Source organism: Scardinius erythrophthalmus, assembly GCF_964197995.2.
Source record: "Scardinius erythrophthalmus genome assembly, chromosome: 22".
NCBI classification, from domain to species: Eukaryota; Metazoa; Chordata; class Actinopteri; order Cypriniformes; family Leuciscidae; genus Scardinius; species Scardinius erythrophthalmus.
This window is the reverse complement of record NC_138242.1, coordinates 27951796-28095974: the sequence shown is the minus strand read 5'-3', so window position 1 is coordinate 28095974 and position 144179 is coordinate 27951796. Positions and strand designations below refer to the sequence as shown.

General features: G+C 36.4%; 6 protein-coding genes across 8 annotated transcripts in view; 3 read left to right on the top strand and 3 right to left on the bottom strand.

Moving 5' to 3' along the window:
- Positions 1 to 33442, top strand: part of agap3 (ArfGAP with GTPase domain, ankyrin repeat and PH domain 3) — a gene marked incomplete at its 5' end in the record, with an annotated part of 175325 nt that extends 141883 nt beyond the window's left edge. For both annotated transcript variants that reach the window (XM_081353120.1, XM_081353119.1), the window contains 5 exons: positions 15003 to 15157; positions 15278 to 15368; positions 17282 to 17504; positions 30152 to 30407; positions 30495 to 33442. In XM_081353120.1, the coding sequence (XP_081209246.1) occupies positions 15003 to 15157; positions 15278 to 15368; positions 17282 to 17504; positions 30152 to 30407; positions 30495 to 30707 (938 nt within the window). In that variant the 3' untranslated portion in view covers positions 30708 to 33442. The remainder of the gene's footprint in view (positions 1 to 15002; positions 15158 to 15277; positions 15369 to 17281; positions 17505 to 30151; positions 30408 to 30494) is intronic.
- Positions 33443 to 40435: 6993 nt separating this feature from the next.
- On the bottom strand, positions 40436 to 42856 carry gbx1 (gastrulation brain homeobox 1; the record flags this gene model as incomplete). Its single annotated transcript, XM_081352153.1, has 2 exons — positions 40436 to 40950; positions 42421 to 42856. The coding sequence occupies 2 exons, from the start codon at positions 42854 to 42856 to the stop codon at positions 40436 to 40438; spliced, it is 951 nt and encodes a 316-aa protein (XP_081208279.1).
- A 3584-nt stretch (positions 42857 to 46440) lies between these two features.
- On the bottom strand, positions 46441 to 56545 carry asb10 (ankyrin repeat and SOCS box containing 10). 2 transcript variants are annotated; one of them, XM_081352411.1, is made up of 5 exons: positions 55558 to 56164; positions 52296 to 52563; positions 50929 to 51433; positions 47843 to 47956; positions 46441 to 47648 (listed from the first exon to the last, which is right to left on the bottom strand). In XM_081352411.1, the coding sequence occupies exons 1-5, from the start codon at positions 55787 to 55789 to the stop codon at positions 47463 to 47465; spliced, it is 1305 nt and encodes a 434-aa protein (XP_081208537.1). In that variant the 5' UTR covers positions 55790 to 56164; the 3' UTR covers positions 46441 to 47462. The 2 variants fall into 2 exon arrangements, with proteins under 2 accessions (XP_081208537.1, XP_081208536.1); XM_081352410.1 differs by having other exon boundaries at positions 47320 to 47648; positions 56155 to 56545.
- An 8596-nt stretch (positions 56546 to 65141) lies between these two features.
- Positions 65142 to 66637, bottom strand: h2bk1 (H2B.K variant histone 1). Its single transcript, XM_081352528.1, has 2 exons — positions 66506 to 66637; positions 65142 to 65418 (listed from the first exon to the last, which is right to left on the bottom strand). The coding sequence occupies exons 1-2, from the start codon at positions 66620 to 66622 to the stop codon at positions 65182 to 65184; spliced, it is 354 nt and encodes a 117-aa protein (XP_081208654.1). The 5' UTR covers positions 66623 to 66637; the 3' UTR covers positions 65142 to 65181.
- Positions 66638 to 76064: 9427 nt separating this feature from the next.
- On the top strand, positions 76065 to 143284 carry LOC308682665 (acid-sensing ion channel 1C; the record flags this gene model as incomplete). The annotated part of the gene is made up of 12 exons (XM_081352526.1): positions 76065 to 76628; positions 130970 to 131120; positions 132127 to 132254; positions 134172 to 134322; positions 135492 to 135548; positions 135719 to 135872; positions 135980 to 136071; positions 136179 to 136258; positions 136401 to 136472; positions 139302 to 139354; positions 139531 to 139569; positions 143206 to 143284. 12 exons carry the CDS (start codon positions 76065 to 76067, stop codon positions 143282 to 143284), a joined length of 1620 nt encoding a protein of 539 aa, XP_081208652.1.
- Positions 124336 to 126368, top strand: LOC308682666 (acid-sensing ion channel 1-like). The gene is made up of 2 exons (XM_081352527.1): positions 124336 to 124937; positions 125513 to 126368. Exon 2 carries the CDS (start codon positions 125577 to 125579, stop codon positions 126297 to 126299), a length of 723 nt encoding a protein of 240 aa, XP_081208653.1. The 5' UTR covers positions 124336 to 124937; positions 125513 to 125576; the 3' UTR covers positions 126300 to 126368.
- Positions 143285 to 144179: the final 895 nt, after the last annotated feature.

Below are 144179 nucleotides of genomic sequence, written 5' to 3'. Positions count from 1 at the left end.
CAAATAAAATATCAGACAATCTCTTATTACAGCTAATTAAGGCCGAATTATCTTTAATCTAAACACAAATATCAATAGTTTTTACTTTTCAACCGTTTTACACTAATATAATGCTGTGCATTACTAGTTTTGATCCTGCAGGCTGATAAATACACGTGCCCAGTTTGCAGACAGCCAGCAGCGGATGAAGCGTCATGTGGTTTTACACTGGTGCTGGTGGTTCCTCGTACCCCTGTGTCTCTGTTATACCTTTTAAAGAAGATAAAATGTGATTGCACAAATATATTTGTACATTCATGCGCATCAGGTCATTGTTGGAGTGTTTCTGTCTGCATTTACCTTCAGTTCATTGTTTGAAGTGTGTGTGTGTGTGTGTACATAGGGGGTGTTTTTGTTTACACTGTGTGTGTGTCTGATGGAGACGCTGAATGCGTTCTCGCCTCCTCAGTGTTTGGCCCGTATCCCCCCAGGCCCGTGTCAGTAATGGGCGCGTGCTGATTGCTCTAATACAGGTTAGGAATATTGCCTTTAATGATGTGTAAAATGAGCAAACGCCACTGCTGACATTTACAGATGGCACAGGCAGGTCTGGTTCCTCCCAGCTGCCCGTTAATTCTTACACACCAGCTAGTATCTCTATAGGCCCAGTCCTGTTTAGTGTACTAGCACACATGTGTTGGATTCAAGGTTTCGGAGTTTTTAAAGCAACACACACGCACACACACCTCGACTTAAAGCCCTCGCGGCTTTGTGCCGGCGCTGATTTGATGGATTTGTGGTCGCGTGGCGGAGTGCTCTGACGGAATAGCAATCGGGTCACACTGGCAGGTCCAGATGTGGTACCGGAGCAGGCGTGTGACCCAGAGGGCGTTTGGAGTAGAAGCATCTGCCTCGATTAGACACGATGCACTTGAGTAAATGTTGTGACTTCGTTTTTCCTCTCCTTCTTTCTCTCTCTCTCTCTCTCTCTCTCTCTCTCTGTGCTAATTTGCTTTTTTTTTTTTTTTTTGGGTTGAAATGGATCTCAACTTAAAGGCCAAAATCGACTTAGTGTCCCAGTAAGTGTTACTGGTCTTATTGTGCTTGATTTACAGTACACATTACTTAAAACAAGAAAAAATGTTTTCTGTATTTCTGCTTGGAAAAATCAATCGCATCAAAACCTAACATGTTTCTCCCCTTCATCCGATCAGATCCTGATGGATGAGATCAAGTCCCGCCCGACTTAATTTGCATAACTCTAAGCGTACTATTAAATCACAAGTAGGGCTGGGAAAAGATTAATCGCGATTAATCGCATCCAAAATAAAAGTTTGTGTCTACATGATATATGTGTGTGTACTGTGTATAATTATTTTGTATATATAAATACACACACATATGCATGTATATAATTAAGAAATATTTGCATGTATATACTGTATATATTTATATATAATTTATATTATATATAAATTTAAATATTTTAATACTTCTATAATAAATATTTCTTAAATATTTACATGCAAGTGTGTATTTATATATATACAAAATAATTATACACAGTACACACACATATATCACGTAGACACAAACTTTTATTTTGGATGCGATTAATCGCGATTAATCTTTTCCCAGCCCTAATCACAAGTTAATGTTAGTCTATTGATAGTAATGATGTTTAAAATGTTAAAGATGATTTCTATTTCAAATAAATGCTGTTCTTTTTTAACTTTCTGAAAAATATATCACGGTTTACACAAAAATTTTAAGCATCACAACTGTTTTTAAAATTGATAATAATAAGAAATGTTTCTGGAGCAGCAAATCATATTAGAATGATTTCTGAAGGATCATGTGACACTGAAGACTGGAGTAATGATGCTGAAAATTCAGCTTTGCATTACAGGAATAAACTACGTTTTAAAACGTATTCAAATAGAAAACAGTTATTTTAAATCGTAATAATATTTGATAATATTTCTGTTTTTACTGTATTTTTGATCATATAAATGCAGCCTTGTTGAGCCATTAAAAAAACATTTTTTAATCTTACCAACTCCAAACCTTTGAACATTCTGTAAATGCAGAAAGAGTAGAAACATGAATGAATGATTGCAAGGGCCAGGAGAAGAGGAGGAGAGAAAGACTGGTTTTAGATGTTGTTATCTTTCTTTTATTGTAGCGTATTAATTAAGGTAAGTTGTTTCTGCCCTCTTTGCCTCCAGTCCCTCAGATTGGATTTTAACTGGATGTAGTCAGGCAGAACCTGCTCGGCTCCGTCTCATTACTGCTAGTTTCTGAGCACCAGTGGCTGATTGGGAGCTTGTGTTATTGCACATTTTACATCAACAGACCTCAGAGTCTGTTGGTAATTTTTTTAGAGAATATGCTTTCTTTTTTTCCTATAGTGCAGCGCATTTTCACTTTTATTCTCTTGGACCTACACTACCAGTCAAACGTTTGGGACACACATACAAATACTGCACTATGACTATTTTTCTGATTTTCGAATTAAAGTCAAGTCATCAATACTGAAATGTGTGGGAACAACCAACAAATATTAAACAAATTAAAATGATCTTATATTTGAGCTTCTCCTTCTGTCTAGAATCTAGCTCTGCTCATTCTGGAGATTCACTCAACCAGCATTATGAAGATGCTTTTAAATAGTTTATATTTAATCAAATTTAAATGAAAGAAGTACCAGGTTGGACCCTTTTTGCCTTCAGAACTACCTTTATTCTTCATGGCAAAGATTCAACAGGATGCAGGAAACATTCATCAGAGATTTTGGTCCATACTGACATGATGATGCTGAAGATTTGTCGGCTGAGCATCCATGATGAAATCTCTCGTTCCACCACATCTCAGAGCTGCTCTATTGACTGAGATCTGTGACTGTAGAGGTCGTTTGAGTTCAGTGAACTCACTGTCATGATCAAGAAACCAGTTTGAGATGATTTGAGGCATGCCAGGTTATCCTGCTGAAGTAGCCATCAGAAGCGGTGGTCATAAAGAGATGGACACGGTCAGCAACAATGCTCAGGTAGACTGTGGCGTTTAAACGATGCTCAATTGGTACTAAAGGCTCAAAGTGTGCCAAGAAATCATCCTCCACTTCATTACACCACCAGCAGCCTGAACTGTCGATATGAGGCAGGACAGATCCATGCTTTCTTGTTGTTTATGCCAAATCCTGACCAGACCATCTGAATATCGCAGCAGAAATCAAGACAAAGTTTTCTTCTATTGTCCATTGGTGAGCCTGTGTGAGCCTCAGTTCTGTTCTCATCTGATAGGAGTGTCACTGGTGTGTCTTCTGTAGCTCTTGTGCTCCAAGGTTTGATGTGTTGTGTGTTCAGAGATGCTCTTCTGCTCCAAGGTTTGAAGTGTTGTGTGTTCAGAGATGCTCTTCTGCTTCAAGGTTTGAAGTGTTGTGTGTTCAGAGATGCTCTTCTGCTCCAAGGTTTGACGTGTTGTGTGTTCAGAGATGCTCTTCTGCTCCAAGGTTTGACAGGTTGTGTGTTCAGAGATGCTCTTCTGCTCCAAGGTTTGACAGGTTGTGTGTTCAGAGATGCTCTTCTGCTCCAAGGTTAGATGTGGTGTGTTTAGAGATGCTCTTCTGCTCCAAGGTTTGAAGTGTTGAGCGTTCAAAGATGCTCTTCTGCTCCAAGGTTTGATGTGTTGTGTGTTCAGAGATGCTCTTCTGCTCCAAGGTTTGAAGTGTTGTGTGTTCAGAGATGCTCTTCTGCTCCAAGGTTTGAAGTGTTGAGCGTTCAGAGATGCTCTTCTGCTTCAAGGTTTGATGTGTTGTGTGTTCAGAGATGCTCTTCTGCAGACCTCTGTTGTGGTTGTTTGAGTTACTGTTGCCTTTGTATCAGCTGAACCAGCCTCTCCATTCTCCTCTGACCTCCTCACGCACCGCTCACCGGATATTTTCTCTTTTTTGGAACATTCTCTTTAAACCCTAGAGATTGTTGTGTGAGAAAATCCCAGTAGATCAGCAGTTTCTGAAATTCTCAGACCAGCCCGTCTGGCACCAACAACCATGCCACGTTCAAAGTCACTTAAACTTCAGCAGATCGTCTTGAGCATGTCTACATGCTTCCGTGTGATTGGTTGATATTTGTGTTAACAATCAAATTGAACAGGTGTACCTAATTCTGTAAATTCAGTCAGAGCAAACTAGTTTTAGTAGCCTAGTATAAAATATCTAGTTTGCTAGTTTGAGTTAATAATTTATTGACTTTTGTGCTTTTAATTGCTTTGTGTAAAACATCAATAATCTGTAACCTAAAGAATTGTGCATTTGATTGCAGTTGTATTTGAAGTTAACATTTTGATTAGTTCAAAAATAGGAATTATTGATCTTGACATACAACAATTCATTCAATTCATTTGACATCAACAGTTCATTTTCTGAGAAGTGAAACTGTCAGGTGATTTTCCTTTTGACTGAACTACTGTTGATTCGGATAGCATTTTGAGTTTAAATGCTATGCAAGTTAAGGCAACAAATGTTTTTACATTGCTTCAACTCATCAAGTTAAGCAATTTTCAACTTTTTTTCATGTTATACAAGATTCAACTAATTTAGTTTAATGTAATTTAAATTACTTAAACATCCAAGTTGATTGTACTTTTAGGCAGAAACTTTTTTTTTTATCCCAGACACACTGAGCATCTCAGAACTCAAATTCTCTGCCTTGTTTTTGAGATTTAGAAATAAACTTTCACACTCCTTTTTATTAAAGAAATATTACCGAAGTAGCAATTACTGTAATTTTGTGTTCTGCTTAACAACTAAAGCACAAAAAGAATTTGGCTTAGCTTTTATTTTCTGTGGTTTCAAACATCAGACAGATTTTTTTTTCTTCTTTATTATAATTCCACATTGAAATTACCTGTTAATGGCTAATTTATCAGATGGCCAGCCAACAGAGTAATTGTTTGTGTTCAGATGCAGAGGTGTATAATCATTTGACAGTAGAATGCAAGATAATTGTTTTTCTGTTCATAATAGCAGACAGGAGAGAAACTATATCACAACAGCCAGAATGTTATCCAAATACAATATATTCCCTTCTGTGATACTAAATTATGAAATAATAGCATTCAAATATGATGTTTGCACAATTTGTTCGTTACTAAAAACAGAAGTTTTGAGTGGTTTAAGTGTGCCAAATATGAAATATGTTCCCTTATTTTGACTCTCTTAGAAAAAAAGATGTGATTCTATATAGAACCCTAGGGTTCTCGACTCAATTCTAAAGAACACTTTGTGAATATTTAATTTATAATTAAATAATTTAAAAATAATTTATAGGAACCCCTTAAGGTTCTATGTGTAAAGCGCCTGACAGACCCCTTTAACCCTCTGGAGTCTGAGCTGTTTTCTGGGCCCTAGAGGTGTTCTGACATGCTCTGACATTTGTGCTTTTTTCAGTTATTTATAAACATGTTAATGGCAAAGGTGTAAATTCACTCTATATAGCACAAACAGGGCTACCAAAATATCTGATCAACATGCATGTATATGTTTGAATTTTTAAGAGAATAATGTTTATGCGTGGTTATTGGAAAAAATAAAAATGAAAGTTGCAGAAATAAGGCCACAAAACACATACTAAATATGTGGCAATAAGACTTTTGACTAAAGGATATCATCGCCTATAGTTTTTTCTTCTAAATTATGTGAAAATAGTCTTGCTTTATCGTTCACATAAAACCATACATTGATTTAAATTGATGTAAAACAGGTTTTGCTTGGAAAGCCAATATGCGAGGGGGGCGCGAACGAGGAGTGGTTTTCACCTGAATTACCACCCACTCTGCATAATGATGAGCCATTCACTCAGGTGTGACAACTGACTGAGCCACAATGCAAGGACCATTTAAGATTTTGCTTACATCTATCTTGTAAATATGTTTTGCTATTTTATTAAAAAGGTTACAATTACAACAATAATTACAATTTCAACAATATTTCAAGTGTACTCTTTCTTTGTAAAAAAAGATTATAGGCCTACATTTTATCTATGTATTCATTACTTTGAATATAGCCAACATTGCAACAGCTAACATCTTAGTTGATGACTTTATTTTTGACAAAAATAGTAGGCTATTTTATATATAGAAATTGCTAAACAAAAGCTTATTTGACGAGGCAGTATATTCTACAGTAAAAACTGTACCCAAATCTACTAAACAAAATGTTGTCTTTCATATTTCACCTGACTGTAACGTTGTTTTCATGAAATACGCTTACACACGCTTAAAATGATGATAATTAAGTGTAAAGATAGGTATTACTGAAAATATTTGGTGTTTGGGGTGAGGATTGGGGTTGATCCATTTATAAAGTAGCTGTTTTTTATTTATTTTTCTGATGTGCACAAATAAGCGACAGGTATCATAAGATTTTCTTCTCCATGTTCCTTTTTTTCTATTCTTTTATTCGTTCACATGTAATAATGAATGAATGAATGAATGAATGAATGAATTTATGTATGACTTGTGCAATAAATAAATAAAAATATAAAAAAAATACGATAGGCTATTGACTCGCGATCTTCGCAGTAGGCTAGTGAACGCACCGGAGAAACGCACATTTATTAGGCTACATAGTTTTTTTGTTTTGGATGGTTTTGTTTAGAACCAGCTGTAAATGTAAATATATTTCACATTTTTTAGACATGTGAGGCGAGTAGGCTATGGTCTGGTTGATGATCTCCAGTTCAAGCACCTTATGTTGTGATTGCTAGCCTATATTTACTTTAAATCCAGGAAATTTGTTAATGAAAAAAATATTAAAAATATATATATATATAAAAATATAGCTGCGAGCAGCGATTGCGGGCCCAAGCCGGTGGCACCGCCACCCTGGTGCATTTAGTTGCACTAAAGGCACCGGGTGGCGGTGTCACCGGCTTGGGCCCTCCATCGCTGCTCGCAGCTATATTTTTATATATATATATATATATATATTTATATATATATATATATATATATATATATATATATATATATATTTATATATATAAATGTAATGTAAAACATTTGGAACAAGTGTCGTAATACATCATAATACATGTCGGACAAGTAATATTCTCTGTCTTGTCACTTTAAAATATATATATATATATAAAATTCAGAGGCCGATTTTGCAAATAAATTCACATTCAAACCAAAATATCTGACTTCCTGTTGGTCAGAGCTAATGACTGTAAAATAGAAACTTGTCCGGCTCGATGAGACCAATATATGTACTGATTTTTGTAACTGTGGGTAAAAGTAACCCCCCATTTTGCCAAAAGCATTTTGAAAGTGTCACAGTTATTGTTGCCAGTTGGTGGCGCTATAACTTTGACTCACAATAGTTACATCCATCTGACTGGCCTCTTACCACGAACACACTACTGAAGTTTCATCAAGATCAGTTAATGTGTGCAGAAGTTATAACACTTCGTGTCTCTCTTTTCTCGCCATAAATTCGTTTCCTCGCCACGGCCAAACCGTTCGAGATATCAAAAATCCGTCCGCAATTTTGCATCCTCAAAGTCTTGACTTCATGCACACCGAGTTTGGTGGGGATGGGATGAATTTTCTAGGAGGAGTATTTCACATTCCACAGCAAGCGTTCTCCAAACAACCCATAATAGCCGACTTCCTGTTGGGCTGGTGTAAAACTTGACCGGGGAAAAGTTGTTTGGCCCGATGAGATCTATATGTGTACCGAATTTCATATTAATTCATGCAAGCGTGTTTGATATATGGGCCAAGTTTTCAGACCCCGTTTAAGGGGGCGCCGTTGAGCCCCCCTGCCACGCCCGTTTCTGAAACATTTTTGACATGTCTACTGGCTAATAAGTGTTATGTGTCTGTCGAGTTTCATCCAATTTCAAGCATGCTAAGAGTTTCAAACGCATCCGAAAAGAATATTAAAATTTGATGCGTTGCCACGGCAACAGTATCTAAGATATCAATAATCCTTTCACAGGTCTACATCTGCCGTGTGTTTACATTATACACATAAAGTTTGAAGCAAATCGGGTAAAAGTAAGAGGGGGACTTCAAAGCATTTTGAAAGTGACACACTTCCTGCTGCCAGTTGGTGGCGCTATAACTTTGACTCACAATAGTCACATCCATGTGATCGGCCTCTTACAACGAATACACTGCTGAAGTTTCATCAAGATCAGATAATGTATGCAGAAGTTATAACACACTTCCTGTGTCCCATTATTCGCCATAAATTAGTTTCCTCGCCACGGCCAAACCGTTCGAGATATCAAAAATCTGTTCGCAAGAATTCATCCTCAATGTCTTGACTTTATTCTCACCGAGTTTGGTGGCGATCGGATGAAATCCCTAGGAGGAGTATTTCACATTCCATTGTATGCGTTTTCCAAACAACGTATAATAACCGACTTCCTGTTGGGCTTTTGTAAAACTTAGAGCACGAAAGTTGTTCGGCCCGATGAGATCTATATGTGTACTGAGTTTCATATTATTACATGCAAGCGTGTTTGATTTATGGACCAAGTTTTCGGACCCCATTCCAGGGGGCGCCGTCGAGCCCCCCTGCCACGCCCCAGTACCAGCTTCAGCCCGGCCCTGATGGCCGCGGGTTCTGACGTGTGTGCAAAATTTCAAGAGTTTTTGAGCATGTTAAGGGCCCCAAAAGTGTCAAAAAGGCAAAAAAAAAATAATGAAGAAAAAAAAAAATATAGCTGCGAGCAGCGATTACGGGCCCAAGCCGGTGGCACCGCCACCCTGGTGCCTTTAGTTACATAAAGCCACCGGCTTTGGCCCTTCATCGCTGCTCGCAGCTATATTTATATATATATTTTATATATATATATATATATATATATATATATATATATATATATATAAGACAGAAACCTTATTAGCTTATTCTGATTTTATGATACACTCAAAATATCCCACAACAAATCTTTTAAATTTAATGTAAAAATTAAAACGAAAGTAAGCACTGTTGGGCTTACGTAACCCTCTCATTAGAATCAAAATGTTTCAGCATTTGCGATGTATTTGGATGCTAAACTATTCTTTATTATAGGCTTTGTTCTTCACTCGTGTTCCAATATCGACAGAAAAAATCATCCTCTTCACACGCGCAAAAATGTGCTTGAAACATCACAGTGGAGCGGTGCTTACTGTGAATGTACGAATTGTACTACTGACTATTTAGAGCAGTGTAATTTTTATATGTTAGGTTAACTATTTTATTATTATATTTTATTAAGGCTATAATGAACAGGCTGCGATGTCAAGATTGCAATGCTGGAATGTGTGTTTGTGTGTGTGTGTGTGTGTGTGTGTGTGTGTGTGTGTGTGTGTGTGTGTGTGTGTGTGTGTGTGTGTGTGTGTGTGTATGTGTGTTCATGTTTTTCTATCCCGGTGGGGACTTCAACCTGAATGCACACAGACTCATGGGGACTCGTGTCACAGTGGGGACCTAAATAGAGGTCCCCATGGGTAAACAAGCTTATAAATCATACAGAATGAGTTTTTTTTGGAAATGTAAAAATGCAGAAAGTTTTCAGTGATGGGTAGGTTTAGGGGTAGGGTTAGTGTAAGGAGATAAAATATACAGTTTGTACAGTATAAAAATCATTAAATCTATGGAGAGTCCCCACAAAGAGAGTAAACCGTGTGTGTGTGGGTGGGTGTGTGTGTGTGGTGTGGGCGCGATTGAACAGTGGACACATAAAAACATACTCCGTCATTATACAGGACGACATTCAAACTGCAAAGTGTTAACTTATATTTGTGTACAGTTGCAATAAAACACAACATTGTGCTTTTGTAAAATAATTTCAAGCAATCAACCCCCGAAAGGCGCTAATTTTAAAATTAAACTAAAATGCTCATGGCTGCACGGGCATTCATAACGGTGCGCATCCACGGCGAGGAACGAGCAGAACAGAGTGAACGTTTTTCAGTTAATTCCTACTTCCATAGGAATTCATTTGAAACGCTCGCTCAACCACTATCAATGTCAGTGTGGACGAACATATTTTACTTTCGTTTTTAAGTTGGCGATTCAAAAGCCTCCAGCGGTGTCACACGTCGATTAACCGGTGGTAAAATATTCTCACCGTCACATACCTAGTATATTTTTATGTAGATACAATAGGCCTACCTGATTTTGAACACAAGAGGGCAGTATAGCCCTATGTATGACTTGACTTTTATGGGACTAAATAGTACAATTACTATTTTTAAACTTATAAATATTTATTAAATTGAAAAAAAAAAGAATAAAATGGGTTTAGTTGTGACATTTTTATACTTTTATATAGAAATAAATGGTGTTTAATTACATTTTTAGAAGATGAGGCTTTAAGTGTTACTTTACTTTAGTCCCTCACTATAGCAAAACCGTTTGAGATGTTTAATATCCGTTCACAATTTAGCATCTTTAATGTATCTTTATCATTTTGAAAAAGTTTGGTGTGAATAAAATAAAACCGTTAGGAAGAGTAGCTCAAAAACTCAGAGTCTGAAATATCCAAAAAATCCACATTCAAACCAAAATATCTGACTTCCTTTTGCTCGGAGCTAATAACTGTAAATTAGAAAGTTGTCCGGCTCGGTGAGACCAATATATATACTGATTTTTGTAACTGTTGGTAAAACTAACCCACCCACTTTTGTCAAACGCATGTTGAAAGTGACACACTTCCTGCTGCCAGTTGGTGGCGCTATAACTTTGACTCACAATAGTTACATCCATCTGATCGGCCTCTTACCACGAACATACTGCTAAAGTTTCATCAAGATCAGTTAATGTATGCAGAAGTTATAACACTTCGTCTCCTCTCTTTTCTCGCCATAAATTTGTTTCCTCGCCATGGCCAAACCGTTCGAGATATCAAAAATCCGTCCGCAATTTAGCATTCTCAATGTCTTGACTTCATGCTGACTGAGTTTGGAGGTGATTGAATGAATTCTCTAGGAGGAGTACATCACATTCCACAGCAAGCGTTTTCCAAACAACCCATAATAGCCGACTTCCTGTTGGGCTGGTGTGAAACTTGACAGAGGGAAAGTTGTTCGGCCCGATGAAATCTATATGTGTACCGAGTTTCATATTAATTCATGCAAGCGTGTTTGATATATGGACCAAGTTTTCAGACCCTGTTCAAGAGGGCGCTGTTGAGCCCCCCTGCCACGCCCGTTTCTGAATCTTTTCACATGTCTACTGGCTAATAAGTGTTATGTGTCTGTCGAGTTTCATCCAATTTCAAGCATGCTAAGAGTCTCAAACGCATCCGAAAAGAATATTAAAATTTGATGCGTTGCCACGGCAACAGTATCTAAGATATCAATAATCCTTTCACAGGTCTACATCTGCCGTGTGTTTACATTATACACATAAAATTTGAAGCAAATCGGGTAAAAGTAAGAGGGTGACTTCAAAGCATTTTGAAAGTGACACACTTCCTGCTGCCAGTTGGTGGCGCTATAACTTTGACTCACAATAGTCACATCCATGTGATCGGCCTCTTACAACGAATACACTGCTGAAGTTTCATCAAGATCAGTCAATGTATGCAGAAGTTATAACACACTTCCTGTGTCCCATTATTCGCCATAAATTCGTTTCCTCGCCACGGCCAAACCGTTCGAGATATAAAAAATCTGTTCGCAAGAATTGATCCTCAATGTCTTGACTTTATTCTCACCGAGTTTGGTGGCGATCGGATGAAATCCCTAGGAGGAGTATTTCACATTCCATTGTATGCGTTTTCCAAACAACGTATAATAACCAACTTCCTGTTGGGCTTTTGTAAAACTTAGAGCACGAAAGTTGTTCGGCCCGATGAGATCTATATGTGTACTGAGTTTCATATTATTACATGCAAGCGTGTTTGATTTATGGACCAAGTTTTCGGACCCCATTCCAGGGGGCGCTGTCGAGCCCCCCTGCCACGCCCCGGTACCAGCTTCAGCCCGGCCCTGATGGCCGCAGGTTCTGACGTGTGTGCAAAATTTCAAGAGTTTTTGAGCATGTTAAGGGCCCCAAAAGTGGCAAAAAGGCAAAAAAAAAAATAATGAAGAAAAAAAAAAAAAATAATCCTTACGAAAACAATAGGGCCTTCGCCCTTTCAGGGCTTGGGCCCTAATTAAGATACAATTGATACAAAACGAAATTCGTTTTAAAGAAAGGATTTGTACTTTCTGTTTTGAGGTATCTGTGAATGTTTGAAAGTCAACTGTCACGTAATATTGTTTTTTGCCAGCTGTGGTAAACAGCGCGCATCTATGCCGTTCATTCATTCATAAACAGAAACCTGAGAAGGAAAAACTTACTAGTATTCCTCAGCTCGTATTCCTCGTATTCGTCATTATTCCTCACAGCGCTGCGTTGTAAACAAGTAATGTTCTGAATAAACTGGTGTTTTGGTTTTCTTGTGCTGATGATAGGGGCGTTCACAGGATTGCGCGGATTACCTCAGCCATTTGCTTTTGAATAGCACGCGCTCTCTGTGGGCGGAGTCACATTACATTTGAATTAGCTCTAATGAGGTCGACTGGAATCGCTCTCTTTTAATACAGATTTCACAAGACGAGAATATTTGTTTTTTATATAAATTACTTCATTAAAAAGTAGAGAATTCAAGCTTCATGCCTGTGTGTCTGAATGCCTGTTTGACTGAGTATTCGCTAAGCTACAGTTCATTTTCGGACGCGTTTCAGAATGGACTACACGGACAGAGAGAAGGCAGAACTCGCTTCGTGTTTATTTTTCTTTATTTGGCAAAAAGCACAACACTTTGTTTTTATTGTGAGTATACACAAAAATAATACACATTTAACAGAATCGATTGATGTATGAAACTTGTTTTGTAAAATCAAAGTCAAAAGAGAATTTCGGGTCTCAATCAACTCATAAGGAAAAAAATCGAGCAGATCACGCCGGCGTGATCTCAGACCCCTGAGGGTTAATGTTCTTTATAAAACCTTTCTTCTAGGAGTGTAGGAAACCTCCTAAATGAATTCTAGCGACCTTTGTTCGACATATTTATCCACATTGTGTATCCAGGCTTACGCTTGTGGTTCATTTCCAGCAAAAAGAAGCATGAAATGTAAACAAAGAAGAGAGATCAACTGGGGCGACGGACCTTCACCCTTTAGTCCTTGATTTAGACACAAAGCTGCTGGCTCTGTATTGATCCCTGACCTGGAGTCAAGTCCCGTGAATAAATCGGGTAATTGAGGAGGGTGTCAAACTAATTGGATTGTTGCCATTCGCTTGAGGCCAAGTTCTCTGCTGAAGTGAACGGGAGTCTTTTACAATGATACGCATGTGTTGAGCGGATCGGTTCAAGTCATCATATGGAGATTATTGATTGGAGATGAGAGTAGACGGAGATCTATATGCTTCACGTTCAAGATAAACCACTGCCTTAAAACCCTACTCAACATCATTTAATTTGAATTTAAAGTTGTGTGCATAGTTTTTATATAAGGCTGGGCGGTATGATGGTAGAAATGTGTCATCTGGTAGAAATGTTGCTGTTTTGTTTATGGTAGATATATGAGATACCGAGCGGGACATGCCTCAATGTACCGTTTAACAATAATTTGTAATGAATAATCCCATCTTTTGGTTTATGTCCGTTAAGTTCCAATAAATAAATAAAAAGATAAAGTAGCTTTCATTTATAAATTATGTAATTCATTGGACCATCAAAAATAAATAATAATAAAAGAATAATAATAAAATACTTGAAATGTATAAAAACATAGAATTTTCAGATTACACTATTATAGCTAACCCTGTTATTTATATATATATATATATATATATATATATATATATATAATATCACAGTGTGGAAAGATTTAAATTAACAAAGAAAGAAAAAAATTAACAGGGTTGGCATATTGACCTTGATACTTCATGATAATTTCTCTAAAAATGAGACCTCAATAATGTGTTAATGATCATTGACGGTGGGCGTCAATAAATGGAGTTATTTTGTGCATTTTAATGCTAATAAACAGCCTTTTTTCTGTAAAACTACTGCAGTGATTGAGTCTGTGAACTTCTTTTCGCCTCATGCAGCCTCATCGGCCGCAATACTCGTGTGTGTAATCATCGTCACGTACACATCAAAGTAATCATGGTTTTGAAATGAATGTTGAGCAAATTGCAGAAATGATGGTCTGTTTTTCACCTCTCGCCCCTCATTTGAGCTCCGGAGAAACATTGCAGTACCTCGCGTGTGCTTTTGCGATGTGGAAATTACTGTGACCAGAATGATTAACCCACATTATATTCTATTTAGGCAGCTGCAATAATAATGAGTCTTCACTGGTAATGAGATAAGTACTCTAATAGATGTATTTACCTTTTTAATCACTTGGATTTTACGATGCTGATGAACAACAGCAACTGACACTAATCGCAGATACCCATAATGCACCTTGGATATTGGCCATTTAAATGTTTGTGCTTGCAGCCTTCAGTGAAGATGATCTCTAACTTGGAAATAATGGCATATACAGTATATCCTGTTTTTTTTCTTTTTCTTTAATCTACAATTAAAAGTTGAAAAATGTAATGTTTTTAATTTTATGTGATTCATTTTGTGATTCATTTTTCCAGTTTAAGGCGTTACAAATATTTAACGCAGCATCCATTTTTTTCCTACATACTTTAGTTAGCGTTACATCATATAACCAGGCTCTTATTCATGAAAATGCTTATAAATCATTTAAGCACAATAAGACACAAACGAGAACACCAAAAGTCGAGTATCCTCGCAAGCACAGTCTTAAATGAGTTTAATAAAGTCTTAAAGTGTTAATAATTATATATCAAACATCAAATATGTTCAGATAATTGTGTAATGAAGTTGTGCCATGTTGCATAACATTTTTGCTTTCATTGTGGACCCACAAATCATTTGCACTGACATTTTTGTCGTTTTCCGAACTGATCACTGTGTATAACCCATCTCACATTTGGTGTGTTTCAGAGCAAGAAGAGTCCTTTGAGTTCATCATTGTGTCGTTGACGGGTCAGATGTGGCACTTTGAGGCTTCCACGTTTGAGGAACGAGAACTCTGGGTGCAGGCCATTGAGAGCCAGATATTTGCCAGTCTGCAGTGCTGTGAGAGCAGCAAGAACAAGGTAAGATGGTATTATGTAAATGTTGGTACAGTGGAAATAGGTTAATATTGTTTTATGCACACTCAAACAAACCCCTCTGCTCTTTCCACATTGTAATATCTGAATTGTTATGGCACGTAGTCTCGATTAGGAAGCCAGAGTGATGCATTGACCATCCAGTCCATCAGGAACGTGAGGGGAAACAGCTTCTGTGCAGACTGTGACGCCCCCAGTGAGTGAGACACCCATTTCTGAACGTGAAGCTAGTCTCATTTCATTAGATATTTGCCATAATGTGATAAACTACATTAAATTATTAAAAAATAAAATTACAAATAATTGTACGAATTTTTGTTTTGTTTTGGATTAGTTTCACCCACATTTGTACAAAATCCCAGTCTGGGATATGGAGTAGTTCACCCAAAAATGAACATTTCCTGATTATTTATTCTCCCCAAGATGTGTATTTCTTTCTTTTCACAGCCGACGAGAAATTTAGGTTTTGGAGGAAAACGTTCCTGGAACTTTTTTTTTTTTTTTTTTTTTATCTAATGCAAGGGAATGGTGGTGATGTAGGCAGCAAGAACCGCCCCATTGTTTACAAAGGAGTTTACATCCAGGATACACACACAAACTGACCATTTTAAAACTGAAACAAATACTAATATACATCAACGACAATTTGTTCAGGGCAGCGTTCCTTCTCCACACTTCTTGCTGCCTACGTCACCTTCCCAACATGCATACATTTCCAGTTACTAGTTTAAAAAGTATATGATTTTATTTATTTTTTTCTGAAAATAACTGATTGTTTTGCTAGAGAAGACATTTATTCATTGACTGGGGTTGTGTGGAACCCTTTGAAGCTGCCCAAATATGGATTTTGGACCATCACAAATGGTCTACATTGGGCACCATTCACTTGCATTAGATAGAGAAAATCCTGGAACGTTTTCCTCCAAAACCTTAATTTCTCTTCGGCTCTGGAAAGAAAGTCATATACATCTTGGATGTAGCCTGGGAAAACCCAGACTACTTCCGGCGAATTTTTAATTCTCTCTCCAGGATAGTCTGGAGAAGAGCCCATTCAAACTCATTTCTGTGCCGCCGAAATCGCGGCACCAATCAGAAACGTTTGGGGAGGGATTTACATGATGACGACAGCGCAGCGACCCTGAAGGAGATTTCATTACAAAGATGGATGCCGCCGTGGAACATCACTCGTTCGAATCATAGACAGTATATAAACGAATCAGTTATCGCGTCTGTTTTGAGCGATTTAAACTTACCGTTTTCGTTAAAACCGGAGCAAAGAACAACACTCGAAGCATACGATTGACCCTTTGCAAAGACCCGACCCCCTTAGTTACTGTCGCTATGCCTGACAAGCTACGCTGCTCTCACGCACACACCATGTTCTCACGCAGTGAAAAATACATCGCGGAGCAGAGAGGAGACTGACAACACGCTGACAGACAGGACAGACCAGGTTACTTTTCGGTTACTTTTGATATTAAACATATTAAACAAAGTCTCACCTTTAAAATTTGGTCATTTTTTAAAAGAAATTTAAAAGATACATACCGTTTTGTGGCTCTTTACCGTAATGTGTCTGACAGATCGCTGAGTATCAGTTAAAGCTACTCGTGAACCAATCATCTCTTCCTTCTAGTTCATTTATAGCATCAAATAAACATGAATGAACATGGGAAGGATTGTTGTTTTAACCGCAGAAAGACGTCAGTACACTCCGTTTTTCATGTTCAAATCCTCCCATGTTAATCTGCTATCTCTCCTGACTGCTTTGTCGGACAAAATGGCGGATTATGATTGGTTAGATCGCCTGTCAATCAAGCTTCCTGCGAAGGGTCAAGAAATTTGAGCTACGTCGGTTGGTGACGCCCCTTTGTCTACATAGCTTCGCCAGACCCTACACTCAGTTTCAACTGAGAAGTGTCTGGTTTTAACCAGGCTATCTTGGATGGCTTTGGTGTGAGTAAATAATCAGGAAATATTCATTGTTTGGTAAACTATTCCTTTAAGGTTGGCATAGTCATTGCTGAAAATGACCCATATCCGACCTTGAAATGTGTCCAGTGCCGATTTGCTATGGTACACTGAAACGTAATTGTCTCTGACCCTCAGATCCAGACTGGGCTAGTCTGAACCTCGGCGCTCTGATCTGTATCGAGTGCTCCGGGATGCACAGGAACCTGGGTACACATCTGTCCCGTGTGCGGTCTCTGGACCTGGACGACTGGCCGGTGGAGCTCAGCATGGTGATGACTGCCATCGGGAACGCCATGGCCAACAGCGTATGGGAGGGCTGTGTGGAGGAATACACCAAACCCGGGGTAGACAGCACCAGGTGGGTTCCCTGTCCAAAGCATTAGCTGGAAGTCAACAAATCCTCATGACCAGATTCTTTTGTCCCAGGCACCATGAATTCAAGCGACAACTCTGATTATAATAGATTCTAAAGTTTGTTAACTGTTAACTGTCAAATTATTTTTGTTTTTGTGTTATTAGCCAGGTTTCCATCCAGTTTGCTAGCAACGTTCCTTTTGATTCACAAACATCTTCCCAAACTTGTAATGAGAAGTGTTTATTGTCAACAAGAAAAGAAGATTTAAGGGCTTCCTGTGGTTTTCAACCAAAAAAAAAAAGTGGTTTAACGTTTAAAGATGAAATTTTTATTATTATTAAATAAAATTTTGGCGAATAGTTTTTTCAATAAAAATAATGTAATAATAAATAATAGCCTACACACTAGTTTGCATAGACTAATACCACATGGCAGCTCGTCTGGTCAATTTTAATAATGTTTGGAGTTGGACTTCAAGTTACATGAAAGTTAAATGAATTAAACGTTCTAAGAAAGTTTTGTTTTGCATCGTTCGACATTAAACATTGCAGCTTTAAGTATTAAAGAAAGTGAAGTGTAGTATTGGAAGGGAAGAGGTTACAATTGACTCTTTGTTCAGGGTATGGAAGCATATTCAAGTAAGCCTTGCATCCAGTGTCAGTTATATGATCAATGACTGAATTGTGTCAGAGGCTTCACCCAATCATAGGTCCATTAGTGCTGTTTGAAGAAGATGAGATGCTTCAGGAGATAATAGGGTCCATAGACCATTGTCTGAAGCTGCTCACCTGCTCTTGTCCCAGGCCATGTCTCGAGGTGTTTCCCCCCTTTAAGCCTGACAAGCGCTCTAACGTTCCCAATCTGTCTAATGACCTGGAGAAAAGAGTGTTTTTGGTGGCAATTAAGGACACTATTACAGTCCCAAAGCACTCCCCTTGGGGCTGAATTGAGAGCTCTCAATGGCTCTGACAGCTATCCATCACTCAGGGGGGTGTATCAGTCACTCCTGAGGGTATGAATCCAGTCAGACACCTTGACACCACCTGGCCTGCCCGCCTGCTCTAATGCATCATAATGGACGACTGATTTTAATGCTAAAGCATTAGCTGCTGAACTGGGTCATATGCCTTTATCTGTTTGATCAGGTTGAGAGATGCTATTGGATGGGTAGTTATTGATTTTTCTAAGTTTACAGCGCATAGTGTGTCATGCATGCTTGTGTTACAGACATTAATGACGCCTAAAAATATGTGGCTTGATGAGGAGAGATGTGCTATTACTTTTCTAAGTGATTTTCGCCTTGAACACCAGCACCACTCGGGTTTTCAAAATCCTTTTTGCTTTTATGCTATAGCCAATAACCAATATGATGACCAATAAATAATAAAAAATAAAATAAAAATATATATATATAATATATATATTTTTTTTTTTGCCATAAATATAGTCTTTGATGATGATATAGCAATACAAATTAATGAATTCCTTTAGAACTGGCATCTAAATAGATATTTAACAGATATTCTATAAATATATATATGGTAACACTTAATTTTACAGTGTCCTTGTTACATGTTACATGTACTTACCATAGTAATAACAGTAAATTATGCATAATTACATGCAACTAACCCTCAACCAAATCCTAATCCTACCCTTACCCTATAGTAAGTACATGTAGTTGCTTAATATTACTCAGTACTTAAATATATAATTACACTGTAACAATGACACCTTAAAATAAAGTGTAACCAGATATGTTATTGTGCATCCCTAGTTAATAGTGTTCTTTATGTTTTTATGATCATGTAATGGGTTGCATTTGCAAAAATATTTATTTTTCTATCTATAAATATCTATCATAATATCTGTTTACAAGACAGTGAAGTGACCTGCTGCTTCATAGTGTGCAAGACAGCATCAGGATTTCCCTCAGTGGAGAGCGTGAACAAAGATGTAACAACTGCCCTACAAAAGTGTGCGTGGCGCAGATAGCATGTAAAGGAAGATGGCCCTTTCGATCTACTCCCCACCTGGGGTGCTTCAGCTTTCTGTCTCTGTCTGTCTCTCTCTCTCCGTTCTTTTCTCTCACTCAGCGGCGAGTGATGGCTCACAGTTATCTATTGAGTGGTTGGCGGGCTGCAGCCGAGTGCTTTTGACTTGATGAAAGATTATTGATGCTGATATCCCCCCTCACACTTCAGTCGTCAGGACGGGCTCACTGCCGGAGGAGGGAATGTTTTTCATTGTCAGGAGAATCTGATGGTTCACGGCATCCTCCATTTCTCCCGTTCTCTCACTCGCTCACTCATTCTCTCACCCGCTTGGACAAAAACTGAAAATCTCATTACCGTCATAACTGATTTTCCTTAGCCAAAGAGTAATGGGTGAAACATGGTGTGTATTTAGAGTGCACATTTATTCAATATGTAGTCATCAGGTTGCTTTTTTTTTTTTCTCAATATGACAATAATTACTGGTGTAATTTGATAGCGTCATATATGTGTGTGTGTGTGTGTGTGTGTGTATGTATATGTCTATATATATATATATATATATATATATATATATATATATATATATATATATATGTCTCAGATTTCCTGAGTCAGTCTCAGCGCTTGTTTTTTTGGTTCATGTTGGTCATTCACTCATTGGTATGAATGGGTCATTTGGACGGTCAATTATATATGTATCATCAAAATGTCGTTTGACATCAGTGAGATGAGTAATCGGGCTCGTTTTACTGTGGTGCAGTCAGGCAGGATTGATTTAACTCTCATCACGGAGGTGAAAACTAACATCCGAGTGAGGGTGACAAGTCTCAGTGTTCTCCGAGCTCATTTACAGCCCTGATGACTAATTTAAACCCCATAACACAAGCCATGCGCGGCTGTAATGGGCTCTGGATTACTTGCGTACACACTTTCCCATGAGCTAAACACAAATACTGTGAAATGTGAAAAAGTCTTACACTGTGGGATCAGGATGAAAGGCAGCCAAATATCCCTCCGCAGTCTTAATGAAATAAGCTCATTTTTACTATTGTTAGCTAGGTTGTATTGCTACTCAGTAATAGAACTAACAAGTTGATTTAGACTCTTCTAGATCGCTGTAAAGTTTGGCATCTTAAGATTTTATTTAAACATTTATTTTTCTTTCTTTTATTCATGCTGTCCAATCGCTCAGAATCATTATTTATATTGTTTAAATATTAATATATTTATTTATTTTTATTTTGCTTAAGTACTTGTAATAAAATAATGATTAATCATTATAAAAAATGTAGTTAAAGTCAGAGATATTGTTTAAATGTATTTTTTCGTTTTTTGTTCATTCAGCGCACAGATTAAAATGATAAGAGATTTATTTTAAGTTTGTTATTAATGCTGTCTAAGCTCTCATGAAGGTTAAAAGTTGTAGATTTTTGTTTTACTTATTAGTGTAGTATTTTACTTATTCATATTTAGTATTTATTTTACTTGTTTATTTTATTTTTATTACAGTTAAATTCGTCCACATTTGACTGTCATATTTCTTCAATTCTCTGAATTTGCCCTGTGTTTGAGCATAAAATCTCAAGCATTATTATATCATCTCCCTCTGTGAAGTTAAAACAGGCAATTTTAATTTCCTGTTTAACTAAACTAAGATTTGACACGCGTGGAATCTCGATGCGTCTCACCTGCTGATGTGTTTCCAGCCGTTTTAATTATAAATATTGTTTTAATTATTGAGCAGCGTCAATCAATCATGGAGCTCTGTAGGTAATCCGTTAACCAGATTGATAGATTTATGATAGATTTGCTCAGTTTTGTCATGAATTCTTGTGTGGCCATCAATCTTGCGGCGTGGAGAGAGCGGCGCCGCAGAGGTTGGCTCATCCGAGGCTGTTTGGGCTTAAATTAGAAATTGGCAGTTGTGTGTGTTTTCGTGTCGACTCTAATTGCCTGGCACCCGTGTGCCACAAGACTGAGAGAATTCTTTCAGTTGTTGGTTAGACGGGACGCTGACGATTCACACACGTGTACGGCTTTGATTTGAATCGCTCGCGTCGCTTACGTCATATTATTGCTTTTACGACTCCGCTTAAACTACGTATTATGATCTGGGGGTTCGTCAACAAACTAATTAAATGCGAAATATGCGTCTATATTTGTATCTGTATCCGAGTTATTATAGTCAACTATAACTAAAACCATAAATAAACTGCTAGAAATAAAATCAATGTTAACTGAAATATTATTTAATATAATACTATAGCTATTAGGCAACATTTCTCATTTTCATTTAGTTTAATGTACTAAAATAACTAAAACTGAATTAAAAATGTATTTAAACTTTTTTTTTTTAAATAACAAGAAAATAAAAATGATTAAAAAAAAACGAATTAAAAATATTATTAAAAGCTATAATAGCATATCAGTGATACTAAAATGACACTGATTTGTGTCTATTTATATATAATATAAGATAGATATATATAGTCCCTCCATCACTAAACTCTTTATTTTCCTCTCTTTTATTTTCTTCTTTTTTGCTCTTTTGAGGCCAGACTGAAAGAGATAACGATTGTGTGTCTCTCTCTCTCACACACACACACACACACACACTCAGACGATGCCCTCCGGCCAGAGCAGGTAATAGCTCTGATGATCCTCCAGTTTGTTTCAGAAATAATTTGCCGTTGCGTCTTCGCCACGGGGCAGTGGCACTAATACAAATGAATCACTTCACTAACCTCTTTCCCCTCTTACACGCCGTCAATCCTTCCTCTCTTTCCCACCTGTCCTCTCCTCTCTGTTTGCAGGACCTTCTCATCGTATTTTCAGTCTTTGTTTTTTGACCTCTGAGTTTCTTGATCTTCATGTTTTATTACGTTTGATTGAATGATGATGCTCTTTTTGCAAGTCAAAGTTGTAGTCAATCAGGTGAGAGAGTGTGTTTGATTGACAGCTCAAGCCGTCCTCAGTCAGAGTAATGAATATGGTAACAGATCTCAGGTTGATTAGAAACCAGAATGATGTTTGATGGCTTATAGTGTTTGAAAAGAACTATTTACAAAAATAATAACAACATTTTTCTTCTCAGTATTTAATTTTTTTACAATTGTACTGAGCAATAGTGCAATTTACAGCATTTCTATCCTATCTATTTCTATTTGAACTCAGTTTCACGAATCGACCGTAATTATAAATACATCAGCACATACAGGCGGGTTGCCTTTTATGACTTAAAATACTGGAATGATAAATGTTTGACATCATGAATTGCTTTTGCTGTCGCACATTTTCATTTTCCCTTCTAGCTATGAAAATATGTTTTGCTTTCTTGTGGCACATTTTTCAGAGTATTGTTTGTGCTATCATAGCCTGCTGCAGAAAATGTATTCAAGATAAAGAATATCTTTATTTTTGAACATTTTTACAGGGGTCAGATGATTGGATGCGTGTTTTTTTTAATTGCTAATAATATTGCTAACCTTTTTTCTCATAAAAATCCATAATCACTTTTTCATAATCAGAAATTGAATTATCTATTACCAAAAAATGTATGTTTTGCGCTATTTTAGCTTCGCAACACAGACTAATTTATAATGAACTTGATTGAACTTATATGTTAACGATTATTATTATGATTATTAAGTTTGCTGTCTGTAATATTTCTTACTGTTTTTGATAGAAGTCTCTTTTGCTCACCAAGGCTGCATTTATTTGATCAAAAATACAGTAAAAACAGTAATATTGTCAAATATTATTACTGTTTTCTATTTGAATATATTCCTGTGATCAAAGCATCATTACTCCAGTCTTCAGTGTCACACGATCCTTCAGAAATCATTCTAGTATGCTGATTTGCTGCTCAAGAAACATTATTATCAGTGTTGAAAACCATTGTGACCCTGTCATACATTTTTTCAGGATCTTCGATGAACAGAACGGCACTTATTTGAAATAGAAAACCTAAAAATATTTACTGTCAATTCTGATCAATTGAATGCATCGTTGCTGAATAAAAGTATTCATTCCTTAATAATAAAAAAAGTAGTTTGTACACTCAGTTTGAGGTTTGAAAACATTTAGCAGACAATCTTTAGCATAAAATATGTTTGAAGAAGAGCTAGACTCGCATGGTAGAAACATTAAAGCTCTTTGTTTGTGAATGTGTGTTGTGCCTGTTAAGTGTTTAGTACATGAAGCGTCATTGATAAAAGTGAACTACACACTGACACAGTCTCATTGCAAACACTCCCCCTCTGTTTCTTTCTCTCTTCCTGCCTCTCTCTCTCTCTCTCTCTCTCTCTCTCTCTCTCTCTCTCTCTCTCTCTCTCTCTCTGTTCTTTACAAACACTCCATCCCTGCTGTTCGGCTCTGCCCTCCCCTCTGTTTGATGTGTCTTTTGAGAGTTTCAGGGGGTTGTTTTGTGTTTGTGTGTGCCGGCGAGCCCCCTTCCTCTGAGCCCCACTTACCTCCATGAACCCATTCACTTCCTGGTCCTGCGCTCTGATTGGTCGTTAGTTGAAGAAGGCATTCACCTTCCTCCACGCCCTCGTCATTTCACTTGCATGTCCAATTGCTTTTTGGCCTTCCTGGAGAGACGCCTCCCCTCGAGTGTGCGCTACATAGGGACCCTTCTCATAAATCCCTGTGTGCTGTTTAGTCTGGGTTGAGTAATTGCCCTGTTGTTTCTTCCTCCGTATTGGAGTGCATTCATGTGTTCCTGATTCTCTGGGCCAGCCTACAGGAATCATTTTCACGTTTCTGTGATCATTAGGGTCAGGTGATGCTAGAAAAGCTCTTGTAAAAGCTTGACCTGATACCTCACTCCAGATACACCATATATGTTTTGGGTTTTAATTGTGTATATTTAAGGAAACATAAAAGCGAATTCACTCATTGAACTTCATGTTAATGTGACTAATTATGTGTGTGTGTATATATGTATATATATATATAAAAAAAAAAAAAAAAAAAAAAATATATATATATATATATACATACAATCACACAATTTAAGTATTTTATTCATTTTACATGTTATTATTATATTATATTTAAATGTTTATTGGTATATTTCAAAAGTATTTATAATGAAATATATTTATATTAATTTGATTTAATATAATTTTCCTCCTGTGTAGCTTTGGTTATGTCAGCAATATGTCAGTAAATAATTAATTACAATAATTAATTAATTAATTGATTTTCTATTTGTTTGTTTTTTTATTAATTAATTTACATGATATTTATATATAATGTAAATAAATTAATATAAATTAAGGGAAATATGTTGATAATTATAAAATATTTATAATTAAATGTATTGATATTTAATATATCAATAATATTTGTTTTTACATTTACATTTTATTCAATTTTATTGTTTAGTTTAAAGATAACAAAACCCTTTTTCCTTTTGAATAATGTGCGCTGATCAATAACATTAAGACATTAGGAAAGTAAATGGGGTCAGTACTAATTTCATGTAGACTTTAATGATTTATTATTGAGTGACATTATTAAGTGCTAATTTTATTGTTGTTCTCTTTGAAGCAGTTAACAGCATTTAAAGTCAAGTTGGGTATAAAGAGTTTTTGGTCTCCTTTTCAGACTTATAGTCTCTCTCACACTCGAGTCCCCCGATGTCCCCCAAGCAACCCTGATATCCACTGCAAATATGTGTGTACCAGTGTGTGTGTGTGTGTGTGTGTGTGTTTCCTGAATGTGGTTTTCTCCCCCTGCAGAGAGAATCTTCCCTCCATCTCATCACTCTTTCCTGGCCTCCTCGTCCCTCCCTCGCTTTTGACACGCTAAAGCTGCACATTTTATTTTTCTTCCTCCTGCCGAGAGGAAGTGTCTTTTCATGGCTTCTCGGCTTTCTCCCATAAACCCCTCCACACAGTGCCCTGTGTTTGGATTGGGTCTCCATTTCAAACAAAAGTCTGAGGCGGGATTACCAGCCCCTCTCTTCCTCTCTTTCACACTTCTCCTTTCAAGTGGCAGTGGCCAGGGGTATTTGAGAAGCCTGTTGCTGCTTCTGAAATCTTCCTTCTTCCTTTCCAAGGACAGGTGACCATAAACTGACTCCGAGAATCTTTAAAAGCTTCATAAAGGGCTGCAGACAGAACTTATTTGGATCAATTGCATGTATGGATGCTTAAATACATGCAAATTAATGTTTAAATCCTCCCCCAGATATCCTGATAACTGATATCATCTCAGAAACAGAAACAGTTAAGCAACTTCCATTAATCTGAGTCGCACATAGCAAAGCAATAGTTCACCCATGAATGGAAATTGTCATTATTTAATAAGTATTTCCAAACCTGTATGTTTCTTTTTATTCATGGAACACAAAAGATGTTCTGAAGAATGTTCACACTTATTTTGTACACAATGAAAGTGAATGTGGATGCCATTGAGTTCCTAAAAAATAACCATATAACTAAAATAACCATTTACCATTTTGATTTTTTGTATTGTATTTTGAATTTGGACAGATACCATAAAGCTCCAAAAACAACAAAATACCTTATCTCTTTTTCTTTTTTTTCACTCAGAGTGAATGTGAATGGATATCAAGTTCCAAAAATGCGGAAAAAAAGTACCTTATTTTATTTTTTATTTTATTTTGAATATGGACAGATACCATTAAGCTTCAAAAACAACAAAAAGTAGCTTATTTTCTATTTATATTTGATTTTGCAGTCAACATTAATGTGGATGGATATCATCAAGCTACAAAAATGAGAATAAAAAGTACCGTATTTTTATTTTATTCATATATTTATTTATATCATCATTTATTTTAAATCATATGAAATTTTTGTATCACAGACCTAAATTAAAGTTAGCTGAAAATAACATGCATCCAAAGATATGAGACATCCTAAGACAAGTTGATCTCAGTCAAACGTCAAACTATCATCATTGACATCAAACCTGGCTTGATGCATCTTAATGCACCGTATTTAATTGCAAATCTGTTCCTCATAGAAAGCCATCATATGGCATAAATTTACTTAAGCACAAATAGTATGGACCACTTATGATTCCTTTTTTAATAATTTGGAGAGTTATCAATAGAGCTTCTATTGTATGGAAAATACCTGCATGAACCTTCATCAAAATATCTCTTTTTGTTTTCCTCTTGAGAAACGAAAGTCATACAGGTTTGGAAAAACATGAATACGAGTAATTGCCCATTTATGGGTGAACTATTCCTTTAAATGTCATTGCATTGAGGTTTGTTGGTGACCCTATAAATGAATCTGTCCTTCAACTTGTCAAAAGTGATTCTCCCTCGTTAAACTAGGGTAAACTCACCCTCCTCCTTCCCCAAACCTCTCTCCTCCTAGAGTTTAAGAGTCGCCCACCCTCTTAAACCCCTGTGATGGCGCGCTGGGTTTCCTGTAAAGAATTCAGATGAAGAGAGAACAACAGGGTGGGTCTCCTCAGAAGAAAAACAAGCTTTGAAAGATTGACTGCTGAAGGAGGAGGGGAGGGAGGCTAATTATACACACACACACACTCAGTTTCTCTCTCTGAAGAACGATTCACTGTGCCCAGAGTCCATTCAATTGCTCTCTGCCTTGTTCACAAAGACCTGTCAGGATTTTCAGGGAAACGGCATTAAAGATGTGGTTTTCTTAATTAGCTCATGCCATTGTTGCCAAAGTGACTTAAACAACACTTGCTGGAACACACGCGATTGTCTTCGGGGGAATATAATGATGGCACGGGATAACTGATTATCAGTTTGTAGATGCCACAACATTTGTTCTGCTTCATAAAGCCAGTGCTGTTCAGCGTAAAAGTGCACTTCTAAAATGCATGTAAACGCTGAGATGTAACTGCTGACTTGAGTCATTTAATTAGACATTAAGTGCTTCCTTTTAGTATTTTAGGTCAGGTTTGTTTGGTTGCTTATTTTCTTATTCATTTTTTAATGACGCCTCGATGCGGTGCGTTATACCTCCATAAGACACTGATTAAAGACCATTGAAATCATTTGCTGAAACATTTTGGATTTGTGTATTTTTCTATTATAGTTGGAGATGCTGGGATGTCAGACACTGAAGAAACGAAGCTTCTCTTCTGTCCTTCATATTTCTTTTGCGTTTTGCTGTTGAAATGCTAGTGAGAGTTGGGACGTACGAGGCAGTCCCCCATCAGAGGAAGTGTCTGTTGTTAGCTCTGGTCCTCAGGATAATGGTTTCATTTACACTCCCATTGTACCACCAATCACTGAAACAAACCTGTTTAACTGCCAGATTAACTTCTGCTCGAAAAGGTGAAATTCCTTATTGTCACACAGAGGTTGCAGAAGTGCATTTATTCAGTAACCACAATCGAAAATATTGACGAGATCCATGTTTGGATTCATTACAGTTCATCACTGAGAAGGTTGATCGCAGGTTTAGTTGCAGCAAACAGCAGGGTCATGAAGGAACACCTCAAATGGAGAAAGAAATCCCCACGACACCCTACATCAAAGGGATCGTGCTAAAATCGGGCTAAAATTGTGTAATCTGAACCAGGCGTTATTTGTTTTTCTGAGTTTTCAGATCATCCCAGCACTTCCGCAGTGTAGAGAGAGCGAGTGCACGTGGTTGCCATTTGCAAATATTAAGTAAAACACCGGGCAGAAAAATTAATCCTTTTAACAGAAAATCTCTAATTGGGAGAGTTAAAATCTTGACATCTGGTAACCACAAACATTAAAAACTTTGTATCCTCTTTTAATTAGACAAAAATGTCTCGTCTTTTTTCGTCAGCGATTATTCCAAGTTGACATAGTTACAATTATCGTTAAATGACATTGGTGTCGTCTCGTCATTATCTCAAGAAAAAAAGGTCGTCAGTGTTTTTCGTTATAGATTTCGTCAACGAAATGAACACTACTACAGTGACCATGTATAGTATTGCGAATATTTATCGGATGGGTAAGTATATATATCCTCATCTATAATGTAGATGTCATTTTGTCATTCCTCTCTCTCATCTTGTTGGTTTGTTACTGTAAACATTAGCACTGCCGTTATGGTGACGGTGTCTTTGTGGAGTCGCGTCCCGAGGGAAAGCCGTCACAAGACTCTCTTTACCTCTATCAGCTCTCTCTCTTTCTGTCTCTTCTGTCTGTCACTCACCCCAGCGAGGCGAACAACAGCTCCTTTCTGCTCCCCTTATCACCCACCTCACGGGGTCAGCGGGTCAAACCGGCACTGAGCATGCCCAGATACACTCGTATCGATTTTAATTTTGCGGCGTACCCCTCACCATTGCCATGAATGCCAGCAGAAGAGAGGAGAGGGGGCGGCCGGGTGATAGAGAGGGATAGATAGAAGTCTGGTGTGCAGTGAAGAGTTGGACTCCATTCTCTTGTCCAAGTGTGTCTCTTTCAGCCCTTTTCTTTGGGCCTTCGATCTGGCGGGCTGCCGGCGGACCCCTAGAGGGTTGAGGGGCCAGTGTTGAGAGGGCCTCCTTTGTGGGGATTCACCGGGCAGGACTGACAACACTGACAGCGGCGATAAAAAACACGGCTTCCCCTCCACACACACACACACACTCCTGTATTGTCCACGATAGACATGCTGTTCACAATGTGTAACCTTTCGATAGCCAGACAGATTTTAACCCTCTAGATTCTGATGGAAATAAAAACAGTTTAAAGGAAGTTAACGCTGCGGATGTGTGTGTGTGCGGCGCGATTTGTACATTTAACCTTCTTCCCTTGTGACCTCTATCATAATCATAGCTGAATTACTCTGGACTTCCTCAAAGTTACAGATAGGATTATGTCAGGAATACAGACTCTGCTGGGATTGTCACAAAGTTTATCTAATGCATCAAGGTCCAGTGTTGCCAAGTCCCTGGTTTTCACGTTGAATTGGGCTACATTTGCACTGTTGTGCCGTGGTTTTTTTTTTTAGTCCGCGAGTTGAAGTGCCCCCCACCAAAACGCGATTTTTACCCAATCCCACCATTCACCCATCCCCCCCGCCCCCCTTAACATGGCTTTACCAGGGAACCCCCACTCCCGTAACACGACTGGGCTAGTTTTGGCAGTGATGGGGCAAGTTCTAAATAGAAATTGGGCTGGTTTTGAAACACAAACCTGGCAACCCAGTCAAGATACATGTAAAAAAAAAAAAAAAAAAACTTTTAACCAAAGATTGTCAAAAAGTATATGGAAGAGATTTACAGTATATATTATATTATATTGGTAAATATATTGCATTAATAAATAATACATTATAATGATTTAATGCAAAAAATAAATGTAGCTTATGAATGAATGAATGTATATATACTCTATATATATCACTTTTGTGCAAAAATATAATTTTTTATATATATATATATATATATAATAATTAGATATTCTGTACGTGTTTATTTTTAGACATTTATTAAAAAAACTGGAAAACAAAATCTTGGAAAACAAGTAAAAATATATGTGTGTGTGTTTTTATATATATATATATATATATATATATATATATATATATATACACACACACACAATAAAAACTTGTTAAAAAGGCATGTTTTCCATATGGTGTTAGAACGACAATTGCAAAAATAAAATGTGTTTTCAACAGTAAAGTTGATTCTAAAGTTGATCCCTATGTGCATCCTTATCCACAGGGAAGAGAAGGAGCGCTGGATCCGGGCGAAGTACGAGCAGAAGTTGTTTCTGGTGCCTCTTCCTCAGTCAGACGTGCCGCTGGGACAGCAGCTCCTGCGGGCGGTGGTGGAGGACGACCTGAGGCTGGTGGATCTCCTGCTGGCCCACGGCACCAAAGAAGAGGTCAACGAGACGTACGGGGACGGAGATGGACGTACCGCGCTGCACCTGTCCTGCGCCATGGCTAATGTGGTCATCACACAGCTGCTCATCTGGGTAAGGACACTCGAGACACCTCGTGATGCTTTCCTTCATGAAATCCCCCTCCATCATTCACTTGAAATATTTGTCCCTGTTTCTCAGTACGGCGTGGATGTGAAGAGTCGCGACTCCCGTGGTCAGACGCCGCTGTCCTACGCCCAGCGAGCGGGAAGTCAGGAGTGCGCGGATATCCTCATCCAACACGGTTGTCCCAATGAAAGCGGTGGCCTGTCGACACCCACGGCCACCCGACACAACCCCAACATCAACAACAACGCTCAGTGCGAGCTGAACCGTAGTGTTAGCATTATGTAATCGCGTCGATGTTCCCGTAGATGCTGCTCTCGTTAAATGGCATCATTTCCCTCAGCAGTTCGTCATTATTAGGAAACTGTGCGTAGTGCCATGCGTGTCACGTAAAGTCATCACCCCATGACAACTTCCTGTGACCAATGCTAGCGTACGGCGAGAATTAGCAGTGTTAACGTTATCAATGCGTGTCATTTTTAAGCTGAAGAAAATGATGTTTTTAGGGGTCCTCACTTATCTGAGTATAGAACAAAAAATGAAATGAAGGGCAACAGGTTCTAAACAAAATCAAGTTTTTATTTTTAAGGTGCGTCAGGTTAGAAAGAATCAATTATGCATTCATTTTTTCAGAATGTTCAATTATGCTTTTATAAGGATAGTTCACCCAAAAATCTCCTCTCCTTCAAGTCATTCCAAACCAGCATGACTATTCTTTTTTTCTGCAGAAAAACAAAAGACAATATTTTGAAGAATGTTGATAACCGAACAGTTTCAGTTCCTATTGAATTCTATTGTATTTTTTGTCTGTATAATGGAAGTCAATGGGAACCAAAACTGATTCAACAGAAACAGAAAGTTCTACAGGTTTGGAACAACATGAGGGTGAGGAAAGGATGACAGAATTTCATTTTGGGATGGACCATCTCTTTAAATCAGTGAAGTCAAGAACGTCTATTTCACCTCAAAGTCAAAAGAAAATAGTTTTGCTTCTTTAATTTTAAGGTTTAAATAAGGACGAATTTGTATTTTTCCATTTTAATATAGTACAAAATACTGTATTACAGGATCATAAGGAAAGAAATATACAGACAATATAAGAATTACACTAAAAAAAAAATCACAATGCAAAAACATCTTACAGGTCCTTAATTTTCTTTATGCAAAAGATATTTTACTAATTTTTGATTTGGATTTTGGGGTGACCTGGATATGTTCTTATGAGTTTCACATAAACACTCATTAAAGTCAACTTAATCGTGAGATTTTTCAGATTTATGATAAACATTTAAATGCGTTTCTCACTCAAACTTCACGCGTTTAATAGTTGTTCCACCATCGTGCCCTTGAACGAACCTCAGAAACACTACAGGCTGCTGGGTAACGCATTACCATGTGTAGCATCAGTACGAGATAACAAAACCCAAATCATCATACTCGTTCCGATTTTACATTTAGCCTTTGCGTGATTGTCTTGGTAAGAAACACCGTGAAGGCTTGATTACATGACAAATACTGTGTTATTACGGATGCCTTGTCTGAATCATTTCTGGTCTTTAACTGTTTGACACTGTCGTCCCTCTGCGGCGTGAAGCGCTCCTGCCTCCTTTCAGTAGCGGCGGGCGGCACCTACACCCTAGATTACGAAATAAGACGCTCTCGTCGTGAAGTGTGTGTTTGTTTTACGAGTCCAATGACCTCCACACTTGTGACGGTGTGGATGTTTTTGTATCCAAACGTGTGTTTCTAATCGAATGGGATGAACGGGATGTGGATTATGTACATTAGTGTGTATACAATAGCTTTTCCTTCTCCCTCTTGCAGTTAGCTGTGTGTCGTGTGTGGGCAGTTTATGGATGTGACGACCCATCCGAAACCTATCGGCCTTAACCCTCGTTTGCTCGTGTGTACGGCGTGAACTTTTACAAAACACTCCTTACTTGAAATATAAAATCATGATTAGACCCTGATTAATGTTCGGCACATGTCAGTTAAAGGGAAAGTGGGAAAGCGAGAGGGAGATGTTGAACCTCTTTAATGAGTTTTTACCAGACAGTATTTAAGTTTACATGAGTTTTTTAGGTGTTATATATGGATGCTTGTTTCCGCCACGAAATAAAGTTCTTAATTGCACATTTATATCTCATAATGTCTCCAAAACGAAGGTAGAAATTGAGATTTTGAGAAAAATGTCTGAGGGAATATACAATTCTGAGGAGGGAAAAAGATAGAATTGTGATTCTGCAATATTTATTTCACGGTGGAAACCAGCTTCTATAGTTTTACCTTCTAGCAGGTACGTTTTCTTACATATTTTAGTCCGATTTGTACATGCAACCCTCGCATCTAACCAAGCTTTAGGAGAAATGCCATTGATTTAAAATACAACGGCTTTTAATTTCTGCGGCTCATTGTATTTTAAACCTGTTTTAATTCTGGAAGGTCATTTGGAGCAACATGCATGTAAAGTTTCCTTTGGTGATCTGCCCATGTGACCCTTTTGACCTTCATAAAGTGAACATATATCAACGGTTTGAACATTTTTTTAAATATACGTTGAGTTTGGGATCCTGTGTGTGGCGTGAGGTTACTTGGATGAGCTTTTGGGAGTATGGCAGTTGAAAATGATAATCAACTCTCATCCTTGCGACTGCCGGATTATTGAACGCTTGGATGCGCCTGTGAAGCTCAACAAGTATCCCAGTACCAGAGAGCCACCGTTCTGTTGTTTTTGGTACCTGTTTTTGGGTCTCAATGTGTGCACATTGTCTGGCCATTAAGGTACTTTGTGTATTATATGTACATTTGACATATTTATAAAAGCAAGATGTAAATAATTCTTTTTGTTGTTGCTTTTATTGAGCTGTTTGATAACTTTTTGTTGGTTCTTTTAATTTGCCATTGTTTCTAATTGCTCCTTCTGAACACGATGGAGCGCTTTCATGAGAGTTAGCTGTCGTCTGATTGGATGCTTGGCTGGATATTGACATAATAAACACTCCAATAAAATGATTTATACCATGGGTGCTGAAAAAGTTTGTCATTCATTCGTCATATATGATTATGAAAAAGTGTGCTTGAGAATTTGTCAAATAATTTCCCTATCTTTTTCTCAACGGTTATTGTGTTTTCTCAACCTGAAAATATATATATTTTAAATAATTTTCCTGAAAAAATTGTGTGAATAAAGAAAATGCTAATTTTTCTACTGATATTTTTTGACACTATAAAATCTAACTGTAGTTCTGTCGATTTTAGTCTACATTAGCTTTGCAGTCATCTTTATGCTAGTGTGTAGTCCTAAAAGCTGACCAAATAAGTTTTTAACTAGAATGTTTTGTACATATTGTGTTTATATTTTGTCCGAATGTAGGAGTACATTAGCATTTTGATGACAAAATATATACACAGTTAATCTCCCAGGAAACCTGCTCAAAAATATCAATAACTTGGGTTTTGTATGGTTATTCTTCACAAAATCAACAAGGTGTGTGAAGGAGAACAAAGGTATTTTTAAGGCAATGTCAGCAACACTTGTGGAGAAATTAGATGGTCAGAAAGTGGAACTGAGAATAATGATACTTTGGCAAAAAATTATACTTTTTAGCCAAAGCGTTTCAGCACACAGGCCTTCATCAGGGCTAAAAGTCTGCAAATAAAAGAAATTCATTCAAACACTAACAAACTTACAATTGACCAACGAAAAGTTGAAATCATCTTTAACTTGTACAGAGCGCTCCAGCGATGACCTATTTTTGTAGGCCAACCTGGAAGTTAGCATCTCCCTCGTTCCTTTGACAAAAGCCAATAGGTTTTTTCCATTTGTTTGGGATTATCACAGAAAACAAGTGTTGTGGCCAACAAAAGAATTTGGAGGCCTAAATATACAGTCTGCAAAAGTAAAAAGCCTAAGTTAAAGCTTTACACAAATTACACTACGTCCACACCACTAAGCTTTATGTAAAAGCTACAAGTTGGAATGTTTGAGGTAGAATAGTCTGCAAGAGTGTGAGTGTAAACACAATTGAGTCCCATTTAGCCACTTGTTAGCCACTGTCTTTTTCAAGACATGTAAAAGCTTACAATAAAATCACATGGGGGTAAAGAGTGGTGCAGGGATGACGTATTTTTGTAGGCCAAAACCTGGAAATGCATTAGCATTTTAGCACTTCTGGTTCCATCGTCCAGTTAAATGCTTTAAATAAGGTCTGTGGTGAACACAAGCTCAAGATATTTTCATGTTTTATTCTATGATATGAAATACATCAGTAATACCCTCTAGTGATTTGTATTTTTTTATAGCTTTTATTTGTCTTGTAACAGTTGCTAACAAGTGGCTATTGGGACTCTATAAGCTGTCAGGGATATTAAACGTCATTAGCCGAACAGGTAAACTCTTCTAGTCACTAGTTTGCCTTCACAGCCTTGTGTTTATAATCACGCTCTTGCAAACTATTATAACTCAAACTTTCATGGAAAATGTTTTTAAATAAAGACTGAAAGACTTGAGGAAGCTTAGCGATGGTGACATTGAAGTCATGTGACCTTGGTTTAGTTCGTTTGTTTAGCTTTTGACTTCTGCTGATTGTATTTACGCTTTAAACATTGTACGCATTTGTAAAGATTCTCATGATGAATAAAACGTGTACGAATCATCTTTTGTTAGTCAAAGAGTAGACCCTATGAAATACTAATCCAAAAGATCCTTTTTGGTTTTGTCGAGGGAACCAAGGTGATGCTAACTTCCGGGATAGCCTACAACATCATTAATTATGTTTTTATGCTGAAAATATCTTAAGCTTGCCTTAAACACAGACCTTACTTCAGGCACATTTACCCAAACCCATTGGATGTTCAATGATGCCATCAGTATTTTTTTCTAGAAGAGCAAGACTGTACATTTTACATGCATATTTGTGATGAAGGCTAATTTTGTTTACATATAGCATATAGATGCGTAGCTCAACGCTAACAGGCATGGACTAAAAGACAGAAAAAAAGTCCATTTCAGTTTCATAAGCTGTTTAATTGTCATTTTATGTTTTATGTCCGCATTCTCTCAGTCTTGCGCTTATCACTTGTTCTTTCTTTCTTCCCCGTCCTTGTTTGGATTCTCCGTGTCTCTCTCTCTCTCTCTCTCTCTCTCTCTCTCTCTCTCGCTCTCAGTGTGTTAATTTGCCTGAGAATGCATTAGCTGTAATGAGAGCTGAAGGCCGAGGGAATCCTCCAGGGTTCCATTAATCATGGACCCTCAGACAGCCAACCTTGATTACAAGTGGCAAGAAATTCATTAGAGCCGCGCCTCTGACAACTTTTATCTCCGCCACTAGCTCTGACTCATTAGGCAGCCAAATTAAGGCTATGATGGCACTGATGAAATTCATCGCTTGTTTATCCTGTGTGATTTGATGCATCTGCCCATACATCAGCAGCGTGGGCGTCCACAGACACTCCCCAGGATTCAGGCCTCGCGCTCCCCGTCCCTCCTCTTGAAGACTTCCGGAGAACGGCACGCCGAGGAGCGGGAATAGCCGGTACCTTGCGCTTCCTAACGATCCGTTAATGAAACAAATGCTCGGATATCAATTAAACTATTAATCTGATTGTCATAATGAGAGTGTTCCGCTCTTGACAAGCTGTGCTGGTGTTCCCATCACCGCATCCTCGGAACAGCACCTTGTGGAATATCTCTGTAGGCTATTTGGTTTGTGATTCATAATTTTTTTTTTTTTTTTTTTTTTTTTTTTTTTTGTAGTGATGCTATAATAATTAAAGCTAGTATAATTGGCATAATGAGAATGCTAATTAGCAGAGTGTCTAAATGAGGGGATATGTAAATGCAACAGCTCATAGGCATTTACCACTAGCGGTTACTGGAGGCTGAAGCAATTAACTTACACACTCATGTCACAGCGACATGCTGACAATACAAGTCAAGAAAGTTCAGAGATTCCTCATTAGTTTACGAGATTGTTTTCTGTGCGCATAATTTATGGGATTGTTTTTGGGAATTTGTGTTTTTGCACTTTAAAGTCACCATAAAATCAAAATGGACAATTCTTGTTTGTTTTTGTGTATTTATTATTTAAATGATTTATCAGTGCACATCATTTTTTTTTTAATTCATGTGCCTTGTTAATCAAAATAACTTCCCCTCGCTCTCGCAGTCTTCTCTTTGATGACGTTTACTGACGTGTAGGCGGGGCGACCTGTCACTCACATTAGATCGACCAATAGCAAACCACAACCATCCAATCAATTCCACATGAACAAAATCAAATCCTTCCCTACATTATTTCTTGTTTGACAAGCCATGGATAGGCTATATGTCACAATAGGACTAGATAGACTATCGCAACTTCAGTTTCATGTCGACTTTAAGTGAGCTTGTTTCATCAATTAAAAAAAAAAAGTTCTGAATGCGGACACACTGTAAAAAAATATATGATCAATAAGTTATGAAAACATGTTTTTACATTTCTTCAATTCAGTTAAGCAGTTTTCACCTTTTTTCAGATTCATCTCATTTGTTTTAATTGGTTTAATGTAATTTAAGTTGAAATGACTTAAACATCCAAGTTAATGCTGGTACTGAAAAATTTAAGGGAGCAACTTTTTTTTATTTACAGTGCATGAGCTTTGCAACAGGTTATGCTGGATTCTTTCAGGAGGTCAGTGTCTTCACATCTCAGCGTTGCTTTCGTCCTCCCCATTAGCACTTATGAGAGAAAACATTGCTGGTGTGTCATACATCATGGTACGTTACACTTGGCATCCTGTTGCCGTTTCTAGCCATGAAAGCATCTTTCGGTTACGTTCACTCTGACTGCAGGTGAATATGGTTGTGCCTAGTTCCTGGATAGCTCAAACAGTAGAGCATATGCCCAAGTCATAGGTTTGAGTCCCAGGGAATGCATGATCTGATTTAAAAATACACGTATATACCTTCAAAGTCACTTTGAGATAAAAGCACCTGACAAATGCATACATGTATCCCATTCTGTATAGCAGCAGAATACAGTTGTCAGTTCTGCTTCTTGATGCTCCGGAGATCAAATCAAAACATGACTGAAAAGAAAAAAATTCTGGACAGTAATATGCAGTTGCTAATATTACTTTGGCCAAAAGAAGTCAAGGGTTATTGCAGCCATGAGACAACAACCTGTTGCTATGGTTACCACTGTGTCAATCATTCCAGTTTGCAGGTGTGACTTCTGTATTCCATACATACACAAACAGTCATTTACATTCAGATACTGTTCATTCCTAAGACTTTCCAGTGTGTGTATGGCCTATAAGCCTAGATTTGTGCCAGCCTAAACTGGTTTTCTGGTTGTAACTAGTCTTCCCTGCTGGTTTTAAATGTTATTTTTTTCTTTTGGTGATATGAGACTGGCTAAAACCAACACTTTTTCCCTCATCTGGGTTAATTTACCCATGTCTTTTAAAAAGTTAAAAGCAGCATTTGTAAAGACTGTTCCATTCACTTTAATATCAAGAACATTCTGGTTCAGCCGCACTAATACATTTTTGTCTCCGTTTGCAAATTTTCATTAGTAAAAGTCAGATTAATAAGGGTCAAGACCAAAAACAGCCTTCATCACCTCTAAATTCCTTGCCCAGGTTTGGTGTTCTACAGTTAGAACATTTTTTTGGAGCTTCTTCCAATTAAATTACACTTGAAAAAGTCAATGCCTATGAATGAAATGTATGAATGTTTATAAGCATAAATATATTTCACATACTACATTGCTGTAGCTCAAACAGAAGCATGGCACTAGCAACACCAAGGTCATGGGTTCGATTCCCAGGGAATGCATGAACCGATTAAACGTGTCTTGAATGCAATGTTGGATAAAAGCATCTGGCATATGCATAAATGTGAATAGTTTACCTTCATTCAAAGCAGTTTTCCAGCATCACTGCATGATGATGAGCGTGACTGAATGAGACTCAACCCTTGAACGAGAGCGAGAGAGAGAGACCCACCGTGGTCTTTCGCTCTCTCCTGTAATGATTGATGTTGAAGTTCATTACAGTGTGTTGGATATGACCAGTGTAATAGAGCTCCATCACTCTCATCTGAGACAGCACGGCCTCCCAAAGAGAGACAAATGAGTCCCGTGCTCATTAACAAAAAACCCTCTCTCTCACACACACACACACACACACACTCTCTCTCTCTCTCTGCGCTGGTCATCATGGAGTCAAACGATTGTTGTCTGCTTCTTTGGGTCAGTGTCGGTCCTTCTCAATTACATGTGTGGTTGTTCATTTCCATTGTCTTTCACATTCCCTCCGGATTATACAAGTAGGACATACTTTTCAGGGAATAAGGAAATGGTGAGACTTTTAGGTCGGTTATGGAACAAGCTATAAGTACATCAGATGCACTCAATACATTTGTGAAAATATTATTATGGCACAAAGGTTGTCATGCAGTTTACATGAAGAGCCTGAGAATCTTATGTATTTTCCTCATGTGACCGTATAGTCTTATGATTTGGTTAAATAACATGTTTTTTACTAAATCAAATGCATCTGTGCAAAGGCTAAATGGTGAAGTTAATGTTTCATGTCAAAGTTATAAAAATGGAATATTGGCATAATTGCATGTTAAATGTTGGTTTGGTCATGTTTGGTTTGTTTTCAGAACAGCAAAGAAATGGTTCAGAACTATAATGCTGATTTAAAGGGAAGAGAAGATGCTGAAGGCTGAAGCTTCACAATAATTCCAACTTCAGAAAAAAATTCAAATAAATAAATCCATGCTAATTTTTAACACGAGGATAATCATTTTACCCCATGGTCTCTTGACATGCACTGAGATGAGCTAACACACCTTTAAAAGGTCCACAACTGTTTCAAAGGAAAATGGAGATTTTAGTTAGTGACCTGTGCATTAAAACATAAATATTGCAAGATTAACATTTCCTGTCATTTGTAATAGCCTAGGATATATAATTATATCTATTTAATTATTATTATTATCATCATCTATAGTAAATCAAGCCATATTGTATTGTATTATTAATTACACTTTATAATTGAATGCTAAATGTACTTTTGTGGATGAGTAAATGAATAAATCAACAAATAAAAATGATTAAATAGTTGTCAATAAATAACTGCCAGTCACCTTATATGCTTTAGGCTGATGTTTGGTATAAAAAATATCTATCAGGGAGTTGATCAATAATTAATCAGTTCGTTTGCACAGATGACAAACACTGAAACAGTATTTAAGAAGAACAAACATGCACACAATGAATACATTTTCTCCCAATTGTATGCAACCATGTTGCACCATATTTATTGTGACGTCGATGTGAATATATCACTCTGCCATTGTGTTCTTGAGCTTATTTATTTCCATCACCGTTTTTTTGTTTGTTTCTTTCTTCACAAAGAACTGGGGGATATTCCGCCTCTTGGACAGAAATGCTTGTAAGAGCACATGCAAAAAAATGAAACGGCCCGTTAAAATCATACGGGAAAATCAGACAACAAATGGCAACACATGCAAAAAATTCACTACAGCAACTTATAAATACTTATTTTTTAAAAAACGTCTCTTTACAGTCTCGTATAGTGCACATGTGTGTCGCACGGACACATTTAATATTTACAAATGTACAAAATAATAAATTAAAAATAAAGACATTTTAGGGGAGAGAAGGAAATGAACAATGTCGACGTTGAAAAGTCGGTAACACCTTAATAACTTTCAAATATTTATAATATAATGCTTAACAGGTCATGTGTCAGTATACATTCAAATATTATAAACTTTAAGTCATATATAGGCAATTCAGAATTGTATGTATAAACCGATGATCCGTTAAGCATTGTATAGGCCTCGAGTTTGAGTGTTAACTAAACGTCTCTGGATATCCTTAGATAGGCTGAAAAGGTCTCCTTTTAGGTGTGCTTCATGCATCTGTGCTGTGTGACCCCTGACCTGTGTGACTGTGGCTCGTGTAAATGTTCGTTTAGGGTCACTTTGATTGAGGAGTTCATGGCCTGCTGCCCGGCTCGATCTGTTGGTGCTGACTCCGAACCGCGAACCTGTTGACGTGCACGGGGATGGGCACCACGATTTTGGGGTTCCGGACGGGCTCCCCGGATCTGTTGTTGACGTTCCCGGCTTTGATCCGTTTCCATTTGGCCCTGCGGTTCTGGAACCAGATTTTGACCTGGACCTCGCTGAGTTTGAGCGCGTGCGCGATCTGAGAGCGCTCGGTGAGGGACAGATACTTCTTGCAGTGAAACTCCTTCTCGAGTTCCAGGAGCTGTTCGCTAGTGAAAGCAGTCCGTCTCCTCCGGCTCTTTCCCGCAGAGCCGCCCGGCGGTAACGCGTCCTGTGAGCCGCCTTTCAGTTTGCTTTTCTGGGCCGCCGAAGCGCAGGTGTTCCCGTCGGAGAAGCTCTCGTTCTCGCTGTCGGCAGAGCTGTCCTCCCGGTCACTGCACGCGGCCTCCGCGGACTTCAGATCCAGCTTCTCGTCGTCGGAACTGTACAGTTTGGTTTCGCCTGAAGAGAAGGACAATTATTAAGCATTACAAATATTCTGGTCAAGGGACTAATGTAGTGTTAATGCATGTAGGCTAAAACATTTAAACCCAATTGAAACTTAATGAATGCATTACAGGTGGTGCCAAAGTGACGAAGTGCGGTGAAAAGTCCTTTTTGACAACCTCGAATTAATTAATGATCAAGAAAATCGAGTAGGCTATAACATAAATGTTCTTTATTGGCATTGATGGTTCCATAAAGAACATTTAACATCCATGGAACGTTTGCGTTCCACAAAAGGTTCTTTAGGTTATTAAAATAAATAACTTTTAAGATCTGTTCGCTGAAAGGTTCTTTGAGGAACTAATAATGGTTCTGGCATCACTGCGACAGCCCATGTGTAGCCTAGAACCTTTATTTTTAAGAGTGTAGAAATCAATTCTCTAACATGAGGGAAATATTGAATTGCTCTAAAACATTAGAATAATTGTTAATCGTTTGCTTTATGATGTAACATGCTCCATTTAAAACTTTAATTTTACAGACATTGATTCATAAATATCCTGAAACATAATAAAAAACAAAAATAATAAAATTCCTTCAAGGCCTGTCTATATTCGAACCAATGACTTTAGTTGCCTTACAACTTTAAAAGCAAATTTAATCTGTAAGTTCGTTACACTTTTTTAATGTTTAAGAAAATGGTGTATAAAACTCAAAAGCTCGAGTAGAAATGACAGTGTTGGAACAATTTGTATGGGGAAAATATATTTTTAGAACATACAGTAAAATAAACAGTGTGCTGAAACTTCACAGCAAATGCTCTTTTATTCGTATCGTTTGCTCTGTGATTCAGTCTGCTCAAACTCCAACTTTATCAAATTTTGCTAACTATTTAGAAATATCTCAAAACATATAGCCTATAATTATTTCAATAATTTTATAAAGTCCATAAGAACAGTAGCCTATATGATAAATATCTTAAATGCACTGTTTATCCAGCCACAAAAACGACAGTTTTAAACCACATTTTGAATTTTGATTCAAAAGCTACCAAAAATGTTATAATTCTTAGCTTAACATTCATATCATAAAAAATACATGAAAGCACATGACATGACGTTTCATGACATTTTTGAATGTACAGCAAGTTTTAATTGTTTGTTGATGACACTAAAGAAAGTTTTTAATAAAGTTCCACGATATTAGAAAAAAAGTTAATTTTTACCTTTTTTTTCACCAAAAGAGCATCTCATCTTACCTTTTTTTGGAGGTTAAAAAAGTTATTTTATTTAACATATTGATTTGTGTGTTATAAAACTCACCGGTATTTTCTAAAGAACTAGACTAGAGGATAAAAGTTTGTTTTAGAACTTTTGGCATCAGACTGTAGAACCCTTTTGGTTCTAATCAGAACTTTTATTTTGAATAAAGGCGGTTAGAACTTTTGAATCCAGCTGTCAGTGAGAGTTTGTCTCCGGTGCTCACCTGCAACCGCCTGAAAAGTTTCCGTGAAATTGAGGAGTTCGGAGCCCTTGAGCTCGTCGTGCGGGCTCTCCTGCCGGTTCATCCCCGTCCCGTCCGCGCCTAACCGGGGTCCCGGCATCTCCTGCGGGGGATAGAAACTATCTGGAGGGTCCGAGAAACTGGGCAGGGTGGTGGTGAGCGCCACCATGGAGGGCATCCCCTGACCCAAACCTGCGCAAAAAGTGTTGGTGAGACGCCCCGCGAACGATGCCAACGGTGCCAAGGGAGGGATACCCGACGGTAATGACGAATGAGACAGGGCTTGTGGAATCATAAGCGGTCGGTACGGCATAAACATCGGGTAGCCCGTGTAGAGCAGGTGGCCCGGCCGGGGCTGTGGAGTGCCAATCAAAGAATCGATGGAAAACGCCGTGCCCGTACCGCTCGGTCTCTGCATGGTGAACTGAGCGCGGTCTGGTCGTATAAATCCCGTGCACTGGCCTTCTGAGACAAATCACCCAAATGTGGTCCACGGTTATCCTGATGGTGCTATAGGGTCCTCGCCGTCCAACTGACTGGGACCTGATGCGTTTTTTTGTCTGGAGCTCTCAGTGTCTCAGCCTCTATTTGTCACATACTGAGACATAAACACACACACACACACACTCTCGCGCGCGCGCTCTCGCACCCTCTCTCTCTCTCTTTCTCTCGGTTATCATCAATACAAGAGGATAGAAGGGGGTGTTGCCCTGGAGACTCATCCATCTTCCTCAAATTACGCTTCATTTCCTTATTCAGTCCCTGACTTTTTAGGCCGCCTAGAGAGGGGGGGTGTAGTTTCCCAGTGGGTCAAGTCCCCTCCTCATGGAAAGCGAATGTGAGGGGACTGCGTTGACCACACCAACCCAATCAACTATTATTAATTTTGATTGATGATAAGTAATTACTTTGTATTCAAGGGAAGATATATAACAACGGTTCTTTTGTTTATTCTTTTAGAGGCCGATGGCATCGGAGTCGTGAGGGCGGAGAGGCAGATGTTTCGGCCCTCTTGTGAGAGAGAGTCTTTTCTTTTCTGTTCGGAGAAAGAGTGAATCTGGCCGACAATTATCCCCAAGAGAGAGATTTTACTGATGAAATGACCTTTGAATGTAGAGATCTGTGTGAACACTATGCTGATAAAATAGGGAATATTACAAGATATTGGCCTATAAATATTTATAGGCCAAAAAATATGGATTTTAGATGATAAAATTAAGCAATTTCTTGATTTTTTTTTTTAAACTCTTACAAACATGCTGGGTTGTTTCAAACTATGTTTGGATCAAATACGGACAAACACAGGTTACATTTTTTAATGAAATGTAAACCAATAAACGCTTGGGTTCGTCCATATTTGACCCAAACGTGGGTTGAAACAACCCAACTTAGGCTATTTAAGAGTGTAGCCATTTTTGTGGAAATGTGAAATGAAAACATTTCAAAACCGTTTTCAGATAACTTTCAGTCACCAAACGTTAGAGATAAGTTCGCTAAATGTAGGCTATATGCTAGCGAAAAGAAATCGCGGTTGTTCGCCTGAGGGGTAACCATAGCAACAGCAGGCAGCGCGAGCGCTTACGGTGGGATCCGGGCCGAACTTCCACAAAACACAAGTAGGCCAACTGTCATTTTTTATCACTTTATTCTATATTAATATATCGAAAGTATATCACAAAAAGTTTTGTTTAGATGGCTTACGTCACCCAGAGTGTTAGGGCGGCGAAACGACAATTGAGTTGCGCGAGACGATCTCAACAGATTAAACCAAAAAATTACTGACAAAAATTCCCTTAAAATGCTGGGCCTATTATTATTTTTTATTATTTATAAATAAGTGTTAAAATTTAACCTGCAACTTACACTTTAAAATGCTGGGCCTGGTCATGAATAACAAGTAGGCTAGTTTCTTCATTGGGCCTGAACAAACCTGCCTTTTTATTTATTTTTTTAAGTAAAAAAAAAAAATATATATATATATATATATATAGGCTATATCCTAGGCTAGCTATAATATTTAACTTTATATTTAACTTAATGGCAGTTAACTTAATCTGTGTTTTTTCTCCAAGAATTTCAGCCTTTTAAACATTTCTCTTTTTTATAATCTCCGGACAGTTACGTCATCTAGATAAAAAAATGACTATAAAAATGATCGTAGTTCATAAATTGAAAACATATTAATCATGTGCATTCACGTAATCCATTGTAATGTGTTTAAATAGAGCCAGACAAAAAGAGTGTCATGTATGTAGGCCTATCTCCACAGATATTCAGAGGAAAGGTCCTTGATTAGGCTAATCATACAGATAATTTGACAATATGTACAGAAAATTAAGAAGGAAAAGACTTTAAGAGAAAATCGAATAATACTTTCTTTAGTTGAGAATATAATTTAGATTTTAAGAAAAAACAAAGAAAATGGGTCTAAAATTGCACCCTCTGAGCGGTTTCTCTTTCCCCGCTAAGCATTAATTTAATCGGAGATCATTTTACCGTTTAAATGCCAATTCACTTCTGATGATGATTAGGCGCTATTGAGTCCTGCGGGGCGCGAGCTCTCCAACTGGCCGTCTGATTGCGCGAGGACATAAACACATCACCTCCGACTCTGATTAGCGATGGAGGACCCACAGATGCTAATTATTCTTATAATTGCAAATGACTCCATTCAGGAGCAGTGCTCTTTGATCTATTGAAACCAGACAGCGTTCTCTCTCTCCCTCGCTCCCTCTCTCTCTCTCTCTCTCTCTCTCACGCTCCTGAATGGGACACAATCAGAGCCCCCCCTCCTCCTCTTGGTCATCGTATATATGACTTTTATCAAAGATCTGTTCATAGACAATTGCTTTGCACCTTTGTTCTTCACTACATGAAGAAAAAAGAGCAAACCAACAAGGCTTTAGTATCTTTGACGAGCAATTAATAACTTTAAATCTAAATAATGCAGCAATAGGGAGCAAAGTATAATTGCTAAAATGTATTGCTCTGTATTAGGATGAATACAGGACAAGTGGGACAATTGGTAAGCATTCATCCTTAACTAAATATAGGGTGACATTTGGATAATATTTTTTTTAAACAACACTAAATTATCAGAAAGTGTCCCACTGTATTCTGATACTCCTACTAATAATAATTTGTAATTATAATAATAATAATAAAATTGTAGTATAATAATAAGTATTATTATTCATAAAAAAATTTCCATTGTATTGTTTTTTTAAAGGGTCAATGTGACAGGATCATTAGACATGAGACCCTCTGTCCCCAATCATTCTGCGCTCTGCCTTTACTTGCTGTTTATCATTCAAGCGCATGCCTCTCCATAACATAATCACATAATACTTCCACACAACTCATCTCCATAATGCACCTCTGACGGAAAAGCCACATGTGGCTGGAGGATCCTGTCACTCATCTTTCAGATCGGATAACAAGTAAAAAATAAAAAATAAAACCCTGACGTGGTACTTAAGATTTTAAAAATCATGTATACAATAGTTTTCATCCACATAGAGAATTGTAATGTTACAGCAAGATTTCCTATATCATTCCTCTGAGAAGATAGATAAATGAAGATGAAATTACTTATGATAATGCTGACAAGGATAACGATATCAAATATAAGAAAGTGCCATCCAAGCAAATCTGGACATGTACCATAATAATACAGTATTGTATTGTAAGCGAAGCCTCAAAATTAGACATTAAATCAAGAACTTTAAATCATAAATGTTAAAATATTTAAGTTGATAGAATAGAATAGAATAGAATAGAATAGAATAGAATAAAATAGAATAGAATAGTAAAACCTTTAAATGTCAATCAATTTTTGCTAATTAAAAATGCTGGGTTGTTTCAACCCATGTTTGGGTCAAATATGGTTAACCCAACCATTGGTTTACATTTTTTAAATTCAATTTTTAAACCCAATGATTGCATTTTTTGCATTAATATGAAATAAAATAAGAAAAGCAGTTAAAATGAATTACATAAATATAAATAAAAATTTGAACGTTTATTTTACAAGAAAATGAAAACATTAAAGCATACAGAATGGTTTTGAATATTTTCAGAAACTGTCAATTTCGCATGAATTCCTATCAGTGCTTTGAGAACTTTGAAGAGTTCAGGATCCATTAGAGCTCCATGGCGCCCCACTGTGGAAGATAATCAAATGGTGAAAGTGCTGCACTGAATATATGAACTTTACATACTGACCTTTTGCATACACCTCCTGTTTTGTTCTTCATGAATCTCTTTCATCTTTTCTTTCTTTCTTTTAATGCTTTAAAATAGATATCAGTAATAGTAAAACACATTTTAAAGTTAAACCAAATAGGCAATTCTTGTTTTTCCTATATATGGAAAAATTTATTTTTAAATTCATGTGCCCTTGTAATCTTTAATCTTCCCCTCACTCTTGCAGCGATGTCTCTTCTCTTCTCTGATGATGTGTTTACTGGCGTGGGGGCGGGGCAACCTGTCACTCACATGGGATCCACCAATAGGAAACCTCAACCATCCAATCAATTCCCCAAGAAGACACTTCACTCGGATGTATACGTCACAGTGGTCACGTGATTTTACCAAGTAAGACGTTCCAGGATTAACACATTTTGTTGATCCTGGAACAACATTCCTGTCTGGAATTTTAATCCTAACCCTATCCCTTCCCCTAAAACTAACCCTACCCAAAAGTTCACCCTAAAATCAGAGGAAAATATAACGCTGATGTAGAAGCACCTAAACTTATATATAAACTGTAAACGTATCCTTCAAATATGATTGGTGGATTGAAATGTTGTTCAAAAATGTTGATCCAGTGTTGCACATGGTGAAATCACATTCATCATGTCACAACAGGGTAGAAAAGACTATTGCGACTTCCATTTCATGCCGACTTTACACAAAAAACTTGGTGAAGACAGGACAATTTTCTATCCTTCAGAATCACAAAGAATGAAACAAAACTCAATGACTTGATGGATGCTTGTGTGCGCGCTCAGGTTTGAGGTCTCTCAGTGCATATAGTCTTTGAATGCCAGCATTATATAATTTTTTAGAAAGGTTGGCAGACCCAGTTTAGGGAGCACCAAGTGCAAGCGACCCTCCAGAAAGGCTCGGAGTCTGTGGCGGGCCAGGTGTTGGAGACATCGAGGAGTTTGGCTCAGTGCAAACAGGGATTCGTAGAATTCACGGTGTTTCTGTGCCAAAACAAGATACTGAATTCAAATAATCTGATATTGTAAGAAGATTATTTTGAGATTAGTAGTGAAACCCATTGAGTTATTGCTTTTTTTTTTTAAATAAAACTTGTTTTTTTAACATTCAGTTAAACATTCAATACATTATATTTAAGAAAACATTGAAAAAAGTCAAAAGCTTGACATCATCTGACCTGAAACACTTCAGGAGGAACAGCTTCTACCCAGGCGTCAGTGATTTTCAGCCGGTCATAGGCGTTGAAGAGCACTTCTATTGTTCGTGGAGATGTGCAGCAATATTTCAACACCTGTGTCAGAGAATAAAGCGGTCATATTACAAGAAAAAGAAACCAGGGAAATGAAACTCAAATATCAAATATATTGTTTATAGCTGTTTTTTTTTTTTTGAATATATTTTAAAATGTAATTTATTCCTGATGCAAAGCTGATTTTCAGCATCTGGATGAATGTGTCACGTGATCCTTCAGAAATCATTCTAATATATTCTAATCATTTCTTATTATGATCAATGTTGAAATCTTTTATAACATTATGAATGTCTTTACTGTCCCTCTTGACCAATTTAATACATCCTTGCTAAATAATAAATGTTAAACAAGTAATAAAAACTCGGTGAGTGTTTTAGCGCAATTTTCTCACCTCATGGGATCACAACACTAAGAGATAGTAAATCTTTTCCTGGATTTTTTTTTGTGCGTTCCCGAGATTAGACCTTCCTTAACATAATGCGAAAACCCGAAGTCTCTAGGTGGTCTGGTTGAGGAGTAGATAGAAGTGCAAGATTGGTGCGCACAGACGAACAGAACAGAAATCATGAGTTAACAAGTGCAATTTTGTCCGGTGGAAAATTGCGCTAAAAAGTTAATTAAACTATCAAAGATGAATAAAGTCTTGTTTATCTCAGAAAATAGATCCAAATTTAATGTTCCTCAGAAACCAATATAATAGATCACAAGGAATCAAATGGCCTGATCTTAATAAGAATAAACCCTTTCCCAGTTGTAAAAAAAAAAAAAATGCATCCGAAATCGTATACTTCCCTATATAGTAGGCGAAAATCAGTATGTGACAAAAGTATGTCCGAGTTCACAGTACTCATAAAACAGTTGTGCAAAATTACCCGGATCTCCAACTACTTCCGGCAAGATTCTGAAGTGTGCATACGATAAACACTTTACTATCCCATGAGTCCATGGGAGAGGATTTATGAATGGAGGTAAAGCAGTAGGTCACATGATAATGGGAACATGGCGAATATAGTACGTCCAGATTTGGTGGTTGTGAAGTAATTACTTATTCAAAACAAGTACCTACTCAAGAGAGTATGCGATTTAGTCATTGATCAGCAGGTTTTTGTCAGTTTCCACCTGGTGCAACAGCCCCACCTGTGTTGTGGAGGTCAAAGGTGGATAGTTGTAGTTTTGGGGGAACATGGCATGGAATAATTAACTACTTGGGCTGATGAACAGATTGGGCCCCCCTCTGGGGGATTGTGGGGAATTTCTGCAATTACTGCTAATTAATCTCCTATTAACATTTGCCTCGTTAAGACTCAGGCAATTTATTTGGCACAAGTGGGACTCATTGGATGCGTGATGTCAAGTGTTTTTAACTGCGCTTTTGAAAGACAGAAATAAATCCATCTGAAAGTGATTATTTCTGTATTTGTGACAACTAAAGTATCACATGCTGCTTGCGGTGAACTTAAATGATGCTTTTGAGTTCATTCATTTCTATATATATTAAATACTGTATATCCTGTGTGCTAAAGAAAACTGTAATTTACAGACTGCAGATGGAGGTCTTCTGGAGACGTGGGTTCGTTCTGTACAAGTGGCAAAAAGGTTAGTTCCCAATTTTACTGTGCATAGTTAAAAAAATTCAAATTCTGTCATTTATTCACCCTCATGCCTTTCCATGACTTTCTTTTGTGGTTTCTTTCATAACATTATAAATGGCTTTACTGTCACTTTTGACAAATTGAATGCTTCCTATGTATAAAAATATCCTAAAAGTGAGAAATATCAGTAGTGCACCACTAATCAAAACAATCCTTAAGGAATACTTTAATTTAATCATAATTTGGAGCCAATCCTAAACAGTCTTTATGAAAAAATTAGGGAAATAAGTCTAACCTAATAGATAAACAAAAGTTCTAAACACTGAAAAATAAGTATTTCAGCATATCCAGCATGAATTGGTACAATCGGATAACTCTTAAAGTGCCCCTGTTATGCTGTTTTAAAGGTTCCTGATTTTATTTTGGATGTCTCCTACAATAGTTTTACATGCATCCAAGGTTAAAAAACACTTTGATTTTCTCATAATATACATTGTATATCACCTGATTTCTCAAAGAGTCTGAAAACGGTTTGTTCGAAGATTCTGGCTGAATCCAAAATGGCCCCCTAAACCCTCAATCACTATTCCCTACGTTAGTCAACTAATACAGTTCACTTGAAGGAACGAATGAAAATGAGTGAGCGAATTCGGACAGCCGTTGCGCGTACATCAGTTGCACACTCGTTATTGCAGTGCAATGTGGGATTGAACGAGTGAGTGCACTCAATAACGTCCACTATGGTTTCGAACACCACTACTAATGGCTGCCCCCTCAAAATAATGCCCTATTTGAGGGTATAGGGGGTGATTTTGAATTTATCCAATGTCTCTATAAACCCTTCCTTTCCACAACCCTACTCTGCTCTGCTCTGATTGGTTAGATGGCTTAGTCTGTTGTGATTGGTCTATCGCTTACAGTGCGTGCTGGAAACTAAACGCATATTACCATATCTGAATTTCAGCTCTGGATCTTCCTCAGCACTTGATACGAACAGTAATGATGGCGTCTGTTTTTCTGTATCAATTCTAGCGTGAGTTTTTGTCCTTTTGAACTGCAGCAAAGTGGATTTGCTTTCGCAGAGCTGAAAATAGCTTCTTCTCGACATGTCGAAAACACAAACCAAACTCTTCCAGTCTCAGCTACAACTACAGTGTTTGAGGGTCAAAGTAGATGTTGTTCGCGGGCAGCCATTGACCATAGGCTGGTATTACGCAAATTTGTAACATATGTAACAGGAAGTGAGACTGGAATTGCTGATGACTCATTTCAGCAGATCAGAATTTATTCTTTTATTCGTCTTGCAGACGTTTTACATTTTATTACACACTGCATGAAAGGTGATATTCGAAAAAGCATAATAGGGGCACTTTAAAGGTTTCCAATCTTATTAGATAATAGTCCGCGTCCAGTGCTGACCTTGGGCAGAGCTCCAGGCCACACTCTGATGGAGCCGTAGTTGAGAAGAGCCTGAACGATCCTCTCGGGCTCATGGTCCGTCTTGTAGGTCACCACCTTCAGGATGTTATGCATTGGTGCTTCGCCACCGTAATCCATTTCGTTGACCAAGGCTTTGTTCTTAAGCAGTAGATCCACCACGTCAGGGTTGACGTTCTTACACGCCATGTGCAGGGGAGTCTGCTTGTCCGCATCACTGACCTGTACGTCCGCCCCGGCAGAGACCAGCATGTGGCAAACACGACTGTAGCGCTCCAGAGACGAGCGGTCCTGAGGCTGGGAGCACGCGGCATTCAGAGGTGTGTGTCCTTCGTCGTTTCGTAGGTTTAGCGCAGCTCCGTGTCGTAAGTAGAGCTCCACGTGATCTGGAAGGCCATGGCGGGCCGCCACATGAAGGGCCGTGTCGTTCTCATACAAGCTTTGACTGTTGATCAAAGCGCCGAACCCAAGTAGATGTTTGGCACACCTGGAAAAACATACACAAATATTACATTCTGCATTAGCTCTATCAATTTTGTTGGATATTATTTAACATCAAAGTCTGCGTTGTCTACAAATACACTACCAGACATAGGTTTGAGGTCAGTAAGATTTTTAATGGTTTTGAAAGATGCTATTTGGTTAAAAAACTGTGATATTGTGTATCATTACAAATTAAAATAGCTGTTTTCTATTGTCATATATTTTAAGATGTAATTTATTCCTGTGATCAAAGCTGAATTTTCAGCATCATTACTCCAGTCTTCAGTGTCACATGATCCTTCAGAAATCATTTTAATATGCTGATTTGCTGATTATCAATGTTGAAGACAGCTGTGCTGCTTAGTGTTTTTGTGGAAACCGGGATACACCACCATTCAATAGTTAATACTTTTATTCAGCAAGGGCACATTAAATTGATAAAAAATGACAGTCTCAGCATTTATAATGTTACAAAAGATTTATATTTCAAATAAATACTGTTCTTTTGAACTTTCTAGTCATCAACAAATCCTAAAAATTTATACATTTCCTCACAAGTATCGATACATACATTGATAAAAATAAGAACCATAATTAATAATTGAGCCGCAATATTAGAATCAGCATATTAGAATGATTTCTGAAAGATCATGTGACTGAAGACTGGAGTAATGATGCTGAAAATTAGAATAGAAATATTCAGATAGAAATATATTTCTTCTTTCAAAAACAAACAAAAAAACATAATTATTCCAAACTTTTGAGCGGTGGTACACCTTCATTTCAAGTGTCAATCTGACAGTCATTTGAAATGGTGAAGTTCACCACAGGATTTCCTGTAATCACAGCGCTGAACAAGCACTTACTCAAGGGAATCGAGTTCAGTGCACACATGCAGGGGCATCTGCCCGTCTTCACTGGCTGCGTTGGCATTGGCTCTGTACTGCAGCAACAGCTTGGCACACTCGGGCTGGCACTCCTCACAGGCCTCATGCAGGGCAGTGGTGCCCCCAGGTGCCAGGTCCACTCGAGCGCCCCTCACGAGGAGATGCCGCAGACATTCGGTGAAACCCCGGCCAGCGGTGATGTGCAGTGGCGTGGTCAGCTCTTGTTCATACGTCAATGACCACAGTCCTGAACAAAAGAGCACGGATATGAGATTATCTGAATATTACGATATTCAATATTGCAGTTAGTTTCAATTTTAGATCAGGAAATCATGAACAGGACTGAAGAATTTGAAGATTTAAAAGATTTTTGCTCCGTTTGTGTGGATGCCAACCAAAGTGGCAGGGCTAAAATCTAGGGAAGGGGCATAAGATAGAAAAAAAGACTTTTTTCTTTAAAGATAGGCTTTTTTGTGCATTAGTTGACTAATTTGTACATTACATTTGCATTTCAAAAGTTTGGTCCGTAAGATTTCTTAATGTTTTTGACAGAAGTCTCTTCTGCTCACCAAGGCTGCATTTATTTGATCAAAAATACAGTAAAAACAGTAATATTGTGAAATATTATTCCTATTTAATCATTTTCTATCTGAATATATTATAAAATGAAATTTATTCCTGTGATGCAAAGCTAAATGATTACTCCAGACTCCAGATCTTTCAAAAATCATTCTAATATGCTGATTTAATGCTCAATTATTATTGCTGGTCAATTACTACTAATGTTTCTTAGTATTATTAACGTTGAAAACGTTTTTGCTGCTTAATATTTATGCTTAATATTTTTGTGGAAACCATGATAAATTTCTTTCCCCAAGGATTCTTTGATGAAGAGAAAGCTCAAATAACAGAATTTATTTGAAACAGAAATTTTCTTTAACATTAATATCTTTACCGTCACTTTTGACCATTTTAATGTATCCTTGCTGAATAAAAGTATCAATTTTTTTTTTTTTTTATCTTCCTGAACCAAACTTTTAAATGGTAGTATACTTAGTACTATAGTCTACTTTCGGTACATGTTTAATCTTAACAATAATTCTATAAATATCCAAAGCAATTTGCATTGAATTGTTTTTTATTTAGGTGTTTGATGACATTCCAGATGCATTGTAACTGTAACATCACACACAGTGCTGAAGGTTTATCTGAATTCACTCATTTACTGTTAACAGAATGCTAAATGAGTCAAACACCAACATCCAACATAATGCCTCTGACACTTACAGTGTGTTCTTATAGATTAATAAGTTAGCAGACGCCATGATGCACATGAGCAGACGATCTTGTTCAGTTTCATTACTTGCTAAATGACATTGCGGACAGTCAGTTTATAATGTAACACGCCAAGAAAAGTTTGTCTCCCATGCAATACTCATTTTTGTGATCAGTATTTTATCAAGTTTCAAGGGAACACGCATAAACACGAACTCATAAAAAGACCCCGAAGCAACCTCAAAGACACAGTCGGGGTGGTGCAATAAGAAGAGAGCAATCTATGTGTAACCGGAACACATAGGGGAACAAATAACTGTGACAGCAGGCGAGTCTGACGTGGAAATACTGGGAATGAAGATACGCTTTAGAGTGGCAAAGTTTAAGTGCTAGTGTATGTGCACAGGAATGTATACACTGCGGTGATACTTAGACATAATGCATGACAAAATGATCTTTGAGAACAGAAATTAATTATTATTAAATTAGTTAATGAATTACTTTATCCACACTTTAAATGGGCTATCACAGCATTTTATGCTATATTCTGTGCTAGTAATTTATTCTTGGTAGTCAGGTTTTTAGATTTCATAATTATTTATAAGATTATTTTAAATAAATGTGTTTTAACTGTTTCAAGTGTGAAACATTCTAAAAATAATATTCAACGTTGTTTCCCTTAGAAGCTGAAATAGTTTCACAATACATAAAAGTTTCTGCGATAATACGAAGCTCATACCATAAAGGGTTAATTCACCCAATAATGAAAATTCTGTCAGTAATTACTCACCCTCATGTTGTTCCAAACCCGTAAGACTTTCGTTCATCTTTGGAACACAAATTAAGTTATTTTTGATTAAATCTGAGAGCTGTCTCACTCCTCCATAGGCTTCTATGTTACTGAAACAAACCAGAAAGTTAGTAAAGACAATGTTTAAAATAGTCCAAGTTTATCAAATGACAAGAATACTTTTTGTGCGCAAAAAATAAAAAAATAAATAAAATAAATAAAATAATAATAATAAAGTATTCTCGTCGTTTGATAAACTTATGGTTGAGCAACCGTAGTCACTTGGACTATTTTAAACATTGTCTTTATAACTTCCTGGTTTACTAACCAAAGATGAACGAAAGTCTTATGGAGTTGGAACAACATGAGGGTGAGTGATTATTGACAGAATTTTCATTTTTGGGTGAACTATCCCTTTAAATAATAGAAGCATTGTCTGTGGCTAAACAACTGTTGCGTGACATTCCAGTATGTCACCTTTGACACAATTTTGAATGCTAACCCACACTCAGGAGGTCTGAAAGTGTGCTAATCTAAACAAGGAAGCTAAAGACCTCAGCCTAGCATCAGTCGCTAGCGTGCCTCTTGAGGCCAGGGGAGTGAGGTTTACACGCTCAGCTCTTATTGGCCTACGTCTGTTACACTAAAATGCATTCAAAATTACAAGTGTGAAGTTACTCTTAACCCAGGGTTAAAAATGGCCTCAACCTGGGGTTAAAAATGACATTTGAATCAGTTTTATAGGCTACACATAGTTTGAAAGGCCTAGATTAAAGTCACTGAAAAAGTGGACTTGAACAATTTACTTCAATACCATTTTACTTGCTATCACTAACAAAAAACAGGTACAATGTACTTAAATGTTGCATGTTTTACACTCAGATTTTGCAATTGAGTAAAATTCACCAAAGTAAAATGAAAAAAGCACACACTGATTTTACTCAGTTTTTCTGAGGCAAATGTTTACACAAAATTAATGTATTTTCAACATACAATTTATAGTTTGTCACTGCTTGTGACACAATAATATTCAGTTGTGGTAAAATGTTCAACAATTGTGTTGTTTTAAGTAAACTAAACAAGCAGCAAGAATTATTTTCCCCCCATTGCATAGAAATATGGTATATCATAAACACCAAACACAATTTCACTTCATTGTGTGTTCCTGTAACATACTTAGCCCTTTGTAGTTGAACCTGAAGTTCTTCCACTCCTCTATGTTGCTGGTGTCATATATGGCATCGATGAGATAAGCATATTCTGGGTCATCAATTATACTAATAACGGTGATGTCATCCCCTACCAAAAGGGCATTCCAGAACTGGAGGATACATCCTGACGCTTGAGCCGTTGCGATCACGTCGCTGCGATATTTCTTTTGTTTGAGAAATTTATTCTTTGGCCCCATGTGTGAGGTAAAGCAAGGATCAGCTACGAATCCAGCTTCTTCTTCACGGTTGTGTTGATTGCCTGAAGTGCTTTTCAGACTGGGCACAATGTTATAGATCTTTGCCCTGAATATGTCTGGTTAGTCTGCTGCCTGTTTTTAGAAAGGGGCTATTTTAAGGACGCCTGGCATAACCTTTAGAACGGTCCAGAAACCCGAGGCTGTCTGGCCAATCTGAGAAGTAATCAGTTCAAGTAATAGTGACAATCGAAACAGATCTCTTGGGGGCAACCGAAATACTCTAAGCTCTAGGAGACAAATGCAAAGTTGAGCTTGACAACAACTTGCGCAAAGTTGAGCTCGGTTGCACAACAGCTTGTTCTTACCTCTCACTTTTCCTCTTGCGTAGCGCATGGCTCCTCCCTGTGGCTGGATGAGCAGGTCTGAAGGAAAGCCTTTGGAGAAAAGCTCTTTCACGGCCTCTATATTTCCAGTGTACAGGGCATTTTGAACAACAAGGTCTCGGCACACCATCGGAGAGTTTCCCACGGTCTGCCTGGAAGACGTCCCTCTGTCCCGGGCTTCTTTCCTCAGCAGATACCCACTGAGAACCGGGGCAGCCAGTCTCATCTGGTGCCGCTCCTGCTCTAAAGAGCGCAGAGAGCTTGGATTATACATGGGAGTCCTTCGAGACATGTCTAGACAATCTTCACCTATCCTTTGGTCTAGACACTAAAAGGCCTGGGATCTTTCAAATGGCCTTCTGCTCGGAGGGCTTGTTTTGACATCTGAGTTGGAACTCGGCCACATGTGCATCGGGACTATTTTTACAGTGTCACATGGGTGGGACATAACTTTACAGATTATGTTCGCTATATAGAAGGCAATGACTCATTGTTTATATCAAAACAGCCGTTTACCAGCAGGTCAGCTCTGCCTTGTTAGTATTGTCAGATCATTCACACTCTTGGGTGTTCGTATACTCATATAATTATATTATATAGTCATAAATTATGAAGCCAGTGACATGAAAAACATTTGAATTCTATCTATCTATCTATCTATCTATCTATCTATCTATCTATCTATCTATCTATCTATCTATCTATCTATCTATCTATCTATCTGTCTATCTGTCTGTCTGTCTGTCTGTCTGTCTGTCTGTCTGTCTGTCTATCTATCTATCTATCTGTCTGTCTGTCTGTCTATCTGTCTATCTGTCTGTCTGTCTGTCTGTCTGTCTGTCTGTCTGTCTATCTATCTATCTATCTATCTATCTATCTATCTGTCTGTCTATCTGTCTATCTGTCAATCATGCCTTTATACAAACTTTAAAGCTTTTTTTAAATGTTTCTCAAAACTTGTTTCTCAAACAAGGTTTTGCTTCTTTTCTTGTTAAACATTTTTTATTTGCATGAGTTAAATTATTTTTTAATTGCAATTCATTTCAGTTCAATACGAATTCAGGAATTGGATTGTAATTTAAAAGGCATTCTCAATTTAATCTATTCTATTTACATTTTCTCAATTATAAAAATGCGTCTTAATGCAATAATTATGATTATAATTTCTTAAATTATGATCCACCATCTCTTTTTTCCCCCCAGAAAAAATTCCACATTCCAGTTTGCTCTAAAGACACTGCCTCGCGATGTCTTATCCATATGTTAATGACCCTGCCAATAGGAATATAAATGACATTTATTCCATTTTGCCATGCAGTAATAGCTGTCACATTGACTGAAGGCATCAAAAAGTTGCGACTTTGCGAACACACATTACAGGCGAGGCAGAGAATGGGAAGACTGTTTTGCTGCTGGAGTACATCCTTTTAAATGATACACATAATGAGTTTATAATATGCATCTGGGCTACCTCCTCACTACTTTGATGTCTTCCAAATGGCCCGGGTATCATCAGCAAAACATGTAGGCACTTTCCCGCCCCATTGCCTCCCAAATGTATTTTAAATATCATTCCTTGTAACGCAATTATTTAAAACGTTGAACTAAACACTTACTAATGGGGAAAAAAGACAGTGACTTCCATGAATTCATTTCTCAAATGGTGGACATTCAATTTTTGTGGAGGCAGGGACTTTCTCAAGCAAGAAAAAGAAAGAAGTGCATTGAATCAGCACTCCCTCGACTCGTTCGTCTTACTCCCTGCGGACAACACACACACGCATATACATATGCACGTACACAGACACACACTCGTTTGTCTTGCTCCCTGTGGATAGAAGATGTCTATCATTTTGTCCTGCCGTGAGCTTAACAGTGAGGCCATCTGTAGGGTTAGGCTGGTCCGGTCAGACTAACACTCGCTGTTGAGGGCCGTCACTGGACTTCCAGAACAGGCTAATGATCGTAACCTTCATCAGTGCAATTAGACAATTAGTTCCTGCTGATTATCTCCCACTTAAGACTGCTGCGCCTCATGTTAAAATCATAAGAATACACTGCAGAAACATCTAGGCCTACTCGGCGTGCAACACTAGACGGTACTAATGAATTTACTAATTAAAGGAACAAAGAGAAGACCAAGAATTAGAAATGCCAGCTAATTGGTTGAGACTAATTGATAACAATCATTATTTTTCGAGGAATAACCAACATGATTATGAGCTGTTTGAACGCTGTCTAAATGGTGCCGCTGCAAATGAACTTAGCTTTGAGCCGGATGGATTGAAGAACATCATGAAGAGTGTTAGTTTGTGGTTTGTGCTGTAAACTGAACATCTAATGGACTTCCTTTCAGAAGTATAAAATACAATATTAGTTAGTTTCCAAGAGGCCAATCTGGTGGGGTCCGCTTAGGGATGGGAATAGTCATGACGCAAAGACTTACTGTTCAAAAGTTTAGGATCAGTAATATTTTGCTCACCAAGGCTGCAGTTATTTGATCAAAAATACAGTAACATTGTGAAATATTATTACAACTTAAAATAACTGTTTTCTATTTGAATATATTTCAAAATGTAATTTATTTCTGTGATGCAAGCTGAATTTTCAGCATCATTACTCCAGTCTTCAGTCACATGATCCTTCAGAAATCATTCTAATATGCCGTTTTTCTGCTCAAGAAACATTTATTATTATTTTATCAATGTTGAAAGCTGCTATTTCCGTGGAACCCGATTTTATATGGAATAGAAATATTTTGCGACACGATATCTTGACTATTGCTTTAGATCAATGTAATGCATCCTTGCCAAGTTACTGACCTCAAACTTTTAAATGGTAAGATGCCCAGATGAGCAAATATTGGTCATGCCTAGTCATTATTCTGAATTGTTCCAAACAGAACCTGCAGCAGAAGGTGTTGTACACTTTTGAGTTGATTCAACAATACAGTATCAACTTTAATGTAGCGTCTTCCATTGCTATCCTCCAGATTGGGCTCTGTTCAGTTCTGAAACATTAACTTTGAGGGATTAATTGAATTTTTGAGACTCAGACTCATTAATATGCCTCAGTAGAGAATATTTTATCAAATTAATTTATGCGGCAAGTTTGCCAAAATCGTGAGTCAACGTTGGCACCGACATCAAAAGTTAGCTGGCATTATGAGGCATAACTCTTCACAAGATTGGCGTTTATCAGAGGTGGAAAGTAACGAATTACATTTACTCGCGTTACTGTAATTGAGTAGTTTTTTTGTGTATTTCTACTTTTTTAAGTAGTTTTTAAAATCTGTAATTTTACTTTTACTTAAGTATGTTTTGTTTAAAGTATTGTAATTCGCTACATTTAAAAACATATCCGTTACTGAGTAAAAAAAAAAAAAAAAAACATAAAAAAAATGAACTAGCCTACTATGGGTAAAACAGCGCGCGCGCTCGTGCTCAGCATTGATTGATTGAAGGGCGGGAGAACAGACACGCAAAAAAAACACAAAAAATATGGAGACGGACAACACAGATTCTTTACACACACACGTGAGGCGAACCCCTGGTAAGTATGGGGATACTTTGGATATAGAAAAACGAACGCGTGGTTGTCCTCGAGGCTCGAGCATAGCCTATTCATTTTGCAAAAATTGTGGACGCAAATTGGCTGCAAAAGAAGGAAACACATAGAACGTGTTCGGGAACACCATCCCTCCGTGCAGATTAAGATATGTCCCGTTTATAATTTAAGGTCGAAGGATTTCTGTGATGCAGAGGGAATCCCGGAGTTTCATTATCATGAAAATGGAATTTAGCCTACAGTAACGCAGATCACGTAAATCACATGAAAGTAAAGCTGTACAATAAATCAAATTGCGACATGGTCTGTAGTCTATATATTAAAGCACAAGAGACTGCTATATAAATGTATAATATGCGTGTCTGTGTGAATCAGTGCGAATGAGACGAACCGTTTCGTCTACTACATACTCAAGTACGCGACGCGCTAATAGTGTTTTCAGCATCTCACAAACAATGAGAACATGAAAACATGAACATCTCCAGAGCTGCTCTGAGAGAATGACCTTTGAGAAAAACCTTGTCAAATAGCCTACACTCTGAAACAGGACTTCATTACAACCCATCAAAATAAAAGTTTGGTTTAACTACGAAGAAATGATGACATAACTGTTGTGGGCCTACAATAGAATGTACTTCTCATAATAATATTAACAACAACAATAATAATACAGATTATTTAAACATTATTTAAGGATTTTTGTCCATGGTTGAATTGAGTAAATCTGTTTTGCAGCACTTTGCCAAAAAATAAAAGGATAAAAAAATGTGTTAAACTTTGATTTGATTACCACCGTTTTGGATAATATATTTGTTTTAAATCATAAAAACAAAAAGGATTTTTCTGAATTAAATACATTTCATAGAAGTCTATTGTTCTTGAACATTTTAATAAATTATTAATGATAAAAAATAAGTTGTTAAATGAGTAGTTAAAATGAAAATGAAAATTACTCCATGATTTATCAGCCCTGAAACCATCCTAGGTGTAGGCTATATTACTTTCTTCTTTGTTCTTTCAGACGAATACAATCGGAGTTATATTAATAAACACTCTGATGCTTCTGAGCTTTATAATGGCAGTGGATTGCAACCATCAGTTTAAAGCTCAAAAAAGTACACCATACACAGTCTACTTACACCTTAAACGCAACTTATGCAACTCATGACGTCAGAAGTAGTGTCGTGCAAATGAACGGCCAGAACACATTAAAGTTTTCTGTTTTCTGTTAAAGCGGTGTCGTGTTAGCGGCCCCTAAGTTAATAACTAATGTGCTTTTCGCAACGAATGAATCAATCAAAAATGAATGAATCAAAAACTAACTTTAGCTGGACAATAACTTTATTCTAGAGCGGCTGTAAAGCCAAAACACTCTCTGTTACTGTAATCTCCTATTATCTTTGTAAAGCTGCTTTGAAACAATCTATATTGTTAAAGCGCTGTATAAATGAAGGAGACTTGACTTAATATAATTCTGATTGTATTCGTCTGAAAGAAGAATGTCATATACATGGCTTGAGGGTGAGTAAATCATGGGCTGGTTTCATTTTAAAGTGAACTACTCCTTTAATCAAATTCATAATCATTTATTGAAATTAGTTGATTAGACATGTTTTATTGAAATTTTAATAAACAAAACAAATGTTTCCAAAAATACTGTTTTCATCCCATTTACTGTAACTGTCAACCGCCTAGCAACATCATAGCAACCACCCAGAACACCCTAGCAACCGCCTAGCAACACCATAGCAACCACCCAGAACACCCTAGCAACCGCCTAGCAACCACCCAAAACACCCTAGCAACCGCCTAACAACCACCCAGAATACCCTAGCAACCGCCTAGCAACAACATAGAAACCACCCAGAACACCCTAGCAACCGCCTAGCAACACCATAGCAACACCCTAGCAACCGCCCAAAACTCATAAACTCTGAGTGTGTGTGTCTGAGTGAGTGAGTGTGTGAGTGAGTTAGTGTGTGTGTGTGTGTGTGTGTGTGTGTGTGTGTGTGTGTGTGTTAGTGAGCGTGTCTGCGTGTGTCTGCGTGTGTGTGTGTGTGTGTGTGAGAAAGTGTGTGTATGTGTGAGTTAGTGAGCGTGTGTGTTTGTCCGTGTGTGTTAGTGAGCGTGTCTGTGTGCGCGTGTGTGTGTGTGTGTGTGTGAGTGTGTGTGCGTGTGTGCGTGTGTGTGAGACAGAGTTAGTGAGCATGTCTGTGTGTGAAATTTAAACTAACAAACTCATCTATCTATCTATCTACTTCAAACTAATTTAAACTTTAAACTACTTTAAACTTCAAACTACTTTAAACTTTAAACTACTTTAAACTTCAAACTACTTTAAACTAATTTAAACTTCAAACTACTTTAAACTTCAAACTACTTTAAACTACTTTAAACTTTAAACTACTTTAAACTTTAAACTAATTTAAACTTTAAACTACTTTATACTTCAAACTAATTTAAACTTTAAACTACTTTAAACTTCAAACTTCTTCAAACTTTCTGGTCCGGCTTTCTCAAGCCAACTTAAAGTTTGTCTCGACGAACTTTTTAATCTAGTTGTTTAATACCATTATATTAGTCGGTTATCATACTGTGAAAATCTCATACCTTTACAACCCTACTCGGGGGACTCCCCAACCCACCCCCGCTGTTAAAAAAGTAACTCAGTTACTTTTACTCGGAGTACATTTTAAATGAGCTACTTTTTACTTTTACTTGAGTAGATTTTTCGACCGGTACTTTTACTTGTACTTAAGTAAAAAAAAATTGTAGTAATAGTACTTTTACTTGAGTAGAATATTTTATTACTCTTTCCACCTCTGGCGTTTATGATAGCCGCATTGTCCCGTTGCTCAAAAAAAGCTCGCAATTCTGTTTTATAGCCGGTTGGTCCTAACGTTTTGAGTAGATTATTGAAATTTAGTAATGAGGTGAAATTTGTAATGAGGTTAGGGCGACGCGGTTGCATTTTCTTTCTGCAAAATTGCTTTCTCTCGTTCTTTCGAGCGCCCAGAACTCACAATGCATGGTGTATGTTGCTCTGTTGATTGTGTACGACCGGGCACCCTCTTCATTATGGCAATTGAGAGGTTCATATTTCAACCTAATAGCTCTCGATAACTTTAACAATTGATCACAACCTCATTTTATTGCGAGCCGAGTTAATACACGCTTCCCTGCCAAGTAGAACATTTTCTAATGATGTACTTGTGCACCAAAACAATGCGGGGCCCAGCGCCTGCATTAGTTACTAATGTCCCCATCCGTAATGTGCTTATACCACCCAAAAGAGAGAGAGAGAGGGAGAGTGTGTGCAAGAATGAAATGAGCGCATGGGGATCTATGAGGGAACCGCAAGATCAAGGGGAACATGGTGATGATGACGATAACGCTTAAGACGTTGTCATTAATGACACCATCACCCTCGCTGCTGTAATATGTCCATAGACATGCCATCATTAGCATATATAAGATCATCAGTAAGGCTTATCGTAGGAGCCGGAGAGGGAGGGCTGGGAATACAGAACACCAGAATTCCTCAGATTTCCCTGATTAATGAAGGGCAAAACATGATTTGTTTTCACCAAAGCTTCCTCCTGTGAAATACTTCATTGGTCAGCTACTAGACTGTAAAATGGACAAATTATTATACCAGTATGAGCTTTTTAAATACAAAAATAAAATCGTAGGTCTATTTAATGCTTCTCATTATGGTTTCTCAAATGCATGAGTTTCTCACAATGCATGTGACCCGTATAGCTTTGTCTCTCAGTCTCACCTTATATATAATTTCATGTCCATAAATACACTTCACAGGGAGTCATGTTGGAAAATCCAATTACTGCAGTTCAAATTGAACATTTGTCAGCATTTATGTAAAAGTTATTCATTACAGTTTGCTAGCACCTTATGGTATGTGTGATTAGTTTTGTAGCTATACAGTTGGGCATATTTCCCATACATTTAGTAAGAAAATGTTGCACTTACAAATAATTAAAATATCAGTCAAAATGACATATCATATGTTTGCTACATAAAAATATAATAGGAATATCAAAATAATTTTGCCAGAATATATCGGGTGAAAGAAATGTCCAATTGTCCTGACATAACTTCCCATGAAGTTTTTGATTCACTGTGATTTCTTTTGTTTGAAGTACAGAGAAATTAAAATGGCTTTGTGGTGTAATTGTGCTGTTTGTTCATTAAATTCAACTTTAAAAAAAAAAAAAAAAACTTTCCCATGTAAAATGAATCCAGTGTTGAAAACAAACTCATGCACATGGCAAATGAAAGTGTTGCTCCCATCCGTTCCAGTCTGTGACTACTTGACTTTAGCCTACCTCATGAAAAAGTCTAAATTATATTCCGTGAGTTGCTCAGGTCTCAATAGTGTTGAAATGACTCCATCTAGTGGCGAAAATACAACACTACAGTGTGAAAGATCTCTGCACATAACAGAAAGATGCACTTTATTGATCCCTGAGGGTAAATTCAATTGAGATATTCATGTCCTGATTTGCAAGATATTATACACTCCAAACTGTATGCGATCACTATGGCTAAGCTATAAACCTTTAAGAAGTTCAGAACAAAATTGCAGCTTGAATGAAACACTTTGACTTCCATTGGCCACTAAGTCACATTTTAGCCCAATTATACCTTCAATACATATTGAGATGAAGAATCTTAAAGGGATAGTTCACCCAAAAATGAAAGTTTTGTCATCATTTACTCACCCTTATGTCGTTCCAAACTCGCAAGACTTTCTTTCATCTTCAGAACACAAATGAAGATCTTTTTGATGAAATCTGAGAGCTTTCTGTTCCTCCATTGACAGCTACGCAACTACCACTTTGACCCTTTAAAAAGTTCATAAAGAGATCATAAAACTAATCCATATGAATTGAGTGGTTTAGTCCAAATTTTCTGAAGAGACTTGATCGCTTTATTTGATGAGCAGATTTAATGGTAGTTGTGTAGCTGTTGTGTAGTGGTAGTTGTGTAGCTGTCAATGGAGGGACAGAAAGCTCTCAGATTTCATCAAAAAGTTCTTCATTTGTGTTCTGAAGACATGAGGGCGAGTAATTAATGACAGAATTTAAATTTTTTGGTGAAATTATCCTTTAATAAAACTAACAATCATGTAAAGAATATTCCGTAGTACTATGGTAACAGCATGGACATTTATAAACTAATATTTAATCAGCAAAAATCAGTTGTTTTGTGTAGTATGGTATACATGCAAATAATCTGATACCATTCTATCCCTCAGTGCTGTGTTCTTCTGCTCTCACAAATAAACCTGAGCAAAAGAGATTGCTTTCTAAACCAGAATAACGAATACCGGTTCCACCCAATTTTCTGTGTGCATTTATTAATATTGAATAGTGATTGCAAACATGGCCTTTACATTTTTTTTGGGCAGCTCTCAGGTGATCACTTGGAGCTGGTGTATTTGGTGACGGCCTTGGTTCCCTCTGACACGGCGTGTTTGGCGAGTTCCCCGGGCAGCAGGAGCCTGACTGCGGTCTGCACCTCTCTGCTCGTGATGGTGGAGCGCTTGTTATAGTGCGCCAGCCGGGACGCCTCTGTAGCGATGCGCTCAAACACGTCATTAACAAACGAGTTCATGATGCTCATGGCCCTGCTGGAGATACCAGTGTCTGGATGAACCTACACACACACACACACACACACACACACACACACACACACACACACACACACACACACACACACACACACACACACACACACACACACACACACACACACACACACACACACACACACACACACACACACACACACACACACACACACACACACACACACACACACACACACACACACACACACACACACACACACACACACACACACACACACACACACACACACACACCAACAACAGTTCTGTGATTAAAATAATACATTTTAACATATATTAATGAGGGAAAACAACTCTTCAATATAGCCAATTGACCTAATAACTGTGGGCCGCTTACAGGTTCCAAGCAACGATGAAAATTTAAAAAGCAGTTCAGTTCAAAAACCAAAAAAATAATAATAATTTTACATCATGACGTAATCACATGGTGGGGTGTTTATGTCTTTTGGTTATATTTTAGTAGTACTGTCAAATCGATTAATCACATAAAAGAGAGTCAAAGAAAGAAAGAAAGAAAGAAAGAAAGAAAGAAAGAAAGAAAGAAAGAAAGAAAGAAAGAAAGAAAGAAAGAAAGAAAGAAAGAAAGAAAGAAAGAAAGAAAGAAAGAAAGAAAGAAAGAAAGAAAGAAAGAAAGAAAGAAAGAAAGGAGTGTCCCAGTCATAATTCTATGGATACTGCCATTTAGAACCTGGATAAAAGTTACATTATACAATATACTTACATTAATTGGATGAAAAGGTTCTTATGATATACCAATTTTTTTTAATAAATACAATTTCGTTTTCGTGTTGGTATTAATTGACTAAATTAATAGGCTAATCGAGTTGTAAACATTGGTTCCCGAATCGGACAGATCTAAAACAAACGGTTCTTTGTTCAGTGAGTCAAAAAGACGCATAACTCGAGAACCTCTCGGAGCGATTCAACCGATACATCGAAAAGATTCGACTCATAAGAATGATTCATTCACGAGTCCATCGCGATTGCACGTGGCGTCAAACGCAGGTCATCAATCAACATGTACAGTAGAAATCATCCGTTTGAAAGGTATTCTTTGATAATCTTTATGATTTATGAAAACTCACCTACCTGCTTCAAAACTTTGTAGATATACACTGCATAAGTTTCCCTCCTCTTTGCTCTCCGTTTAGTTGTTTTTTTGTCTCCTGGTACTTTTCCTTTTTTTTTTGCTCCTTCATTAGACATACTGGATTTTTCTTTTTATTAATAACACTAGGCACTATTTGTTGCTTTCAGCTACGTGTTTGCCGCTTCGGCAGGTCTTCAGCAGGCCTTCATCAGCCATTTATGACGTTTACGGAAGTGTACACTAATTGGAAAGCGTCTGCTCTCAATCTCGCGTGGCGAACGGAAGTCAGATCACCACTCACTCAGCCTTCAGGATATCCAGTAAGCGTCCAAGTCGTTTTATTTTGCTACATCCTCCTCCTATGTCACATTTTAGTTGATAAACATCTAATTTAAAGGGGTAGTTAAGCCAAAAATGAGAATTATCAATTACTCACCCTCATGTTGTTTCAAACCTGTATGAGTTTTTGTTTTTCTTCTTCTCCATATATTACAATGGAAGTCAATGGGGTCCATCAACCGTTTGGTTACCGACATTCTTCAAAATATCTTCTTTTGTGTTCAGCGGAAGAATGAAACTTGTACAGGTTTGGAAAAACATGAGGGTGAGTAAATTATGACAGAATTTAAATTTTTGGGTGAACTATGAACTAAACCATAACAAATATGCCAATAACATTTATTTAACTCTTTCTTATCCTTGTTTATAAAACTAAAGATATCATACTGCCATAAGAGGAATATTGCACAATGAATGAGCTTGACTTTTTATCTTCCATGATGAATGACCCAGAAATAATTAACTAATTAAATGATTAAATGACAAAGTTAAGACACTGTTACAAAATTGCATTAAAAATGTATGTTTTAATTTCCAAGATGATAACTGGTTACTGATATTGATGAATTAAACAGTCAACCTAGCGACGTCATGTTTCAAAATGAAGTATGTTGTTACATTTTACAGTGTTTTGCATATTATAAAAAAAAGTAGTCTCAGAATAGTATGCCGTTTGATATCCAGTGTTCTGTTGCATTGCTGAGAGTTTTTGCGCATTATATTTCATGCCGTTGTATGATTTGATTTTTATTTTTCGTCAGGACTTCAACTGTCATTTATATTTATTGCTGCTTTCTGTATTCAGCCATAGTTACACCAAATATCACTTTTGGAATCCATAAAACATCTGGCCAAAGAAGAGACAAGGTTCAGGTGGTGAAAGGATGCAAATGGCTCGTCACGCCTACAGTTAATTAGCTTCCGGCATAATATGCCAATTACGTTAAAGAGCTGCACCTGCAGATACAGCACATCATTACAGCACACCAAATTATGAGAGGCTAATATCTGTGCTGTAACTTTTACAATTTTGAACTTCAGGAGAGCCTACTTTACTGGTCTAACTAGTAAATAATTGAGTTTTGTTGTAGTGTGTATTATATGCGAGTGCTGTCAATCAAATGCCAGTGTTAAAATATGATTCCCCGGTTTCACAGACAAGGCTTAAGCCTTGACATATCTTAACCTGTCAGTGCTATAGATAGTTCAAACATGCATTTTAACCTGGGACTAAACTTAAGCCTTGTCTGTGAAACCAGAGGTTAGAGTCTGAAACCTTGTGAGTGGTCGACCAATCACAACAGACTGGGCCATCTGACCAATCAGAGCAGAGTAGGCTCTGGGAAATGCGGCATTTAGAGAGACTGAATCCTTATTGAACCTTTTCAGACACTGAGAAAACCGGTGATGCTGCAATGTATATTTTGAGAAAATACTACCTTGGAAGCATGTAAACCTATTCTAAGTGACATCTAGGGCTGTTTTCGACTAAGGATTTTCATAGTCGAATCTGATTCGTTAGATTTTGCCGTAGTCGACTGATAGTCGAACCTTTTTTTTTTTTCTTTTTTTTTTTTTAGATAGCAGCTAGATTTTTTCCATTTCAAACAAAAGAGCTAAAAAAACACATATATATCACACATATATCATAACATTTCATAAACATGAGGAGCAATATGAGAGAGAAATTTGGTGATGGTTGTTTAGGTACATTAAACCACGTAAAGCTTTTTCACGCCCATGAGAACCGCGTGGAGTCAACTCACAGCCGCTCCGCAGCCCTGCTGAAAATGTGAAGCAGAAACGCTTAATATCAGATAACGTCCATAATAATTGGACTCTGGGTTCGATTTTTTTTTATCATTTTAAGTGGTTATGTGGAGCAACATGAGAGGGGAATTTGGTTATCATTGTTTAGGTACATTAAACCATGTAAAGCTTTTTAACGCACATGAGAACCGTGTGGAGTCAACTCACAGCCGCTCCGCAGCCCTGCTGAAAATGTGAAGCAGATTTTTGAATACATTTTTATTTATTTACATTAGTAAGCTACAGGACATCGTCTTTCAAAACATGACCTGAAAAAATAAAATAAAAATGGTACCCAGCCCTTCTGAAAATGCGAATGCGTCTCTGTCCCCAGCACATTTCAAACCAAACTGACGCCCATGTATTCGACTATGAGGTTCATAGTCGAATCAGACCTCTCCGAATCGAATCGTCGAATCCTCGACTATTAGAAGTCAGCCCTAGATCCAAAACAAAATTAGGAACTTTTAAAATGCATTATAATAGGGGCACTTTAAATATCTTGTTTAGTGTTCCCTTCATGTTCATGATCATTGATCCGGTTTTGTTGCCTATGTAGCACTGCATCAGCAGGAGATGTGGCACACACTCAATAAACCATCAATACAAATCACAGAACTGTGTAAAAGACTTTTAGTCCTGTTGACTGTGATTATGACCCACTTTACCCAGAGATGGTGCATCTGGGAGGTTCCCCAAATGTGTTGTCTCTCAGGAGAGACCATGTAAAGAAAGATCCGGTTCTGCTGGCACTGACTGATGAATGTAAACTGCCATTTATTATCTTGTTTTTATACCTTCATCCCTGAGTGATAAGCATGAGTGTTGTGTATATGATTACAAAGTGACTCATATGTTTGGACTGGAAAAGGTCATCCTGTGCAGTCAGCCAACAGTTTGATAAAATTGCAGTGTGAATTGCTTGAATTAAGTCAGGGCATCATAAGCAAATAAGAAAATCACATACATCTGCCTGGCTGAGTAAAGAACTGTATTTAGAATATCAATCTTTTTAAATTGCATATCTATTTATGTTTACATTTCTTTGTAGGTGTGCATGTCTCAGTTTAGTTTGCACAATTCATTTGAATTTTAATAGCACTTACTTGGTATGTAATATGCCTTGCCTGGTCTGTCTGTTTTTTAAGTTTTGAACATAAAGGTTTGCTCTGCTTTTCAGCTTGTGACCAGCGATTTGTGTGCTGCAGGGTTTTCCTCCTCGTGTTCAATTTCACGTTTTTTGTTACTGGACGAGACCTTTTGATATTTTCAATTTCACAGTCCCTCCGATCTGACAAGTTCATTGTACGGCAAGACTGATGTGCACCCTCAGGTTTAAGACTTCTCTCCACTTCCAAGAAAGGTGGTTTATCCTTTCTTTTATCCTCGCCTTTATCTATTTACAGCAGACATTTTTTTTACCTGAGACTCAAACTTTGCAAGAAAAAAACATTACCAAACATACAGTATGTGATTACTTGATAGAAGGCCTCGTCATCAGTATTTGTGTTAATGCATTCTGTTAGTTAATCTGTATGTTTTGTCCAGACCTTCTCTAGTCATTTTTTTAATTTCTTTGAAGAATGCATTTCCTGGGAGCAGTCTTATTTTAGTATTATTTATATACTATTAAAGTATTTAATAATAGTAAAATATATATATATATATATATATATATATATATTTATTTATTTATTTATTTATTTATTTAAAACCTATATATAAATAAATAAATATATATATATATATATAAATTTATTTATTTGTGTATATATATATATATATACACAAATAAATACATTTATTTTTATATATATATTTATTTATTTGTGTGTATATATATATATAAATATATATCTATATATATAAATATATATATATATATATTTTTTTATATATATATATATAATATATATATATATATATTATTTTTTACATATATATATATATATATATATATATATATATATATATATATATATATATATATATATATATATATATATATATATATATATATATATATATATATATATGTGTGTGTGTGTGTGTGTGTGTGTGTGTGTGTGTGTGTATATATATATATATATATAAAAAAAATTATATATATACACACACAGACACACACACAGACAGACACAGTGTTGTGGTCAGAATTAATCAAAATAACTTCCCTCCCTCTTGCAACAAGATCTCTCCTCTTCTCTGATGATGTGTAAAACCTGTCACTCACCTGAGATCCACCAATAGCAAACCACAACCATCCATCCAATCAATTCCAAATAGACAAAATCAAGACCCGCCCTACATTTTTTTTTTTTCTTCTTCGAGAAGCCGTTTCACGCAATATGTCACAATTGGGAAGAAAAAATTATCGCAATTTTTAAAAAGACTCTAAATAAACAATTTAATTTTGTTTCTTTTCGGATTTTGATACATTTTAATCAGTTTTTCGCCATAAATAGCTGTGGTAGCTGATATGGCATTACAGTAAATTCTAATAAAACACTGACCCAACATCTTGAATGAAGTTGTAAATAAAACAAAGAAGTATTATTGGAATATGTTTTGCAAGATAATACTTCTTCAGTCATTCTACTTCAAAAATTCAACGTTACTTACCATTTTTCTGTAATTATTTGTGAAATTGTCTAGCATTTTTTTGAGTGAAAATTGTTTCAATTAAATAGATTGTTTTAATAAATTGTTTCAGTTGTATTCAATTCAAGTAAATCCTACACAAAAATGTTTTCAGTGTAACTGAAGTGTAAACTGCTGTGTTCTACTGTTAGTTGCAACACAGATTTAGATTGCGTTAGATTGGCCGCAGGTGTGGGATGATTTATTTCCTGGGTCAAGCAGTGTGGCCAGTGTCATTATGCTCACCGTCGCTTCTCAGTAAGCAGTCTCAAGAGGCTGCTGCAAAACTGCAAAGCTTCATGATCCTTTAGTGTTTACAGCATATCTCAGCACGTATGAGAAGTGACCCTTTATCTCAGTTTTAAGATGCTTGCACTTTCATATTAGCTGCAGCATCCGTCTTAAATCATCGTTCTCGAGAGTGGATGTCTCACTCCTGCTTTTGAGCTGACTTCAGCGATATTCTCGGCTGAATGGGATTTTGAGTGTGTTCCAACTGCCCATTAAACAATTCTCTTTTTTTTATCTGGTAAATGACATGTGTATTGTGAGTGTTCTTTTTTTTATGTGTGGATGTCCACTGCTGTATCACTTTTTTCTCATGTCTTGCCCTTCATTGCTTGTAATATTCAGAGACGACTGAGCAGTCATTAGTCTTTTGGCTCCTGCATACATGATATATTTCATGCAGCATAAAACTGTCATCATTTCTACTTTTCATATTTTTTCAAACCCACATTCCTCCATTGAACACAAAAGTTGATGTTAAACAGCATGTTCATGCTGCTCTTTTCCATGTAATGAAACTTGTTACATAATATATTGGTTCTATATCGGTTATCAGATATTTAAATTGATTTATCGGACAATATTTATCTGACTTTTAACTGTGCATGTTCATTTTACTATTTTTATAAATGCATGGCTTTGCTATCATCTAACATTTACTTCTTAAAATTAATCTTTTTTTCACCATTTAAATTGTTGTGATGCCTAAACTCACATTTCAGACAATTAATTCTGTTTGTAAGTATTATGTTTAAAATAGTATTATTTGCTTTTTATTTACTTTTTGTAATTTTATTTTATGTAGACAAAATAGTATAGAAATGTAATGTCATTTAACGGTTATTGGCCATAATTATAATTTATTGGTAGCAGACTGAATTTTAATATTGTTCAATCCTGAAAAGCACATAAAAAGGATCATAAATGTGGTCCTCTGAACACATTGTTTTTAACTTATCTTCTCAAATCTAATTTCCCATTCAAACATGCTGTCAGCGTGAAGCCAAACACCATTGGTTCTCATTTATCTTAGTTCATATTCTGCCTAACATAAACTTTTATTTGTTGTTGTTGTTTTACAGATGTCTTAGTGGGTTGGCTAGAGAGTGCTAATAGTCCAGTATTTATAAACCAGTGTTTATTAGTGTATGATGGCCTCTTATGACCAGAGGTCAACTCCCTGAGGGATTAATCTTATGGTTTGTGCCAAAATATCTCGGCATCTGTCAGGAAAAGCACAACAGCTTGTCAATGCAGTGTTCATTGGCTTGTATTGAATCATGCTTTGAACACATTGATCATATGTCAAACAAATCAATCATTGTACAGTTATTGCATATTCTTATTGCATATTGCATAGCAGGGTTGTGCACCATTTGGAATTGAATTGAAAATGCTTTTCAAATTCCAGTTAAATTGCTGAATTTGAATTAATATAGCAGGAAGCAGAATTGAAATTTGAATGGAAAAGTAGAATTTAAAAAGAAATTCATATAACTGCAATAAGTGTAATTTTTAACTAGAAAGAGAATGTTTGTCAAGACAAACTTTAAATGATAATAGCTCGACAACTTCCAGACAAATTTTTTTTTTCAAACAGATCTGTTTGAAATGTCAACTGTGGAGATTTGTGCTTAATTTATATACACATTTATATTTAATACATTTATAAACCAGGGTGGAAGAATGCTTAATTTTCACTTCCTGTAATTCCAATTTAACTTCCTGTGGTGTGGCCTATTCAATTCACATTCACACTCATGAATTGAAAGGGAGCCAGTTCTTTACTTCTGAATTCAGTCCTGTTGCATAGTCCAAAAATGGCAGCAAGGATGTCTTCTGCATCTTCCCAAGTTAATTGATTTAATTGTTTACTGATGTGACTTCTATTTCAGAGTTTTAATCTTGTTCCAGGTGTTATCTATGTATAAAGTGAAATCCATTGGATCAGACATAAATGTTTTGACAAATGGACAAAAAATGATTGCTTAACTTTTTTGCAAATCAGTTAAGCAAATCGTTGTCTAAAAGGGTTAAGATGTCAAGTGAGTTCAACTAGATCTTTACCAGTGCAAGTAAGAAAGCCCTCAAAAAATGCATTATTGTAGCAAGTCGAAGGAAAAAAAATCTCCAGGTCGATGTAGGATACCAATATACAATTAGACAAAAAGCCTGTAAGGGATTTCCTGCCAATGGTGGCTAAAAGCAGCTAGTAGTTTGTTATACTTGGATGGCAGATTAGTTTTATGGTTGTTTTGTTGGTGACTCATCTTGTGTCTGTATGTGCGAGATATGATTTCAGCTGTCGATCACTGGTGACCAGGTACAATCTTTTATTCATTCAACCCTCAGGTGATGGTAGGAAGTAGGAACACACTCAAAACAGCTCTTACAATCTCCCAGAGTGCAACAGTAGAAATAAAGTGATTAGCACATTTGGTCAGGCTATTGGCACATTAAAAGCTCCATGATGGTGTTTGGAGTGCCCTCTCTCTGATTAAGTGCTGCTCCTCCTTTTAAAGTCCAACTTTAAGATTGAATCTTAGTTTATTTCACTAACAGTGCTTTTCCATATTTTGCTCCTCATTCTTGAATTTTTTCATAGTGTGTCTCAGTGGTACTGCTTTTCTTTGTTACTCATTGGTTGCCTTGTTAACAAATAGCTAAACCGCATCTGTCGCATCCGGGAATGTCTGGTAATCAATCATGCAGAGGTATGTGAAATATAAACCGATTTTTGTTATTGCATTATTTGTCTGCCTTTTATTCAAGGACTTGTTTTGGATATGCTACCTACACATGGCAAGCTTGCTCAGTCTAAGCATAACAATGGATTCAGAGTATGCCGCTCAGTAATTTACATGCAGAAATATGCAGAATAATATTGTAATATGCTAATCCTCACACTCAGCATATTTGCTATAATGGAGAGTCTGTAAACAGGATCCAGATATTACAATATTTGCAAAAGTCAGAATATAAATGCGTATACACAGACTCCATCTGGTCTATGTGAACAGTTCAGAAAGCTGTTTTTTATTTTCCATTGGTCAGGATGCGAGTGTAAACAAAATTTGACGTCATTTGAGTCGCATCTATTAAAAATGAGACCCTGCAACAACTAAATATAAACAAGTATTATCTTTTTACTCCCATGTTACCTCGCCTTGCGACATTGATTGGATATTGATTCAATTAGGTTGAGAAAGATCCCTAACCCTGACCGTTCACCCATTGTTATGGTAATGTTTCTCCCTTGAGCATCATAGTGGCCATTATCTTGTGTCATTTAAGGCTGGATTTGCAAGTGGGCTGTGAAGGGATCCCTGAACTATTAACCCTCAAGATACAATGCATTTTGGTATCAATTGATTGAACCTCAGTCCATAAATGGAGTCTGTTCGACCGACGAGTTTGTTACTGGTCACTCAAATGGTGTTTTGAAAAGATAAAAAACCATGCGAGTTCATATCAACTAAATTAAGATGCAGGTTTAGTAGGGAAAATGAGGATGTGCTTCCATGCAAAACCAACCTCCTCAGATACGATCACATGGCACAGATGGTTGCTTCTCTGCAACTACCTGTAGCTGAAATACAGCATTGCACATTGAGAGCTTTTCTTTCATACAAAACCTGGAGTCGAAGTACCCCCAGCCCCGCTAGCACCCTCCCCCATGCTTCTCGCGCACACACACAGGCTGTGGCGGAGCAGACGCTCAGCAGTGGGATGGATCCTGACTACTAAAGAGCAACTGAGAGAGAGGAGGGGTGGCAGGCAGCCGGCAGAGGTGCATAAATCCTCATTTCCAGATCTGGAGGAAGAAACATTCGCTGTCTGAGGCAAGACCACCACATTGGCCTTTTAAAACACCAAGAGGCAGCGCTCCCCGCAGCTCGCCGTGAATCCAGGAGAGACTGGGAACCCAGCTGAGGCTGTCAAACGCAGAGGTGGGATAGGAGGTCTATGACCCTTGATTTTCAGCAGGGGAGTGGCACAGGGGGACGTAGCCGGCGACGAGCAACAGACGCTCGGCTCTTGTAATCTTCCCATTCACGAATCCATTCCATGGCATTGTCATAGCGATGTAAAGCCATTCTGTGCCGATCGGAGGAGACACGCTCCAATCAACTGTTCTCGCCAAGCGAGGTCTTTCTGCTGTGTTTACATTTCCACAATTCCTCTGTGCCTTTTGGTTTCCCTTCACTTCTTTGTGCTTTGTCCCTCAGAAACCGGACGGCGTCACTCCTGTCTTTTCATGCGACTTGGTCTTTTTGGAGCTGTCATTGTGTTTGGTTCTGCATGGAATGACAGCTGTTTTTTCAGAGACTGTGGAAGAGGTTCCAGATGGAGTGAGGACTACCACTAATTGGAAAGCTACCTAAAGAACCTCTTCAAAGACTTGCTGCTTTTTAAATTGCCTCATTTGCACACTTTCTACCGATTGTTTCAGCTGTAAACCTAGTTTTCAGTGGATACCAAATGACAGCCATGAAGGGAGACTCCGAAGACAGCATTGAAAGCACGAGGCCATCCAGCCTCCAAGTTTTCGCCAACTCCTCCACGTTACATGGCATGAGCCACATATTCGCTTACGGGCACATGACGTTCCGTCGCTTCCTATGGTCACTGTCCTTCTTGGGTTCTCTTGGTCTCCTGATGTTTGTGTGCATGGACCGAGTGTACTACTATTTTGAGTTCCCTCACGTCACCAAACTTGATGAGGTGGCGGCGCCCAACCTCACCTTTCCTGCCATCACCTTCTGCAACCTCAACGAGTTTCGTTTCTCGAAGATCACAAAGAATGATCTGTACCACGTTGGGGAGCTGCTGGCACTGCTCAACGAGAACTATCAGATCGCTAACCCTCACTTGGCCGAGCCGGAAGTCCTCGCTTTGTTGAAGGACAAGGCTAATTTTGCCAACTACAAGCCCAAGCAGTTCAACATGACGGATTTCTACAACCGCACAGGCCACGATCTCAACGAAATGCTCTTGCAGTGCACCTTCAGAGGGGAGGATTGCGTCCCTACAAACTTCACCACTGTAAGTTACCATAGTGGTATATTCTTCTACTGCAGTCAAAAAGTTGTGGCAAACTGAATTACAAGCACTTTTAGTTTAAAGGCAAATATCATCTGACATGAGGTACAACGGGCCATTGACTGAGGCTGTGTGTATTGAATTACGCAAACCATATTCTTTTTCTTTCAGACTACTTCTTTGTTAACAAGAGACTTCTGCAGTGTAGTTTTTTTTTTTTCAATCCATTTCCAGCAGAAAAATCTATAGGTTGAAATATGCAATTACATTCATGAATCAATGGCTTCTGGGTAGTAAAAATCAAGAATGACTCTCAAATCGCTACTCTAAGACATTACAAGAGTAGTACAAATGCTCTCTCACTCAGTGACTATTTTCACACATGTACAGCTAAAGCAAGATGAATTTCTGACAGCCGATTGGAATATGTACAATATCTTTATGCTCTAATATCATTCCGTGCTAAAAGCAAGCAGCTCTAATCAAAAAAAAAAAAAAAAAACTAGATGAATAAAAAGAGTAATTGATTATAGAGACAATATGGATTAGTTTGATCAAATTAAAAGCTATAGCTATTAAAAGACTGATGAACTTTGCATATCGTTTTAATATGATTTATATGCATACTGTCAAGTTATGTGCCAGATGTTGAGTTAAATCCTGTGAATGACTCTAATTTATTGTCAGATCCTGGTTTGGACATGTGGAACAAATTAACATAACATAATGGTCTAAGTTAAGGTGATGTTGAACATTGGGGTTAATGTAGTCCACCCCCTAGGAGGAGGCTTTATGCATGCTTTAAATATCAGCATGCACAATCATAATAAGGACTTTGCTGATGTCAGACATGGATGGGGTAGGAAATGAGAGGAAAAGTCTTCTTTATACCTCAAGGCGGTGTTCAAAGCATACATTGTATGTTTTTTATATTTGGGACAATAGGATTAAAGGAATAATTCCCATTCAAATAAAAATGAAAAACTCTGTCATTATTTACTCAACCTCATATCATTTCTAACCTGTCCTAATTTGACTTTCTTACTTGGAAAACAAAAAGGGAATATCTGAAGAATATTCTGATCATTCTTTTCATAATAAAAGTGAATGATGACTTGAAAGCTTCAAAATGACCAGACAAATACACCAAGGCCATATGATTTATGGACAATATGCCAAGTCCTTTGAAGTCATGCAATATGTTTGTGTGAAATGCAGACAGAAATGTAGGTTTTTATTCACTAAACTATTATATGGCTTTCGAAGGCTTTATATATCGTGGGTCTTATGGACTGCTTTTTGAAGCTTGAGTGCCTCAGTCCCCATTCATGGTAATTTTTACTTCCCATTCAAAGTAATAGCATGAAAAAATTGAATATTTCTCATGACCAGTAATCATTTCTCCTTTAGTTTTCCATGCTGTAAAGTCATATAGGTTTGGTTAAGTAAATAATAGAATTTTCATTGTTGGGAAACCAATTACGTGTCAATAGGTTGTGCAAGTTCATTTGACATAATGGCCTTTTAATATAAAGGTACTTAGCAGACAGATTACTTTGTGTGTTCAGCATACTCACCTTCTCGTTTTGTATCGTTCACCTAATTTCCATCATAAGTATCCTAAATGACCAAATGAATAAATGAGGGGTCATTAACTGGACTTTGAGTGCCATAAACTCTGAGTGCAAACATTACTCTAATTCTCTCTAAAGTGGCTTTTGATTGACTCTAATGAAAATAAGTGTTGCGATCAGGTATCTACAATATGGTCTCCTGACAATATATACATCAATGCTGAGTACCAGTGTAAAATCTCTTGGACTAGGCCCAGTGCGCACTTATCTAGTTTAGGGAGAAAGCTGTTCTTAATGAAAATTAAATGTACTTAGGAAAACACAAGTACCTATTGACATTTAGTGTTCTTGAAACCCTGAAGGGCTGGAACCTGGACTTAAGCATTCAAAAGCACAACTCTTACGTACATCTGTTTTCAGCTGCTTGAAGCTGATTTCAAGCCCCCCTTCTGTCGGCCGAGTAACGTGCCCTGTACTTTTTTACTTAGAGAATGGGCTTTCTTCATTAACATGAGTGTTGCCTGGCAACAAGGCATCGCATTGCACTGCAAATCATTCAAGGGTAATTGCTATTGTTGTGCGTGATGACAAACACTCACTAGGTAGTTGAGATGATTCGAAAGCAGTCACTTTGTGTGCATTTGTGTGTGCATGTGCACGATTGTCTCTGTGTGTGTGAAAGTACTCTAATAGCTGTCAGATTACTGTTGGTCACAAACAGCCATGCTGAGGTTCATGCACATATCTTTGAAACGAAACATTACTGTGTCTTTCCCATCATGCATTTATGTCTTCATAGTCAGACATTGCACATTATGTATTCTAGTGCTTGTGCTTCTTGGACAGTTTAGGAGCAAGAGGTGCAACGTCTATGTTTAGTCCACTGAAACATTGTTGGTGCATTTTTTTTTTTTTTTTTTTTTTCAGAGAGAGTAGCTTTGTCAGCTGCAAAAACATATTGATATATATTGGAAGCATATTTTTCTCACATATATTTTTTTTTTTTTTTTTACAATGTGTGTACATTATGTTCCTGATAATGATTGTAGCACTAAAATTGCATGTATTTTTTTGTTTACAATGCATTTTAATACAAGTAAATAATTTCTATATAATTTATAATTATACTAAGGAATTTTTAATGTGAAATATGAGCCAGTATTATTAAATATTTTGCCTTGTCTGAAATGGGATTCAGCGTTTGGCACATGCACGAACACATTGAGATGTAATGCCCATGTGGGACACACAAGCTCGGATTAAACACCGGGCTGATTTGGCTCTTGCTTACGGGCCTTGAAGTCCAAAGGGCTTTGAGCTGCAACCAGGTTTTTTTGTCCAACTAGTGACTCATTCTAAATGGCTTCATCACTTCATTTTTGAATAGGTTTCAGTCAGGTTTTTCAAGCAACACAATGGCTTTAGTGACGGGTGTGTGTTTATTCTCACAATGTTTTCAACTCTGGCGAGTTTTAATCCATTTGGGGGACAGTGGGACAGTGGGTGCAGAGGTTGTGATACAGATAATCATTACCTGTCACTTTGACGGACTTGGTTGTCCATCATGCTTTATTTTATCCTGTCATTAATGAGTTAAGTCCTCCTAGGACCCCAGCTGGTAACCATTTAAAATGCCCGATCAATCAAAAATGTCTGAATGGCTAGCAGTTTATGGTCAGTAAGATATATAAATATTATTCAGCAAGGATGTATTATTGATAAATTAAAAATTTTACATTATTACAGAAGATTTCGGTTTCAAATAAATTCTGTTCTTTCAAACTTTCTATTCATTAAATAATTCAAAAAAAGTATCACAGTTTTAAAAAAACACTAAGCAGCACAACTGTTTTCAACATTTATGATAATTATAAATGTTTCTTGAGCAGCAAATCAGCATATTAGAATGGTTTCTGAAGGATCATGTGACACTGAAGACTGGAGGAATGATGCGGAAAATTCAGCTTTGATCACAGGAAAGAAATTACCTTTTAAAATATATTCAAATTGAAAAGTTAATAATAAAATAAAATTGTGAATTTAGTACATTTTTACTGAATTTGGTCAAATAAATGCAGCCTTGGTGAGCATGAGACAATTATTATATTTCTATTAAATATTTTATAGGATTTCTGTCCAGGCGCAGAATATAATTGGCTGAAAGAACTTTTAATTCTATGTAATTGCTTTGGGGTTCGACTTCGAGACAAGCTGTTCTCCATGCAGGTTGAATGGTTCATGACGGCGTCAGTGAAGTATTGTGGTTGATATTTATAATGTGACATTGACATCACAGGAATGTCTGGTGCTCATGCTCTTCTGGTCTCACCAGTTGGGTTTTTTGCAGGTTTTTCTTTTTATTCTGCTTGCAAAATAAGAAAAAGATAATGGAAGCTATGTGCTATTCTGATAGCAAAATCTGTGTCACGTGGACTGTATTCATACCCTCGCGTACGTGTAAAAACTGAAGTATATTTTGGGCTTTAGGATTGTTTAGTTTGTTTACAAGAAATGTTGTTCTAGGACCAACAAAAGATGATTTAGGCAAAGTCATGGTCACCCTTAAAGATAAAGCTAGATTTTATCCATGCTCGATCTCAGCACAAAATTGGTGAGTGTTTTCCTATCGTCCAACAAATTGAGAGTGCTCAAATTGTAGATGATTTATTCACAAGTTGATCCAGAATGCCCATAATGCAGTAAAACCGTCTGATTGTTGTCACAGTGTGTATGGTTGTTTTACGCGCACTCTTTTCTTGTCTGATGTACCACAGCATGCTTCCATTATTTCAATGCACAATGAAGAAAAGGCTCCTTGCACTACAGGAAAACGCGTTATCTAACTGCCCCGTTCACGCTACATCAGGAAATTACAAAGGGTGAGAGGATAAACCTAAAAATCACATAATGGATGTCTTTTGAACACTGCCTTTCAAGCATCTTCTGTCTTTACAACACTGCGTTCTGTTTCATGTCAGAAAAGCAGCAAGAGCAACTGAACTGCTCATGTTTATAATTATGGTAATTTACTTTCATGCCCTTTCGAATCAAGCCGACATGATGGAATTCACTCTAGATTACACTATTGTTCACACATCTGTTGTATTTCTAAGTTACATACAAAGTGCTTGAAGAAACTGTGTAAACAAAGAAAGGCCTTTGCACTGACGTTCATTATCAAGTTGCATTAGAGCAGAATTAGCTTGTGTTCATCAAACAAATGGACTTTGGAGTCTCAAGAGATGTTTATGTGAACATTGCGATTCATTTTGTTTCGTTGTCAATTACAAAGTTTCACTTCAAGCGTTTGCGGATGAGAAAATCTGCTTAAGTCTATTCAGGTAGTTTCTTTAAACCCGGATCCTTTTTTCTTACACTCTTTGATCAATGTTCATCTTGACCTACTGCTCACAGTCCTCTTTGAGACGAGGTTTGCCTAACTTTTTCTTTTTCTCACGCTAAGTGTTTCCGAACCCCAGAGACGTGAACAGATTGAAGTGGCTTTTAGCAATAAAAGACAATGTCGTTTGCGCCGACACGGCTGAGGAAACCTCAGAAGACGAAGCAACTCATCTCGTGATCGTCGTCTTATGATATTCAGCGTTTGACTTGCGGGTGATTTGCCAGATATGGTGTCACAATACAGACTGCATCAATAACTTTTATGATGCTTTCGGGAAGCGGCACAATTTTTCGAGGAGCTTCCTGACGCTATCATTCTCCTGAAGAGTGTAAAGGCTGCCTTATAAATGAGTCATGGGAGTCAAAGGCCAGTGTTTTTGGCAGGAAAACGAATGCCACCACTATTAAAGGTAATGCCAGGTCAGCGTGCCTTAAAATATGTTCACAATTTTGCAGCAATTTTGTAGGAACTGATGCTGAGCTGTATGTGAACATGCTTCTTGGGATTTGTGGGGACTCATTCACTGTATTGGTTTATGCAGACATCTCAGTTCTGATGCAGTGTGAATAATAAAGCAGGGTTGGTGGGGAGGATTGATTCACTGATGCATTGTGAGTCTTTCCCAAACTGTTCTGTATCGATTTACAGAAATTCACCATTGGAATTTGAAGGGAATTATTAATAAATCTGCTTTTTAAAATGCATGTGCAGGACCAGTTACAGATTGGGCAAAATAGGGTAAGATGTGTCTGGGTAAGCTGTGCCACCCTTTTAATCTATTAAAATGCATTATTTTTGCCCTGTGGCCATGTTTAGATGGAGCCTATCATATACAGTTCTCTGTGATTTGAGTGATTAAATGAAGCATTACCCAAAATGGTGGCTGTGTTGTCAAAGATGTAATTCTATTACTACAACAAAGTATTGATTTTCTTTTCTTTGCCATATTCATGATATTAAAATGCTAATGCTATTTTTTTTTTTTAGAAGACATATAATATAATTCGGTGTTTTAGTTTTATCTCAATCACATTTTTTCATGCCTAGAGCATAACATAAGTTAAATGTGGCCCTTCAGATAACAATTTCTTATATTTTTGGCTTATATTTTGCCTTGACCGTGCCTGTGGTGGATTGTCTGCACAAACACTCAGGGATCGTGTATATGTGCCTGCAGTGTCATAGTTCAGCTAGTGCTCTCCGTGATACTTGTTTACCTGACAGGGCAAATGCTTGTGGAAGGTGAATTGTGCTGCTGTAACCTCAAGTGTATTTTTTTTGTTACTGAACCCAGTGTCCCAGTGCTAGTGTGACAAGTTTTGGCCCAGTTGACAGATCCGCCTCTCGCCCTACTGGAACAGTGATGCACTCACTGTATCTTGAATTGGTTATTTCTTTCAAACCTTGGTGATAAACTGAACATTGTTGCTGCACTTTGAGTCATATGTCACCAAGGAAATATTGTCTAGCTGGCTGAAATAGTTGAGGGTTTGTTGAAATTGCTATTCTTTTTGAAGAATGTTGTGTGATTGTCTTGGAAGCATCAGTTAACATTGGTTAAACGAAGGGTAGGTGATTTGTTCCAGAAGCATTTTTGGTTATGCTGGTTGAAAGTCTCTCCACATCCTGATAGCAGTCATTAAGTTAAGTTGTCTAAATTTATTTATATGTGTATATATATTGTCTGTGGAAGGCGTAGGACCATTAAATGTTCGTCCAATCAATGATATGATGTCCTACCTGCCTGTCAACGTATACCTCCGTGCACCTGCTCACGTAGTCAGAGTCAGACAGACGTGAGTCACTGAGTATCGCAACCCAAACAGCACCCGCCTTTTACAGTTCCTCCTGAACCAAAACAATGAGCTTATCCAGCATTCTCGCCATAACTACCGTAATTTGTAAGAGATATGGAAATCCGTGACATTATACTCGGAGCGGTTTGTGTCTTGAATTTATGTGTTTCAATGGCAACACTATCAACACCGAAATGAATCTGCAGCAGTCAGGTGGTACATTTAGGGTTGTGCCGGTAAACTTGACAACCGCTCCACCGCGGAGGCTGAGTAGCACCGGCGGTGGTCGGCTAAAACACTTTTTTGTATGTGAATGCTGTTTTACATGAATGTTATGATAGGAGTGAAGCACAAAGCTCTGTTTACAAAAGAAATAATAGGTTAGCAATTAAATGTTACATCACAGCCATGGAAACGTTTGGATTCGTGACGAATGAGAGAGTTGTGCGTGAGCCCATAAATTTAAGCTTTGTCAGCATTGTATTCTGTTTTACGATCTGGTCACCCAATTATCAGCGAATTTAACAATATTCCATTAGTTATTCCACTGGACATGGAATCTCTTGTTTCTTTTCCCAAATCTTCCCTCACTTCTCACCCATTTTAGCAGGGGATTATAAACACGCCTTCCTTTGGTTTGCTTTAAAGTAGGCCTATTATATTCGCTTTCACGTACAACACAGATGCACTGCACAGTTACACTACGTGAAAAGACTCGAGGCCCAGAGAGAAAGAAATGAATAGTTGAATAAAGTCGTTATTTTTGTTTGTTTTTGCGCACAAAAAGTATTCTCGTCGCTTTATAAACTTAAGATTGAGCCACTGTAGTCACTTGGACTATATTAACGATGTCTTTAATACATTTTCTGGGCCAGCAAGTTATAATGCCTTAGAAGCCTATGGAGGAGTGATCCAGCTCTCAGATTTAATCAAAAATATCTTAATTTGTGTTCTGAAGATGAACGAAGGTCTTACGGGGTTGGAACAACATGAGGGTGAGTAATTACTGACAGAATTTTCATTTTTGGGTGAACTAACCTTTTAAATGTCTTACCCTTGTGAAAGATAAAACTCTTCAGACATTTTACAATGAGTAGAAAACATGAAGATATGTAGAAGAACATGACTTTCTGCTCGTGACTCACATCCCTGATCCCTCTCAAAGCGCAGAGCGATAGGCTAAGGCTATATCACGCGCCTTTGTGTGGAAATATTAAACATTTTTTTTTTCAATATTTAACTTTATTATGTTTTTTTATATATATATATATATATATATATATTGTATAAGCAATACAATCGTTTTTAAATCAACTCCTTTTTAAATCAATATTTTGTGTCAAATTATTTATTTATTTTGTAGGTAGCCATGTAATAAGTGGGATAATGTATAGCGAGGCGGTTGTTATAGCGAATAACAACCCCTTCAGGCTGATTCAAAACTCGTTCAGCCTGTCGGGGTTGTTATTCGCTATAACAACCGCCTCTCTATACATTATCCCTTACATAATGTGCTTTGAGACATGAGGTAGTTTAATGCCGTCTCTCGTGAGTCGTGACGCTTTGGTTTGCTCCCTGCTGTGTGTGTTTGTATGTTTTGAAGGAGGTGTGGCTTTGGAAGACGCTCTGAAGGGAGGGTGGGATCTTATGCTTTCAAAGCTAGCTCGCTATTGCTAGCCTCTCTGAAAATTGCCTTCTCTACCTTTAAATCATAAACAAATTAGTAACGTGACATTGTATGCCATTATTTCCCAGCAAAAGTGATACTTTTTGTAGTTTTATGTCAAATATACAATAAAGTCCAGTCAGAAAATGCCTCAGATGCAAATGCCATATCAACAAACTCTTTGCCAAACAGTTAAGGACAACTTTGCCCTCATTAAAATGCGTGTTTGTCACAATTTGATGAGAAACGCCGTCTTGTAGATGTTGTTAAATCCGTGTCTTTATATTAGGCAATAAGGCTGAGCTGAGCTGATTTCCGCTGTAATCTCCCTTCTCAGACTCATCCGTCCTGCTCGCGGATGCCTGACTGTGCCGTCTGATAGTCCCTGTTTATTCAGCACTCATGGTGGTTACGCTAATGGATTTCATGCTATAAGACTTCATGCTAATTCTCTTCATGTCTAAAGCTCAAGCATTGTATAGAGATGTTATTAATTTACTAAGTCAGCAGTTTTTAATTGATTATTACGTATGAATCATGTTACACATGGTTCTGCAGTAAGATTGTGTGTTTTTAAAACTGCCAAAGATGGTGGTGGTGCTAGAAATAAATTACATGGTTGTCTAAATGTGTTAACTCGCTATAGATAGTCGTTATAGCTATTATTTCAGGATTTTTAATTTGGATATTGTAGCTGCCATTGTTTGCTAGGATAGATGTCAACATAAATCATCAGCTAAACATTAAGAATCAAATGTACAGAAATAAAAGATGAATGAATGTTACAATTATTTATTTTTTACTATTGAAAAAAGTGTAAGAAATTATTTTTTACATTAATGGTTTTATTTATTTATTTTTGCAAATCAGATTTTTTAATACTATACCCATATAATGTAAGGTCGTGCAGAATTTTTGTTTTTATGATTTTCCTTAAATATTCATTTATTTTTACTAATTATTTTCTTTAATTATTTTGATATTTTTATTACCCATTTATTTTTATTTATTTTTGTTGTGAAATATTATAAAATTATAAAATTATTCATTTTATAAATTTTTATGAAATTTCTGTTGTATTTTGCAAATCTCCTTTTTTGGTGGTTAAAATACTATCCTCTAATAGAATATTTCTTTTAGAATATTTATGATATTTTAATTTTTGCCAATCTGTTTCAGTTATACTTTTAGCAGATGAAAAGACTTTTTTTCCATTGTTCATGTAATACTGGTAAATGCTTTTACATAATTTTGTATTATAAACTGTCAAATAATGACCCATAAATAAGTTGATTTACTTTATTAACCTTTTGGTCTTGTACATTCGATCTTATCTCCAGCTTTGACTTGGTATCTCTATGCAAGGACTGTGGCTTAAATGTCCTTTAAATGCCTGTCTTTATCGATCTGATCCTGCTTTTGAACAAAGCATTCTGCGTCGACCTGCTTCAATCTCGATATTTTTTTCTGGATGATTTGCGTCCACTGGAGTGTGGAATTACTCATTTGTTTCAATCAGTGACATCTCCGCTCAATTTGAAGAGCACGTTTGGATTATAACCATCGAGAGATCTGATGATTTTGTGAACTCGCGCCACTGCCAGAGATGAAGACGCCAATCAAATTCGACAAGGCAGCCATCCAGTCTCGCTTGAACCAGTCTATTGTCTGCTGGAGAGGCCATACGGTGACTCAAGGGGACAAAGTTGTGATGGGAAATAATAAAAGAGACTGTGATAATAAAAGACCTGCTTTGATGTGGGTTTGTGAATATCGCCTTTTAAAGAGGATGATTTAAAAATCTCACATTTGAGACCGTGTGATATGTTTCATTCCAATCCGCTTTAAAATTTACTTGGATGAACTTGGGCATAAAGTCAGAAAGTAAGTGTGAAATCTTTTAGAAACTCAATCAAAGTCAGGTCAGGTTGGTAGATGTATTATCACATACGTTCAGCCAGTCAAGGGAAAGTTTTAGAATATTTCTTTTTAATAAAATACTACTATACAAGCGTTTTTATCTGAGAAAACATGCCCCGGTGAATCATGAACAATAAGACCAGGAACGTGCAATTAGACCGAAAAAAGGGTCAGATTTGTTTTTGAATTGATTTTAAACCTTTTTATTCTCATGGTAAGATGAAAACCGGTTTTTATTATGAATCTAAGGCCCGTTCACATCAAGGACGATAACTATAAAGATAACGATAAAGATATAATTCTAATAATCGTTCTCCATATGAAAGAATAACAGAGTTCACACCACAACTATAACGATAAAGATATGAGGAACGATATCGTTGGGATCACTTTCAGAACGATTTGACAGCCAATCAGAATCCATTCTAGCAGATCATCCATTTTCGCTACTTTGAAACCGCAGCGCGGGCGCGCGCGTGCTTAGAATAAAAAGACCGTTATCGGTCGTTGGTGTGGACGCATATATAGTTATCTTTATCGTTATCTTTATAGTTATCGTGCTTGGTGTGAACGGGCCTTAAGAGATTAACTTAAATGGAGTTGAAGAAATTTTATTTTGTGCTTCTGTATGCGACTCATTTTGCTCTGAGGGCACACGTAGTATGGGATACGTATGTGTTTTTCATTTCATATTATTTGCTGTAAGAAAACTATTACATTGTGTTCTCTCAGGACTTGTTATGATTCTACAACTGAAGGCTATGAAATAATGTTTTGTCAGGGGACCACATACAGAAACATGGAAATGAGTGTGCAAATAATTGCCCGTATTACATCAGTGCATATCCATGAAAAAGTCTCTCTGGGCAACCAACGGTGGAAAGTCTTTCACAAAATTGTCATTGTACTACCTAGATATTGGAATTGCCCCAATCTAGGAAGTCAGAAATTGCCAATGAACCATGTATTGATATGCTGTGCTCCATCTGTGCATGAAACCAGGATCATTTCTAAAACATTCACAGAGATGAGCTAATAAGGGAACGGAGGTGGGATGAAAAAGCATTAATGGTTCAGAAGGTTGAGCTGTTATGGCTTTGTCTCCGGCACGATTAGCGTCGTAATGAAGGTGAGAATCTCTCCCTCCAGCTGGAACCCTTAAATCTTCATTCTTGACAACATTATGAAGACATGCACATAAGTAACTCAGAACAAACTCTGTTGCTTGAGTAATCTGTTGGATGTATCCAAAAGCAGCGTTGGTCATTCCTTGGAATTGATCTGTTGTAGGTGTATTTTAGTTATGTAAGGCTCTGGGAGAAGACTAACCATTTATTTATTAGTGTTTGGAAACTTCACTGAGACTAATAGTGTTCCTTGCCAAGTTGCAGCTTACTCATGCTTTAATGTTTTATCTAAAGTCACGCTACCTTTTTAAAAGGTAGTAAGCTACTTTTTGTTAGTAGCTTATATTGAGGGGACTGCATTTTTTCAATCATCATATTACATTTAGAATTGAATTAATTCTGTGCAATAATTTCAGGCTCAAAAACGATGAGGGGTTTTGCATGAATGAATCTATGTGCCAAAAAAGAAATTGCCATTATAAACCCAGTGATTAATCTTGTCCTGTTGTGCTTTGGCTTGTTCTAGTATGATTGTATCTGACTTTAGTTAAATGCTACCATTCAAAAGTTTGGGGTCTTTATTTTTTAAATGTTTTTTAAAAAGTCTCTTCTGCGGAAATTTGTAAAATATTATTACTATATTTAAAATAACTGTTTTCTATTTGAATATTTACAAATGTAATTTATTCCTGGGATGCGTTACTCCAGTCTTCAGTGTCACATGATCCTTCAGAAATCATTCTAATATGAGGATTTGCTGCTCAAGAAACATTTCTGATTATTATTATTATTATTATTATTATTATTATTATTATTATTATTAGCAATGTTGAAAACAGTTGTGCTGCTTAATATTTTTGCGGAAACCATGATAACAAATTTTTAAGGATTCTTTAATGAGAAAGTTGATAAGAAGAGAATATATATATATATATATATATATATGCAACATTATAAATATTTTTAGTCACATTTGATCAAATTAATTGGTCCTTGTGGAAAAGAAAATCTGACACCAAACTTTTGAACTGTAGTTTACATTTAATGACCTGTCAGATGTTTGAGGCTAAATTTAACAGCATTTGGTTGAACATTACAGCATTATTTTAGAATAAATGGGCAAGAACTGAAGTGTTAGAGTTCCCTATGGTTATTGCATTGAGACTGACATTTTGTGTTTTAAGGTTACCAAGTAGCTCTAGCGGCAGATTTAACGATTTCAGGCTGTTAGCTGTGGTTTGGGGAGATCGAGAGTCTCACATTGTGTACTGGATCAATGCCATCGATGGTATTTACTGCGATTTAGAAGGTCTGATTTCTCTGTGAGGTTGGAAATGTGTGAGTGCAGATGAACATAAGGGAATCATCGACATCTGAAATCGTCTCTCTGCCAAGGCTTATCTGCACATGCTTTCCCAGCTCTTGTCACTACGCTGATGAAGCTGTAACTCCCCTATTGTGTTCGATGACTACATCAAACTCATTGACGCTGCATGGTCCTCAATGACTCGCAATAGAGAGAGTGACGTCATGTTAATTTTTTTTACAGGAATGAAAACGATAGAAGACACCGTGTGGTGTTTAACAGCATGCTAATTGTTCAGCTGATCTTTCCAAAAAACTTGTGGTAGACAAAACCTTTTGAACACTGTGAGTTGAAAATTGCATGTGAAACTGAAAAGCCATTGAAAAGACTGTAAGTCTATCCCTCATTTTCATCCACATAACATTCAGTATTGTGTGTATGAAAATGCACACATTTTCATACAATGTGTGCATGTGTGTATTCCCAAAGCGTCTAGAAGGATTTTTTTTCATTCAGTTTGTACACAAAAAAATTGTGACATAAAAACAGCTATGTAACACTGAAAGAAGTAAAGAAAGAAAATTTGTTTATGGAAAAGTTCAATATGTAGCTGAGCTACAGTCACACTACTGAACACTTTAATTAAAGCAACACTAAGTAACATTTTTTTACCTTAAAATAATGTTTCCAAAATCGTATCAGTGGTTCATCAAGTCGTAACAGGGTGAAAGGCACTTCTGGATTCGCTTTGTGGCCTTATATCTGCTATAACCACACTATGCAAGTTTGCCAAACCGGTTCGCGTTTCTGTAGTTCGAATGAGACGAAAGAAAACTACAAATTTGACTTACTTTACGTCAAGCATTACAATAGTCATTATTTAGTTTTTCTTCATTTCTGATGTCGCAATACATCATACTTTCATGAAATCATGCAACATACTCTACCTTGTCTGTGGACATCGTTCATTCAAAGCCAGTGCTGGATAAACAGCGAGCGTGCGTGCGACAGTAGGCTGCGGGTGGCGAAATTATTTACAACAGCGGTAATGGACAATTCCGCTTCCAACCTGTAGGGCGACCAAAGTGGAAAAGTTCCTTAGTGTTGCTTTAAAGGTAGAGTAGGCAATTTCGGAGAGGCTAGCATTAGCAAGCAAGCTTTGAATCCCACCCTCCCTTCAGAGCGTCTCCAAAGCCACGCCTCAAAACACGAACACACAGCAGGGAGCGTTAACAAAAAAAAGTGTTAAACTGCCTCATGTCTCAAAACACATAACATTACAATAATAATGAACATAAACAACTTACAGAGTAAACAGCTCCGGAGAGAACGTCACGGGTTGCCATTTTGTAATTACCGTCACAACATGGCGTGAACGTAGCATAAGCTCGTTGTTTTGGTTCAGGAGGAACTGAACTGTTTGCTGTTTGTTTGTGGCTCTCTGTGACTGGCGTCTGTCTAACTCTACGCGCTGATGACGTTTGACGTCTGCGCGAGCAGGTGCGCGGGGGTATGGAAATACATATGTTTGGACCGAATGCAATGATTGGACGAACATATTTTGGTCCTGAGACTTCCACAGAAGATATATGTAGATGTTTGAATACTTAGACCACTTCGGTTATTGATTGCTATCAGGATGTGAAGAGAGTTTCAACCATTATAACAAAAAGTGTTTATAAAACAAATTGCCTTCCCTCCCGTTAAGTGATGGTGCTTCTCTTATGATCATTGGCATTCACGAAAGACACAATCCCAATGCAATGGACTCCTACGGTGCAATATGAAATGTTGTTTCTGTGATTCATATTTCTTCTCTGAATTTGCTGTTCTTATCATTGATATATGGGTATATAATTAATGTTAATTATCACAAACATTCAGTGTGATCTTTTATAAAAATGCGGGAGTTTGTCATGCAGATGTTGTTATTGAATATGTGCGGTAGGCCTTAAGAATGCATTCAAAACGAATATTTGATTGCGCTTAGTCATGCATTATTTGTCAGAATGGAAAAAGGAGACATTGTTTACTTCAGTACAGTTGCTGTTGCGGTAAACACTCAGAATAGGTTTAGTGAATTCATAAAACACATTCTGACACCCGAAGCTATTTAAGTGCTTAAAGTGCCACAATATAAACACCCTTAAAATTCCTCAAATCCCACACAAAGACAGCATTTCCACTCAGATGCCTTTATCTCGGGAAGCATATTGGATAAATACAGGCAAATAAAAACGTACACTATACAGAAATAAGGAAGCCAGCGCAGACTGTCGGATTAGAGTTTTTTTAACATGTGCATTGTCATAACTTATCCTCCCAGTACTGATCATGGGCTTCACAAAAGCGATTTGCTGCTCTAAGCGCTATCGCACTTAAACACGTGACAGAAAATGTCAACTTAGCAGTTGAAATGGTTGAATATTTCTTCGTGTATCAAAGCGAGGGCGCTAATTACGCACGGTTTGCACACTGCAAGGTCACGTTGAATACTGGATCTGTTGAACGAGCCACAGCCTTTATTTATGTCCTCAAAGCTCTTGCATTGAGAAATATCCAAGCCTGCTTTCTCATGTAGCAACCCATGGTTCAATCATCAGATAACAATCAAGAACATTGAGGTACACGGTTGCCTTGGCAACGGCACACAGCTTACTATAGTCTGCACTGGTCCTCATTCATAGCCGTTCTAGCAGAGTTTAAAAACGATAATAATGGTCTTTGATCAGAAGGCTCCTTTCGAGGGGATATTTCTATCCACTTGAGATTTATGTGCAGGATGAACATGAACAATATTTTTGAATTTTCTGTCTGTTTGTAAGGCAAGCATATAGATTTGTATTTCATTTCGTAGATCGTGACATGAATGAAATGGAGTGTATCAGTCACTTGTATTCTGGTTGAGGCCATATTGAACAGCTTATATAATAATGTTGCCATGAGAACACTAAAAAATCATTGCTATGATTTCAGTTCCACGTTTGTCCCAGGTACACGTATTTGCAATTATAATTGTTTTTACTCTTGTTGAGGTCTATAGATAGAAGAACATACAGTTTAATTATTCAGCTTGAGTGCATGCAGTGTCGTCAAATATTCTTTTCAAATGTAATTAAAAAAATGCATTTGACCTTAAGCTTGATGTTTTTATTTTTTATTTAGCAGACGCGTTCTTACAAAGCAACTTACAATAGAGAAACACAAGCAGTTTTCTTTTCATTTTATCTTCAGTAAAAAAAATGTTTTTGTTAATATTATTTATTTTATTTTATTTCATTTTTGTATTCATTTTATTTCTTCATTTTATTTTATTTTATTTTTTAAATGTATTTACTTAAAAAATGTAATTTCAGTTTATTTTATTTAATTTTTTCTTTATTTTTTTGTTGGTTTTTAAATGTTTTTTTAAATATATTTACTTTTGTTATTTTTTTAATCGATTTGTTTATTTTATCTATTTTATTTATTTATGTATTTTTAATTTACCTGCAATTTGTGTATTTTATTTTGAATTTACTTTTATTTTGTGTATTTTTTGTGTATTTTAAATGGTCATCTCATATGATGTGACTGTAAGATCATTATTTTTGTTGATAAATTAAATCTGCTCAATTTTATAATCAATTGAAAATGCAGTTATTTTTGACAGACTAAGAAACATCAAATCAGATTACATCATGCAGTGTTAAAATAGCAGTCAAAGTAACAATGTAATTTATATAATTGCTCTTTTAAATGAAGGAATACTTCTGGGCATTAGAGTAAATTATTAACTTCCATATTTTGTAAGGGTTTCCATAACTCCCTTCTGTTCTGCTTGTGGAAGCTCTAATGACATACTATTTCTGTACAATGTTCTTATGTTTTGATGATGATGAAGGCATCTCAGAGACATCTGAAGATTTTGTAGTAATGGCGAAAAGAACACAAACAGGTGAAACAACAACTCTATAAAAAGATCATTTCAAAAGAACATTGCTTTCAGCCACATTTCAAATTTTTAAAATATCATTGTTTCAGGTTTCATATAGATGAAAACCTCTCGGATTCACATGTTATTCACATATTATCAGCATAATTTAACGACTTTAGAATAAATGACACAGCAGAGTTTGGCTTTCATCCATTTCATTTGAGATAAATCCAACAATGGGCTTTTGAGATTCTCTTAATTCGGTTCGGCCAGCGTGAGAAGAAACTGCACGAGTTGATGCTTCGCCAGTCGCTGACTCAGGTCCAAAGGGAGATCTTTTCCGGACCATAAATTAAGCAGCGTCTCTCCTACCTTCAACCACATTTTCTGAGGTACTGAGAGCCGTTTTAGAGTCCCATATATATCCGTGTCAAGTGCTAATGTCAGCAGATTTAGGGTCAGTCGGATGCATTGGGTGATTTAGGTGAAGGGTGATGCATTATTAGCAAAAACACTCTTGGTTACACCACTATTATTTAGCTTAGCAAATTACAAACAACATATGATGCTCTCATCTGTGCAATCCAAGAGAACATATCCATGTCTTGTGCGTGTTAACGTTTATTTCCCACTCCATTATCTCAAGCTGTGTTATTGTGTTAATAACTGTTAGATTCCTCCTGAGCTCAATGCTGTCTTCCATTACAGGAATGTGAGATGGTTTAAAAATGATTAGTTTACAAACAGTTTAACATCTTGGCGTTTTAGGTGATCGATAACCTTTAAAGCAACAGCTACTCGATGTTTAATTTCACGGAAATGAAGTGGGTGGGTCATGTATGAGAAGAGTGTGCTGCGGGTGAATGTTGTGCAGTCTACATTGTGATCCACTTTGCCAGTGCAGCTTTGTTGATTATGAGTGAGTGAGTGTGTGTTGTGTCACAGCATGATATCAGGTGTGTCGACAGCGCTGTGGTGGAGCGTTTCTCACTTACTGTATCCAAGTAAATGAATGTGTAAATAACATCATTTTGCTTGCTAGCAAGGAAGATTCTCTGCTCTTTGGATTAAACAAACATCAGTGAGACAGATTCACTCAAACATGAAGATATCTACTCCACTTATCATTGTCTTTCCAAACACATTTGATTCTCTTTCTTCTGTGAAACACAAAAGAAGTCTTGTTAACTTTGCATATAATGAAGGTGAATGGTGAAAAACACCATAAATGTGGTCCTCAGAAGCTATATGATAACTTTGTGAGGAGCAGACCAAATGTAATGTTATTTGTAATACTTTGAAAGAGAATGCTGGGGAAAAAGAAACATTTTCATTGTAGGGAAAAAAAGCAGCATGCAGATTATGCTAAATTTATTTCGTTTTCAGCAGAAGATTTTTTTATTATTATTTATTATTTTGATTATTGTTATTGCTAATATTTTTTTGTGTAGAAATACTACATTTAGACTTTTTATTGGAACTATCAAAAGTTATTGTTATTATCATTATTATGTTTTTTGGAGGAATATTACATATAGAATTTTTTTTGGAAATATTTTAACATTTATTTATATATATATGTGTATATATATATATATATATATATATATATATATATATATATATATATATATATATATATATATATATATATATATATATATATATATATATATATATATATATATATATATATAAATAAATGTTAAAATATTTCCAAAAAAAATTCTATATGTAATATTCCTCCAAAAAACATAATGATAATAACAATAACTTTTGATAGTTCCAATATTCCCAGAATGAATTATTATATATATATTATTATTATTATTATTATTATTATATATATTTTTGGAATATTACATATTTATTGGAAATATCAATTTAATCTATTATTATTTATATAATTATTGTTGTTTTTTGAGAAATATTATAGAATTTTTTTGGGAAATATCTAAATGTTAATTATTAAATATTATATACATATTGTAATAATAATAATAATTATTATTTTTTGCTGAAATATTACATATATATACATTTATTGGAAAATTAAAATGTTAACTAATTAATTATTATTATTATTAATTAATTAATCAATCAAATGTATAGATCATAACATAGGTTCCAGATTCAAATGCAGAGGATCTAAGACATGCGACTCCTGTAATGGAATAAAAAAAGAACATTGGATGGGACATTAATTTACATATGCTTAATAAAAAATTAAGTATAATAATAATAATTAATTTATAAATAATAGAGGTGCCAATTTCAATTGCTGGATGTGGTTATTGCTATGGCACAAATTAAGACACGCAGCTTACTCCTCAAATGGAATATAAAAAAAAAAAGAAAAGAAATTGAGCAGTTTTTGATTTGCACACTGGGATATTTTTGCTTCATTGCACTGACGAAGTCGTTTGATTGTTCAGTTGATTAGATTCTGAATCGGAGGTTTGCAGAACACTAGACTGCTCGACTGCATAGAAGAGCAGTGCTTTGAACTCCACAGATGACAGTAACACATTTTCTGCACTGGTAATTTGCATGTATTTGTCACCGGCGCGACCCCTGCGAGAGAGGCGCCTGTTTGAATTGCGCAAATATCACGACCATTTAAATATCACATATCATTGGTATTCTGCATCCTGCGTCTGTGAGCTTCCGAGGGGAGGTGGCGGAATGGGAAAGAGGGATACAGCGGGGAATGAACGATGCCTTTTGAGCTAGACACAAATCGATGAGACAAACATGCCGGTCTGAATGTCACAGTTTCCATTCACAAGAGGACTGTTAAATTACAACAGACTACTTTCCTTTATAAGCCTGTGCTGATATATGCCCACCAGCAGCCATTCTGTTTGAAAAGATGCATTTCTCTCACACGATAACAGTGCTACTCAACACACTACCATGTCATGCAAGAGTAAACTAAATGTTTTTAATGTATTGCCATGAGCTGCGTAGACTGATTATGATTTTTTTTTTGTCTAGCATAGTTTTGTTCATGCTTTCAGAATGAGGGCTTTTCTCACAACCTGTCTACAGTACGTTGGCATCTGCCTCATTTGGCTATAGCTTTTGCCAAGTGACAGACTGAATTTTGTCTGGATCCAGAGCTTTTGATGTCAACAACAGATTATATAGGTAGGAAGTGGATTTGTCACAATACCAAAATTTCAGTCTTTACCAATAAAAGTGAAATTTACTGGTAAAAAAAAAAAAAAAAATGCTTTTGACTTGTTTTGAGCAATCAGGTTGAGTGTCATGTTTTTTGCAGGAACATTACATATTGACTTTTTTGCATGGAAATATTAAAAGATAAAAAAATAATAAATACTACTAATTTAATATTTACATAAAATCCTTATTATAGTTATAATAGTATAACAATTTTAATGTTTTATTATTATTATTTATTATTATTTTATTATTATTATACACTTTTTTTTTTTAAATTAAGCCTATGTATGTACAGATCTGCCAGGCTTATTATATATATATATATATATATATATATATATATATATATATATATATATATATATATATATATAGGCTATTGTGCATATATTAGCTATTGTATATAATGCATTCATATTTTATCCGTATTTATATTAATTTATCAGTATTGATACAATGTATATAAACTATATTGGATATTTAATTGTGCATGCTCATTTCTTCTATTTTTAAAATCGGTTTTACCCATATTCTATTTAATTTAATTTTATATTATCTGTAAAATATAGAGTTGTCAGAGGTTTATGACTAACTAAGTTGAAAATCTGTTGGAAGGGACTTTTGCATGCGTTTACTTGACCTTTCCACAGTCACGTAAAAGTAAGAAGGTAATTAAAATACTTAAGTTTTACCAAAGTTTTACAAAGTTGACAAAAATTACCATTACCAAGGGTTCCTATCTACTGCATGGATGCTGTAACTGCTCTAGTTTCTTTTCCTTTTGACAGGCATTCTAAAGCCTTGTATTCTGATGCTGCATATAATCGCTAATATTTCACTATATTCCAATTATTTTTCTGGGGAGAAATATATAAGCAAAAAATTGACTGCTGCCTTTGACGTCATGCTGTCAATATTTCATTTACAGCTCAGGTGATTGGCTCTAACAGTTCTCATGAGCAAAGTTTGCAGGTTTCACATTGTTTTTTTGGGTGGTTCTGATGAATGTGAATGCTAGCAAATGCTAGTTTTCTCCTTGGTTGCGACCTGCTAATTGAGAAGCCCTGATTCATGAGATCTAATTAGCATTCAGAAGCGGAAGAGAGCATGAAGTAGAAAGTAGCCTTGAAAAGCAAGGCCAAAGTGACTCAGTGTACGAGTTTACAAATATTTGAAAAGTAGCAAAGAAAAATGTTGTGATTGGTGTTGAACTGTGGGAAATGAATGTGTGAAACGGGTGACATCAGTTCCCAGTAGCTTAAAAAATGGCCTATACAACCCTTTGAGAGTGATGTCTATTTTTCTTGCAGGTCTCACTTTACTTTGCTAATCTCTCTGTATCTTCTACATGCCTTTCAAAACATCTCTCATGCTTTTGTTTTTCAGCGTTCTATTTTAATGGAAACATGTATCAAAACGCTCTTGCTGGGAGGATGAGATTGTGTTTGGTGAAAGTGCCGTCTCACGCAGGCCGTCTCATGCCTGAACTTCAAATCGGTAGTTTTGTGAGTCCTCAGAGGTTATGCTGCGTCTTAGAGTTGAAACGCTTCATTTGAGACGAACTGTAAAAGTGATATAAATGACTGTAGACATTGTCTTAGATTTATTTTCAGTGGGTGCACAGCTTTCCATTTCCCAACACATTCATATGTTTGAGTTTAACTGCAACTGAAAATCGTCATCATTTACTCATGTCATTCAAACCTGTCTGAAAGTCTGTTCACCCACGGTTCAAAATATTCATATACTGAATATAAACATTGATCATTGAGTACTTAAATTTGGTGGATGGAAGATCAAGCATGCTTCCTTGACACACAAGAACCAAAGTACTGTTGAGCTTCCGTTGACTATGTTTGAGTGCTGAGCAGTGTTGAAATGTGACTAAAGCGATTGGGTCTCTTCGGAAGACTTGGATTACACCAATTCATGTGGATTTATTTTATGATCTCTTTATGAATGTTTTGAACTATCAGAGTTTTGGGTGAATAGACTTTCAATGGAGGGACAGAAATCTCTCAAATTTCATTAAAAATGTTCATCTGTGTTTCTAAGATGAATGAAAGTCTTATGGGATTGGAATGACAGAGTTGTTGTAGCGTGTTCACACTTGTCATGTTTGGTTCGATTTGAAACAAACCCTGGTGCGATTGCTCTGTTAGTGCGGTTCATTTGAATAAGTGTGAACGCTGCCATCTGAACCCTGGTGACCCCAAACAAGCGGACCGAGACGCTGGAAAGATGGGTCTCTCAGTCCGCTTCCAAACGAACTCTGATCCGGTTCGACTGAAATATGAACGCAACACAGACCAAAGACATGTAAACCAACCAAAAGCAGAGCATAACGATGCGACCCTAAAAAGGACAGAATGCTCAAGCATAACTGTTTTTTCTCGTCATAGTCGCGATGTTGCCCATCACAGTCCAGTACAGGCATCAGAACCACATCTCCTCACAGCAGATCTTCGTTTGTGTGTGTGACGGAGGGATTCCTGCCGCTGTTTGACTCCTTTACACATTTAATAAGCTCTTCATGAGTTCTCTACTGGTCAAAATACAAAGCGATGTAGGCCAGCGATGTACAAAGCTGGCCAATCCGTTTGTGAACATACTGTATCCCTATGCCTTTAGTTTCGGTAGCAAATCGAACTACAAGTGTGAACTCACTCTAACTCTCTCTCATGTCATTCAAACCTGTCTGAAAGTCTATTCACCCACGCTTCAAAATGCTCATATATATGTATATGAAGAGTTCAGATGCAAAAACCTCTAAGTGCCATCTGAAATTTTCTTCTAGAATGATCATTTTTATCAAGCTCGTATATTTAAGTTCAATAATTTCACTTAAATGGCAATGCAAATTACCTATTAATTGTCATTTAAGTGAAATTATTTAACTTAAATATACAAGCTTTATAAAAATTATCATTCTAGAAGAAAATTTCAGATGGCACTGAGAGATTTTTGCATCTGAACTCTTCATATGTATATATCATATTATATAACCTGATTATATATAAGCTGGAATTATGTTAAATTAATTCAAGAATTTAGTTCAATCAGTGCAATTAGATTCACTCTAACCAGTTCCAGACAAGATCTCAGACACGATATTAGAGCACATGACAGCCAGGATGGAGGTCAATATTTTGAATCGAACGCATGATTAAAAATTGTTTTAATTGCATAAAATCTATGCACAACCTCACCCCTTCCCCATCTCGTTTAATGATCCGCTCTTTATTCTCGGAAGCTTCCCTGCGCTATATTACCTTTTTTCAGGCGTCCTCCTCCTCGTCACAGGATGAGTCACTCGTTCTCAGATCCACAGCTGTTACTGGTGGCCACCAGAGAGAAATGCAGCATCCACCTTTATTATTGCACTGCAGACCTGAGCCCTATGAAATAGCTGTAATTACCTCAGCCCCATTCACTAACGTTAGCCAGCTAAAAATAACCACTGACAGCACAGGAAATCTAGAATTTTAGCACATATCAGTTCATATGTGCGCTTTGGCAGGTTTGAACTGTAGAGCTCATTACCTGATGTGTTGGGGAAATATTTCTCGGAGCAGACCATGGCACTAAATATACTCTCTGTAACCCTGCTGCGGCTAAAGCAGGTCTTGATGGATGCCTCTAAACGCTGTGTAAAGGACTGGTAGCCATTGGTCTATGAAGTCCATTTATCTTTCATGCCAACACTGTGTACAAAGAGCTCCGAATGCAACAATATTTCAATCAGCTCAGTGCCCGGTGCTCGCTTAACCGTTGCATGTCTCTGAAAGTGAACATCTGATGCATTCGGGGGCTGCCAACTTCAGCCGAGGAAAATAAGGGAGACTCAGTTAGTTTTTTAGGAAAATAAGGGACACTTTATACACACATGTGCTATTTTAGATTTAAGTAAACCATCAGTAGCAGGTGACAATTGTAAAGGGGAACATTCACTGTAAAAAAAGTTATTTCAACTTAGAAAAATAAGTGTTCATGCTGCGTTAATTTTAAGTTTAGTGAACTTTCATTTTCAAGTTGTAACCTAACACAACTTCACATTTCAAGTTGACTAAACTTAAAATTAAGGCAGCATGCATGAACACTTACTTTAAGTTGAAGCATTTTTTTTACAGTGATATAGTGAATATAGTAAAAAGACTGACTTAAGTGCTAAATGCATTTTATATTTACATTTATTTATATTTTTATATTTGATATTTATGAATTTATGCAAAGTGACTTCCATTTAAAGTATACACTACCAGTCAAAAGTTTTGGATCTGTAAGATTTTTAATGTTTTTAAAAGAAGTCTCTTCTGCTCACCAAGGATTGCATTAATTTGATAAAAAAAAAGTAATATTGTGAAATATTATTACAATTTTAAACAGATGTTTTCTATGTGAATATATTGTAAAGTATAGTTTATTGATCAAAATTTAATTTTTTTGCTTCATTACTCATTCTAATATGCTGATTTGCGGCCCAAAAAACATTTATTATTGTTATCAATGTTAAAAACAGTTGTGCTGCTTCATATTTTTGTGGAAACTGTGATACTTTTTTTTTAGGATTCTTTGACTATAAAGTTGAAAAGAACAGCGTTTATTTAAAACAGAAATCTTTTGTTGCAATATAAATACCTTCTGATCAATTTAATGCATCCTTGCTGAATAAAAGTATATATATATTTTTTTTTTAAATCAAGTATTTTAAGTGTATTTCGTTTTGTGTTCAGCAGAAAAAAGTTTGGAACGACATTTCAGATGAACTATCCTTTTAGTTTTAATATGGCAATAAATTCAGTGAAACATGCACTAGTGAAATGAACAAAGTTTGAATGTTTTTTACAGCATTTATAGAAAAACATTATGATGATCCAAAAGTGCAAAAATCCAACAGATAATAGTTGCCTAGTAGAGCAACTCTTCCTTAATCTTCTTTGACCTTCTTCCCTCTGCCAAGTGTAGCCTCTTGCACAACTTCACATCTACTGTACATCTTTCATAATTCTTGTTCCATTCTATTGTGTATTTTTCACATTGACACTTGTATTAGAAACTGATTAAGATGCAATAAATACTACCGTGTAAGATGTTCAAATACAAACTGTGTTCAATATCAGTACTGAAATGCAGGACCTTTCTGTCTTATTCAAGATGGTTGACATCTATAATTCAGACTGTCTTGGCTTGTCTTCTGAGATGGCAGGTTGGTTTTGACGTATACTTGTGAAATGTTGGCAGCTGCTGAATGCTGTTTAAGCTTGTTGTGAGCTGTTTGGATGGAAATGAGAATGTTAGCAATGCAGTTTTTGATTGTAAAGAAAGTTACGCACATCATTTGGTTTTCTTCCTCTGGCATTCCCAATATTCCCTTCATCAAAACATGGATCATGTATTTGAACCTTTATGTATAAAATGAATACGGTAAGCATCCAGTGAATTTAATTTTCAGTCATTGTTCCTTTCTGGTCATGTATGAAGAACATTTTGTGTTTTCCCCCCTTTTTCATAAAATGTGATTTTATTCCAGAACCTTAAATCTCAGAAAGCTTTTGTCTCAAGCTCAGAGGAGCCGCTTGATTATGTGCCTTCTGAGAATTGGTGATAAGAAGCAGTTTCATGTGGGTGACTCATCACAGCTGAAATAGAAGTTATTTTGTTACATTGTACCCCCTAGAACTTTAATTTGCAGTGTGCATTGACTGAACTTTTACGGATCTGATAGCCTTCTGGACTTCTGGACCGTTATCATGCTGTTGTATCATTTTTATGAAGTTCTCCTTGATTAATAAAGTCTGACCCCAGTTCTTGAGTTACATTCTCATCTAGCTGCTTGAGCAATTGGCACTTATGAGAGATGTTTCTTCTAAGTCACTTGGGTATAAAAAAATGTCCGCTGAGATCAAATGTAACTGTAAATGTAAGCACGAAATCCTTGATAAATGATCCATGTAAAAGTTGGTGCTCGGTTCATGCAGCGCAGCCATAAATCAGCAACTCTCACGCTGAATGTCTCTATTATCCAACAGTAAAACACAGAGGAGTGTGGAAAGAACTTCATGTTAGGGCGATGGTGAAAGTGATGGTTTAAAGGGATAGTTCACTAAAAAATTAAGTCTTTTTATCACCCTCAAATCCCCATAAAGTAATCTATTTTTTCACTGAAACAAAATGAAGATTTTTCATTAGGTACATTTATGTATCGTAAATAAATACAATAAGGTTAATTTTTTTTTCTTTTACATACATTATAAACACTAATAATGTGAAATATTATTGCAATTTAAAATACTTTCTATTTTAATATATTTTAAAATAATTTAAAATAAAAAGTAATTTATTCCTGTGATGTCAAAGCTGAATTTCAGCAGCTGTTACTCCAGGTTTCAGTGTCACACGATCCAGACATTTTTCTTTCTAATAAGACATTTTTATTAAAAGTATTAATTTCTTTAAAGCTGACATTCGTGTATGATAAATATGCATTATTATAATTATTATATCTTATTATTTATATGTTTTATTATATTATTTAAAAACCTGATGCAATGCGTGTGCCATTTAAGTCTGATGAGCTTTTGTGCAAAGATTATTGGTGAATAATGACTTAAATTTTGGACTGTTCCTCACACATGTTTGGCTTTAATACAATGGCATATGTACAGTACTACTTTTATGATTCATTCACTCTGTAATTTGGTCTTTTTTGTAACTTGAAAGCATCGTTTTTGTATGGAGAAGTTCATGCGCCGTTTCTTTTCAACTACGTGCAACTCATTATGGGTTCTCTCCCTGGACAGACATGCAAATAAAGCCTTAAAGAGTTAAAAGGTCAGTAATTATTCATGGCATGATACGATCTTTAGTCTGAACGTCCTTCAGGATCTGTGAGTCAGAACTCAAAAAAGTGAGTTCTTTTTTTTGTCAAGTGGGCTTTAAATGTACATTTGCATATTCAGACGGCCATTCGTATTGAGAGACTGACGTCGGACATCAGAGATTATGAATTTATGAATGTAGATTTATGCCCTTCTATTAAAACCCTGGAATTACTTTAAATCTGAAGTTCATAATTACCACCATTTTATGTCAAAGAGACTCTTACTCAACATGTTGCGTTATTTATGACGCATTATTTGCTTTCGGCCTGAATTTTCCCACCCCGCTCAATGCTTGAGGGCGTACGGTTATGTTTTGATGGCCCTTGAAACCTTGCTGTTTGTGCTGAATGACTGTGTGGGCTGTTTACTCTCCTGTAGACAGTAAGGTACAGTAGAGCGAATACATTAACACCTGCCTCTGTTTCCTTTTAACAAGCTCTCCACTTCCAGCCCATGAGACTCGCTGTCTCAGTTCTGCATCATCATCCCTGTAGCTATCGCTGATGCTTGTCAAAGAACCATGGAGAATTTCCATTTACCTAGCAAGTTAAAGGAATAGTTCGGCCAAAAATAAATTCTCTCACTATTTATTCCCCCTCCATATTTTTCAATATAATTCAGTTCAGTGATGTTCAATATAAAACCCTACTCGGGAAAAAAAAATTCTGTGAAATTTACGGTAAAAAAACTGGCATCTATGGTTGCCAGAAATTTACAGTAAAAAAAAAAAAACATAGCGACATTTAAGGTTTTACATATTTAACTTAAATATGCAGTAAAAATCATGTAATGTTAATATACCAACCTGTACTAACATCTGTTTTGTACCTTTTGTAATACACTGAAAACATGTGGGATGAGAAAGTCACATGATGAATCAAAGCAGCTTTTTCACAAGCTGAAGGTAAATACTAATATACAGAAGGTGCACAGTGTCATTTACACAAACACGAAACTCCATCATGGCAACACACATGACACTAAAATAATGCAATAAACAGTCATTTAAGCACATTAGATGTAACATAAAACCCTATAGCTGAATGGAAACAGTTTTTTCAACAAAATTACATTGAATGTGAAGTCACAGAATTCTGGGAATATTAATTTAAATTTTTTCACTGTAATGACTTATTCTTTTTCTCTTCCATAAACTGTTTAAGAGTATTTTACTGTAAAATTACATTAAATGTAAGGTTAGATCACCATTTATATTGAGGAAACTTACTGTTCAACAATTAAAGGGTTTTTGCTGTTGCATTTATATCTTTTACCGTTAAAATCACAATAATATTTTACAGTGTAGGGTTCAATTTTAAAGAACCATTCATACCAAAAATGTTCTACAGTATATAAGGAGAAATGTCTTAATACTTTAAGCAATTTTCCTAGAGATAAAGTATGTTATAAGCTGCTTAATATATATTTTTTAAATTAAAATTAAAAATGAATTAAAACCAAATAAAATTGTATTGATTAAAACTAAATCCGTAAAATGGCGGGAACCCCTAAAAGGTTCTATATGAGGCGCCTGACAGAACCCTTTAAGGTTCTATATAGAACCTTTCCTTAAAGGAGAGAAACTATGTTAATATTTGAACTCGACACTCAAACAAACACACCTCTCACTTCTTTGCTACGCTTCCAAATTATGCAACACATAAAACACTAACCACTGGTGCATCACATAACTCGCGCAAGTGTGGATGAATCAGCTGTAATTCAACAACAGCATATCTTGGCTCTGTGAAACATGACAAAAATGTTACTTGTGTATCGAGCAGAAACAAAGCAACCTCGTTGCTTCACGTTTTCAAGCCTTCCCGCTCTCTAATGTCTCTCTAGCACTAGAAAATGTCTCCAATATTAACGCAGGTCTTGAAGCGTTTGCCTGGTCGTGACCTTTCTTCTTCCAATTATATTCATCTGACCTTTACCTCTTTGGTAATATCGCAGCCATCTCTTTTTCTACAGTATTTCTACAAATTTCCCTCTTACTCACTCTCGCTCCTCCCCCATCATGAGTGGACACGCCCCCTACTGCTGATTGGCTACAAGAGTGTTTTGATGCTCGGTCAGATCCACTTTTGTTTTTTGTCCTATTTACACAGCCGGGATTATATACAAACACACACATTACAATTACAAAATTGGACATTACAAAAATTGTTTGTTTAGGAGTTGTTTTTAAATTTTCAACAGTGTTTCTCAGAAATCGCTTACTGCACCTTTAAAGTGTAACCAAAAAAAGATGAAAAGCACCATAAAATCTAATACGATATGAACACTTTATGTGAGCAACAGACCAAAAATGATCATTTCTTGACTGATAATCTTCCCCTTTGCTAAAGCTCTGAAATCGTACGCGTTTCAAAAAAGAAAAAAAATACAGTGTGCAGGTTTGAAATGGCATGAGCGTGAGAATTGCCATTTTTTTGTCTTTTAAGTGCTTAATTTGTGGCTGAAATGAGCCAAAACATGTTCAATTTCCATTTAGAAAGGCTGTGCTATTCATTGTAGACATCAAAGCGAGCACAAGTGTCCCAAATCCGGCCCTCTGTTTCTACATTCTCATTAAAGGACAGCAATCTCGCTTTCCCCACAAATGTCTTTGATAAGAAGACTTCACACAGAAGGCAGATTCATTAGCTCTCAGTTCATTCCCACAGAATGGCTCTTCATAGATTTACCTCAGGGACTGGAAAAGTCACCTTTCCCCTTTCAAATGCAATGAAAGGAATTCACGCGTGTCCTTTTGTGTCCTTGTTTCTTATGAATTGCTACCTGGAGGATGTATAATAGCATGGCAAGTAATATCATTTTAACAGAATGCAAATCGTTCTGTTGAATTAAGTATGGCTCATATACACATATAATACAGTACAGTTTAAAAGGTTGAGGTCTGTAAGATAAAAAAAAAAAAAAAAAATCTATATTTTTATTCAGCAGGGACGTATTACGGTGATGAAATGTTACAGTAAAGACATTTAAAACTCTACAAATGAACTTTTGAAAGAACTCTTTTGAACTTTCTATTCATCAAAGAATCCTGAAAAAAGCGTATTATAGTTTCCACAAAAATGTTAAGCAGCACAACGGTTTTAAAGTGTGTGTGTGTGTATGTTTGTTTGTTTGTTTATTGGCTGAATATTTCAAAATGATGGGAAAAGTTATGCCAGTCAATAAATCATGTCAAAGGCATGGAACATTCTGTTGTGAAATATAAAATGTTCTAGTTATGCTCTGTTTTAAAATATTTCATCTGCTACGGTACATGTTGTTTTTTGAGTAGAGTAAAAACTGCTTGTAACCCACAATGATGTTCAATTTGTGAGTGAATTGTCCAGTTATTTTAATTAATTGGAAAATGGTTCACTTATCACTCTGAATGATTCATTAGTGAATCAGTATGAAAAAAAAAAAAAAAGCAGTCAACTAGAAATTTAATGGAAATTTACTGGTCACAAAGTTTGGGAACTTTGGAAATATCAAACAAAGTGGCATTTATTTTATTGAAATATAGCATAAGCACACGTTACAAGCAAATCATCTCACAAAAACAATTTAGGCTTAAAAATTATAAAAACAATTGATGTTTAAAAATTGTACTGTTTTTTTTTGTGTGTGTGGAAAATGCCCATAATTCATGTGTTAAATGTGTAAATGTGGTGTTTTTTGCAGAGAAAAGCTCCAACATCATGTGCTTTGCAGATACAACTTGCTTTCGTATTTTATTATCTAATGCAGTGACATTCAGACATGTTGTGTGGCTCACGCAGATATTGACCCAATGCTTTTTTGGGGCTGTTTTAATTGTGTGCCACATTTTACATTCAGGTCAGTGTTTGAAAGGTCTGGTTCATGCTGTTGAAGATGGCCCATTGTGCTCTAATTAAAAGAAATGCTTGACTCTGCAGGGAAAATTACCAGCAGGAGGCAGTATTGAACATCAGTATGATATGTCAAATGTCACATTTTAAAGCAGCAAATCATTGGATTTGATGATACTTTACATCTAGAGTCTTATTGATTTGTATTGCAGTATACTGCCGTTCACGTCATGTATAACATGATATAATGCTTTAAATTTAAAGCCATCCTCATTTTGAGCTCCTTGTCTGTCGGCTCCCCCTTCCTGATGGATTTTCAGTCCTGCGAGGCTCCTCCGTACTCCGGCGTTTTAAGACTTCCCTTTTATAGGAGCTAAGTGGATTTGGCAGTCTTCATATACTAACATTGACATTTCCTGCATGTCTGAGAAACAGGGCTCGGGATATGAAAGCGCGTGCAGGCTGAGATCAGTAATCTGAACACGTGTGAATGCAGTTCTCTCGATGTTGAAAGGGGGTGAAGTCTCGTTTGGGCCCTCGTACGCTGAAATGCTGATGTGGAGGAAGCGGTGTGTTAAGGCTTCAGATTGGAGGCTGCATTATGAGAGTCTGCTGTGCTCCACCGATTTCAGAATTGCAGTGACCGAATGGCGCGAGGCAGATTAATTGCCGAATGCACATGGCTGGAGTGATTCGTTTTCCTCCTAGTCCTTTTTTTTTCTCCTGTGAAATTGTGTGTGTTTGTGTATCTGGCTATCCAGGAAGGATCGATAGATCCACAAGAGACAGAAGACAATGGATAGATGTAATTTGGAAACAATGAAATGTTATACAATCTAACAGACACTGTTTGCTAAAAAGTGCTAAAACAATCCATTTGGAATGTTTACTTGCTTAAAGTCATTATTTAGAGTCTATTTAAAGGGATAGTTCATCCAAAAATTAACATTTTGTCGTCATTTACTCATCCTCATGTTGTTACAAACATATATGACTGACTTTCTTCTGTGGAACACAAAGGATCCCTTATACAACAATAATTACGATTGATTGATTGATTGATTGATTGTAAATGTTCCACTGAGGTCTAAGTTTGAACACACTGAGCTTGCATCTGTCCATTTTGGGCCATGCAACAAAGTGTTTTTCTCTGTTCCTTAATGCACAAATTATTCCTCGTATGCTTTTGGTTAATACTTCCTGTTAAATAATTGTCAGCATTTTTGTTCAAGATCACAGAGCTCTCATTTGGTTGGCCAGGTTCATAACTGCCAATTTTATGCAAGGAAGCATTAAAATGGTAAAAAGTAATTATATATATTACCTTCTATGTTTCCTGAGCAGCAAATCATTATATTGGAATGATTCTGAAGGATCATGCGACACTGAAGACTGGAGTAATGATGCTGAAAATTGCATTTTAGCATGTTCTGGATGATTGCTTTTGTTATACGGTTCCTATGGTGTTCTGGGGGATTTTTAGCACATTGCTATATGTGTTTTCCAAGATGTTTTGGGTGGTTAGTTACTGGCTCATGTCAAGAGATCCCACCCCAAAGTCTCTGTGATATTCTGGTCTCAGTCCTTGCTTCGGTGTAAGTCTATGGGAATGTTTTGCCCTCCCCTCCTTTTGAGAAGTAACAGCATACAAACTGCTCAAATTGAGGTATCATGCATGTCTGTAGCACAAATGTTGTGAGGTGAAGTTTAATACTTTAATTTAGGAAGCATCACTAATTACCTATAGACCAATTGCCTAACAACATTCCTTGGCCTGCTATTGGATTTTTTGACTACTTCATTATTGATTCATTTATATGGTTTCTCATGGGCTTCTCCTCATCCTTTATCTATTAAGGGACTGAGTTTCATCCCAACGAAACCCAATCTTTGGTCCTCTTTGCCCTCTAAGAATGCACAAAACGGAAACCACTGTCAGCATCAAAACAGGCGTCTCATGTTTCCGAACCTCCCCACATGGACGAGGGTGTTATGACCTAGAGCCCGCTTAGACGGCACCAGCTTCACTTCGAAGCAATCCAGACTTCGTAGAGGTTAGATTTAGCTTGCTAGATCACCGCTTTGTTCATTGCAATGGGTTCTGCTGAAGAGGATGAGCAGCCCCGGCCATCAGACATCACTGTTTTCGGGGCCAACTGCACCCTTCATGGGCTGAGCCATATCTTCCTGCCTGGAGGAGTAACGTTTAGACGTCTGCTCTGGGCAGCGGCGTTCTGCTCCTCGCTCTCCATCTTCCTCTACCAGGTGGCCGGAGCCGTGATGGACTACCTCAGCTATCCTCACGTCACCATCCTGGATGAAATGGACAGTCCCGTCATGTTCTTTCCAGCCATCACTCTCTGCAACTACAACAGCTTCAGACGCTCCAAAATGATCCGCAATGATCTCTTCTGGATGGCGGGATTGCTCGGAGTGGAGCAAAGTGACTTTGATGACTTTATGGCCGCCCTGGGACAGCAGCCGGACAACAGCAAGTTCTTCCCCAGCAAGACCTTCAACATGCTGGAGTTTGTACAGAGGACCAGCCACAGTATTGATGAAATGCTGCTGGACTGCAAGTATCGTGGGAAGGACTGCGGTGCGGAGAACTTCACAACTGTGAGTAAAGGTGGACAGAGAGCCACTGAATGGACAGTTTTTAGGCATTTGAGCCACTTTTGATCAAGGTGAGCGCTTTGCGATGTAAATTTCTAGGGATGCACATCAGAACCAAAGTGTTATTGGCTTATTATTATTGGTCTTTATTGGATATTTAAATGTGTATTTTTACTTTTAAGTTTAAAATCTTACTTACTCTTTAGCAAATCTGAAAATTAATATCCAGTTTTCATACATATAACATTGTAATGTCTAAAATAAATTCACTTGATTTATTAGATTTTTTAGGTTACTTTTGGTATTGGTTTCTATATGTATATACATTATATGCATGCATGCATGCATACAAATATTGTTGGTTCAACTTAAAATAAGTTACTTGGTATCCTTAATTTTTTGTTCATTGAGGTAATACTATGACGGAGATTGGTTCAATCAACAGAAACTCAAAATATTATGTTATCTGAACCACATTAGTTATCTAAGTTGATTTGACAAAATATATATATATATTTTTTTACAGTGTATTCGTTTCTTATATTTTCGGCTTGAGAAATGCATATTATTTATCTTTAATTATGTGTGTGTTTAATTATCCAATATTGGTAACCAATGAAATGAAAAAAACTAAGACCGACCATTAAATAATTGTGTATATATATTATAATTCTAAATAAATAATTTCACTGCATCCCTAGTCATTTCCTGAGGATGTCTAAACATCAAATAAAGACAAACCAATTAAACTCTTGAGCAGCAAATGGTTTATTCCAAATTTGGAGGCTAATCTTGATTGTAGTTTAATTGAAACAAGAGACAAGATCATCAATTTCGATCGATTTTAACGCTACCTCTGAAATACCTCTTTCCACTTTTGAACCTTCTAGGCAAATAGAAAGTGTGTTCACGTGACCTTTAACATTTCTTCTCTGTTGAAGGAACTTGTGCTAAAAAACATCTTAGTCCGACAGCAAATGGCTGTCAAAGCCTGAAGAAAAAAAGGATTGCATTTCAATGATATGGCCCATTGATTTGAGTAATGAAAGTGGAGGGTCTGTTGCTCTAAAAAGAATCTGTCCTTTTGCACTGATCAAGTGTCTGTGCGTCATATCCAAATCTTTATCTTTATCCATCATAACAGAAGCCGGAGAAGAAGGTCTGCTTTTATAAACACCAGGTTCAGGATGACACTGACGTCAAGATCCTAAGCTTCTGCTTTTGGGTCTGGTGATATGATGGATTTATCACATCCTTGCTATCACTAGACTTAAGATTTCAGCTGAATATCGGTAATTCAAGCTTGCGCAGTCAGCTCTAAGTTTAGAGAGATTTGATTAAATATGCATGAATGCCTTCGTCGAGTGCATATGTTTCCCAAGCCTAAGGCACGGTGGTCTGATAGTCTGGCAGAGATCATTAGCAAGAAATATATCCATCAGTTAGCCGCTAATGCTGTTGAGTTGTTTCAGCTCATGATACGACTTTTAATTGCAGCATTAATACAGCGAGTACACAAAAACAAGCAGGAACGCAACAAATTGAATGCAATGTTTTGTACTTTTTAGTGCACAACCAATTGTAATGCATTGTTGAACATTTCATTACCTCAAAAACTAAAATAAAATGCAACAAAAGCAATCGATAAAGCAGTCGATGATGTGATATAAGGCTTGCGTAAAACAATCCCAAAAAGTCATTTACTTCAGAGCTTCTGCACCAGATCATTTTAGAAGTGTTTGTATTTGATGCCTCACGTAAAGTGGCTGGTTTCCATTACTTTACAGAGACACCAGCGCAGTCACATTGATCGTCCAAGTCAGACTTGTGTCATGATGAAATTGTCTCTCAAGCTGCTGTCCAGACCTGAGACTAATTGTTTTGTTGGCAGTCGACATGTCTACATAATGTCTTTCATCTAGCAGCGAAGTGTGCAGTTTCTCACCACAGGATTATCTTTCAGTAATCAGTGTGTGGTGCGCCTGATCAATGCAGCAAACAAAAACGTTGTCTCAATGTTTTCATAATTAATGATACTGGAATCAGGAAAATTGTAATTTGTTGTATGCTTGTAATTTGCCGTCGACCTTGTGTGAACATGATCATGTTTATGTTACAACCTTAAAGTAGGCATGAAACGGAAGATGCGATGTGTTTCCTTCCCTATTGTAACATATGTCCGAGTGAAACGGCTTCTCAAGCAAGAAAAAAAGTAGGGCGGGACTTGATTTTGTGATTGAGAATTGTTTGGATGGTTGTGGTTTGCTATTGGTCGATTTTATGTGAGTGACAGGTTGCCCCGCCCTTGCACCAGTAAACACGTCATCAGAGAAGAGATGTCACTGCAAGAGGAAGGTGAAGTTATTTTGATGAAAAATTAGTAGGGCACACAAAATGTACACAGAAGAATCATTCATCACTAATGTGGCAGCACTGCGGTACAAAGATGTTAATACTTTGATAAATACCATGGTACTAAATTTGTAAGCATATTCTTATACTATCATATTTTTTGAAAAAGAAGTAGAATGACTGTATATAAATATATCCAAGAATACCATGGTTTTACTATGGTAACTCTCAAACATGTAAGGAAGCGTAAAAAAGTATGTTCTTCTATATAATATTAATGTAATCTGGACATACTACATTCTCCATGTTGCCATGTGACCTACCAGGCTCAGTTGCGTCGCTTCACTGCCATTCATAAATCCTCTCCCGTGGCCACATGGGATAGTAAAGTGTCCATCGTATGCACGCTTCACAATCTCGCCGGTAGTAGTCGGTCATCAGGGTGTTTTGGAAATAATTGCTATTTAAGCTAAAAACAGCAACAAAAACTCATTAGCGTTATAGTTGGCTAAACTACTTGGCGTTCCTACTGTAGTTCAGCCAGAGTTAAAATAAGGTTTGGCATTACAGTACGTGTTGGTGTGAATGCCTTTTACTTCAGCGGCGGGAACTTTCATGCCCAGCAGGATTCTTTTGTTTGTATAATGCGTAAATGAGCTAGTCAGTTAAGAGCAGCTCAGAATATTAGCTCCCTGCCAACTTGGCGTACCCAAGGCAACAGAGGAAAGAGTATTATGGCTTACGTTCTGGTCACTCCAGGGTAATTTTGCAAGGAAAACAGAGTGACTGTGCAGTGCATCTGACACATAAGCGGTTTTACAGCCACATCACACTAGCTGCCTAATAATGGGATAGCATACTTTGCTTCATAATAGCATTAGATACTCTGCTCTCCTCAGGCACTAGAGTCATCTTGCAGGACAAACAAAAAAGTACTATGTTATTAAAGTGCTTTCGGACATGATGCCATGGCAATTCCACAGTCCACAGGGATGTACTGATGTTTTGCACGTGTACAAAGCTAATTCCATGGTATTATTTGTAGTACCATGTAAATATCTTAATAAGAAGTCTCGCCTGCTCACCTAAGCTGCATTTATTTGATAAAAAATACCGTAAAAACAGTAATATTTAATATTATTACAAATTAAAATACCTGTTTTCTATTTGAATGTATTTTGAAGTGTAATGTATTCCTGTGACCAAAGCTGAATTTTCAGCATCATTATTGCAAACTTCAGTGTCACATGATCCTTCAGAAATCATTCGAATATGATGATTTAAAGAAACATATTATCAATGTTGAAAATACTATTAAAACGTTTTGGGGGTTAAGTAATATTAAAAAAAAAAAAACTGTATACAACAAGGACTCATTTAATTGATCAAAAGTGCCAGTAAAGAAATGTACTGTATTATATTTCTTAAGCCAAAAATTATTATCTTTTATATGATATCAAAATTAGGGCTGTTGAACATGTTCATTTTAAGTTATTGTATAAAATTATTGCTGCATACAGCAATTACAGGACCGAGCTTGTGAATTTATGAAACAATGTGTGCTTCTATTAGTTTGAAATATATTTGAGAGTATTTTTTCATATTTAAACATGTAATCACTTTTACATAAGTAAACAAAAAAAAAACATGTGCGATGTGCATATACTGTAAATGTGACTTTTGCTTTTGTGTACATATACTGAAATATTCCCTAATAAGTCCATGTTTACTTTTTTAAATGTGTGTTCCAGTCTTATTGTGCAAAATTCTTCAGGGCACATTATTTAAAACAAACATAATGTATATATTTTTTAAATACAGTAAAATTAAAATACATGTCAAATTAAATTAGAACTGTTTAATTTAGTTTGATTGTATAAAAAAAATCAACAGCGATCACAGGGCTAAGCACAACATGAATTTAGACATGATGGTGTTGTTTCATTTTTAGAATCAAAGAAAAATTGTGAATGTCTCTTTCAAAAGCAGATGGAAATGATATAGCATGTCACTGCTTGTGGTCCTGCATGAGCTTGTTCTGAAATGAAGATCTCATGATGATTGGTTGTAGCAGTGACTCTGGAAATGAAAGCTGGATGATGGGTACTAGATGGATTGTTGTGGCATGAGATGGTGTAAAGATGCCTTTGCGGTTCCGGTTGAGTAGCATAGGGGTGAGCCGAAATGAGATGGGCCTGAGATGGAGTGATTTGGGAATGAAATGTATGGATGTGAGCTTGTGGCATTGATTTAGTGTTGCAGGGAGAGATGGAGCGAGCTGAAGCAGAATGTACTGAGTCCCTTTCCTTTCCATCTTAGTCACACACCCAACAGCTGCCCACACTAATGAGCTTGTTTCTGCCAGCCAGGAGTCTGAATCGCACTAAACAGAAACAGAAAACCAAAAGCATCTAATTTCCCAGGCTTTTACTGGACTCAATTATACTTTTAAATGGCTTCCAGTGGACATATTCTTTTTAATTCTTCTTGAAAACCAAAGTGCATCAGGGAAGCCACATTTATTAGACCCACATCATCTTGCTTCTGACCTGAAATGATGTACCTCTAATACAGGTTTGTTATTTGCAGTATTAGATTCCATCTCGATTGAGAAATAGCTCCTAAGGTGGCCTCAAATGCAATATTATTGGCAAAGTAATAAGATATCAAGGTGAAGGTAGTGTCATATATTCTGAATAAACATGTACATTAAATACATAAAATGTTCATTATTTGATTTTTTTTTTTAAATATGTATGATATATATTTTTTTAATATTTTATTTAATGTATAATAAATATATATATACATGTATAATGTATATATATATTTTTATATATATATTGGATAATGCCTGTTTTATTTATATATATCTAAACAGCATGTGTATTAATTTGAATAAATATAATGATATATATATATATATATATATAATGTATTGATTTTTATATTGTATAATATATATTTTATATTGTATAATATATATATATATAGATATAGATATAGATACAGATTTTTATATTGTATAATATATATTTATATATATATATTCAGATTATTGCATATTATATATAGATAGATTGGAGTTGCGGATCAGTGTCTAACGCTTCCTCTTGACTTGATTGATCGTCCTAATTTAAAATTGAACACTGTGTTTCAGGGTTTGCCACTGACAGTTTATTACCCATTTGTTAAATTATCAGAGAGTGTTTATTTTATTAATGCCATATTTCAAAAGTTGCGTTATAAATCACTGGATCATCGTGATGGATTCCTTTTATTGTGAACCTAAAATAGCATCAAATTGTTACACGCTAGTGAAAAATACACAGGAAATGTCTTTGCATCATTAGGAAATAAATCCATCTATCCGACAGCTGGTGTCACAAAACCGGGGAAAAATCCCCAAACATTTGAGAAGATCTTTCTGAAGGTGTTTATCAAAATAGGGGGCACAGTCTCGCCTATTTCTTTTTTTTTTATATTTGTTTTTTCCTGAATAACAAATGAGGCCTTACAGCCTTTCCATCAGTTTCAAACAGCGTGACCTTGTGTCTCGTATTACATTCCTATGTGCAAGGCTTCTGTTTCCCATAATGCTGTAACAGATCTGTAGCACATATCTCAGTCTGTCCAGGACCCTCCATCATCACTCCAGGGTTTTGTTACCACTTCAGTGTAAACCGAGATTTCCCCAAATGATGCGTCCCCGTTCATACGGCTGATTAAAATCTTCACTTCCTGGCCCGGTATCTTTTCATATTCTCTAATACTTTCTGTAGTGTGAAAACCTAACCAGTAATTGCATGAACAAACATTAAAATCTCTTTGAAAGTATCTGTAATTAATTTAGATTGTGATTAATACTCCTGGGTCGAACATTTGGCCATTATGTTCTCACCTAATGATGTTTAATTTGTGTCTGGTGCAACCTGGGATGTTAATGCAACCGGCTGTGGATGTAATAGTGTGCTGATGGTCATTTCAGATGAGATCATATCAGCATCTGTGTTGCTATGTGAAATTAATACGCCGAGGCTCAGCTGTGGTCTGTCTGATTCAATGGACAAGTGCCTAATTTGATCAATAGCTCTTTCTAGAGCGATATCGTCGTTTGGGCCTTTTGAACATTTGTCATGATGTTGTGTTATGTTCTGGCGCAGACAGTAATGGAGTGATATGCCGACTTCACATCTTGCCAACAACACAATCACGAACGTGGCACATTAAAGGAATCTTTAGGTTTCAATACACGCTTTTCTTGATCACGTTTGTGAACCATGGAAAACATTTTTGACTCATTTGAATCATAATTATATTCGTACAGTGGAAGTCAATAGGGGGTGAATGTTCAAATGCACAGTTGAAATTATAGAAACATCATGTTTTGACAAGACTAATAAGATTGCTCATTTTATGCAAAGTGCATTTACTGTGTGATTTTAACCTGAAATATTCTGTGTATATAATTCTATAATTGATCAAATGTAACGTTTATTTTATTTATATAAATATAATATTTTTACTTTTTCACTAATATGGTATACATTTATTTTTTATGTCTCATAATAAATGCCAGTATTGCAACTTTCCTAGAACTAAAAATAACAATAAATGTTTGATTTGTGTGACATGAAAATATTTTGGATAATGCATATTTAATTTATTTATGTGTTTTTTGTTGTTGTTTATTTAAATATAATATATTTCTTTATATGATTTTTAGTTTTTTTATAGTTATTTAGTTTTATGCCTTATAAAATGCCAGTATTGCGACTTTAAATAATTCTAAATTTTACATTTTTGTGTGATATTACAATCCCCTACTTTTCCTTCACTCCTGTTTTTGTCAATTCTAGTATGCAACGCCCAATTTTAACAGTCAAGTCAGTTACTTATGAATAAAAGCAAGTCTTGCTCAACATTTTATCTGAGTATCCGTTGCACTCAGAAATATGCCAGATTATGTAAGCAAAATGGTTTGTAAATGTCATTTCATGTTGAGTTTACACAAACTCTCATTAACATGCCAAGCAGAACTATAGGGTGGATATCAAGATTTTAAGTGAACTGAATTTTTTGTTATGGCTTCCGAAGGTTTCACATATAGCACACAGACTCGTATGCGTTATATGATATGCTTTTTTTTTTTTTTTTAGCTTTAAAGCTTCATTCATTGTAATTGCATAGGGGGGAGAAATGACCTTTACATTATTCAGAACATCATCTTTTGTATTGCATGGAAGAAATGAAGGCACACGGGTCTGGAAAGACTTGACAGTATTTTCATTTTTGGGTGAACGTGAGTATTAAACCTGAGGTAGGATGTTCATGGTGTGCGAGTGACAGAACAGGTCTGTTTCTTCTGCTTTCTCATTCGGGAGTCGCAGAACAAGGCCCTGGGTTTGAAGAAAACAGCATCTGTTATTCACTGACACACACACTCGTCTCCCAACAGACTGTGTGTTTGGGGAATACAGAAGCAGTCAGGCAGCGGTGCAGCTCATTTGATTTCTCCGCTGGCTTCTGAATCGCTTCATCACTTCTGCCTTTAACAGCTTTAAAATGTGTCTCTGCTTTGATCACTGTTTGCAACCAACATTGTAATATGTTGCTTGGGGGAACACACTTGTTTAGTTTGAATTTGTGATGTTTTTGGGGTAACTTAATCTGATTTCTGTTCTTTTTAAAGGAGGCTTTCACAAAATATATTTTGACGTAGTAACGTTAGTCATTTACCACACAAGTTAGCAGTTAGCTAGTGCTGTGTGAGAACGATGACCACAAGATGGCGCTGTTACCAAAGAGAATCAATGTTTTCCACAGCAAACAAATGTATGATTGTATTTTAGATACATACACTACACAATAATTGCTAGGTTAGCCGGACTTCTGGAGTTGTTTGACAATGGAGATGTGAGGATTATGATGAAGTTGTTTTTAACAGCAGGGTAGTTGGTCTAAAAGAAGTATTCTGGGAAAAAAAAGCTTGTTATTTGTTCAAAAGGCTTCTAAAAACAATTTGTCTGAAATCAAAAATGTCTGAACTGTTTTTGAGAAGTTGTGAAGGATGTGCAAGCCTATTTGTGAACTTGATTTATAGAAATGAAGAAACTAATTTATCATGCTGTTTTGTTTCAGCAGGGAAGCTGGCAAGCTGGTTTAAGCTGGTCTACTAACCTGGTCAATATGGTTTACAGCTGGTTTATCTGTTATCTAGTTGAAAAGTATCCCTAAAAACTCTTTACAACCTTGAAACCTTGATAAAATTGCAGATTAATCCCACTTAGGCCACAAGCTGCAAAGATGCAGAAATCAATAGTTGCCACAAATAGTTTTTTCCCCCCTTTAGCTCATTGTAAATAGAGATAAATCAGTTGTGATTCCCAGTTTTAGGACCATTCATTTTCATCTTAAATCTTCACAAGAGGACTGGTCGTCCTTGTCTGTCTCCGCTCGCTCGGGTTCATTCTGACACACACTTCACTGCTCTGACCGGAGTCTCCCTGTAAAGCTCACACACACGAATAGGGATGTGATTTTTAAGATTTCATCATGATCCCACCACAGATACTTGACATGATTTAGTGATGTGCAGCGGTACGGTCCGCCTGAAATGTGAGCGCTGCTCTTGTCAAACCGCTCATATCTCTCACACATGTGCGCTGGTTTGATGCACTCAATAAAACTGCTATGATAAATTCCATAAAAGTCTTGAAATATGGTGCTTGGACAATAAAAAAACAGGGAAGAATTTAATTCCAGGACTTTGAGATGTGATTTGGCATTAGTCTTAGTCTTTGTGGGAAAATATCCTTAGCATTGAGCCTCGCTATATTAAAGGCAGAGCTAAATGTGACATTTATTATAATATGGGTAAGCCTAACACTTTACAATAAGGTTTTATTTGTTAACTACATTAGTTAACATGAACAATCAATGAACATTTTTTAAAAACATTTGTTAATCTCAGTTAATGTTAATCTCAACATTTATTTACTAATACATTATTTAATCAAAAGTTGTATCTGATAACATATGAACCTGAACAATAAACAGTTGTATTTTTATTAATGTTAACAAAGAGTAATAAGTGCTGTAACAAATGTATTGCTCATTGTTAATTAAAATTAGTTAATGCATTAACTAGCCTTAACTAATGGAAGTGTTACCATAGGTTTATGTGAAGTTCATTTAAATTAAAAGTTGTTATATATATATTTTAAAGCCTATTAAATGTTAAAAATGATGCCTCTCAATCATACTGTAAAGTTGAATGGCTATAATTACTCATTTAATCTCCAGAAATTGAGAAAAATCCATTTACATCTGTATTGTTATCGGCGATACTGGCCTTCATTCATAGTATTAAAGAGATTCCATAATTATAATTAACATTGTAATGTTAGGTACGATTAATCGCAATTAGTTAAAGACAAATGTGCAATTTAATTAGTTTTTTTAGTTTTTTATCGATTGCTAATATATATATATTTGTGTGTGTGTATATATATATATATATATATATATATATATATATATATATATATATATATATATATATATATATATATATATATATATATATATATATATATATATATAAAATATCTTTTTTTTTTTTGGTTATTTAGGTTATGGTTATTTTTGTGTATAGTAGCTGTGATTATGCATTTTTGAAAAGGAGAAACTAACAGAATAAGCACTTGCTTACTTTCAAAAGTTCATGTGTCACGGCTATAATACACAGAAACAGTCATTTGCTCTAGCGACCCAGCAGTAGTGCTTATTATTGCTCCACTCGAGTTCATTAAAATTCTGTTTTCAAATCAGTGCTTAAGCACGTGTATTTTTATTGAATGAAATCTCATATAAAGTTCACAGTGCTGCTTTAATGAAATTATGCATTACAGAACCAGCAGATGTCCTTCGGGACATTAACAGAACGTACCCTGTGAAAAGGGACTAATTTAAAAGCAGACGAAGATTGTAATTCACAGATGATCTGTAAAGGTTGGTCAGGTGACTTTTATTCCCTCATACTCCTTGATAATTAAAGTTTTCAGCGCTGTGGTACATTACCAAACGGTTGTAAATCGTATACGTTTACAGACTGTAAATATGTCAGTTTTGCACTTGGCATTAGACAATGATTCGTTTAATAATCCAGTGATCCGAGACTGTGTAACAGAATCGCTCGTCACTCACTGATCCAGTTCAACAGTATTCCAGCAGTAATTGCTCAGTTCTGTCATAAATGTCCATGATGTGCAATGGGAATTGACAGCGGGACAGGTAGAAATGGTCCCAGGCATATTTAGACCTGTCTGCGTGATTGCTCAGCCATCATCATAACTCTTTCAGCTACCCTCACTAAGGAGGTGTGCATCTGATGGTGGTGTGTTTAGCAGTTAAAGATCTGGCTTTTAAGACCCAGTGATTCATGAACTATCATCACATACCATTAAACAAGGCTTTTAACCCTGAGCTGTTGTAGGGAATTATCCTTGCACACCCATGGCCATAAATATTGGCATAATTTTCTAGTAATTCATCAACACCTTTATTTCCTTAATGGAGTGAACTAAAAACACACGAATAATGGTCTGGACAATATTATTGACGCTGTAGATTTAATGTTTGATTGTTCTGCCTTTGGACTACATCTCTGTTCTAGCAGTTTCGTCATTCTTCTTCTGCAAAATGCTCCAGATTTAAAGGCTTACAACTTTTGACCGCTGTTTTCAGGTCTCTTCATTTGTATTCAATGGGATGTAGGTCTGGATTTATTGCTTGCCACTTCAAAAAAAGGCCAATGATTTGTTTTCAACCATTACGAGATGCTTGGATTTGGAGTTTGTCATGCTGGAAGACCTAAAGCATGATCAGATGCAAGATGCAATCTCGGGATGTTTTTTGCTGATTTTGGGGGGAATTCTGTGGGATTAATTTAAAAATCAATAGTATCAATGGTAAAATCAATCAGTTATTGGTAGCTAAAATCATGATCAATTTTTGCCTACATTTATTCAAGGCTTTGAACAGGAGACCCTCCAATTCTGCAAATATGGAAAATCAAAAGAAAACTGCAACAACTTATTCCAACTTCTGTAAAAATGCAAGAGGTGACATTATTTTTGCCAATGAAGAAAAGAAAATACAGTAAATAAATCTTTTGCTTACTACACTAATGGAAAGTGGTAGACCACTTTGACTTTGGGAGTTCATTTGATTTATGCATGTCACCTTTAATTTGATTAGTGGATGAATGGTATCATCTGATAATGTTTGAGAACTGATAAATCCAGTTGGAATGAACATTAGCAGTCAGAAAACATTACTCTTTATATGACCAAAATTTAAGTTTTCCATCTGATTATTATTTTAGAAATTGAGCTCAGAGGAATAATCTTAGTTTATGTGAATACATATTTGACGCACCACAAAACTGGCTGGTTTTTGAAGTTCTTGCAGTTTTGCCTCTGAAAGACGGAATTAATCCACGAGGCTTAATGACCCTAGACAGAGAAATATTGACTGTGGCTCCAGTGTAACTGGGAGAAAATTAGCCGCCACTGAGAGACCCAACTCTCATCTATATTTATATCAGCCTTCACTGAAAAATGTTACCTGAGCAAGAAATACAGATTCTTCATTTCTGAGCAGTCAAATAAACACAGGAATAGAATATTATGGATTACAGCTGGAATATTATGAAACAATGATTCTGCCCTTGACTGAGATTAAAAAAAGCTGTATAAATGTTATTGAATAGAAGAGGAATTTAATATCTTTTCAGCTCTAATAAGCTCAAGCGGAACTGAACCACTTTCATAGCTGTTGGAGTAAGCAGGCTAGATGGAGTTATTAATAATTTGTGATTTTTAGGAAGAAATAATCACGGCCTGTGTTTTAACTGAAAGTAACTTGCACCGAAATATCTTAAAATATGTCCATGCCATTGTTTTGTCCTAAGAACTAAGGTGTAATCCTGGCTTAAAGGAACACTCCGACTTTTTGGGACTTTAGCTTATTCACAGTATCCCCCAGAGTTAGATAAGTCCATACATACCTTTTTCATTTCTGTGCGTTCTGTAAGTGTTATTTGACGCACCCACCGCTAGCCTAGCTTAGCACAAAGACTGGATGTAAATGGATAAGGTAGCATACTAATCCCAATAAGTGACAAAATAATGCAAACATTTTCCTATTTACATGTTGTGATCTGTATAGTCACAGCATGTACAAATAACAAGGTTATATGAGACGGAGATAATTTTTAATCGTATAAATACTGGGAACTATATTCTCACTAGGCGTAGGAGCACAGCTACTTGGGCGGAGTGGCTACTTGGGCGGAGTGATTAGCGCAGCACACGAGACGCCCTGTGGTGAGGAGCAGAGAGTTCTCTCAGAGTTGGAATAATAGAGTCAGCAATTACTAGATAGTAAATTTATAGTTTACAATCATGGGTGTTTGCTGTATCTTGTCTTACAGCTTCCAAAGTTTGTAACTCCTCGTCTGTGTATTCTGGCTCAAAACTATATGGTTCTGGATCTTGGTTTGATACCCAGTAAAATTCCTCTGACAATTCCTCACAGTCAGCCATGATCACGAGTCACGTTCGCTACTAGCTAGTTAGTCACGTTTGTTTTGTTTACGGAACCATCAACAGGGCGGGATTAGTATTGGGATTAGTATGCTACCTTATCCATTTACATCCAGTGTTTGTGCTAAGCTAGGCTAGCGGTGGGTGCGTCAAATAACACTTACAGAACGCACAGAAATGAAAAAGGTATGTATGGACTTATCTAACTCTGGGGGATACTGTGAATAAGCTAAAGTCCCAAAAAGTCAGAGTGTTCCTTTAATCTAAGCCCTGTCCGTGAAACCAGGCCATAGTGTTGTTTGGGTTTGTAGTGGTAAGCAAACTAGATATCCATGGTATACCTTTATATTTGCCACATTGTTTCAAAGTTATGCCTATGAAATAGTCTGTATTTTGTATCAATTCTGATCACGATGACTAGGTGTTTTTGAGTTTTCCATTGCAGTTTATTATTGTGGCATCCGCTAAATGGCACAGACTCAAATCAAACTGTGGTTGGTCGCATTACATTTAGGTCAGATGATCTGTCTCTTTCTGTCCAAGTGGGCTGTTCTTTATGCAGATAGTCAGTGGCTGATACAAGTAGCATGATAAACTGGGTTGGTTATTCCAGGGCTGATCAGATGCAATCACAGGCGAATGAGGGCAGAATGCAATCTTCAAAAACTTTTTTCATTTGCGGTGATAAATAGTTAAAGAGAGGGGATTTTTATGATCAAAAATGCCCTTTGAATGCCCCTTGATTTTGAAGGCATTCAACTATTTACCTGAAGCAGTTCTTGATCAGATGAGTATTATTTTGATGGCATTCAGTCAGAGCACAAAAACACTGCAGCTGAGGCTGATAATGTCACTGATGCCTGAAATTAACTTGGTTATAGGGCTTCATATTTATGGGCTTTTCCTTTCAGAAAGGCAAGGAAGTTTATTGAGCAACCAAATAATAAAGCAAAAGCATAAATAGTCATTTAACCAGGGTTTTACAGATGAGAATGAATGGAGACACTCGCCTGGTGTTTTTATTTCAGTGCATTAACAGCCTGAAAACATGACAGATTGTACATGATAACCTCTGAGATTACTTGTGAATCATTTTGCAGGTTTTTTGCTTTTTTTCTACAAATTAAATTATCATAATAATGTGAGTGAAAAGATCAGATTGAATTTTTGCCTTTTTTTCAGGTTCAAATAAAAAAACAAATCCCAGATTTTCAATGTGATCTCAGACTTTTTGGACCCTGTACATGTAGACTCAATGTAAAAAATGTATTGTTGGTTTAACTTAAAAAGGTAAGTTACCTGGTTGCCTTAAATTTTTTTAGTTCATTTAAATAAAAAAAATTTAGTTAATACAATGAAGGAAATTGCTTTAATAAGTAGAAACTCAAAATATTGTTATCTGAACCACATTAGTTATCTAAGTTGATGTGACAAAAGATAAGTTGTGAAAACAAATCATGAAAATAATTTTTTACAGTGCTTGAATGTTTCATGCATCATAAAATATCAGTTTATGATGTCCTACAGGTGTCAGCATTTAAAGGAATGATCAGCTGCATGCCCACTTTTTCCTGACAAGTTTACCTGACCTCACCTGGCCCACTAATGCACATGTACATTTATATATGTGACTGATATATGTCCCATGAGAATTCTATGAATGCTAATGTAAAATCAACAACTGTGAAAGGCCCCCAAAAGCATCAATGAAGTCTGATAAATAACATGGCCTCTGGGTATCTCTCTCTTAGTTGGCCATTTTTCTACTTTCATACAAGAAATATTCAAGCTTCTGGGTTTCCTTATTCAGCAATGCAAGAAGCAGGGACAAATGGATCTATATGCCTGCTGCAAATCCATCGACAGAATAATTTGAGCGGAGCGGGAGGGGCTGAGCGCTCTCACACAAAGAGGAAAGCAACAAGAATCTGCAGCCAGCCTCACATAGTTGTTCTGTACAAAAAAAATGAAGCCGAAGAAGAGAGAAGAGGTGAAAGATGAGAGGAAAAACTCAATCTGATCTGTTCAAACGGCTTCACTGAAAGACAAATCCACCTGAGGATCCTGCAGAAACTACGCTGTGAATGAGACTGTATTTATCTTATTGAGCTTTGTTGGATTACAGCTTGGTAATGTACAAATCTTTTTTTACCTTTTATTTATACATATAGTTTTCCTTTTCATTGACTGGCAATGCTTAATGAATTAATTGGGATTTTGCTCCATTTTGTTAACATTAGTTAACTACATTAGTGAACATGAACTAACAATGAAACATTTAATAATCTAAGTTGATATTAATGTCAAAATTGACTAATACATTATCAAAATTAAAAGTTGCATCTGTCTATGAATCCAAAATAACATTGTTTTTATTAAATAACATTAAAAAAGTTTAATAAATACTGTAACAAATGTATTGCCCATTGTTAGTTAATGCAACTGATGTGTAAATGGTTTTTATTGCTGGTTTGGGTTACACTTTATTTAAGGTGTCATTGTTACAGTGTAATTATATATTTAAGTAATACTAATTAGCAGCATGTACTTACTATAGAGTTAGGGTAGGATTAGGATTTGGTTGAGGGTTAGTTGTATGTAATTATGCATAATTTACTATAGTAAGTACATGTAACATATGTAACAAGGACACTAAAATAAAGTGTTATCCTGGTTTGATTCATGTGATTATCTTCAATCACAGGATCATGTTTCTTCATTGAGACCGTATTGATGCTTGATGCATTTTGAAAGAGTTTAACAGCACTATGGAGGAGATGTCCGCGTCCAATCAGGAGGCAATAAACAAAGACTCTGTGATGGATGATGCCAAGAGAAGCAGCAGCCAGAGGAGACTCAGAATGACTCTAACCCACAGCGCTAAGGACGTTACAACTGCGTTTGTTCTCCGAACAAAAGTCCACGGGCTGAAACACATATTCTCACCACACAAATCTAAACTCCAGCGCTTGTTATGGCTCCTGGCCCTCTGTGTTTGCCTGGGGCTCCTCTTCACGTGGTCGTGGAATCGAATCCTGTATCTTCTTTCCTACCCAGCCGTGACCAAGATCTACATGGTTTGGTCTCGCAACATGACGTTTCCGGCCGTTACCTTCTGCAACCAGAACCTGTTCCGCGTGTCCAACCTCACCAAAGCAGACATCTACCACAGCGGCTACTGGATGGACATCATGCACCCGAACCACACGGTCAACCGACAGAGCGTTTCTATGCTCAAACACAGTCGGCACGGTGAGAAGCTGATGCATCTTCTGGACTTCTCCAACTACAGCCCGCCTCCTGACCACCAGCTCAACACCACAGAGATGATTGACAGGCTGGGCCACCAATTAGAAGACATGCTGCTGGAATGCAGGTTCCGGGGTGAAAACTGCACTTACAAGAACTTCGTCCCTGTATGTAAACATCACGGTCATGCTTTGCACTTTCAGACACTAGCAAGTTTAAACAGATGCCACATTTGTATTTAACATCCGTTGCTCAGGATAAATCAGCAAAGCAAGTCACAGTTGTAATAAATTAAAGCTCTGACTTAAAGCAATTAATTAGACTACCTGAATAAATCTAGCTGAGGGGTTTTGTGTTTCTAAGAATGCCTAGTTGCGCCTTCTGGGAAAAGCACAGGGCAATGTGTTTAAATGGATTAGAAATGAGAGCGATTCCTATTTTAACAGCTTAGAGTCTATCAGTAGAGATCGCAAAACCATTTCCACTGCATTAATGTGTGTGTGTGTGGATGGCTAAATCTAATGGGAAAAAGGTCACATAAAAAAGGGTACAAAAACAATTATATTATTTTATATAATTCTATTTATGTGCTTTTTTTTTTTTTTTGCATGTAATTTCCATTATTCTCAGTGGCAGTTTTCATCCAATTCTCATTACTGTAGATATTTTTACTTTTATTAACTTTTTCTACTGTAAATGCAGTAATATATTTAAAAATAATAGATGTGATTTAATCGATTTGACAGTACTAAAAAATAAGCGTGAATTAACAAGCACTGCCAGTATGTATAAATATCGGTAAATATTACTTACATGAAAGTGGTAGAGAAAATACAGTATAAAAAATAAAAATTAAATATCATAAATGTCAAATAAATTTCATATAATGTATTTTTTATATTTTTGTCATTTGCTTTACAGAAATGAAAATTATTTGTGATTTTGGGGTAAAATACGTGCGCTCATTATAGGTTTTCACCCAGATTCACCCGTGTATGTTTTCTTAAGTAAAATTTATTTACAAAATTGCCGGCCGCATTTGTCGTTTTTTATTTTGTAGAAATATGGTTTTGGACTGTTCACAGAAACCCTGAGGCGAAAAATCTCAGTAACATCTACTGGCACAGAAACTGCTCTCTGACAAATTTCTGGGTGGAAGACGCATGAATTATTAAAAAGCTCTGGGTGCTTTGCACAGATGTGCTTAAAACCTGCCTCCAGCTAAACTCCATTGCTCAGTATCTTGATCCTCTTTTTCTTCATTATCAGATAGAAAACCAATCTACCTCTTATAATCCCAAAAACCCTTCCAGTGCATAGCTAGAATCTGATGTGAAATCAACAAGACTGCTTTCCATGAATCTGCGCTCACTTGCAGATTACATATGCACAAAGCTCTGAATCATCAGTCTAAATGAGTTCTCGCCTGGTGCGGTGCGCTTCCCTTCAGAATGAATGAAGTTAATTACTTGGGAAACAGGGAGGAGAGAGAGGCTTCAACCATTGTTGGAAAACAATGTGCTCATTCGATGTGTTTTGGTAAACCGTGAACTCGGCATGGCAAACACAAATCCTCCGTGATTCATCGACATGCTGACAACAACGTTTCATTTTAGCTCAAAGCACTTTCGTGTTAATTGAGATTTTGAGATAATCAATCATAACCATCTTACTCTTCAGATGCTTGATAAGAATGTGGGAACATAGCGATCGTAGGTGTGATAGTGTCAGACTGATTCGTTTGATTGTATGTCCTTTTTTAAAGGTCAAGTGTACAATCTTGTGACACTTAAATAGATTTTAACATCGTCTTCCCCGTGCAAAACACTGCCAGAGTGCTTTTTGGGAGGTTTAATTTAGTGTGTTTATGCAGTTGCTAGGTTGTTTTGCAAGGTTGCAGTTGCCAAGGCATTCTGAGTAAGCATGTTTGTTTGTGGTTGCTAGGGTGTTGCTCTGCAATTGCTAAGGAATTCTAAGTAGTTTAGTTTGTTTATGCAGTTGCAAGTGTGTTTTGGAAGGTTGTAGTTGTTAAGGCGTTCTGAGTAGTTTTATTTGTTTGTGGTTGCTAGGGTGTTGCTATGCAATTGCTAAGGTATACTGAGTAGTTTAATGTGTTTGTATGTTTGTTAGGTTGTTGCTATGCAGTTACATAGGAATTCTAAGTCTTTTTTAGAATATTTTACGCAGTTGTTTGTGTGCTCTGAGGTTGTCCGGGTGTTACTATGCAGTTCTAAGATGTTCAGAGCATAGCATGTTTTTTTGTGGTTGCTAGGGTGTTGCTAAGGTATTCTGAGTAGTTTAGTGTTTGCATGGACTTGTCAGGGTGTTCTCGGAAGTTGTCAGGGTGTTGCTCTGCAGTTTCTATGAGTTTAGAGTGTTTGCCTGGCTGTTCTGCAAGGTTGTCAGGGTGTTGCTATGCAGTTTCTAAGGATTTCTGAATAATTTTAGAACCTCTATATGCAGTTGCCTGGGTGCTCTGTGAGGTTGCCCTGGTGTTGCTTTGCAGTTGCTAAGATGTTTTGAGTTGTATAGCATGTCTGTGTGTTTGGTAAGGTGTTGCTAAATTGTTATGATATTCTGAGTATAGTGTAGTGTTTGTCATGTGCTTGCCAGGGTGTTGCTATGCAGTTTAAATGGTGTTCTGAGTAGCTTCATATTTTTGTATGTAGTTGGCTAGTTGCCAGGGTGTTTTTGAAAGGTTGCTAGATTATTGCAAGTGTTCTGAGTAGTTTAGTGTGTTTGTGTTAATTTACTATAGTGTTATTGGTGGTTGTCAGGGTGTTGCTATGCAGTTGCTAAGGGTTTCTGAAGTTCTTTTGAACGAAAACTTCTAAATGGCATACTTAAAGTAATCTGTGTATACAGGTATTTAACTGGGACAGTTGAACATATTTTAAAGGGGTAGTTCACCCTAAAATTAAACTTATGTCATCATTTACTCACCCTGGTTTTGTTCTATTGCCGTATGCCCTTCTTTCTTTTTCGGACCGCAAAAGGATAATTTTTTAAAAGTTCATATAACTCATGCTCGTCCATATAATGGCAGTGAGTAGTGACCAAAAACAAACCAAAATTGAATGTATTATTTAACGAAAATCCTGACCTTGGCCATTGATCCTATGTGCACGGCTAAGCATTCGTGAGAGTGCCACAGTTCACTCCATCTTGCCCAGAAAAAGCACACAAGTAGTGACAAATCAAGAAATCCCCAATAAGTATCCGTGTATTTTTTTCACTGAGTTAAATATCTCCGAAACTCCGTATGTCTGATGGCAGTCGGAATCACAGCTGACAGGTGTGAACATCGATAACTACGTTATGATGAGCACAACGGATATATTCACCTCAGAGCAGAAGGTAGATGGATTGTATTTCATGTTGCGTTTTTGTTAATCATGTTTTCTCACAACTTGTGTGCATTGTCTGCTAATAGAGTCTCATTATTGTGCAATCGAGCACATTAGACCAACGCCCAAGGTCAGGATTTTCTATAAATAATACATTCAATTTTGGTGTGTTTTTCACCAAACCCTATCATATACCCCCAAAACACTTGGAATATATGACACGTGTCACATGGGATCATTCTGTGATACTTTTGCATATTTTAAAAAATAAAAAAGGCTTGATGCTTGTCGATATTCACTGCCATTATATGTGAAGGGGACTTTTTTTTTTTTTTCTCCTTTTGTGGTCAATAAAAGAAAGACACAATAGGACAATGCAAGCGTGAGTAAATTATGACTTTATTTTAATTTTAGTGTGAACTATTACTTTAAAACTGAAAAAAATTAAATGCATCATCTTTCAGTACATCAGATGTTCATCTTTAACTGCACTGTTTGCCCTTAATTTATCATGCTTTTATCATTCTCATGTTGAAATGCCTCAGAACCCACATGGATGAAACTGTAGCTTTACCTTTTTGTTTCAGTATTTTGTGTGCTGTCAAGGTCTAGCTTGTTTCCCGCGGTTTAAAGCTGAGCCAGCGTGAGACAGTCCTTGTTGAAGCTCTGGAGCTGAACGATCTACCGCTCATTAGTGTCACAGCGGGGTCATGAAACCATGACTGAACTCATCTGTGTGACCAGTGTCTCTCGCTTCATCACTGTCAAAACACTGCCAAGACCATCATATTTCAGCAGCTATTATCTGCAAAGGGATGAAGTCTGTTCTTTCAAATTGCTGTCAGTTAATTGGATTTCCTTTCAGTGAAAGTGTCGACATCAACCGTTTTTCTTTTTTGCTTTGAATATGTGAGGAGTTGCAATCAGCATATCATATAATTGATTTGATTGGTTTATATATACTATTGTTACTACCGTTAAAAAATTTGGGATCCGTGAGTTATTTTTTGGTTCGTTTTTGACAGAAGCCTCTTCTGCTCCAATATTGCATTTATTTGATCAAAAGTACAGTAAAAAATAGTAATATTGTGAAATATTATTACAATTTAAAAGAACAGCTTTCTATTTGAATATATTGTAAAATGTCATTTATCCCAGTGATCAAAGCTGAATTTTCAGCATCATTACGCCAGTCTTCAGTGTCACATGATCCTTCAGAAATCATTCTAATATGCTGATTTGATGCTCAAGAAACATTTCTGATTATTATCAGTGTTGAAAACAGTTGTGCTGCTTAAAATTTTGGTGGAAATCATGACACATTTTTCTTTGATAAACAGAAAGTTTAAAATAACATTTATTTGTTGCATCTTCCATACAATTTAATGCATTTTTTTAGTATTGTTAAAGTTTTAGTAGTTAAAGTATTGATGATAAAAAAAAAAAAAAACGTACTGCCCCCAAACTTTTAAACGGTAGTGTGTGTGTATATACATTTACATAAAACTATATTTCATATATTGTACTATTGTTGTTTTGTGTCTTTTTATACTGTCCTCCCACAGATTTACACCAGATACGGGAAATGTTACACGTTCAACTCTGGTCTAGATGGAAACCCGTTGTTGACGACTTTAAAAGGCGGAACAGGGAATGGGCTGGAAATCATGCTGGATATTCAACAGGATGAGTACTTGCCAGTTTGGGGTGACACGGGTAAGCAATATATTAGACATAAAAGACATCAGTGATGTGTTTTGCATAATTTATGTTAATGAAAATCGCAGTGCCTCTTCAATCATTTTATCGATTCAAAAGTTTCAGACAGAAAGTTACATAGTAAGCAGAGATGATGCTTTAAAGTGCCCCTGTTATGCTATATTAAAGGTTCCTAATTTTGTTTTAATGGTTTTGTTACTGGAATTGCTGATGACACATTTTGGCAATTCAGAATCGGTTCCAATAACTTTATTTGTCATGCACAATCAGCTATATTACTCACTGCATGAAAGGTAATATTCGAAATAGCATAATAAGGGCACTTTAAATGAAACCTTACGACAGTGTGTATAACTCTGGGGTTGAAATGCTGCCATATTTCAAATAATATACTTAGGTTCCTTGGTAGAATTATGTTCCAACTATGTCCAAAAATTATATTTAAAAAAAGACAAGATATGGGTTGTACATCATATCGGAAGGAATTGTACATTAGCATAATTTACCCATAAGTGGGCGCACCAAAATGATTTAACTTGTGGTAGAACATTTAGATGCTGAGATAACAAGGTTAGGACTCTTTCTTGTTTTTTTTTTTTTTTACAGAACACACCTGCCCCATTACCGCCTCATTCATTTTCTGTGGCATGCTGCAATTTTTTAGCATAACCATGCACAGAAAATAAATACGAAACCAAAAGAGTTACGAATATCAAAGTGCAATTTAATCTGCTGTAGATGACATGCGGTCAGTGTTCAGAATTGATGTACTTGCATGCTAGTGAAGATTATGTATTTCTAATCTATTAATCTTGGTCATTTCAATGGCTCTAGAGGAGACTTTATATCCAGAGGCAATATGGAAGCAGTAAAGAAACATGTATTGGCATTCTGGATAATGTAATTATAAAGTTCATTATAAAGTCATTATATTTCTTGCCTCGAGGCAGCAAACGTCAAATCTCCCGCTCTGTAAATAATCTTGTTTAATGTCTCCTCACAGACGAAACGTCGTACGAAGCAGGCATCAAAGTTCAGATCCACAGCCAGGATGAGCCGCCCTTCATAGATCAGCTGGGATTTGGTGTGGCCCCTGGTTTTCAAACTTTTGTGTCTTGTCAGCAGCAACTGGTACCTAATGCTAAACATATTGCATTTATCACATGTCCTTATATCAGCTGACCTATCCATCCACACCATCAGCTCTTTAAACCTGGAGAAAACCAGACTTTTTTGTCCAGAACTAAGTCAGGTTTTACATACACTATAGTTAAAATATTATGTTTTGGTTTGTTTTTTTTGAAAGAAATTAATACTGTAATTGACATTATTTTGAAATTTACGTTAAAGAATCTTGAAAAAAAAATCACTTTCCACAGAAATATTAAGCAATGCAGCTGTTTTCAACATTAAAAATAATTAGAATAACTTGAGCAGCAAATCAGTATATTAGAATGATTTCTGAAGGATCATGTGACACTGAAGACTGGAGTAATTATGATGAAAATGAATCTTTTGCATAACAGAAATAAATTATATTTATAAATATATTCAAATAGAGGACAGTTATTTTAAGTCATAATAATATTTCACAATATACTGTATTTTTAATCAAATAAATGCAGCCTTGGTGAGATTACAGTAAATGCCATTTTTAAGTATTACTGGACATGATGATCTTACTGTTAGCTACAATTTATCTAGCAAACTAAAGTAATGTGACAGTAGAGATCTAGAGGGAAATAATCATTTAGGTTATAATTAATAATAAAGGTTCCTAGTCCTCCACAGTGTTATTGTTATTGAGTTGTGTTTATTTTAATGTGCGCTGAGGTCACGTGACTCCTCGTGAGTATCTGATTCAGTTTCTAAGGAGAACTAATTGGCAGGAGGTCAAGAAAAGCTCTCGTTTACAGCCTTCAGTGGATCAAAGGCAAAAGCGGCTCTCTCTGCCAAGATCAATACGTCTTCATTCATCGACCCTTAGCGATTAGATCAATTAGCTGAAATAATCAAGTGCTAAAGGCAACTGCACGCTTCTAATCTTGCTTTCAATTCACTGACCTACATTTTCTACTTCCTCTTCCTTTTTAACATCAAAGCTCTCTGAATCCATCATAAACGCATGTATTATGTGATGCTTTTTGCAGTCGACTTCAAAAAGTGACTTCATTTTATGGGAGGATTATCTTCTCTACTGGTGCCATTAGATATGATATAAAATCCAATTATATTTGTATACGATTCTTATTAAAAGGCTCTTAAATTTAATCAGAAGAGCATAATATAATTTTAATGACTTTAAAAATTAGCAGTAATGTTGCTTCCAGTAAGTGAGCCTTTGCTAAGCCCCGCCTTACAAATCTGACTGACCAATCCTGTTCGATCTTTTCAAATGGATCTGTCGTTTTAAGTGCAATTTCATGGAAATGATCCCCAAAAAACTGTCAATTGTTACCGGTGAACTTGCACCGTGGAACAGATTACCCTTTTAAAAATATATTTGCTTATCGATTATGGTCATTACAGAGTTGGTAGTAACTGAAGAGTGTAATCACTTCCTAATGAGGCTTTTCTCTTTTCAATTGATTTGTGAGAGGCTCTTGACTCAATTCTGATTTGCAGTCATTGCAGGTTTTGGTCAAGTTGCTTACAGTTTATAAAAAAAGAAAAAAAAAGGTAATGCCGCACGCCATTCCAACCCACAAAAACTAATTTACATTTTTTATAAATATATAAAATATATAAAAAAACAACATCCATTCCTATAAAGCTTGTTTGAGCTAGCAACAGCAAGTCAGTTCGTATCTCTGGTTTTCTTCAGGTTTCAACTAACACTGATTTCCAGCATGTTTCTTTCTGTGGAATATTGCATGCTTTTCTACAGTGTGAAAAGTGACTGATTGCACTGTGGGTTTTATTATATTCAGCTGAGGTCCTCTGCTGTTAGTCCTTTGATTGCTGCGCTCTTTGGCTCGGTTTATTGTGTTATGATTTGTTATTGAACAGCTTTATCCTGCCAGTAATAAATAAAAGTTTCTGCTGTAGCTCCAGTATCTCCCTCCGCCGTGGGGCGACTGCAGATCCACCCCGATGGACTCGGAATACTTCTCCACATACAGCATCACGGCCTGTCGCATCGACTGCGAGACCCGCTACCTGCTGGAAAACTGCAACTGCAGAATGGTGCACATGCCAGGTGCGGAGACCGTAGAATTAAAAGCAAGAAGACTCACCATATCTTCATATTGAATGTATTACACGCAAAAGTAGCACATTTTTATTTCAGTGCCCATATAAAGAGATGTAAAAAAAAATCTGTGATCGATTTTTATATGCAGTTTTCTTAACTTTTTATTTCATTTTAATATTTTATGATTTTGTTTATAATAAAATACACTCCTTGTGCTTGCTTATTCACACCTACAGAATTTTATTCTCAATTTTCAATATTTTATAGATGTAAAATCTTTCCTCACGCTTGCTTATTCACACCTATGTAATTTTATTCGTAATTGTACCGTTTTATTTTATTTTATTATTTTTTTTTTTAGCAAATATAACTCCTGAGTGATCATGCTTGCTTTTTCACATCTACCAAATTTGAATCTTAATTTCACCTAATTTTATTTTTTTATTTTATTTTTGAACAAATCACTCATGTTTTTATGCAATCACTCCTCATACTTACTTATTCACACCTACAGATTTTTAGTTATCTATTTTATTTTAATTTATTTTATAAATGTAAAATCATTCCTCACGCTTGCTTTTTCACACCTACAGAATTTTATTCTCAATTGTACCTAGTTTTTATACATATATAAAATATATATAAAAAATGTGTATATATGTATGTATGTATGTATGTATATATATATATATATATATATATATATATATATATATATATGTATGTATATGTTGTGTATATATACATATAATTTCAAGTAATTTCACTTAAATGTCAATGAAAATGAACTATTAATTGTCATTTAAGTGAAATTACTGAACTTAAATATACAAGCTTAATAAAAATGATCATTCTAGACGAAAATTTCAGATGGCACTTAGAGGCTTTTGCATCTGAACTCTTCATATATACGTCAAATGTATGTGAGTGTGTATATATATATATAATTTTTTTTTTAAATCATTCATGTTTTTATACATTCACTCCTCACACTTGCATATTTTTTTTTTTTTTTTTTTCAAAAATGTCAAATCTTTCTCCATGCTTGCTTATTCACACTCACAGAATTTTATTCTCAATTGTACATTTTGTTTTATTTGATTTGATTATTTTTAGCTGTTGGAACAGTGATAAGTGAGAAAGTATTTTCTAAAGTGTTGTGATATCCGTCACAGGCACCTCCACCGTCTGCACACCCGAGCAGTACAAAGACTGCGCAGATCCAGCTTTAGGTAAGAGGCCGTGTGTTGGATGTGTGACTGTATTTCAATCTCTACTTAATAATGTGTAAAACCATGTCAGACTTTTGCAGCTTCTATAGGATGATGCCATTAAAATATGCTTCATGATTTCTTGTGCTAATTTTCCTTTCATTAATAACAACAACAAAACTAATTGACAGATTTTCTTGTGGAGAAGGACAACGATTACTGCGTTTGCGAAACGCCGTGCAACATGACTCGATACGGTAAAGAGCTGTCCATGGTGAAAATACCCAGCAAGGCTTCCGCAAAATATCTTGCAAAGAAGTTCAACAAAACGGAGCAGTACATTGCGTGAGTTTACATTTAAATTGAAGTTAGTTACACACTGAGATGTTTGTCATTTACATCCTGGAAGGTTTACCTGAACAGTTAGCCATTTAATGCGTGTCATTTTACAGGGACAACATATTGGTGCTGGATATCTTTTTTGAGGCTCTGAACTACGAGAAAATTGAACAAAGGAAAGCGTATGAAGTTGCTGGATTACTTGGTAAGTGTGCAAAAATGAGCAAATTCTACACCGCATTGAAAAATATCAGCCTCATTACTTGTATTACCAATCCACGTTGCCTTCTGCTTCAATATCTATTCTTCCAGGTGATATTGGTGGTCAGATGGGTCTGTTTATAGGAGCCAGTGTCTTGACAATATTGGAGATATTTGATTATCTGTATGAGGTCCGTTGCATTCCCTCTTGTCTAATTTGTGCTTTTTCCGTAATGTGCTCAAGATTACAAATAATATTCGGACCGTTTATAATGAACAGTAATTTGCTGACAATATATGTGAAGAATGTGGCACCGTTTTTCATTTTTGCAGGTTTTTAAGGACAAAGTGCTGGGATATTTTCTACGCAAGAGACGGCCACATCGGAGCGCTAGTGATAATCTGGTAATTGTGCTTCCTGTGTTGCTCTGAATGTGTGCATGTTGGTTTCGTTCATATTTGTAGTGTTTCTTTTTGTTTGGATTTTTCTCTCGAATGCTGCATGCATCTAGTTGCTTTTTGTCTTTGGCTCAAATTCTGGGAAATGATTGATGAAGATGGCCTTTCCACATAAGAGAAAATACATTGGTTTATGTTTGAACAAGGACAAATATCAAAACCAGAAATGGACAAGTTTTAGAAATGATTAGTATGTCTATCACCCTTCGCTTGTGACAAACCTTGTATCAGATTTAGATCTGACAAATTAGCAGATGATCTGTGCTTTTTATTAAATCAATTAGGACTTCCTACAGTATTTTATTATTTGATTTTTGCCTTTATTTTACAGTATATAAAAGGTGCAGTGTAGACAGAGAAGTAAGAGTGAGACTCGTTTTTACGATCTGTTAGTGAAGTCGTGTTCATTTTATTTTTTTAAGGCATTCTGGTTTGAGAGTTTCCACACGACCCTGTCCTGGATTATAACACTGATGAAATCAAGTTTCTTCCATCACAGGATAATATTTCGTCCAAGAAGTCGGTTTCGTTTTTCCATGTTAAGATAAAAAAAGGTTCACCCAAAAATGTCATCATTTACTCACCCTCATCACCTAATGTATGACTTTCTCCCTTCCATGGAACAGAAAAGATGATGTTCTGCAGGATTTTCATGTTCTTTTCCATAAAGCGAAAGCATATAATCATCAAACGCTGTCAAGCTGTTAAAAAGGACAAAAAATGCACCTAAAAGTGCTTCATACTACTACAGCAGTGGCCAAAAGTGATGTCCGGCCTAAGAAAACTGACATCTTAACCTTTTTTTCAAATATTATAAAAAATTTGATAAAGATTTTGTAAGCGTATTGCATAGTTGTGCTTGGAGTCAGTTGTTTTATTTGTGATAATGCAATGAAATAACGTGGACATAATGTTTGGCCAGGCTGTCGTACAAAGAAATTATGAACATGCAAAAATTAGATAACCAATGATGAAATATTAATTACTGATTATGCTGTAGTCAATGTATGCTTTTTCCTGTGAGTATAATAAGATAGTATTACTACTACTTTAGCTGTAGTTTGCCTTTTTTACCAAATAATTTTGTCAGATAAATACCTTAACCAAGTTTAGAGTTTGTTCTTCCCTCATATTATAGTGAAATTAAAAACAAATATCCCCTCCGGACATCACTACTGTACAATGACTTCAGAAGTCGTACGGACGCTTTAAATGATGGTGTTTTTGAATTGTTCCAAACATGACAGCTGTTGAAGAAGTTGAGTAAATGATGATGACCTGTTCAGTTTATTCAAGAAAACTGCAATATGACAGGACATTTAAATACCACAACATCAGCGTCATTCACCATTATTGTGCCATATCATACCATAGCAGACAAAACAATCCATCATTTTCCCCTCTGAGTCCTTCCCAGCATGCACCAGGACATCACTGACCAAACATTAAAGGTACACCATGTAATTTTCGGTCCTCTAGCTGTTGAAAAACAAAACTGCATGCATTTTGCGGAAGAACATTGTTGAGGTTGTGCTTCGGCTCTGTGCGGATGAATATGGATATTCTACTCATAAAACATTCACTACTATAGATGTATAACAAGTTTAGATATATCTCAAGCTAGTCAACTGAAGACGTTAGTATAGCTACACCCATTAATAGACACGCTACTTCCTTGAAAATAAATTCCAGCACTGCGCTACAACAACCATAATAAAAAGATTTCTGAATTCTTTACAAGGACATGTGACAGTTTATCTGTTCATCAAAATACCGTACTCACCTGTTGGTTAATAAAAACGCCATATCTGTGTCGCTTTTACAATATTTCAAATCCCTTAGTTCTCACCATCTCCAAAAAGCCAAGACAATGTTGATTCTTGTTTTATTACGAGCTCTTTTTGCCAGCAGACTCTCCTCTGTTCGGCTGTTGTTTCTCCGGAGGTTTGAGGTTTATGTGCTCTATGTCAATCTTTCTCGCTCGTTGTGACACTAACCTCTGCCACTCACACACCAGACACAGGAGCCAGAGCAACTTTTCTCTATTTACGTATATATATGAAGAGACGCGCACAGGCGAGTGACGTATATGCATGCGATTACCATCCCGACTGGTCTAAAATAAAACTAAAACATTTATAACAGGCTCACCATAGTGAATCAAGGTAAGACAAAACGCATTTTGGAGAAAGGATTGATAATGTATTGACTCTATTGTTCAATTTGAACAAAAAAAGTTACATGGTGTACCTTTTTAAGATGCGATAACAAGCTCACACCACACTACGTGATTAGCAAACATTTGAGACTTCAGAATTAATGTAGTGAAATTTTGTTTAGTTCAAAACTTTTACCGCAGTAAATTATGCACATGATTTTTAAGTCATAGTTCATGTCTAGTGCTGTTTTGTTTTACATTATTGTTTTGATGTTATTAGAATCCGTTAAAATAAATTGAACAATCCAGCGTTAGTTAGATTAAATGTAAAATGTATATTTTAGAGAAACATGTTTTTAAACAACTGAACCATTGCTTTTTCAGCACTGTATTATTTTGTCATAAATCTGGTAAAGGTCAATTCAGTTTCAAATCAAATAAATGTGAAATATTTCAAATATATATCTTTTTTTTTTTATAATAGTAAATGTATTTAAATATATTAAAATGATGAATGAGAACTATTGAATTTCAGTCTTGCATATAATAAGTTTGAGCTGAATTGGCCTCCGCCTGGGTTTGTTCATCTTCATCTCTTTCCATCATGTTTATTCCAGGATTCCCCCGAGATTTCCACCAGCCCTGGTGTCACGCCTAACCATGTCCCCAGGTAGCGCCGCCATTAATAATATTGCAGAAGCATTTCATTGTGTCCTTCTTTAAAATCCTTGCATTATTCACGCCATTTAGAGTCTTTTCCCTTCGTGACATTGAATGTCAGTAGTTCTAGACATGAACAAATGTCATTGTTACGCATTCTAAGATCCCTTTTTCAAAACCCTGTAGCTTTCAAGATGGAGATGATGTTTTGCAGATGAAGTTCAGGTAAAACAACACCTGTAGCTTTCACTTGCCTTTATTTGAGTTTTTTCTTCTTTCTGTTTTCCTCCCAACAGTTCATGTGTTGTTCTCTTTCAGCAAAATGATGCCATTTTAAATCAAATAAAAAAATATGTGTCTTAATTACACTACCATTCAAAAGTTAGGGGTCGGTAAGATTTGATTCTTTTAAATGTATTTAATAAGTCATTTTTTAATAATTTGTATTAAATGAAACAAAAGTGACAGTAAAGACATTTATAATGTTTCAAAAAAATTTCAAACAAATGCTGTATGTTTGAATTGTTTATTCATCAAAGAATCCTGAAAAAACGAATCCTTTTTTTTTCAACATTGATAATAATCATAAATGTTTCTTGAGCAGCAAATCATCATATTAGAATGATTTCTGCAGGATCATGTGACACTGAAGACTGGAGTAATGATGCTGAAAATTCAACTTTTCATCACAGGAATACATTGCATTTTAAAAATATATATTATTTTAAATGGTAATAACATTTCACAATATTACTGTTTTTACTGTGTTTTGATCAAATAAATGCAGCCTTGTTGAGCAGAAGAGACTTCTTTATAAAACATATAAAGATATTTTACTGACCCCAAACTTTTGAATGGTGGTGTGTAACTTTGATTAGCGTTTGAGACATGGAAACATTCACACCATCATGTTGCAGATGTGAAACCTCATCAAAACTTTAAGGAAAGGGAAAAAATAGCGACACAGGCCTTTTGTAAACGCGTGAATTATTGTTTTAGTTTCTCCAATAATGACAGTTCTGTCATTATTTACTCACCCTCATGGTGTTCTTCTTATATTACTTTTTTGAAGTATCTGAATCTAGCCCATATTCCTGTCCGGATTCAACATTTTTGCAGTGATTTTTACATTGTCAAATATCTTTATATGATATATACCTAATATGAATGCTTTCCTATGGCGTAAGAACACTTGGACTAATTAACTAATTAGAGTTAAGAGTGTAAAAGTCTGCGTATTTCTGAGGCATCTATAGGGGCTTTTGCACCGGAGGAATGTTTTCATACGGCGGAAGTACACACTTTTTGGCGTGTTAGCATCGCAGGAACTGGGAACATTTTAGTTCTAGAAATGCCTTTTGGGGGGACTACTGTAAATTAGCTCCTACTTCAGTGTAGGGTCTAACCCAGTACTATAGAAACTACCAGTGACATAAGTGTATGCTGATTGGCCGAACGCGTGCCATGTGAAACACCGGCACCTGGCATGTTTTAAGAGTCGTGTAAACACACAACTTACATATACTTAATCCACAAACATGGAAAACAGCGATAGACGGACCGACGGCGAAGTCCAGCATTTAACTGTACACTACAGAGTTGTTGACATTGTTGAATGCCGCGCTTAAATGACTTCGCTGTTGTACGAATGTAACAAGCAAAATGTCCCAAACTGTAGTTCTCAGGGGCCGTCCTGGTGGCTAGTTCCTACAACTGAGCTCCTTTAACTACCCGGTGCAAAAGCCCCTTATATCATTCGCAACTGTATGAATGAATGTTTCCAGCCTAGTAAAGAGATGTTCTGGAGACAGGAAGTGCTTGTACGTTTGGTTATACACTGATAAGAACTGTATTTAGCAAGTTTTTTTCTTGGTGATATGTTTCCTGTTGACAAAAATTTGGCCACTTTTTTTGATTCTCTATTTTATTTATTCTATAGTGATGACACCAGGGCATCAGCAACATGCTCTATGCTATACTGAAAGGTTTGTCTAAGTGAAAGGTCAAGATTTAGATAAACAATGTGCATTTGGTGGAAGCTTGTGCTGTTTTGGAGGACAGAAGAATGATGAAACCAGGTGGAAATATGATGGAAAAGGACATCTTATAAGAGAAAGTTCCCATTTATATCGCTCTTGCTTTGAATATGGCTCATCGCATGAATTTTTAACACAGCCACATGACATAAATTTGTGTGTAGTCACAATATATTAGACTGTGATCCAAGAATTAATTTGAATGTTATAGTCATAAACAAAGCAAATGTTAGGATGATAGAGGAAATGCAAAGCAGAGAGGAGACGAGAGCCCCAGAGCTGTAGCTTTATTGCTTTATTTAAGACAGAACTATTATTATTACCCAATAACACCTTTCAAGTCGGTCCACAAGCTTCAGCTTATGAAATATGAAAAATAAGCCTACTTGCCAGGGGAATTACTACTTGTGTTTTTCTTAAACATTTGCATGTTCAGTACAGGTGATGCTCTGGCATCTGTGATATGTTATTGATAATCGCAGATTATGTTAATTCATCCATCAGTTTATGCACAGTGATGCTCTTACAGTGAAAGTTTCAGACATCACACCTGGATAAACATCATTTGAAAGTTTATTAAATTTACAAATCAATTAATTTACAACTCAAATAAAGCACATAATTCATCTCCAACCCCTCATCTGATCTCCTCGAATCTAAATGACTAATTTAATAACTGATTTTTTATTTAATAGAAGGCTTTAAGAAATATACAAGCTACACATTGTTCATTTTATTTAAATTCTATTCCTTTTCATTATTTATATATTATGTATTATATTTTATTTTATTGCTTTTGAAGAACCAGTTCATTTATTATGTGGTAATCAACATGTCAGCTGCAATTGCTAACTTAAAAGTATAGAAATTTAAAATGTAAAATGTATAATAATTTTGTTTATAATAAAAATTATTATAAACTTTAATTAATTATTTTCTTGCTTGTACAAACTGAATAACCGGTTAAATTATTGTGGTAATCATCAGCATGACTATTCTATTCTATTCTTAGATAAGAATATAATATAAACTTTTATTAATTATTTTCTTGCTTGTACAAACTGAAGAACCAGTTCAATTATGTGGTAAGACCGCTGTAATTGTTACCTTACAAATATAGAAATTAGGGAAAGTAAAAAAAAAAAAAAATTATAGTTTAATAATTGTATTTATAATAAATTTGTATGATAAAAATAAATGATAAACTTAGCAGTTAATATCTGTGTATTAATATTTATATATTATATTTAACAGTGGCCAATGAACTATAATTCAGTGGGGAAAGTAAATCCAGAGATTTATCAAAATTTGAGCCTGAAAGGCTAAAACGGCTTCCATTGTTTGAGACCCGTGTCCAATAACATCACTAGATGCATCTCTTTGTGATGTCATCACAGGTCTACACACACACACACACACACACACACACACACACGAGCTGCACTGGAATGACACTGAATTATTTCCATGCATCCTGCTGAGTTGTGATTGCAAAGTTTGCTGCAAGATTTCCAGAGCGCCATTATCAAGACTAGGAAAACTGCTTCCTTGAATCATCCATGAATATTTTTTATCCTTTATCCATGAATTCTTCCTCCTCTTTTCTTTTTTGAAATCAAATTTGACATGTATTCTTCATCATCGCATCACTGATGTTCTGTCTGCTGCCAATTGCCACGTTTTATTTACATTCCCTTGTTCATTTCTCTCCAATATTTCCATTGTTATAAATGCGTCGGGACGTCCTGACATGAATCCATCTCCTCCAACCTGATCTCCTCGTATCACTCCCACCCCCCGAAATCTTCCGTTCCCTCTCTTGCAGAGCACATGCGACACACTCCGGAGTCACTCGGACAGTCTCGGATTCGCGCCGAACGTGCTACCTAGTCACCCGGCTATAGGCAACTTCGAGGAATTCGCTTGTTGATGACGCAGGCGACGGGACGGCTTAGGACACGACGGAAAACTGTGAAATATATCAGACTCCAAAAGAAGTGTAAGTCCATGAAAATGTACATGTTAAATAGTTTCAAACAAACAAACAAACAATGTGACACCTGAATAGAATCAATATATCGTCATCAAGTACAAATAGGCAACACTTCCAGAACAAAACTCAGGTTTTATTAATAACATCACAGCCACTGTTTGTTTGACATTGTGGAAAATCCTGGTAGATTTCATGACCTTTCTTTTCGAACGATTTCAAACGTACAAATACTGTGAGGGTATTTAATCCGAGAGAGTATTTTTTTCCTCTGTGCTTTTCTTGAATCCTGTATGAACACTGTGGGCCTAATTTGATCAAGCCGCCTTAAACAAATCTCAAAAAGAAAGCATTTTAATATTGCACAAAAATTGTTATAGATCCAGTCGGTTTGGCCAAGGTTTAATCTATTTTGGCACTTTTTTGTACAATAATCGTGTAAGCTTTAACTGCGGTTTGACTGAATTCAGCCCTGTGATAGTACTCGAAAACGTGTAACCATTCAGAATGTTTGTCTCTGTTCATATTTTGTGTGTATATATATATAAGTGCAATAATATGCATAATGTGTTAATGAAAACCGTATATTACCTTCAAGTCTTAATTATTAGCTGTCAGGTAAACAGAAGGAACGAGATGCTTTCGGTACTACCTGAGTTACCAGCAGTTTGCTCTTCGTGCTGTTTTATTCCGACACGCTAATGTTACTCTATTTATTTCCACTTCCGTCTACTAGGCAGTGACGAGATGGGACGTTGTTGAATAATATTTAGATTTATGAATGATGCATTTTAATGTGTAATGATCAT

Bases quoted from the DNA above. Each gene is read 5' to 3' on its own strand.
- h2bk1 (XM_081352528.1), bottom strand. From the start codon at position 66,622: ATGTCTAATGAAGGAGCAAAAAAAAAAGGAAAAGTACCAGGAGACAAA. The intron at 65,419-66,505 runs GTAGGTGAGTTT...GTGTGTGTGTAG, and splicing joins TCTACAAAGTTTTGAAGCAG to GTTCATCCAGACACTGGTAT.
- LOC308682666 (XM_081352527.1), top strand. From the start codon at position 125,577: ATGGAGGAGATGTCCGCGTCCAATCAGGAGGCAATAAACAAAGACTCT.
- asb10 (XM_081352410.1), bottom strand. From the start codon at position 56,464: ATGTCTCGAAGGACTCCCATGTATAATCCAAGCTCTCTGCGCTCTTTA. The intron at 51,434-52,295 runs GTAAGTGCTTGT...ATGTTTTTCCAG, and splicing joins ACTGAACTCGATTCCCTTGA to GTGTGCCAAACATCTACTTG. The intron at 47,649-47,842 runs GTCAGATGATGT...GTTTTGGCACAG, and splicing joins TTCCTCCTGAAGTGTTTCAG to AAACACCGTGAATTCTACGA.